The 121896-nt window shown below is 50.1% G+C and overlaps 1 protein-coding gene across 1 annotated transcript; it reads right to left on the bottom strand.

Annotated features, from left to right (window-relative positions):
- Nucleotides 1-2131: 2131 nt before the first annotated feature.
- Nucleotides 2132-81276, bottom strand: FAM53B (family with sequence similarity 53 member B). The gene is made up of 4 exons (XM_036769660.1): nt 81098-81276; nt 72251-72305; nt 58527-59314; nt 2132-7049 (listed from the first exon to the last, which is right to left on the bottom strand). Exons 1-4 carry the CDS (start codon nt 81176-81178, stop codon nt 6684-6686), a joined length of 1290 nt encoding a protein of 429 aa, XP_036625555.1. The 5' UTR covers nt 81179-81276; the 3' UTR covers nt 2132-6683.
- Nucleotides 81277-121896: the final 40620 nt, after the last annotated feature.

The raw sequence follows: 121896 nt of genomic DNA, 5'->3' as shown, positions 1-121896 counted from the left end.
ATCAACCAAGAAGTACTTGTTGGGCTTCTGCCACGCACCACGGGCTGGGTTAGGGTCTGGGCACTCAAAACAAAAATGGAAACAGTCCCTGCCCTCATTCTAGGACAGAGGTGGAAGGGGATGTGAGTTAGCCTTGGCTGCCATGTACCCATCCAGCCGTAAGCTCCAACTCCCTTTCCATCCTGGTCCTGACAGATCACTGCAGTGTGGCAGTGAAGTCTTCTGGGGTGTCAACATTCTGCTGTCTTGCCTGGAATTTCTCCTAATTGCTTTGTACCAGAGAGGCGGGTGGTACCATGGAAGGAGGGCTGGCTTCAAAATCCAGCCCTGTGCTTAGGAGCTTTTCATTGCTTCTGTATATATTTATAGATCTTATCCACTCTGTCATCTTTAGTGCCTGGCACATAGCAGGTGCTCACTAAAAGCTTGGCGATTGTCTGCTTTTCAGCTAAAGGTAAGTCACGTTCTCTTTCCCAGCCTCGGTCTCATCATACATAAAATGGGGGCGATATTTGCTGGGAAATGTGAGTTGTTGATTTCTCCGGCTCTCTTGAAACTGGCCTGAGGGCAGTGATGCCCCTTCCCCCACCCCCAACATGTTTGACATCGGAGGAAAAGCTGGGCTGGTTTTGTTTCTTAACTGGCCCCACTGAGGAGTCTGCAGCTACCATAATCTCCCTTTCGTTTCCTCATGGTCCCTTTCAGTCCCAAACCCTAGTATCCATCATGCTTCCATGGTGACCAAAGGCTTACAAAGTCCTTCTCCCCCAATAACCCTGAGATGGCAGTGCAGGAGTCCTGCCTCCATTTTAGAGGAAGAAGCTGAGGGCCAGAGAGGGGGATGGAGACCGACAGAAAGGCTTCGGATCCTGCCTCTGCCCTTGGCTGGCCAGCTCACCATCCGCACAGTGCTTCACTTCCCTGGATTTCTGTTGTATCCCCATCTGAGGCAGATCATGGTACCTGGAGCACTGATGGCCTGGGGCTGTTAGCGAGCTGGCGCCTCACCTCAATGTCTGGAGCAGTGGCAGCGGTCAGTGTCCAAGCCAGGCCCGCAGCCTATGTCTCCACCTCTGAGCTCCCCATCCTTCTACTTCCCAGGAGCTGACAAGCTGCTGTTGGGGGACCTGGGTGGAGGCTCCGTGGCTTCTCACCAGTGATGTTAACAAGCACGGCTGTTACATTGTTCAGGATGGGCAAGAGCCTCCTCTCCTCTCTCCACCAAAAAACCAAAAGCTATTCCTTTCCAGTCAATATGCCTGAGCCCAAATAGCAGGAAGGAAGGAAGGAGGGAAGGAAGGATGGAAGGAAGGAAGGAGGGAGGGAGGGAAGGAAGGATGGAAGGAAGGAAGGAAGGAGGGAGGGAGGGAAGGAAGGAGGGAAGGAGGGAAGGAGGGAGGGAGGGAGGGAAGGAAGGAAGGAGGGAAGGAGGGAGGGAAGGAAGGAAGGAAGAATGGAAGGAAGGAAGGAGGGAGGGAAGGAAGGAAGGAAGGAGGGAAGGAGGGAGGGAGGGAGGGAAGGAAGGAAGGAAGGAAGGAAGGAAGGAAGGAAGGAAGGAAGGAAGGAAGGAGGGAGGGAGGGAGGGAGGGAGGGAGGGAGGAAGGAAGGAAGGAGGGAGGGAAGGAAGGAAGGAAGGAAGGAAGGGAGGGAGGGAAGGAAGGAAGGAAGGAGGGAGGGAAGGAAGGAAGGAAGGAAGGAAGGAAGGAGGGAGGGAGGGAAGGAAGGAATTAGGGAGGGAGGGGAACCAATAAGGATTTGCCTACAATGCCTCTTAACCCTCAGCAGCTATTGGAGAGTACCACCTGTATTTAGTGGATAGACTTCAGAGCACATATGATCTCCCCACGTGAGTATTCCCTTGTTTCATTTGGTAATGGTCACCTGCTGTCCTGTAGGACAGGACAACTCCCATGCTCACACCTGGGCAGGCTTTCCCCAAGGCAGAAAGTGTCCCCAGAGGATGTGAAAGGAAAATGTAACAAAAGCTCACCTGGGGGGTTTCAAATGAGTCCTCCCCCCATCCCAACCTTTTTTTGTGTGAGTGAGCGACCTCAACATGACACTCCAATTTACAACAAACACAACGCTTCCCAAAGTTGAGACCCATTTGCAACTTCAGGATGGATTTTTTCCTTCTTTATTATTACATTTTCTTTACATACATATACATATACATATATATATGTATGTATACAAATTCACAAAAGTTTACCAACTACAAAAAATTTGTTTGAAAAGTAAGGCTTTTGAAAACTGAAAATTGGTACACAAATCCCAAACCAGGAATGCCCCTGTTGGCCCGGAAATCTCCATTTCTGTCACTGTGGTTTGGGGTCAAGTTGGTGGACCCCCAGGCCAATGCCCATGGCACCAGCTTTTTGAGTAAGGCAAAAGGGTTTGTTGTCGTGTAAACTGGACATTCATGTGATCTCATGTGGCAGGGTCTCCTCCTGCCTGGGGCCAGCCCCTTGGGGTGAAGCAACCCTTTTTCAGGTGTAAGGTGTGTGTGTGTGTGTGTGTTCGTGTGTAAGAAGCCCTTTGGAATTCCAAGTGAATGATATGTAAAGGAGATTATGCCTCTTTAACAGGGACCCCCCCCCAAAAAAAACCCCCACCAAGTGGCCTTAAGGCCTGGTTCTCCCAAGCTCCCTTAGGTACTTAGAGGTGGGTTCTACAATCTCCAGCTCTCTACCTTGACAGGGAACCACTGGCTGGTGGTATTTGGGATTTCTTTTTATGGGGAAGGAAAGCCTGAGGATAGGGGTGAACCAGGATCTCTCAGAGGGAACCTTGTCTCCACCTGAAATCCAAGTTCCTCCCCCAGTTTGGGAAGGAGTGTGAGGGAAAAAGGAAGATTGGCCACTGGCCATGACGATTTGTGTGGGGTCCCTGTAGCAGCGCCAGTGGTGACGGCTGGGGCAGGGCAGGGACTAGTCACCAGCTGAGGGTGCATCCAGCTGTGCTACAGAGGGCACCTGGAAGTGCTGGGAAGGGACAGATGGGCTGGGACCAGTGCTGGGAGACAGCGTCCACACAGACTAGCAGGTCTCCAGGCCCTCCAGCCCCCTCCGCCCCCCCCCCCCGAAACATGAGGTCTTTGATTCCATGTTAGCCCAGATTAGCAAAAGCCTCTTGGAAGATGCTAACCAGTCACTGATGTGCCCACAAACCAGGGTCATAGAATTCATTTTCCAATGTTTGCTTTTTATCTCTTTAAAAAGGGACAAAATCAACCCTTTGTTGCTTTTCAAGGCTATGGATACCATCAATTAGAAAGGGGCTGGGTTCTCAAGAATCCTCCCCAGTGTCAGGAACAACTGCTGGGCATCATCCCCTTGGCCTCAGCCCATGGGCCTGAACCAAGCGTCACTTTGGCTCCACCAAACAGCATAGCTGATGGACCAACCCCAGCCACACCTCCCACAGAGAAACAGGCTCCCTCATTCCCCAGACAAATGCATCCTCTGAAGCACCTGGAGAAAAAAATAACATGTGGGGTTTGAGAAGAGGCCCCCAATTATGCCATGGGACATCCTGAAGGCAAGAGAGAGAGACCCCAGCTGAGAGCTTTGAAAAGCGGAGGGAGGGACAAGGATGTTCTCTGAAATCCCTGGCCCTGGAATTAGGGAAGAAGGGGAGGAGAGGATGCAGCCTGGGCAGGGCAGCCCAAACCTCAGCGCCAGACACCACTCCTCTCACTCCCTTCTGAAGAAACCCTTTCATTAGCAGAGCATAAGAAAGCCTGGGCCATTGGCAATAGCACATGCTCAGCTTCCTTGGGTTGTCTTTGATGCAAGAGAGGACATGAGTGGATGCAGCTAGGCCAGCACCAAGCACCTGGCCCGGCAGGGAGCCACCCACTTCCAAGTCCTTCTGATTGATGGGGAAGCCTCCAGCAAGGCCAGAGAGAGGGGCTTCTTGTGGCTTTCTCAAATGGCTACATCCCACCCTGATGATGAGGGTCAGGTCATGACAATGTTCATCTTCTTCATGGTACTATCACAGGCCAAGTCCAGTTAGAATACAAGCCCATCAGGATCTCCATCTCCAGGAACAAAGGCATTGCCGCGGCCTGGACACAGTCAGCACTGACCACCCCAAAGGCAGAGCTGGGAGACCCTGAGAGTTGGTTCTGGGAGGAGCTGACCTCTCTTAAGACCCTAATTCTAGGATGACGTCAGGACCCCCCCCAGGGTGGAGGACTTGGCTATGGCCAGGGGATGTTCCAACCTCAATCCTTTGGCTTCCCTGGCATCTCTCCATGTCCTTTTTATAAACATAACAATCTTCTCAACCTACATTGCACTGTTCCTCTGCAAATGACCCTAAAAATGCCAAGACTCGCCCTGACCACAGGAGGGGATGGCAATTCTCCCTTCGCAAAGACTGAGGAAGGAGAGCGCTAGAGAGAAGGGGGGCATCGAGGAGGTCCTGGGGCTCTTCTAGCTTTTTGTTAGACACCAACCCACCAGGCCTCTGCCGTCCCTCGGGGCCCCTCCCTGGGCAGGGCTACAGCCGCCTGCGCTGGGGCTGGCCCAGCCCAGATGCCTTCAGAGGTATCGACACGGCCCAAAAAATGGCATCAGCACCTGCACGAGGTTCCCAGATTCAAAAGGAAGGAGAACCACGGGCGCTTAATCGGGACATGAGACAGTCAGTTCTCAGTGGAAGAAGACAGGAGCGAGGGGCTCCAAAGCTACCTCCATCCCAGGGACGTAGGAAGGTGGTGTCTGGTCAGGTTGGGTTTAATGAGGAGAAAAGCCCTGCCTGAAATCTGCTCACATGCACCCACTGGATACTGAGGAGGACAGGCAGGGGGAGGGGAAAGAGGGGGAGGAAGAGGAGGAAGGGGGAGTGGGAGAGAGGCAGGGAGGGATGTGAGACTTTGAAAGACTGGGCAGCCGAGTCCCACCCCCATCACTTACTAACTGTGTGACCTTGGGCACGTGGCTTGGGCACTCGGGGCAGGGTCTCATTGCTCCCAAGAGCCAGGACCTCTAGGAATCTCAGTTTGCTCACTTAACATGGGAATAGCAACACCACTTGTACGCTGCTCACCTGGCGGCGGTGAGGTCCACATAAGGCCCTTTGAGGCCACAAAGTATTAGGCACACGAGTTCTCATTACTATAGGTGATGTAAGTCAGGTGAGAGAGAGAGAGAGACAGACAGACAGAGACAGAGAGAGGGAGAGGGAAGGAGGAAGAGAAATAGAGACACAGGGCGGCAGAGAGAGAGCAAGGCTTTTCCTGGGGTGTGTTTGCTAGAGGGACTTGGGGACTGGAGCTGAGCGGGGAGGGGAAGCCCCCCAAGGGCAGGGGGCAGGCCCGTGTGTGCAGAGTGGAAGGCTTGGGGGTGGATCAGAAATGGGAAAGCCGACTCCCACCCATTGGCCAGGACTGACCCAGCCCTTGCTCCTGTGCCCAACAGGGAAGGGCACTTGGCAAATTCACAATATGGAATCCTACTCACAGTTTTATGGTTGAAGGGAAGCCTTCATTTAGACAAGGTGTGTGCCTCAACTGAGTCTGGGAGCAGCCATGAATAAAGGACAACACTTCCTGATTTCCCCAAGGGCTTGAATTTCCTACCCTTGCCTGTTCAGTGCAGGCCATTCACCATCGAGTCACAGCTGTCCAAGTCAGTCCCATGATCCCTCTGCACCGAGGGTCCTAAGCTGGCTGGTGTGGGCTCTTCCCATGGGAAATGGGCCTGGTGTTTGCTCTGGGTGGCCCAAGTAGCCAATGACAGCTGGCTAAAGCTGTGGCTGCCACCCTTCGTTTGGCCAAACAAAAGAATCCTGTTGGCACCACGGCATCTCCTGCCAGCCCCGATACCAGCTCTGACCCTTCCTGGGAGCTCCCCACCAATCTCTGGTTGGAGCTGAAAAGCAGTGAGAAGACTCTCAGGGGAAGCCTGACCTGGAGCCCCAGAGACCCTATGAAGCACCTAGAAGCCCCTGCCACTGATCTCTGACTAGGGTCCAGTGCTCCCGAGGGTGCTGGCTAAACTGCTCCCTGACCCCCTGTGGCCCATCCCGAAGCAAGAGCCAGGAAACGTGTGCAGTCTGGACATCCCCAGGAGAAGAGCTGGCACCAGGCCCCCCATCCAACACCCCACACCCCCGACTCAAGCCTCTTTCCCTTTCAGATCCCTACATTCATCCTGAACCGGCCTTTCCTCCAGTGCCCGAGAGAGACGCCCAGAACCTGATGGGGAAAGGCTGGGGACGCCCCCAGGCAGAGGGCATGGTCATTCTTGCTTTTCAAGTCTCATGAGAAAATGAATGAGCGGCTACATGGCTACAGTAGAGGGCAGAACTCCAAGGTAGGAGATGCTGGGCATACCTGAAAACATTTTGGCAAAGCTACTCGCTTTAGTCGCCTGCATGGGATTCAATCTGCTGGCCAAGGAGAGGCCAGAGAGAAGCGGGGGCCTGGACATGGCCAGGACCAGTCAGCAAGCAATTCCTGGAGGCCTGGGGAGGTGTTCCAGAGGGAGGCTCACTCCTCTGGGACACAAAGGGGACACTTGGGAGCGAGGCCAGGGCCTGGGCCCAATGTGCCAACCCCCCATCACTGCCCCTGAGGGGCTGAGCGCTCCCTGCTGGGCCCTGGCCCCTGCCCCCATGCCTATTCCCAAACCCGATGCAGACGGTAGGGAAGTCATGGCTTTTGTCCTCCCTTAGTTGTTTTCTATTTGCTCAATGTCCAGTTCACCGTCCAAAGGGAAGATGTTGGCCCCGTCTGTCCCTGCGATCCGCCAGGCCGAGGCCCGGTCCTCTTCCCGCCGGCCGCCCTCCTCATCGGGGAGGCCACAGTCTGACTCCTCAAAGGACAGATCCTCTTTGCTAAGCGTACATTCTTCGGTGGTGGGAGGAGGGTCCAGGCCAGGGGTCCCCACAGGCTCCCTGCCTTCTGTGCTGGTGGAGGCAGAGAGCAAGGCTGTCCAGGACTTGGGGTTATTCGTGCTGGCGGCAAACGGGCTCTGCTGACCGCAGTCATCCACCATGGTGCTAAGGCAGCTGAGGCTGTTGAAGGTTTGACAATTCTGCAAAACAAGAAAAAAGAAAAGCAGGTAGCAGCAGAGCCAATCACGCCATCGTGGAAGCAGGAAGAGCAGTGCGCAATGAACCGCTTGGTCAGCTAGGGAGAGGGGTCAGTGTGGACACCAGTGTGCTGATCGAGCTCAGAGCCTTTCCTGAGGCCAGACTCAGGCTGGACCAGAACAGGCAAAGAATGCCCCTCCTGGGCCATGGGCACACTCTCTCCTGGCCAAGGAAAAAATGCTGCATGCGAGGTTTCCCCTCCCCAGACATTCCTGCCAGGACAATTTTCTTGGAAATCTGCAAGGACTTCTAAGCAAAGCCTGTCTGGAGGCGGCTAAACAGGCCTCCATTTCCTGGCTAGATTCTTCAGGCTTGGCCTTGTAAATGAAATTCCTCACACCTCAATCGGGGACTTTGAGTGGCTTGGTTGACAGCAAATGTGAGCAAACCTTGTCCTAGAAAGGGGACAGTGAGCTAACATTCTGCCAGGAAAAGCCAAGGCATTTCAAGCCAATGGCAGTTCTGGGGATCAAAGCTTAATTGGCTGAGACCTCCGAAGGACGTAGCATTGACCCTGGGCTTGGATCAGCCACCCAATCCAGAGCACATTCTCCGAGCAGCAGATTCTAGGAGGAGACGAGGTTCCCAGCGCTACATCAGCCTAGATGTCCTTGGCTGAGGCGGGCTCTGGATTCAGAGGACAAAGGCCCGGAAGGAAGGTCTGGACAGCTCCGGGACCACAGACACGGCTTCTCTCACCTCCCTTCTCTCTTAGAGTGAGGGGGAAGATTGTCCCTCTCCACCTCAAGTGGTTGTAATGAGGGAAACATTTTGAAAAGAGCCATATGAAGGTGAGTTGTGCTGACAGCGGCCATAACGCTGACGAGGAGTAATAAACCGCAAGACCAAGGTGATGTTACTGAAAGAAGCTTCCAGGAAAGGACCGAGGGAGAAGGGGACATTCTTGGAAAGTGAGGAATAAAAATGCTTGAAAATGAAAGGGTTTTTAAAGAGAAAGAAATGAGCTGGGCAGAGTCTTGAAGCCCACAGTGGATGGGGCCGGATGGAGAGCCAGGCAGACAGGCCGTGGAGGCCGGGCAGACACAGGCGGGCTGTGGAGTCAGAAAACCCAAGTTCACATTCCTGCCCTCAGACTCTTCCTCTGTAAAAGGAAGGGCTGAACCAGGGGCCTCGAAGGTACTTTGGGCTCTTTATCTGTGCTCTTCTACACCACCTGTGAGGGAGGGGCTGTCATTACCTCCCTTTAAGGTCATTGCCTGGCCCAGAGTCACAGGGGTCATTTAGTATCTGGGTTGGGACTTGAAGCCTGAACTTTCTGACTCCAAGGCTAGAGCTCTACTCTGCCCTGCACTGCCTCCATTGCAAAGCTTTTTAACCTTTTTAGTGGGTGGCCAACTTCTGCAGTCTGGTGAAGCCTACAAACCCCTTCTTAGAAAAAAATGTTTTTAAATGCAGAAAACAAAATACAGAAGCATACAAAAGAAATCAGTGATGTTTCCACCCAAGTTCCTGAACCCCCTGAAAGCCAGGGGACCAGGGACCTCAGGGGCAGACCCCCCCGCACTAGGGAAAGCTAGGTAAGGGTTGCCATCAGCACCCCCATCCCTGGGACGAAACATCATGTCCCCATGGCTGTGCCTCCACATTTCTCAAAGCCAATGTCACCCTGAAAACACTGTTATCAGAGCTAGGAAAACAAAAGGCTTCCTGCCTTAATCAATAGCTGTGTGGCATGAAGCACCCTGGCTGGAAACACTTCTCCTCCCTGGGGGCCTCCAAATTTGGAGGTCACCCCCACGGGCCGAGCTTTCCAATCCCAAGCCTCCTGGTTGGTGTCATCTAGCAATATGCTCCCAACAACATTAAATGTACATTTCCTTTCTTTCTTTTATTTGAAGACACTAATAGGGCTGGGAAAAGAGAATTCAGGGAGACAAGCAATTTACTTCCGGAGCTCCTGGAAAATGAACCCTTTTACTCGGGGACCTCAAGACTTCATTGTGTTGACCAAATGACCTCTAAAGACACCACTCAGTGAATCAGGATTTAGCAAGCACAAGAGCCACATCCTAGAAGTGCTGGATCTCCGGAACCTCACACCACACAACAGATCCCTAAAAAATCTTTGTGGAGCATTTATTGAAACTGTCCAATTTATCACATCCTCAAAAGGAAAAGCCACCTCCATGTGAGGGTCTTACAAAATTACGCACAATCCCGCTCTACTTTGCACATGGCCATCAAAGTTCAGATTAGCTGGTGTGAAGTTCGGCATAAGCTGTTTTTGTTTTTAAAGAACATTTCTTGAATTGAGCGGCCCTTGGCTTCAAGCCCCTGACAATCTCCCAGTGGAACGTAAGGTCCATGAAGGCAGGGACCATATTATCTCTTGTCTCTGTATCTCCAGCACTCATACAGTGTCTGGCATATAATAACTGCTTCATAAATCAATCTATAAGCATTTACCAAGCACTTACTGAGTGCCAGGGGCTGCAGGATGAAATGTTCTCTTAAGGAGCTCCCTTTCTAATGAAGGAGATGACATGTAAACAATCTGGCACACAGCTCCAACACAATAGAGAGAAGGTGATCTAGGGGCTGGGGAAAGCCTCCTGGAGGGTGAGGAGGGAGAGAATTCCAGGCATGCAGAAGGCACAGTCAGACAAAACGCCTGGAGTCTGGAGATGGGCAGTTGGGCAAGCAGAGCAGTCAGGAGAACCAGATCAAAGCAGGACCGAAGAGATGGTATGGAGGGAGCAGAGTGGAAAGAGCCTGGCAGGGTGGGAAGGGTGCTTGAAGCCCAGCAGGATTCTGGACCTGATCCTGGAGGTAATGGGGTTACTAAAGCTTGTTGAATGGGGTAGGGGTGTCAGGCAATAAACACCCATTAAGTACCTACTGTGTACCAGCTAAGCTCTGGGGATGCAAAAAAGGCAACAGGCAGTCCCTGCCCTCAGGGAGCTCACTCACAGTCTCATAGGGAGACCAGGCTGGCCGGCAACTAGGTACAAACAAGCTATAGACAGAAATTGGAAATGACTAACAGAGGGCAGGCACTGGTATTGAGGGGATCAGGAAAGGCTTCCTGGAGGAGGTGGGCTTTAGGAAAATCTCTTTGGCAATGGAATGGAGGCTAGATTGGAGGAGGGAGGGCTCTCGTGATCGATGCATGCTGGTTATTAATGGAATTCTATAGGAAAACAGAATCTCCTCCTTGTTTTCTGAGAAGTAGGACTTTTTAGGAATCCTCTGACTAGAGCTCGGTGAGGCACAGAATGCCAGAGCTGTAAGGACTATAAGGGGTCCCCCCATCCCATTCCTTCATTTTGTAGATGAGAAAACACGTTGAGAGGGGAGTAATTGGCCAATGGCACCACAGCCAGTGCCCGAGCTCCATATTGGCTCCCAGGAAGTCAGACGTCATGTCTCCCAGTCGTTTGGGGCCATGCCAGTGAATGACTGGGTTTTTTCATTTCTCCAATAGTCATTTTTGCTTTTAGGAAGAAGGAACTTCATTCTCGTCCCCTTTCCCTAGAGGATGGTTCAGACATCTAGCTTAGCACCCTGGGTGGGTCTGGTTCTCACATCTTTTTCTAGGTCCTTTCCACAGAGGTCTAGGCTTGCGGAGGCCCCAAAAGCCTGATTTGGCAGAGCCCTGGCTCCCTGCCCCTGCCCCGGTCTCCTTTTTGATGGCCTAGAACATTTCTGAAACCATGCAGCCGACCTCCTGTACTCTGAACTTCTCCCTGTGAGCTCTGCTATTCAAGTCCATGTCATAAAAACACTGATCTTGCCAGCTGGAGTGGAGGAGATGGGCTGATAGCGGCTTGGTTACTGTATAACACTCATCAACCAAGTCTTAACCAAGGAAGAAACTCAATGGCCTGGCATGGGAGAAGCAAAATGCCGGGTGTCAACTCTGACCTTGATTTAGAGAGCAAATCAGCAGAAGCATGAATGCTGGAGTAAGATTTTCCTTGTACATGTTCCTACGACCTTGGCATGGGCATTATTAGGGAAAGATAAAAGACAGTCACATGAAAACTCCAAGTGTGCTGTCATGAGCTTATGGTTTCTATCTTCACCACAAGGGACAGTTCCCTGCTAATCCCATAAATTTTGGAATGAACCATGATGCCCAAGTGGTATCCTCCTATGGGACAAAGGAGACAAGACCAAGGGCATTACCTGGCCAGGAAGTCACTGCCCTGCCCTTTGTGATCATCTGGTGTGTCTGCTCAAACACAGGGTTATCTGGGTGTGGGAGCAGAGACCAGCCCAGAGTCACCCCAACAATCTCTTGTCTCTGGCTCTCTGGCACCAAAGTGTCTGACAGCACTGATGAGCCTTATGGTCACCATGGGCCAAAGAAGGCAGCTTTCCCTCCCTCCCATGTGCCAGGCACTGCGCTGAGCCCTGGCCAGCACTTCAGAAATGTTTACAGACTGCTTGAGACCTTGGTCTCCAAGTGCCATGGCCAGAAGTTCTCTGACCTGGGAAGGTCAGTTCAGGGGTCCACAGGCCTGGCCCAGGAAGCCTTTGTTCTCTGCAACATTGTACCCAGACTGGTACCACTACTGAGCCAAACATTAAAAGGGCACACCACAATGCCCAGCAACCAAAGGTGCGTCTGCTGACTCCACAGGGCCCCTGCTGCTCTTTCACAATCAAAAACAAACACTGCGTCTCTGTGGTTGGCATTCCAGCATGAATGCCAGCCAGAAAGGGTGAAGGAGGGACAGCACCTCTCCTACCCCCTCCTCTCCCATGAATAGAATTCTTCACATCAGCAAAGCCAAGGTACACAACCTTCTGGCACAAGGCCAGGGTGGACCCAGAAGACCCAGCAGTGCCAGGAGGCTCCCATTGAAGCATTCAGGCCTGAGGAGGGTCCTGGGCCACACTGCCAGCGAAGGACATTTTCTGGACACAACTCCTGCTGCTACCTCTTTGGGACAATGCAAATCTCCAACTGATAGGGCAGGGAGGGATCTTAGAGCTCACCCAGCCTGATCTCCTCATTTGACAGGGGAAGGAAACTGAGTCTGAGAGCTAGAGCTGACATTGCAGGCCTCTGGTGCCTGTCAAGGCTGTTGGGTCATGCAATGTACTCAGTTCTCCAAGTTGCAGCCAGAATCTCCTCCGACAGAGATGTAAGTGTTCTGTCTGAAGACAAGGAAGGTGGAGTCAGCCATCCATGCCTTGGGCAGCTGGAGGCACCTACCTTCCTTCTGCAATACGAGGCATTTATGAGTGAGAAGACCTGTCTACAGGTCACTGCCTTTGATACCCTGAGGCAGGAGGGACTCAGGGCAGAACCATTTATCTAGTGCTCACTTACATTTCTTTTAAAGGAGGGGACCTCCCCCTGTCCTGATTTCTACCATAAAGGCTCCTCTTCAATCAGCCCTCAATCTTGTCTGACTTTCCTTTTGGATTCATTAGTGGTGATGGAGTAATGTAGCTCTAAAAAGAAGTATACGGCTTATTGGTGCTTCGTAAAGATGTGAGGACAACCACCTTCCCCACCCCCAGCGCAGAGTTCCTGCACTTAATAATCACCAAATGAAATCTGAGTTTCATATAAGCACCATCCATGAAAACATCGGGAAAGGCAAACCACCCAAAATGGCAAATGGCACCACACATCTGCCAAGCATCTGTACGTGGGATGTAAAAACACTCTGGCCTTTTTATAGGGCTATTAGGCCTTTTACAGAATCAGGAGGGGGTGGGAAATTCCCTGGAAAACATTTCCCTTATTGTGAGATGGTTATAATGGCCATTCCAGGGTTTGATTCAGGAGGCTGGATTTAAAGAGAACAGGGGACCTGAAACAGAGCTCCCAACCCAAAGCTCTGCAAGAGCGCGGCCACTTTCTATAATGAACTTGTTTCAAAAACTGTGAAGCCCTCAACACAGATGGTCCTCTGTCCCTGGCCTGAGATCAGGCAAAGGAAGGATGGGCTGGTCCAATCCCGTGTCTGTGTAGCTTCTTGGTGCCATGCATCACAGATGCACCAACTGGCTGTGTGTGTCTATGTGTGTTTGAGAATGTATGTGTGAGTGTATAAGTGTTTAAGTGTGTGAGAATGTGTAAGTGCTCGAGTATAAGTGTGTGAACGTGTGCATACACGTGTGAGTACACAAGTATGTATGTGAAAGTGTGAATTTGAGAGTATGTGTGTATGTATGTGTATTTGAGAAGGTGTGTGTGAGTGTATAAGTGTTTCAGAGTGTGTGAGAATGTGTGTGTATAAATGTGTGACTATAATAAGTATGTGAATGTGGGTGAGTACATAAGTATATGTAAGTATGTGTGTGAGAATGTGTAAGTGCACAGTATGAGTGTGTGCGAATGTGTGTGTGTGAGTACATAAGTGTATGTGAATAAGTATGTGTGTGAGAGTGTATGTGTGAGAAAGTGTGAAAGTGTGTGTCTGTGTGTTTGAGAATATGTGTGTCTAAGTGCTTATATGTGTGTATAAGTGTGTGTGTGACTATAAGCATGTGAATATGTGTGTATGCGTGTGAGTACATATGTATGTGAAAATAAGTGAGTGTGAGAAAGTGTGAATGTGTCTGAGAATGTGTTTGAGTATGTGTTTAAGTGTGAGAATATTAGTGTGTATAAGTGTGTGAGAATGTGTATGTATGTGTGTGAGTATATGTGTGTGTGAATGTGTGTATGTGTGAAGGTGTGAATTGTGAGAGTGTGTGTGTATCCAAGTGCTATTGAGAGAGCAAGCGACTGTGAATGTGAGAATGAACTCCCGTGGCCCTTGCTGGCCATGGCCTGTGGCTGGGATTCATTCTCACTTAACAACTCGATTCTGTCTCCACTGAATTCCAGGGAAACTCATGGCACAGATTCCTTAGAGTCCACTTTGCATTCCTGTGCTGGTGCCATAAAGCCCAGTGACTTTGGACAAGTCATGCTAGCTCCCAGAGCTTTAGCTTGCCCATCTATAAAAGGAGGGCCTCAGACTCCATTTGGGCAGTTGTGTGACCTAGGGAGGAACAAAGGGATTCCCAAAGGAGTCCCAAATTCCAGGTGAGACTCATGAGGCCGAATGCCGGGCTCTCTCTTAGTAATTCCTGCTGCTGCCCCATAGACAACGAAAGACCTAAATCTTAACTGCTCTTCACACCATCCAAGAGGAAGCTATTCCCCAAACCCCAGGGGTCCACAAGTCAGACTCTGAAAAATGCCTTCCTCTTGAACCAGCTCATAAAGACAGATCCTGGGAGTAGAAGGTTGCAAGACCAGGCTGGCTGCTGTCCAGTTTTCTTTCTGTAAAACTCCCCCTTGAATCTGTCTGACCACAGTGGTTCAGAGAAGAATCCCACCCCTGGAAAGGCAGAGAGATCACGGCCCAGACCTGGGGAGCCCTGAGTTCTAGCCCTGAGCCAGCCACTCCCAGGGCATGCTGAGGCAAAAAAATCACTTCTATTTCGTCCTCTGTCAAGTGACTGGCTGACCTCTCTCTTTCTCTCTGTGGACCCTGCACACTTGGGGCCGCCATCCACCCCGGTAAAATAGAGAGGGAGCGATCCCAGGTGCCTGGGGCTGGGGAAAAGGGTCAGACAGGGATGGGCACCAAGAGGCCCAGGTTCCACTGAAGATCCCATCTGGTGGCCCCAGCGCTCACCCACTCTATGGCGGAAAGTCCTTAAAATGAACAACAGCTGCTGTAGAGAATGCTGGTGTCCTATGGAGAATGACGCTCCCAGCACACACGCTGGGCTGAAAGGATGGGCCTCATCTTTCCGAGCCAACAAAGACATCCTTCTTCTGAGGAGGCTGCCTTTCCATCTTTAACTCACTGGCATGCCTGGGCACGCCTGGGCACCACAACTGTCCACAGGCTATTCTGTGCCCATGTGCCTGTCATCACATTCTTGGGCATGGACTGTGCCAGCTGGCCCAGGCATTGTCCCCACTCCACCCAGGCCACAATCCTACTGGAATGTCACCCAAGAGGGGCCCAGGGCCTGTGCCAGGTCCCCAGCGAGACACTGGGGCCGAGTGTGAAGGAAAGGGGGATAGAAGCTCGCCCCAGGCCAGCTTGGGGGGACATCCTGATTGTACCCAAAGGTGGACGCTGCAGTACTGTGTACTGGACGTTCATACTGTACTGGATTGGTAAAAGTTACACCACGGATCCAGGATACCCTCCTTGCCCAAGTCAGCACTTTGCTATGTGGAGACTTATTCCTAATTATTTCATAGGGGTCCCTCCTGTCTCCTCAACCGGACTGGAAGTTCTCTGAAGCAGGGACCAGGTTTCTGCCTCATAGCCTCAGCTAGAGGGCCTAGCACAATGCTGGGCATGGTAGGAGGAGGGACTTTAGTGATCACAGAGTTCAGCCCCTTCATTTTGACAGACTCATCCTGACAGGAACCTCAGAGGCATCTCATCTAAGATGAGGAAGCTGAGACCCAGAGGACTCACCCAAGGTCACCCAGGGAGCAAAAGGTAGATTTTAAACCAAGGTCTCCTTAACTCCAAACTGAGCAGTCCTACCCCACCCCCTTCAGTAATGATGGATTTCCTTTGTGGTTTCCCTGCCTTAGGAGGTATGTTAGTCCTTCTGCAGAAGGCAGGGCACAGTGCTTCCTGAACGTGGGGTGGTGTCCCTCTTTCTTACTCTTACCCTGCCTCCACCACCTTAACGCCAGTCCTAGGGGATGCTAAATCTTGGAGGATGGAGAGCCAAGGCCAACCACTACAGGAATTGTTCCAAAGTCTGTTTTGGGTGCCAATCACATAGCTGATTTTGGGCCAGCTGGTGGCTGGATCAGATCTTGGTTACCACTACTCTTCCAGGCACACACCCCAATATACCTGGGAGTTTCCTGCCAGGTCCATTTTTTCCCCTTTCCCCTTTTGTTCATTGCATTTTAAATGTTTGCAGGATATACAAATCCAGCAGCCATGTACTCAGTGCCCTGCAGAGCTGGAAGGTCCCAGCTCGGTTCTGTCGCTGGATTTCTTCAGTCTCCGTCAGGCCCAGGCTAACCAACAGTGGCCTGATCGCTAGCCTCAGGCAGACCACCTGGAAGCCGGAGGAATTCCAGTCACTTCGAGAATGCCCCAGCATCTCCCTGTTGACACTTTCCCAGTTGCTTCCTCTGATGCCCACGAGGTCTCTCCTGCAAGGCTGGGAGCCAGGGGCAAAGGGATCAAAAGCGTCAACTTGGGAGTAGTCTTGGTGCCCACACACAAACACTTGCTCTGTCTTCCCCCTGCCAGGCAGGGGTTGGCATTTCTGGTGGAAGGTGTGACATAATGCTTCTTCCACCTCCTTGGCCATCAGCCACTTCCTGTTAACACTTGACACTCCATCCGAATCACCAAAAATGACTAGTGAGAAGGAAACTGAGGACGGAGCACTGGGTGAGAGGAAGGTGTCCTGCTGTGATCCTGCTCAGGGCTCATCTGGGCTTGGGGGGATGAGCTATAGCCCGAAGTGCACCAGAGAAATGCTCATTGGGCACCTCCACACCCAATGTGCCTCTGTGCACAAAAACCTGACCCTGAGGAGAGGCCCCTGCAACGTTGGCACCCAAGGGCCGGGAGTCTTAAAGGCCTACCTGGTCGCCCACCTCGACCCACACTGACCCATGCCTCGACTTCACTCAACATCTCACCTGTTACAAGGCAACTCAACCTAATGCCCAAAGGGAAGAAGAGGGAAAAAAGGTAACTAGGGACCTGGTGCCTTGAGTCCCCACAACTTAGCTGCCCAAGAACCACCTGTTTCTAAATATGGGGCTCAGCGGCTGTCTGCTTCGGAGCCCACAGGTCAGCTGGGAGCCAGAGAAGGGAGATGCCATGAGCTCCTGCCCAGGGCCCCAGACGGCACTCCTGCCACTGATGACAGAGGAATGCCAAAGGTGAGCCTGCTAGCAGCAGGACAAAACGCAAATGGCGGTGCTGGCCTGGGAACCAACTTCCAGGGGATGAGGAGTTAGGGGAGGAAAAGAGAAGGGGAGAAAAGCACCAAACCCAAGGGCAGCCAGAAGGCAGCCTGAGCATAAGGAGACCCTCTCCATGCGAGGGAGCTTCCAGCAGGGCTGGCTCCGGCTTCTTTCCACTAAGGAGCTGATCAATAATGAACGTATCTCTCTTTCCTCCATGCGCTTATACATAAAGTCCACACACACACACACACACACACACACACACACACCCCTCCGTCTCTTACTCGCCCCATTTTGAATCATTCCGAGATGCTCCGGATTCCTACCCTGACACACGGTGATGGGGTCACTTCTGCACCCGATCTCCAGGCTGCCCTCCCAGTTCCAGATGTGAGCCGTGTCTGAGGGCAGACTGAGGAAAGGTGAGAAGCAAGGCCAATGAGCAACGTGCAGAATTCAAGCCGTGGGGCCTTTCAGGAAACAGGGCGGGGGTGGGCCACAGGTGGGGAACATGGGCACCCAACAACATTCAGGGCCTAAATATGACAATGAAGGTCATTTCTGTTTTTCCAACAGTTGTCAGAAAATGTGGGATCAGTGACCCTGAAGGGGCCACTTTGGGTCCAATGAGGAGGAAGGCAAAGAGAAGCCCCCTGAGGGCTGCCTTATGGCTGAGGAAGGCAGCTGACCTGCTGATTCTGGACACGCAGGGCAAGGGGACAAGGAGATGGGAGAGCAAAGGGACAAGAGGTCGGCTGGCCCAACATGGCCCTGGGAGTCCTCCACCACCATGGAGGTCCTCTACCACAGAGGGTCTCTGTGGAGGTGTTAGCACCAAAAGCACCTGGGAGAAAACGTGGGCACAAAACAGGAGGGAGGGCTGAGCCCCCTCCCCCTCAGTCTGTTTGCACTGCCTGGTCAGGAAGTCACTGCTCCAGAGTGGGGCTAGAAAACCTGAGGACTTCTCAAAGTACTATCAGGACTCTCAGTTTCCACCTCCTGGCAGGTGCCCAGGCCTTTGGACGACACTGACCCCAGGAGTCAGCAGTGAATGAGCTGGGGGAGGGCTGTCAGGAGCATCTACACTCCTGCGCAAACGCACAGACTTGCCCCCCGCCCCACGCCCTCGTCCAACGCGCTCCTCCTGAAAACTAATGCTGAAGCCATGTCCCCGAAGGGATGAGGGATCCCCCAGCCCTGGAGAGTTGGGTCCTAAGAAGTGGGAAAATCACCGCCCGTGCCCATGTCCTGAATACACCACAGCCCTTCTTTCACCCCCTACAAAGGGCCGAGTCAATCTGTCATGCAAACAGGCATAGAGACGTTAATGAGGCTTGCACCCCCCAGGAGAAGATGAAGGCGAAAGCTGGCCCAAACCACGCCTACAGATGTCCAGTGACAGGTTCCTGCCTCCCTCTGCTCCAGTGCCCCTCTAGCAAAGACGCCTTAGGGAGAAGCTGCATTTGGTCTACAGGCACAAGACAAAGAGGCCACCAGACTGCTTCATCATGTGAAAGATTTAAAGCAAGAATTAAAAGGATAGCCTGTCTTTCTGTCTGTCTCTCTCCCCCCTGCCCTTCCCTCTCCCTCTCCATATCTCCGTCTCCCATGGATCTGTCTCCTCTCCCTCTGTCTTGGTCTCTCTGTTTCTCTTTGTCTGTCTCTCTCGACATCGCGTGGTGCCCAAGGGTTCTGGGTAACTCAGTGCCACATCATCAGGCATCTCTATTTGTGAGGCTCACACGATATGTGGAACGTGCTTAGCACACAGTAGCTGCCCCCTTCAGTCAGTGAGTGTACTACGGGGTACTGACTGAAGCTCTGGGGAAACCTTTTCCCTGTTTCACACAGACAGGGCTCCTGGGGGCAGCACTGCCAATCAAGGTGCTCTTGAGGAATGCCAGGCGCTTGGATGATTCCCCCAGGGTGATGGGGCCAGCCAGAGGCCGGCTCCAAGGGTCTCTCTGTCCACTTGAAGCAGGCCAGGACTCGGAGGAGCACCGCTAAACACAGCCCTCACTAGAGGCAGGAGGTCACAGGGAGGGGAGGCCCCAGCCTTCCAAACCCACCCCCTGAGTCTCTGTGGTTCTCTCTTCATGTCCTTCATTCCCATGGCCAGGCTGTGTCCATATATCTGAACCAGCAAAAGCCTGCCCCACATGCTTACCAGACATCGTCACCAAACTGCTCATTAGAAGCATGATCTCGGCTCATGCTAAGCAGAGGGGCTGGGGTCTGTCGGAGGGGCTTTGGGGGCTTTTTTTGGAAATTGAGGAAAAAGAGAATCAGTTGCAAATGCCGCCTGTGGCTGCTCCAGGGAGGAATGATGTATTGATAGTGGAAATCAGTGCCCACCTTAGAGTAATGCAGAATAAGGCTGGGCTGCCACCTTGTACCGATCAAAGTGGCACAAACAAAAACCCCCTAAGAAAAAACAAGGAAAAAAAAGATTCCATTCATCAGTGGGGAGAGGAAGGCCGGGGCTGGGAAGGATGCGCCAGGCTGGTGTAAAAGTTGAGTTCCTCACAGCCTTGGCTATCGTTCATGCTCCGTATGCTAAGGATACCAATAAAAGGAAAAACATACAGGTCTGTGGAAAAATATTCCTAATGGCCTTATGTGAAAGAGCAAAAACTGAAAATGACTCATGCCTGACGACTGAGGACTAGCAGAAGAGATGAGGGCGTCCTGATGTAAGGGGATATTATTGTGCCTAAAAAAGGAGAACCATGAAGAAGACAAGGAAATCCTGAAAGTGAAACCACCAGACTATAGAAATAGAGAGCTATGGGTACGCACACACATGCATAGCATCTGAGGAGGCCACGAAGCTTTAGGAATACGCAGAATGATTCAGGAGGGGATGCAAGGCAAACGTGTGGTTCTGCTTCACTAAAATGTGATTTTATTTGTATGTTTCAATTTATGAATTTATAAATATCTAGAAATTTTATATATATAGACACATTATAAATTACATATTACTTGTCTTATTATTTTCTTTTGAATCAAAATGGACATTTTAAAGTTCCAGGATGTTTTTTGGTAGATTTAAATCTGGCTTATCTGTTAGTTTTTTAAAGTGTTAAGTTTATAATAATCTTTATTTGTAATTTTATACTTCAACAGATCTATGATTTCATCAACATATTCCCTCCAATGACGCTGAACTCAGCTAACCCATTCTGTGGAAATGCTGTCCCACACCAGGAGGCTCGCCACCTGACATAACGGCACTTTCCTAGAGATCCCCCAGCACCGCATGGAAAATCATGGGGCTGGCAGTTTGTTTATCATATCTTTTTAATTATCTTTTTAATTTTATTTGCAATCCGTGATATGGTACGTACGTATGTACATGTGTGCGTACAGGCGTCCAAGTCCATGAACATGTGTGTGCGTGCTCTCATGCAGATCTGTAAGCGCGGTGTGAAGTTTCACCGAGCCTTTAAAGTCACTAAAAACGCAGAGGGCTGAGAGGGCGGCACCGAGCTCGGTCACCTCTCCAAGAATAAATACAGCTAACTCTGCTGGATCCTTGAAACCCTGGAGTGCGGCTCGTGGGAGGCCAACAGAGCGAGCGGCCAGACCAGACCGGGGCACGGTGGGCAGGGGAGGGCGCTGCGGGACCGCAGAGGAAAAGTCCGTCATCAAACCAGCGTTTAGGCGGCGCTTTAAGAGGTGCAAGACCTTATTAACTCTTTTTATCCTGAGAAGGAGGGGCTGTTATTAGCTCCATTTTACAGATAAGGAAATCGAGGCAGAGGTTCAGTGACTTGTCCAAGGTCACACAGCCAATAGGTGTCACCTGAGGCCAGATTTGAACTCAGATCTTCCTGATTCCAGGCCCAGCACGCTGTGCACTGTGGCACCCTCTGGCAGCCTGAAAATGTTGATGAGTCTCTTATGCCTGTGACAAGCATCATTTTCAGTTTACACAGACAATGGTGGGTAAGCTCTGCCATTTAATCTATAAGCATTTGCATAAATCCCTCTGGGCCCCACTTCCCTCCTCCACAAAGTGAAGGGATTGGACCAGACCTCTGGGCTCCCTTCTCGTTCCTCTGAAGTGTGGACCCCCAACAATCCTAATAACCTGCTTCTTGGCCCAGACCACAGCCAGGTCCTGAAAGGGGCCGGGATGATGACGGTCCTTCCTTTTCCTTCGTGCTGGTCACATCCCTTCCCCCGCTGCCATTACAGGGGCCTTCAACCACTCTTCCAGGACTGGAATTCAGGTGATCCGGCATTCCTAAATCTCGTACTGCTTACATCACAATGGAGGAGGAGACACCAGGTCCTGAGATGGCCAGGCTCCAGACCAGCCAAGTCCCCTTGGGCATATGAAGGAAATGCCATCCTCCTTCCTAGGCACAAATGAAGACTGCACCAAGGCCCCCAGGCTCTCCAGCTTCCCTTCCAGGGCTTGAGGGGGATGGATGAAGGGGCGGGCAAGGGCTGAATCACATTCCATGTTCTTCCATGAAATGCTCGTTAATTCCAGCTGACCTCCCCCATTAAGCTAGCTCTCTTCAAATTAACAGTGTCCAGGATGGGACAACTTTGACTAATCACTGTTAGCCTCTCCACTGGCATCTCAGAAATCAACCACTTGGCACCGCAAGAGTCACCTCCCAAAGGCTCAACTAGCCAGTGATGTAAGCTTCCCAAATCACTTTAGACAGTACATCCTCTCAGGTCAGAGCGTGTTTAAGTCCTTCGGACCCTTAGCTAGGCACTGGAGGGAGAAGGGGGTGGGCTGGGGCTGCAGAATTGCATTGGGTTAATCAGCCTGTCTTCTTTTCCAGGTAGCCTCTCACCTCTTTAGGAAGGGGAGGGAGGCCTACAGAGGTCTCTTCATGCCCAGGGCTCCAGTTGCTCCTGCACAGATGCCTGTTTCTTACAGGGCAGGTAGAAAGTGGCACCTCAATAATGTGAGGATGTGGCACCTCTCCTCCCACCTGGAATCCCAAGGAGGCTGATGCTGCACAGAGAAGGTCCAAAAAGAAAAGAAAGGACAAAGGGGCATCTCTTTCCCAAGCAATGGTCAGCAAGCATCCAGGCTGCTCACCTGTAATTCTGGGAAGGGACAGCAAGTCTGCAGGACACATAAAAACACATGCCCAAGGCCACCTAGATGCCCCTGGGAGGGCCCGGGGCAGGGAGGCCAGGACTGAATGCTAGGCATGTTCCCAGCCTAGCGACACATCAGGCTCCATGGGTTCTATTCTTGGGTCCCTTCATCATCGCCAGAGTAGAAACGTCCAACATACTGGCCATTCCTTTCAGTCCTTCCTTCCCTACCTTTACCCCAACCCAAAGGGTCCTGAAGATTAATGATCTAGACAACGTAAAAGAATGAACATCATGGCTTAAAAGAGATAGTATGAAGGGGGTGGAGCCAAGATGGCCGCATGAAGGCAGCGTCTTACTGGAACTCTCTCACAAGGTCTGTCAGATTCTTATAAAAAAGTGAATTTGAGCAGATTTGAGAGAGTCAGAAACCGCGAGCAGTCTGCGTGGGGCAAATTTCTGAGCAGGGAGAGTCTGAAAGGCTGAAGGCGGCAGTCTGTGGAAGCAATGAGAGGCAGCGCCATGCCACGGCCAGGAAAACACCTACTCCTGAGGCTTGCAGCCCCAAGGAATGAAACGCGGTTTCCAGGAGACATAATGGCCAGGTAAACGGCTCTAATCCCTCTCCCGGTCACCAAGAGAATTCCTTGGGGAAAAAAAAAACTGGAACAGAGGAGAAATAAGTGGGGCTTCAGTGGTCAAATAGTAGAAGTTCATCAGTCCCAGAGGGGCAGAGTCAGCAGGGGTCAACACCAGGAGCCCAGACATAATCTTGCTCCCCCCAGGAGAAGTGCCAGACATCAGCTCAAACAACAAACAGCTGAGACCATTGCTGAAGAGCAACAGTGCTGGAGAGCACCCATAGGGAGTGAGACGTCAGGGAGCCAGACCCCTCCCCCACACCTCAGGAAACTGAAGGCTATAATTCTAGACTCACAATCCCCAGAATAAGAAAGCTGGGACAGAGAGCCCTGAGCCCCAAAGGCAGAAATTTGTTGTAAAGCCAGGAAAAGGCAAACCAACAAACATGAAGAAGAACACAACAAAAAAACCGAGGACAATAGATTCTTTTTATGGAGACAGGCAGGATCAAAATACCAATGTGGAAGAGGACAGCAATAACACTGTAGATACATCGGATACCTCAAAAGGTAATGTGAACTGGTCTCCAGCCCAAAAAGCACGGCTGGAAGAGCTAAAGGAGGATTTTAAAAACCAAATTAGGGAGCTAAAAGAAAATATGGAAAAAAAGATTGGCGAAATGGCTACGGAGATTCAGAATCTAGAGAGAGAAAATGACACCCTGAGAGGCAAAAATCAACCAAATGGAAAAGGAAACTCAAAAGCAAAATGAAAACACTAACTCATTAAAAATTAGAGTTGAGCAAGTGGAAGCTAATGAATCTATGAGGCACCAAGAAGTAGTAAAACAAAATGTAAAGAATGAAAATATAGAAAAAAATGTGAAATATCTGATTGGGAAAACAACTGACCTGGAAAATAGATCCAGGAGAGACAATTTAAGAGTTATTGGTCTACTGGAAATCCACGATGAAAAAAAGAGCCTTGACAGTATCTTCGAAGAAATTATCAAAGACAACTGCCCAGAGGTCCTAGAACCAGAGGGCAAAATAATCATTGAAAGAATTCACCGATCACCCCCTGAAAGAGACCCCAAACTGAAAACGCCAAGAAATATTATAGTCAAATTTCAGAACTATAAACTAAAGGAGAAAATACTGCAAGCAGCCAAAAAGAAGCAATTCAAGTATCGTGGAACTACAGTAAGGATCACACAGGATCTCTCAGCTTCCACATTAAAAGACAGGAGAAATTGGAATATAATATTCCGAAGGGCAAAAGAGCTGGGACCACAACCAAGGATCAACTACCCAGCAAAACTAAGCATAATTTTCCAGGCAAGGCGATGGATATTCAATGAAATAAGGGAATTCCAGACCTTCCTGATGAAAAGGCCAGAACTCAATGAAAAATTTGATCTCCAAATACAAAACTCAAGAGAGACATAAAAAGGTAACCAGGGGGGAAAACCCCCACAAACCTTATTAACCAATAAGGGCAGATTGTCTGCATCTTTATGTGGGAGTATATCACCATATGTATGTTTTATATATATACATATATATGTCAGTCTTGAGAATAGTACAGCTATTATGACAACTGAAAGGGATACACATAGATTGTGAATGCCTGTATAAATTAACTGATGTAAAGATAAAAAACATAAGTAAGAGATGTAAAGGGAGGGTTATGAGAGAGGAGGTAAGGAGGCAGTAGAAAAGGGTAAATTACACCAAATGAAGAAGCACAAAAACATATTATAGTAGAGGGAAAGAAGGGAGGGAGAAGAGCAGTATTTGAGCATCACTGTCATCTGATCTGGTTCAAGAAGGGAATAACATACCCTGATAAGTTTAGAAATCTAACTTGACCTATGGGAAGTAGGAGGGGAAGGGGGGGGGAAAGTGAGGGGGGTGGTCAGAAGGGAGGGGAGAAGTAGCCAAGTGGGAAACGGTAAGATAAGGGAGGGGAATAAAGAGGGAGGGTAAACTGAGGAAGGCGGCAGTCAAAAGCAAAACTTTGTTGAGGAGGAGAAGGGGAAAGGGAGAAATAAAAGCATAAACGGGGGGAAATAGGATGGAGAAAAAGACACAGTTAGAAATCATAACTCTGAACGTGAAGGGGATGAACTCTCTCATAAAACAGAAGTGGATAGCAGAATGGATTAAAAACCATAATCCTACAATATGCTGTTTACAAGAAACACATTTGAAACAGGGGGATACACACAGGGTAAAGGTAAAAGGCTGGAGTAAAATATATTGCGCCTCAGCTAAAGTAAAAAAAGCAGGTGTAGCAATCCAAATCTCAGACAGAGCAAAAGAAAAGATAGATTTAATTAAAAGAGATAAGGAAGGATATTATATCCTGCTAAAAGGAACCATAAACAATGAAGCAATATCATTGTTTAACATATATGCACCAAGTGGTAAGGCATACAGATTCTTAGAGGAGAGGTTAAGGGAGTTACAGGAAGAAATAGACATCAAAATTATAATATTGGGAGACCTCAACCTCCCCCTTTCTGAACTTGATAAATCTAACTTCAAAATAATAAGAAAAAAGTTAAGGAGGTAAACAGAATTTTAGAAAAGGCAGATATGATAGACCTCTGGAGAAAACTGAATGAGGATAAAAAGGAATATACTTTCTTCTCAGCGGTACATGGCACGCACTCAAAAATTGACCATCTACTAGGGCATAAAAACCTCACAATCCAGTGCAGAAAGGCAGAAGCAGTCAAAGCATCCTTTTCAGATCATGATGCAATAAGAATTATTTTTAATAAAGAACCATGGAAAAATAAGCTAAAAACTAATTGGAAACTAAATAATCTAACTCTAAAGAATGAGTGGTCCAAAGAACAAATCAGAGAAACAATTAATAACTTCATTCAAGAGAATGACAATAATGAGACAACATACCAAAACTTATGGGATGCAGCAAAAGCAGTTCTTAGGGGAGGTTTTATATCCCTAAACACTTACATGAATAAAATAGGGAAAAAGGAGATAAATGATCTGGGCATACAGCTGAAAAAGCTAGAAAAAGAGCAAATTGAAAATCCCCAATTAAATACCAAATTAGAAATTCTGAAAATCAAAGGAGAGATTAATAAAATTGAAACCAAGAAACTATTGAATTAATAAATAAAACAAAGAGCTGGTTTTATGAAAAAACCAACAAAATTGATAAACCTTTGGTCATTTTAATTAAAAAAAAAGAAAGAAGAAAATCAAATTACCAGTATCAAAAATGAAAAGGGTGAGTTCACCTCTAATGAAAAGGAAATCAAAACAATAATTAGGAATTATTTTGCCCAATTGTATGCCCATAAATTTGACAACCTTAGAGATACGGATGAATATCTACAAATACATAAACTGCCCAGGTTAACAGAAAAAGAAGTAAAATTTCTAAATAACCCCATCTCAGAAAAAGAAATTGAGCATGCCATCAATGAACTCCCTAGGAAAAAATCTCCAGGGCCAGATGGTTTTACATGTGAATTCTATCAAACATTTAAAGAACAACTAATCCCAATACTTTGTAGACTATTTGGGAAAATAGGTGAAGAAGGAGTCCTACCCAATTCTTTTTATGATACAAACATGGTACTAATACCCAAACCAGGTAGAGTCAAAACAGAGAAAGAAAATTATAGACCAATTTCCCTAATGAATATTGATGCAAAGGTTTTAAATAAAATATTAGCAAAAAGATTGCAGCAACTCATCACAAGAATAATACACTATGAACAGGTAGGATTTATTCCAGGAATGCAAGGCTGGTTCAATATTAGGAAAACTATTAGCATAATTGACCATATCAACAACAAAACTAGCAGAAACCATATGAACATCTCAATAGACGCAGAAAAAGCCTTTGACAAAATACAACATCCATGCCTATTAAAAACACTAGAAAGAATAGGAATAAATGGAACCTTCCTTAAAATCATAAATAGCATCTACCTAAAACCATCAACAAGCATTATTTGTAATGGGGATAAGTTAGATGCATTCCCAATAAGATCAGGGGTGAAACAAGGATGTCCATTATCACCCCTACTATTCAATTTGGTACTAGAAACGTTAGCTGTAGCAATAAGAAAAGAAAAAGAAATTGAAGGAATTAGAATAGGAAAAGAAGAAACTAAATTATCACTTTTTGCAGATGATATGATGATTTATTTAGAGAATCCTAGAAAATCAAGTAAAAAACTACTTGAAATAATAAACAACTTTAGCAAAGTTGCAGGATATAAAATAAACCCACATAAATCCTCAGCGTTCCTATACATTACTGACAAAGCCCAACAGCAAGAGATAGAAAGAGAAATTCCATTCAGAGTTACTGCAGACACTATAAAATATTTGGGAGTCTATTTGCCAAGACAAAACCAGGGCCTATATGAACATAACTATGAAACACTTTTCACGTGAATAAAGTCAGATCTGAATAAATGGAAAAATATCAGTTGCTCATGGTTAGGCCGAGCTAATATAATAAAAATGTCAATTTTACCTAAATTAATCTATCTATTCAGTGTCATACCAATTGAACTACCAAAAAATTATTTTACAGAGCTGGACAAAATTATAACAAAATTCATCTGGAAAAACAAGAGGTCTAGAATATCTAGGGTATTAATGAAAAGAAATGCTAGAGAAGGTGGCCTAGCCATACCAGATATTAAACTGTACTACAGAACAGCAGTCATCAAAACTACCTGGTACTGGCTAAGAAACAGAGGTGTGGATCAGTGGAATAGGATAGGAATACAAGATGGAGAAGTCAACAACTATAGCAATCTACTCTTTGATAAACCCAAAGAGGCCAGCTTCTGGGCTAATAATTCACTATTTCACAAAAACTGTTGGGAAAATTGGAAAATGGTAGGACAGAAACTGGGCATAGACCAATATCTTACACCATATACCAAAATAAAGTCAAAATGGGTTCACGATTTAGGAGTAAAGGCTGATACTATAAGTAATTTGGGAGAGCAAGGAATAGTTTACTTATCAGATTTATGGAAAAGAATTCATGACCCAACAAGAGATAGAGAGCATTACAAAATGCAAAATGGATAATTTTGATTATGTTAAATTGAAATGTTTTTGTACAAAAAAAGCCAATGTAACAAAAATTAGGAGGGAAGCAGAAAATTAGGAGAAAATCTTTACAACTAGTATCTCTGATAAAGGCCTCATTTCTAAAATATACAGGGAACAGAGCCAAATATATAGGAATACAAGCCATTCCCCAATTGAGAAATGGTCAAAGGATATGAACAGGCAGTTTTCAGAGGAAGAAATTAAAGCTATCTATAGGCATATGAAAAAATGTTCTGGATCACTACTGATTAGAGAAATGCAAATCAAAACAACTCTTAGATACCACATCTCTCCTGTCAGATTGGCTAAAATAACAAAACAGGAAAATGATAAATGCTGGAGAGGATGTGGGAAAATTGCATTGCTGGTGGAGTTGTGAGATGATCCAGCCATTTTGGAGAGTAAGTTGGAACTATGCCCAGAGGGCCACAGGAATGTTCATACCCTTTTGACCCAGCAATACCACTTCTAGGGTTGTATCCCAAAGAAATCACACAAGCGGGGAAAGGACCCATACGTACAAGGATATTTATAGCGGCTCTTTTTGTGGTAGCCAAGAATCAAAGGGATGCCCATCAACTGGGGAATGGCTGAACAAGCTGTGGTATATGAAGGTAATGGAATACTATTGTGCTATAAGAAATGGGGATGATACGGACTTCATAACAACCTGGAAAAACCTACATGACATAATGCTGAGTGAGCGGAGAAGAGCCAGGAGAACATTGCGCACAACCACAGATATATGGATTCCGTGAGGACCAACCCTGACAGACTTCGCTCTTCTCAGCAACACAAGGTGCAGGCACAACTCCAAAGGGCTCACGATGGAGAATGCTATCTACACCCAGAGAAAGAACTTCAGTATGAATGCAGGTTGAGGCACACTTCATGCTCGCCTTTTTCTCTTCTCTTTTGTTTTTGGGTGGGTTTTTTTTTTTTGTTTTGGTTCTGTTTCTTCTTTCTCATGAATCATTCCATTGGTCATAATTCTTCTCTGCAACTTGACTAGTGTATAAATTAATTCAATGCGAAGTTATTCGTGGTAGTTATATGAGATTCCATGCCGTCTTGGGGAGGGAGGGGGGAGGGAGGGGAGAAAATCTGGAACTCAAAATTATGTAGAACCGTCTGTTGTAAACTAAAAATAAAAATAAATATTAAAAAAAAAGAACGAACATCATTCTGAGGCACCTCAGAGAAACCCAAGGATTTATCCCCTGAGACATTCTCCAGAGGCCATAAATTTGCCATGGTCAGAATGGGGTCAATTCCCCGAATTCCACCAAAAACTTTCCCAGCCTTGAAGAAGGTGACAGCTCATGAAGACAGCCTTTAAGGAAGACCGATGGTGTTCAATTAAGCCTGACTTTCTGGGGGGGTTGCTAAGATCTCTCCAAGAATCTCAAACTCCTGATTAATGAGGGAGATGGCTCTGCTTTGCCAAAGAGGCTCGAGCATCCTTTTTCTCATGCAAAATAACGCAGTGTGCCTTTCTCAGTGCTGCTGGCAAATTGCCTGTTGGCCCAGGATCCCAAAGGTACTCCAGGGGATCCAAGAACGTGACCTAAGAATGTACGACAGAACTGGCTGGCGAAGCCATCAGAGCCACAGCAAGGTTTAAACCAAAGTCCATTCCCCGTCTTTCATGGAGCCTCTGGCTGATAGTTCTCCCCCAAATCTGTGCCTAAAAGTCCGTTTAGCCTTCAGGCATTTTCAAAGCTTCACCAGATGGGCTTCAACGAGGATCATCTGAATCTCTGGCAAGACTCAAGGCGTCCCAATGCCTGCTTGCCGGGCTGGTCCTCCCACAGGACTCTTAGAAAATGTCAAGATGAATTGCAAAGCCCGAGGTCCATTCTTCCAAAGCCTCTTTACTGGGGTTTTTGCAGCTTCCTAGAGAGGAGGCAACTCTACCCTTTAACGGATCCCTCCATCACCTTCCTCTCACTTGTTACAGCTTATTTCTAGATCTCTGGAATCCTCCTCTCTGACTATATATAATGTGCAGATGTCACGGACCCCAGAGAGGTCCATCCAAAGTCCAGAAGTGTGTGACGGTGCTATGTCTCCAGCCTCAGCCCATGCACTCAGGGCCACCGCTTGCTTCCATCTCTGCTGGATCAGCCTGCTGGGAAGCCTGGTGGGCAGGAACATTGTTTCGTGGGTGAACTTTGACATCTCATTTTCTCTGCATTCAGTTAATCCTGATCCTCTAACACCAACGGGATTCCTTTGATGACTTGATGGGAGTTGGAGGTAAACATGATGGATGTGCTGGGCGACTCTGGGGCAGCCTCTGCTGTCTTTTCCCAGCTGCTGAGGAGGCCTACCAAGCTGCTGAGAGGGAAAACAACGCAATCTGGAAAGAGGGATGCACCTTGATCTCGCTGTCATGGAAGGCCGGGTCCACCCATCCTGCCCAGCCCAGCCAGCCCGGACATTTTAAGCAAGGTGGATTGGGATCCACTGGTTGGAGCAGCAGAGACGGGCTGCCTCTCTTTGGAGGCAGGAGACTGCCCAGCCCTCAACACTATCCCTCCATGGCACCCTGTCTGAGGTCCATGATAGCTTGGAGCATCCTGGTCTCCATGATCGGGGCTCTCACAGCTGCAGAATTAGTTACTCAGACTAGGGAATTCCCACTGCATTTTCAGACTAAACGGCAAATGCAAAGAGAAGCTCAGGGGAGAACACGTTGTCTTCTCACTGGGGATGGAACAAGGTGGCATGACATAAGGAAGAAGGGGCTAGACTGGAAGGGAGCAAGACTTGGGTTCAAATCCTGCCCCAGACACTCAATACTTGCGTGAGCCTGGACAAGTCACAACCTCTCAGGCCTTAGTTCCTTCATCTATAAAACAAGGACAATGGTTCTGATGGCCTTGAAGGTCACCTCTAGCTTTGCTCCCCTTCCTCTGTGCTTTGGCCATTCACAGAAAGTAAGCACAACACACCCAGTGTCTGAGCAGGAAGCTTAGCCTAGCTTTGGAGCCAGCCAATCAGGGCTCCCTGCTCACCCAGTGGCTCCCAACCTTTCTAAAATTCTCTAGGATGATTGGTAACAATGAGTTGTATAAGGCAGTGGGCCCACCAGGACCCCAGGTTCCACCTGCAATCTCACATGCGGGCTGTCCCTCCATGGTAGAGATGAGGGCAAGGGCTCTGGCTAGTCAGACCACCCTAGGGCGCTGTTCTGTGGTCAGTCTGGGCTCTGTCAGCCCCAGAGCAGCAGTGGTGTGCCCAAGACCAAGGGTCCCTGAGCCATCAGGAAGTGCTCACCACTAGAACATGAAGGAGAATAAATGTGTTTTGGTTGGGCCTCCTTTCTCAATCAATTCAAGAACCTTGAATGCCCACAGCAATGCCCTCATCTTCTAAAGAAACTAGACCTCAGGCAAGGTAGGGTGGCTTGCCCAGGGTCACACAGCTTGTAGATCCTTGGGGCTGTTGGGATCTCCCAACTACCTCTGCCTCCCTGGGGTAGACACAACATAGCCAGAGGGCGGCTCAGTTGGTCCAGCTGGGTGCCTGAGGAATCCTGACGGTCTGGTGGAGGGGATGCCTCCTCCCCTTCAGCGCTCCTCTGAAGGAAGCCAGGTTTACCTGGGGCATCCTCAGCCCCAGCAGGGACTGACTGTCTTGGTTGCTTAGCAGCACCTACAATTATCCCTTTCAAGCTTATTAACGGATGGGTATAAATAAAAAGTTTCCATTTCAGTTCTCCATCCGCTCAGGATTCAAAGCTCTCCAAGGACATTTATTAAATACCTACTGTATGCAGAGCACTCACCAGTCATGGGGGGCAGGGAGGAAGAGCATGTATGACTATCGCTGACACCACAGTGCCCTCACAGAGCCAATGGTGACAATGCTGGGCAGGGGGCGCACAAACAGCCGCTACACTGAACAAGGGGAGTACAGCAGAGGGCCCTGGAAGGACAAAAAGCCCAGCCCAGTCTCAGGAAGGAGACAGAAAGTGATCCCCCACTCCCAGCATCCCAGCAGGAAACGCTCTCCACGCACTGCACTCCAGGTCACTGACCTCAGGGGGATTGGCCTTTGTGATGCCAAACATGGTAGCTGGCAGAAGGGGCCCTGACGCCCAGAGAAGTGCTGGTGGCCATGAGCTCTACCCCGAGCCCACACTGATGACAGTTGAACCCCTCTCCTGGATGCCCAAGTCTGGTCACCGAGGGCAGAGAGTGCATGGTTCCTGTCCTTCCAGGCCCAGCATCCTCCAGTCCCACCACACTTTGGGATTCCAGCTCTGCCACTACTCATGACTTTGGGCACATCCCTTCACTTCCCCGAGACTGTTTCCTCACCTGTCACATGAGGGCATTGGTCTAGAAAAGCTCCAAGCTTTAGGCCTAAGATTCTAAGGTCAGAAGCTGGCCCTGGCTGGATCAGCCCTCTGCCCAGGGCCAGGCACAGAGTCAGGACTCAGTCAATGCCTTTTCATTTGCTCAGACAAGACTGGGGAAGTTGGAATACTGGAGCACTGCCTGGTAAATCTGACACCCTTGCCAAAATGAGGGGCTCCCATTGAGTTCATGATCCAAAATCCTGATCTAGGCTCCTTGACCCCAAACAGCAGCCGGGCTGTGGTAGATGCCTGATGGCATTGGTGCTGCCGGAGTCTAACCAAAGCCCCTGCCAGCAATGGCTGGTGGTAGTCAGGAAAGGAACCCCCTGGAAGCCAAGCCCGACTACCCCTGGTCCACAGGGGTCCTTCCCTTCTCTGGGCAGACCGTGCATAGACTGTCAGGGCCACATCTTCTGGCACCTGAGGATACCCAGTATCCCACTATTCTCTGGTTGGTGTGGGTATTGGCAGAATGTAAACCCCTGGAGGGTGGGGGCCCCATTAGCTGCTTCTGTCTGGTCTTCCCAGCACCTGGGGCAGCTCTAGCCACAGAGTAGGAACATGACAAGTCTCTTCTCACTAACAAATGGGAGAATTGGTGGATGGACTAAATATATGGCTGTTCCTTGAAAATACCCAAGACACTGATACAAGAACATCAGACACAGTTCCCATAGATATTATAGCCATGAAAACAGGAGGGAAAAGAGAAACTATCCATCACATTCCTGGACCACCACTTACAGGCAGACCTCACTTAGTTGAGGCCATTTCTAAACAAATGTCAAATGATTGTCCCTGGAAAAGAATGGGGAAACAGCCTAGATTCTGTGACCTTGTCAGTCTCCAGGATGGAAGCTACCAGAGACGAGTCCTAGAGACCCAGACTTAGCACCCCACTCCATTTCATCATCCCCTCCCATCATATAAACTGCTGAGACACAGGGAGCTTTAGCAGCTCAACCCATAATAAAGGGATTTTGTGACAGGTGCAGACTGGATAATTAACCACCAGATGACTTTTTTTTTCCTAATGGCAGAAGACTATTTGATAATTACTGACATAATTAACTGTGGCCTTATTCAAGGCAATTTCACATTACACACTGAATGGAGGCAGGAGGAGGGTGCTTTCCATCATGCCCATGATGGCCAGGCCGGAATTCAGACTCTCCAGGCACCCCCTGGGCTATACCAGGGAACCCATCACCCCAGGCCTGAAACCCTTCCTTGTGTGTGATTACTTTGCCTTCTGAAGCTCCCTGTCCTCAGAGCAAAGAAAACCACCAGTCCCCCAAATATGAGCCAAGACCGTCCCTGGGCCATTCGAGATGCTCCTTTATTAAAGGCGACAGAGTTAATCCCTCGAGTTTAGTTACTATGGTGTAAGCTCCAAAATTCAGTCCTTCCCCTCTCTGCTTTGCTTGTCTTCAGACAATAGAAGCTGAAACCAAATCCTTTAGAACCCAGCTAGGTCAAGCCCCGATCAACAATTCTGAGCATTTATAAAGGCTGGCTAATGCCCGAGAGAGGCATGGCACACCTTCTGAGAACGTGGCTCTAAGTGTGCCCAGGGCACTTTGTCCAACGCAGGATGGCCGCAAGCATAGATGACCACTCACCAAAGTCTTCCGCAGACCAAGGAACACAGGACACGGCAAATCTCCAGTGACTTCAGCTCTCCCCAAACCTCTCAAAAGCCATGATTCTAATACCACAGGGCATTTGGGACCTAGAGAATTCCCTGCAGGGAAAAGCTTGGGCCTGCACAGTGCTGGCTGGGGCTTGGTTTCTGACTTAGTTTCCTCATCTATAAAGGGAAGATCACTGAGGTCCCTCTGGCTCCAAAATCCTTTGATATCTTGCCACGATCCAATGATTTTCAGACGTGACATTGTTTGTTCTGCGGTCCAGCTCCCTGACCCCACAGCTTGGTCATGGCACAGAGAGAATACAGGAAGGAAGCCTTTTGCAGGTTTCGTGGTCTGTCTGGCCTTGGTCCAAGAGTCCCACACTCTCTTCTCATGTGGTCACTGAGGGGCTTCAACGCAGTCTGGGTTGCCATCTTGCCCAGCCACATGGTCTACCAGGGCCCAAACATGACAAATGATGAGGACAGAGGAGAGCTGACGGTTTTCTCTGAGGTTGTTTCCCAGTGGGTCTCGGACCAATTAGTGAATCTTAGGGCAGAGGCCCACCTGCACTGAATGTGGCTCGCCTCTCTCCCCATGCCCTTCAGGCTGGTACACCCCATCTTCTTCCCAGCACTGTTTCCATGGCCTGATTTCCTTATCAGAAGGGCCCTGATGCCAACCACCTCATGGACCATCATTGAACTTCCCTCCCCAAAAACCTAGTGGCATGTGCATGGCTCCTGAATCCTATACCCTGAAGTGTGGATTTTTTCATCCTCACTGACCAGACCCAACATGAAACCCGCACTGTCTTCCCCAAGTGATGGGAGCTTGTCAGATATGGGTGAAGAGCCTAAGCTGCACAAACTCCCCACAAATGCTGTCCAGATTTCTTCGAGAGCTGGGGCCACATGCCTTTCATGGCTGGTCCCACAAAGTCTGTCTATATGGCTGAAATCTGGCGGTAGGGAGAGGGTGAAAGAGGGCCCTGTTCTGTGTGTGCCTGTGAGGCTGGGTCAGGGGGGCACAGACTCAGCTCAGGACAGCCGGAGGCCAGGAGACAGATCCTGACCTTTTCACTGATGGCCTGGCTTAGCCTCTACCTCAGCAAAGCTGGTGAGCCACATAAAGGACCCCCATGACCATATGTACACAGGGGAAAAGATCACATACCACTCAAGGGGAGACTCAGCTCAGTCACTACCAAGAAAGAGAAAGGCTGTACCTTTCTGCTTAGTCTCTCTTCTCCTTGGCAGGGATGAGTTGGCTCCAGGTTTGCTCTGCAGCAGCAGGCCTCTATCACATGAAATCCCAGGGTGGCCAAGTTGGAAGGGGACCAAGGGGTCCTTCCTGCCCAGGACACAAGCCGGTACTGACCCCCTTCTGCCTCAAGTCTTTCAGTAAAGAGGTGCCCACCACCTCCCAAGGGCAGCCCTGTGAGCCTAGGGCAGGCTGCGCCAGGAAGCTTCTCCCATCAGTGAGCCTCAGCCTCTTCCATTCATTGCTCCAAGTTCTGCCCTCTAGAACGAGCCCTGTCTGTTGTGCACACGATGGTGTTTCCAAGACTGCCCCCATGGTCCCCTGAGGCTCGTCCACCAGCCCCACAGGGAAGGATCTCACTACCCTCCTTTGGCATCCTCTAGCTTAGCAACGTCCTAACCAAACAAAGGCACCTGGAACTGAAGGCAGCGTTCTAAACATGGCGGAGCTCAGCGAGGATTCTGGATGCCCCACCCCAGCCAGCACTGGTGGTCTATACGGAGTCTGTCTATACGACTGGAATCTGGCTGTGCTATGGCACTGCTGTGGCCACCCTATCCTACTGCTGACCCAAACTGAGCTCACCCACTGGGCACTAAAGCCCCAAGATCTATTCTAGACAAACTGTGGCCTCATCGCCCCTCCTGTTTGTCCTTAGGACTCAGGCTCAGCCCTTTATGAGAATCCCAATTAAATGTCATCTCTTTAGCTCTGACTCGTTGTTCTAAACTGCCAAAGCTGTCCTTCAGTAATTTACTTCTCTCTCTGAGCTCAGCAGCATTTGCAAACATGGTGGTCACAACCCTAACCCATCTCTTCCTACGTTCAAGTCACTGATAAAAACATTAAACAGGCTGCAGCCAACCACTGATCCCTGGGGTCCTCCCCTGGAGACCTCCCAAGTCAGCATTCAGCTGTAAATGATTGTGACTCCTTCAGGCCCTGCCGAAGCTGCCTGACCACCCTATCATGAAGCCCCGGCTTCTCGGCCATCACAGCCACCAGAGGAGACTTACAGGGATCAGGGGAACAGGTCTGGAAAGGACTTCAGAGAAGTCAAGGCATCTCAATAAAGGCTTCAGCTCAGAGCCATAGGCTCCCAGGAAATGAAAACAGAGCAAACAGGTGAAGAACTGAGGGACGGGGGGAGGTAGGGAGGAGGCTGAGGGAGGCAGGGGAGATAGAGGGGAGGCTGGGGGAGGCAGGAGGAGACAGAGGGGAGGCTGGGGGGAGGCAGAGGGGAGGCTGAGGGAGGCAGGGGGAGGGTGGGAGAGGCAGGGGGAGATAGAGGGGAGTCTGGGAGAGGTAGGGGGAGATAGAGGGGAGGCTGGGGGAGGCAGAGGGAAGGCTGGGGGAGGTGGGGGAAGGCAGGGGGGAGGATGGGGGAGGCTTCATGTCCACCTTCCTAAAGTTACTCAGTGAGTGATCTCTCAGCCTCTGTAAGGGGATGAGCCAGCCCACCTTAGAATATAAGCACTGAACTCTGGGAAATGGGGCATTTTAGAATCATGCCAGGCCACCCCCACCCCCCCCCCCCCCCGCCATTGTACCATCCCCAAATGCACAGCTTTCCTCGGGGGTTCCAGATCTCAAAGCAGCCTGTTAAGGCACAGAGAATTTATTTCCAGTAAACTTAAATAGACAATTCCTCCTGAAACCTGTGACCAGTGGGGAATCTCTCTTCCAGGCCTCAGGCAGCTTCCTGAACTCTCTGGACACTTCACAAAAGTTACAGCCATTTCTGATAAGCCCCTGGTTGCTCTCTCCTTCTCAGGGTGCTCCTCCTGGCTGCCCTCTGGAGCCTCCTGCTAGGGACCTGCTTAGAAATGCATGGTCACCCGCGGACTCCCCTCCTGCCCAAACCATACTGACTTCACCTCCCTCAGCAGCTGGTGGAAGCGTCTAGGGAAAGTCACACCAGGTCACTGAAGCCGAGTTCCTTTTTGGAGAGCCAGAATGACACAGTCGTTACTTAGCCAACACGAGGACGGACACAAAGTGAAGTTCCCGACCAAGCACTGCAGCCCAGGTGCCCGGGGCGCTCCCCAGCCGTGCATTCTGGGAAGGCCAGTTTTAGCCACTCCGAACATGGCAGCTAGGTCAGAGGGACGCCTGCTTCAGCCTCCAGCTCCCCACTCCATTCACAGCATCTGCTTGTGCACGCCACAGCAGGTGGGGATGGGCCATTGCATGGTTTCCATATGCCTCGGTCTCCCACCATAAGCATACCTCTTTCTGGCCACAGAAAGCGTGAAGCTTAGGAATGTGGCATTGCCCCCAGGGCCCAGGTGGCCCTTTAAGGCAGGGATCTTTCCTTTTGTTTGGGTCGCAGCCTCCCTGGGCTGCTGTCTCGGGAAGCCTCAGGATGGATGGACTCCCTTCTCAGAACCAGGATTTTTAAACACAAAATAAAATGCACAGAATTCCAAAGGAAACCAATTATTCTGAAATACAGCTATCAACAGTCAAACAAACAACCAAAGCCAGGTTAAGAGTTCCTCCCTCGAGGATTCCTGGGCTTCTTCATTAGCAATCAGGGTCAGGCTAAGCCACTGAGCACTTGTTAATCCATGTTCTTGCTGGCTTCATACTTGTTCTCAAAGAGAACTTCAATCCAGTGTTGTCTCATCCATGAGGACAGGAGCTCATTGAGAGCCAAGGCTGTCTTCCTTTTCCAGTTGTAATCCCAAGAATACATCATTCCTGTGTCCATTCAGTCCCTACAATGTGCCCGGCACTGTGCTGAGTGCTGGCACTTCAAATACAGCCTCTAGTGTGCTGATGAAGAGAACCAAGGCGCCGCCCTCTCCTCCCTGGGGTCACCACTGAAATCTGGGCTCTGCCTCGGGTATTCTCCTAAAGGCATCACCTTCTTCTCACAACCCCATATGCTCCTGTGGCAGCAGTGTCTAAGTGAGTCTGAACCCAAGCAAAATGGCGGCTGTGGCTTTCTTACCAGCCACCAGGTCCATTACAACTCATGTTCATGGAGGACTATCATGGGGCTGAGTGGAGATGGAAGCGGTCATTCATTCACTCAGCCATTCCTCACACACGTACAATGTGCATTAGACATTCAAGGGGTGCTAAAGAGAGGCTGTACCCTTTTCCTGCCCCCTGGGGGCTTACGGCACAGTAGGGGAAGAAGGAGATTAGGAAGCAGGATGTGAAAGCACGTCAGAAGCTACATCTTTATGGTGATTTAGGGCTCACAAAGTGCTCTTCTTACCACTGCCCCAACAGACGTGCCCAGTACAAGGACTTCCATTTTACAGATGAGGAAACTGAGTCTCAGAGAAGCAGGGTCACACAACACAAGGATATTTGTCCATGGTAGGATTCGAAGCCAAGCCTCCCAAATCCAAGCCCAGCACATTTTCCATCTGGACAACAACAAAACCCAAATGCTCCCAGGTTCCCGAGGCAGGCAGAGATGCAGGGACCAGCATTCCAAGCAGAAGGCACGGTATGACAAAGGGTGGGCAAGGGAAAGCTCATGGCATGGAAGAGAAAGGCCATCAGGTAGGTTGGCTGGAACATCAAGTATTTTTAGGGGGTGGACAGTATGGCTTAACGTTCACGGCACCTTCTCAGTCTCACTCGCGATACTCCTAACGCACACATTCTCTATAATGCAAGTATCTTCATTTTACTGATACTCAGAAAGGCCAAGGGCCTTGACATCCACCCAGTGCTTCTGACCCCAAGCGGCTTCCAACTATTCATGCAGTCTCCTGGGGAAGGCCAGGATCAAGCTGGACGGTGCTTCAAGACACTGGATCCAGCCACCTCATTTTAACAGACTAAGAAACTGGGCTCCCAGGAAATTGTGACTATGATTACCAGGCCAAGGGATTCAGACTTCGTCCTTCCAGAAACAGGGAGCCATCACTGGCCTCTGAGTGGTGAATGTCATGACCAAGGGTGTGCTTTGGGAAGATCCATTCCATAGTGACCGATGCGTAGGGTGGGCTGAAGAGAGACTGAAGTCAGGAAGAGCAGGGCCTTGGATGCGACACCCAAGCTGGAAGAGATTGGGCCCGAGCTAAGGTGGCCGCAGTAGGGACAAAAAGGAAGGAAGGAAGGAACATAAGAGAGGATGCAAAGGAGAGAGAGATGGCATGTGGTGACTTGCTGAAAGTCAGGGAGAGAAGAGCCCCAGGAAACTGAGGTTTGCAGCCCAGGTCAGTGGGAGTATGCAGGTGCCAATGAAGAAGCACGTGGTGGGCAGTGGGAACCATCAGGTTTGGAGGGGACTCTGACTTCCCACCAAGTCGTCAAGCATTTATTGAGCACCTACAAGGCGCCGGGCACTGGGGAGATGTATGCTATGTCTGGCAGCTAGGATCTGGGTCCAAATCATGCCTGGGATGACTTTGGGCAAGGCACCCAACCTTCCTGGGTCTCAGTTCCCTCAACTGAAAAATGGGGGCTTTGACTGCATGGTCTCTGAGGTCCTTGCTGATTCAGGATCCTAGAATCCTCTGAAAACTAGTACTTGTTTTCAGGGACCATAGAGTCTACGGGGGAGTAATTTGTGCTTGCATAGAATCCTGGGAAAGCAAAGGAACTGAGGTCTCCAGAGGTGGCTGGGGGTAGCACCTGACATTCAGTTCTAAGACTTCATGGGTCACGTCCTCCAACAGGCCATAGCAGCATCCATGCTAAGAGCAGTACAAGGGATGGGAGAACCTCTCTGTGCAGGCAGGGTTCTAGGTGGAGCACCCACCACCCAGAAAGCTTCAGGAGGCAGCTAGACTAACCCTGGGAAGTCAATCAAGTTCAGTTCTACCTTGTCATCCCTTCAGCTGGGTGAGGGGGGTCGGCCCAAGTGGACAGTCAAATCAAACATCCTGGAGGCATGGTGAGCCAGTCAGCTTTAAGAAAAAACCGTGCCCCAAGCAGAGATTGAGGATCCCAGGCTAGTTTCTGAAAGTGATACTTCCCACTCCTTGGGCACAGATGGAGGGTCCCTGGCCTTATGAAGAGGGCTTTCAATGGGCACAAGATGCAATAACCCAGTCATTCTGATAAACTAGGCCAGACTTCTTTCACAGACTTTCAAGCAAAGAATGGTCATGGACAGCCTGGCTCTGGGGCTGGGAGAGCACTTCTGGTTGTGAAATCATGCTTTCCAAAGATACCAAGGCCACAAACCTTGGGATCTGCTTTGATAAAACTACAATCAAACACAGTTCACCTGCATCAGTTTGTAAACCATTTACAAGTGCTCAAACTCAACAACCACAGCAATTCTATACTCACACCTATCCTACACACCATGTGTGTCCCAAGAGCATCAAAACATCTTGGTTCTGAATACCCTGCAAACACCTGACTCTGAGCGGCTTGGCCAGGCTTGGCGATGCTCCCCAAATCACTGAAAGGTGCTCCTTCCAAAAGGCACTACTGTTCTAAGGACCTGAGAAGGTTGAAAGAACCTCTGCCATTTTTACAAAGCCATGACACGAGGTGTAGCCCAAAGAATGGTCACACAGAGTGCAGTCATAGCAGCAGACTTGGTGACATGCCCCCAGGGCCTTGCGTAGACCGACTTGGTCCCTGAGGGCCCACTCTTGAGGAAAGTGGGCTCTCAAAGCCACAGAAATGGAGATCCCCATCCCCCAAGCCCAGTTCTCTCTCCTTCCTTGAAGACCGCTCTACTTGGGTAACTGAGGGCTGTAGGGACACAAGTGACACAGAGAGCTGGAGAGATTCCGGGGAGTTGGCACAGAGGATCACTATGAAAGAACAATCCTCTACACCAAATATGAAGTCTCAGTATAGCTTGAGCTGCCACTGAACAGAACGGAGGAGAGCAGTCTGTGTTGGCCCCTGTCCTAAGGGGTTCAGTTACTAGGAGGAATGGAAAGACTTCAGTCTCACCTATAGCCTGCTCGAAGCACAAGAATCAGGGTGTCTTCATTCAGAAGAATCATGCAACAAAAACTGCCCGGCTCCCACGTCCAGGCACTAAGCAGGTACAAAGCGTGTAATACACGGCCTTGACCCGACAAGAACTGACAGTCAAGCCGAAGAAAGGAAGAGAGAAGAGAAAAGCAGCGCCCAAAGCCTCAGCTGGGCTCGTCTTTCAAAATAGAGCCAATGTCTAACGCACAATTACAGGGAAGAATAATCGCCCCATGACAGCTTCAGGGAGAGGGTGACGAAGGGGAGATAGGACCAGGATGTGCTGAGATCTTGGACACGGCCGCACAACTAGACCAGCTCTGTTTTTTAATCTCAAGAGTGAAATACAGCTTGGCTGCCACTGCCCACCTGGCCACAAACTGACTGTCACCACCTCTTATGTGTATTCGTTCTACAAAGCGCTTGCAGATGGCATTGGAAGCAAAGCCATTCCCTAGGATCCTTCTGGAAGCAAAGCCTTGTCCACAGCTTTTCATGCTTTTTACCTTTGGACAACTGCTATTGATCAAGGGGTAGGGAATATTCCTAGAAGGGGCAGAACCTGTGTGAGCTGGCCAAAACCCCTTTGACTCGAGTGGCAGCAAACTGGAGGCCAAGGCTGTCGTGCTTGGGCGGCAAAGTTCCAAGTTCTTACTATGTTCAACCTGTGAAGACTCCCGATGAAAATCAGAGCTAGAATTCTCCCCAAGAACACAAAGGTCTGGTCTCTGTCCAGAACACACTTACACCTGAGAATGGAGCCACTGGCAGAGAGTGAATGAGGCTCTGGGGGCCCTTTATAAAGATATGAGCAAAACATTTCTCATGGCTCCTTACAACATTCTTGTAAATTGAGGGACATAAAATCAGGACCCTCTGGGGTCAGATCCCTCCCTCAATACTTACTAGCTGTGTGACCCTGGCCAAGTCATTTACCTGTGTGTGACTGTCTCTGTAACATGGGCTGGTTGGACTCAATGTCCCTCTAAGGTCTGATCTAGCTCTAATCGATGATCTTGTGATGGGAACTTCTCCAGTGACATCTGAGTCTCTTTGGAATCTCTGCTCTCCACCTTGTGCCTTGTTTCTCTTTTAGCTTTTATTTCAAAATGGTGGCCACAAAGCCAAGTCTGAATGGTTCTTGGCCATGTGAATGCACTCCATTTGGGAGATCAAAACTGGCCTGACCTATTTAATGGCATTGTTACAGATCTCTCGAATGTTAGGTCCAGGAAAACCCACAATCAATCCATCAACTGAATGATCGATCAACAGGCATTTCTTAAGCATCTTCTACGTGCCCAGCGCAAAACCAGATTCCTGTGGCTACCAGTACACAGGATCCAGAGCCAGAGCAAGGAAAAACAGCAACCACCACCAATGGGCACCTGAGAATTTTCAACATTTTAACAAAATGTCTCCCCCCTTCAGTTCTTAGGGAGGGGCAGATTTCCCTTTTTGGAGCTGGGAGCTATGGGTCTTTCTTGTGGCCATTTTCAATGTAGAACAAGACACGAGATGGGCTTGGAGGAGAAATGTCCTGGTTCCCAGCCAGGCTCAACTCAGGGAGGTTTGTACCACATTAAGGGAGACATCACATGTGTCCTGGTGTTAGCCCTTGGATTCTGAGCTTGTGTGCTGGGTGGGATTCCTCATGTGGCCACTGAACCCCTAGGTCTCACTTCTGTAAGGAAGGGACAAGGTGGAGGCTACTAGGGGAAGCACAAAGGAGCAGACAAGGCTGCTCGTGTCTGAAACTCAAAGGGCACCTGAGCGTGGTGGCTTCTACAGGAAACATGGCTAAAAGCATGAGCCGCAAGCTCATCGTGCTCAAGCACAAGCTGCCTCGCAGCATTTCCGATGTAGCATCTCAATGACAAACTGGTTTTCATCGTCAAACGCTTCAACCTTTGAGGTCTGAGACAGGCCGGTGTACCACCAAACACTCCAGAGCAAGGCCAAGGCTCCCCCTCAGGCTTCTCATGCCAGCCAAACTGGATGATGCTGCAGAAGCAGAGCCTGCTCTGTGCCAGGGTCCGAGTGACCGGGCCAATCTTCACAGGAATGATGCTGCTTCTGGGCACTGCCAACATCGTGGCCAAAATTCTCTCACGGGTGGGTGAAGGAGGAGACACAGGCAGAGAGCAGAGGGTCTCTCCTTTTTCACAGGATCCTAGGCTTAGAGCTGGGAGGGACCTCTGAAGTCACTGAATCCACGTGAAAGCACAGAATCCCCTCATTTCACAGACAAAGAAATTGAAGGAGTGGGGTCACCCGACATGCCCACTGTGACACAGCTAATAAGGGTCTGAGGCAGGATTCTAATCCAGCTCTCCCCGAGTCCTAGTCCAGACTTTGATGAGGATGAGGATGACGATGATGAAGATGAGGAGGATCCGAGGGTGGAGGAGGATGAAGATGACAACAATGAAGGCAATGAGGATCATGAGGAGGAGGAGGATGAAGCAGAGGATGAAGCTGACAATGATGAAGGCAACGAGGATCATGAGGAGGAGGAGGGGGATGAAGAGGAGGAGGAGGAGGAAGAAGCTACCTGACACTGATACAGCCATTTAAGGGTTACAAAGCACTTCACACATGATTTTCTCATTGGACCCACATCCCAACCCTTACCACCTCCACTTTACAGGAAACTTGGCAGAGACAGGCTGGGATTGGCCCGAAGTCATCTGGCTAGTCCGGGGTCTGCAGAGGGGGCCAAGCCTGGGTCTCCCTAAGTGTGGGGGCCAGCACTCTCCCCAGCGGGCGTCCCTGCTTTCTGACATGGAAATTGGTTTGCATCATCTTTTTACACTTTGTATTTACTTCCTGTGTACATGTTGTTCCCCACCCCACCCTGCGCCAGCCAAATGGAAGCTCCCCCAGGATGAGAATTGTTTCACTTTTGTCTTTGATGAGACAAAAATGAGCAATTCCAACCTAGCCCATTAGTGGAGCCAGGACTGGGGGAGGGGAGAGGGAGGAAGAGGAGAAGGGAAGGAAGAAAGAAGAGGAGGAGGTGGGGAGGAGGGAGGGATGGAGGAAGAGGAGAAGGGGCAGAGGTGCTTCTTTCAGCCAGGGTTGGTTTCCTCATTTTCTCAGCTCCTTTCCACCCACATACAAGACAAGAAAGGAAGAGAGAAAAGAGCTCAGCACCGGGAGCATCAGAAACCTATCACCAACAGTGGAGACAGAGCAAAGACGCCTTCTCTTTGTGCCATCTCTGTGTCTGGCCCAGCAGCACAGGAGGGTACCACTGATGCTCGCTGCCCACTTCACCCTAGGACCAAGGTCAGGAGAGCCTATGGGTTCATCCAGGAGGAGCCTCGCTCTCCGTGACCCCCCATGGAGGGCCCCGAAGGCCTGGCCTCGCCAGCACACGCCGGGGTCTATTTTAGACAACACACACCTGGTATCCATGTGCCCAGGTTACTGTAATTTCATCAAGCCAATCTGGGCCCTGCTGCACAAACTCCTTGGAGCCCAGTTTCAGATTTCAGCCATAACCCAGATATAACCTGCATCATCCAGGAACAGTGACAGCCTGTCACCTCAGACTGTCTAGACAGCTGAACGACTTCGAGATTAGCCCAGAGCAGATTGTTTGTCCCAATGTGATGTTACACGAGATGCCCATCGGAGGCCCGTGACTGGGCATCAATCACTGGGACTGATGCTTGGCTGCCATTCATTCAAAGCAGCACTGGGCTGGGGTAAGCTCTCTCCCATCAAGGAACCAGTCAGAGAGAAGCTGAAGAGGCCGGGCTCTGGGGACCCACAGTGTGGGACTGCTCTGGAGAAGGAATTCAGCCGGACTCAAACACCGAGTCACGGTGGGCAGCCCTCGAGGAACAGCCCAGAGTCAGAAGACCAGGCTCAGGGCTGGGCTCTGCACACACTGCTTAGGTGACCCTGGCCAAGGCCTCCTCCTTCTCTGGGCCTCAGTTTCCTCAGCTGTTAAATAAGAGACTAATCTCTTAAGTCTCTTTCAACCCTCCCCTACCATGGTTTGGTGATATTAGGAAAGGTCCCCAAAAGGAGGCTCATGAACTCCAGAGCCCAGAACCCAGGACCATCTGTTCACCAGGACTTCCTTTTCCACCCACTGGCCTCCTGAACTCATGGCTGAGAAGAGACGTCTACAGAGGGACCATAGAGGACAGAGGATGCTTTCTGCACCAGCCTAGTCTCTTTACTTAGAAAGTAAACTCCCCGAGGGCAGTCATGGCTTCTCCAGGTCTTCTGTCTCCCTTTGGCACGGAGTCCACATCAGGCCCATGCACATGCACACACATGGGCGCGCGCGCACACACACACACACACACACACACACATCATACATGCTCCCAATTCAGCCCACTTTCCACACTCCTCTGCCTGTCCCAAGGCAGCTGAGCTGGATTGCCTCCGATGTCCTCTCGGACCCTGGGATCCCATAGACGGCCCTATTCTGGAGAGGGGCGAGCCCGGGACATTTCTGAAAGCCAGTGGCTTCCATCTCATAGCATCACTACATTTAAAGGTGGGGTACCGCCAACCCCTCCCCCCATTTTACAAATGAGAGAACCAAAGCCCAGAGAGCAAGATCAACTACGCTCTATGTGACAAGACCTTAACTGGGTACTCACTGAAGCATGGCCATCCTTGGGCACTCACCAAAGCACGGCCATCCTTGGGCACTCACTGAAGCACAGCCATCCTTGGGCACTCACAGAAGCACGGCCATTCTTTTCCCCTCCTTAACCCACACTCATTCTTCCATTCATCAGACCCTTTATGGCTCCTCCACCTTCCCAGGACTCCCCTCCCCCTCTAGTCACTGACCTCAACTAGAATGTAAGCTGCTTGAAGGAGGGGCCACTCCCCTCCAGGCTTTGTATCTCACACACACATGAAATGCTCTGGGACTTGAACCTGACAGAAATGCAATATGGTGGCGAAGAGTAGGTGGTTGACCACAACCTCCATGTGCCCATTTCTGTAATGTGCCAATGTTGAGGAATTACAAGTCACCAAGCACTTATTAAGCACCTACTGTGTGCCAGCTCCCATGCTAAGCACCAGGGATACAAGGACAGACAGAGCACAGTTCCTGTCCTCATCCAAGCATCTCCCAGTCTGCCAACTAGAAACAAACAGGATAATTCAGGATACACTGGAGAGTCTCATGTCGCAGGGGGCCCCAGCACTGAGGGGCTTCCCCTCCCCTCCACCTCAGCCTTCTCCTCTTCCCTCCGCCCCAGCTGTGAACCTCCAGGGTTCTGTCCCACTTCTCTGGCTCATCAAGTGCTCTCATATCCTCGAAAACAGGCCCCACCAAAACCAAGAATGTTCGCCCAGGCTTGCCTCATCTTGCTGCCTAGTGCCAGTTCCCAGGCTCCTCCCAGGCGACCGATCCCATACTGGAGCATGAAACCTGGCACAGCCTTTCTCCTCTGAGAACAGTGGGAATCATGGGAGTACAGCCCAGACACATGAGGTATGAGGACAGCATGCGGGGGCTGTCCTCTACAGTGTGGTCACTCCTGGCCCCCCCCCTCCCAGCCCTCTGCACCATATGCAAGGAGGCAGAAGGAACCTGGACTTCAGGAAGCCTGGGATGGGGCACTAGCTTGGTGGGGCCCTGGCTAGTGTTTCCTCATCTCAAAGATGAAGGGGTTGAGCCACACTGGGATGGCCAGGTGCCTCCAAGTCTCCTTCCCAACTGTAAAACTCTAGGATTCTGTTTCTAGGTGAGGGTCCCCTGATATCCTGGTGTGGAAGGCCAAGAATCACCTCAAAATGCTCTGTCAAGCTTGGGATAGTCTTACTGGGTGATGGGGGAGACCCAGGCTGGGGTTTGCACAGGCAAACCCCAGCAGATGAACAGTCAGTCTCTAAGGTCCCAAATGGACATGGCGGGAGCAGAGCACTTTGAATACAAGAACAACAGTATTTCTGTGGCTTCTGAAGAGGGAGGAAACGGAGAAGCCGTCTACTCCACATCCTCACTTTACAGATGAGGAAACCGAGGCAGACACGATTTACCTAAGTTCACAGAGGTACTATTGGGGGAGAGGGGACAGGATTTGAACCTCTGACACCAGAGCACTGCATCAACACTGCCTCTGAGAAAGTACCATTGGAAAAAGCACTTCTGGAACCCAGGGAAGGAAAGAGAGAATCCAATTAAACCTAGTACCTGAATTGGGGAAAACTAAAATACTAAATAATTAACAAATAAAAATAAACCTAGTACTTGGCCCACAGCAGGCACCTAATAAATGCTTGTTGACTGGCTGACTGACTGTTTTGGCAGCTCCTGATCCCATTAATCACCCTGCCCCCTGACTCGGAGGTGCCTCCAGAGTTAGGGCCTCCCTAGCCCTGAGGATGGAAAAGAAGACAGCTGCCCACCCCAGGGTTCCTCTGAGGCTCAACCCATTTAGAGCCAGAGATCACAGGCCTTGGAGGCCAGAGCCCAGGCCCTGCCTCCCTCAGGGATGAGGACAAGGGGCATCCTCCCACTGCCCAGGGAGGGGGTGGGGCATCCCCTGTCCCCCACTGGTCATGACGACAGCCTCGATGAGATGGAGCCAGAGGCTCCAAGCAGAAATCTCCACCTTCGGCCCTGCTGGAGACCAAGGACTTGGGCCAACATCGCCTGGGAAACCCTGACCATTGATCCCACAGACCTTCAGGTCTCTGGCTTCAGTGAAAAGGAATCTGGGCTGGGTACTTTGAAGCAAGAAGAATCTGCAAACTTCAGAAATCTTTCTTAGCAACAAAAGCATTACAGAAACCCAGGAATCAATGACGGAAAAATCCAAGTAGCGTTCTCGCCCAAAATAGAGCTCTGCAATCCTGCAGAGGCCTCAGCCATGGCTCCGCATTCCCACCTGAACACTCTCCAGGTACATCGTGCCTATTTAAAAACCATCCCTAATTATAAAGAGTGACAAGGAGGCACTGGAGACAAATGCAGAACTGAGCGGCAAGGACACTCTGGCCCTCCACCCAGGGGCCTCCAAGAGGAGGGTGATGAGGCCAACTACCAAAAGTGCTGACTAGGCACTCACTACACCACCTCAGCTGGGCCCTCGCTGCTGCCTGGCAATCCCGCCACACCTCCCTCCCTATCCCTCCATGGACCTCCCATTGCTCCCCTTCCCTCCCCCCACTCTCTCAGCTGAGAACTTTCCTTCGTATTTTACAGAAAAAAAATTGAGGCCATTTGCCACGGACTCCCTCCTCTCCTCTCTTCTTCATCTGTTGCTCAGGTGCCATTGGCCTCTCTCTCTTCTTTCCCACCCCCCCCACCCCCAGTTTCCCACGATGAAGTGGTCTTACTCCTGACCAAGGCCACCTCTGCCTGCTCAAGGGACCCCATTCCATCCCATCTCCCCCAAGAGACTCTCCTCCCTGGCTCCTGGCTCCTTCCCTACTCCCTACAAATATGCCCGTGCCTCCCATCCCTGCTAACTATGGTCCTACGGCTCTTCTGTCTGCACCAGGGCCTCCACTGGCTCTTGTTTCGCTCTCTTCTTAACGCTTCCCAGTCTGGCTCCCGACCCGCTCATCCCCCCAAAACTGTTCACTCCCAAGTTACCAATGATTTCTTAACTGACAAATCCAATGACCTCTTCTCGATCCTCAGTCTCCCTTGATGGCTTTGTCCCTGTGGATCACTCTCTCCTTGAAACTCTCTCTAGGTTTTCAGGACACCCTTCTCGCTCTCTCTCTCTCTCTCTCTCCCTCCCCTCCCCCCACCCTGGTTCTCCTCCTCCCTCTCTGATGGCTCCTTCTCTGTCTCCTTTGCTGGATCCTCCTCCAGATCACACCCTCTGACCATAGGTGTCCCTCAGGTTCTGTCCACATTCAAGCTGTCGCCAAAACATGTCGACTTTGCCTTTGTGACATCCTTCCAATATGCCCCCTTCTCTCCTCTGACACGGTCCTCACCACCTCGAACTCAGGCTGTTGCAACAGCCTGCAAGTGAGTCTCTGCCTGCCTCCTTTCTCCCTCCACTCCAATCCACCCTTCATGAAGCTATCAAAGGGATTCTCTAAGCACAGGTCTGATCATGTCACCCCCCCCAATAAACTCCAGTGGCCCCCTACCGCCTCCAGGGGCAAATACACAATGCTCTGTTTGGCCTCTCCTCCCTTCCCAGTCTTCTCCCCACCATGTCCTCTTCAGTCCAGGGATGCAACTTCCCACTGCTCTACGAACAAGACACGTCCTGGACTCTCCCTCCTCCCTGGCTTCCTCCAGCCCCAGCTGAAACCCCTTCTACAGGCGGTCCTTCCCAGTCCCTCTACATCCCTGCACCTTCCCTCTGGCCATTCTCTCCTACTGATCCTGCACAGAGCTGGCATGTTGTCTCCTGTAAGCGCCTTGAGGGCAAGGGCTGTCTCTTGCCTCTCTTTGATTCCCCAATGCTTAGCACAGGGCTGGTACATAGTAGGTGCTCAATAAATGCTTGTTGATTGATTGATGTGCCAGGAGCTGTGCTAGGGGCTGAGATCAAAGAAAAATGACACGATTCCCAACCTCAAGAAGCCTACGTTCTAGGAAGGGCCGCAACCTCATTCCTAAGTGTCAGCAGAACAAACGTGATGGAGTTTGGAAAGGAGGGCATGAGCAGCCGAGGGAGGAGGCAGAGCTGGAAGAGCAGTGCACACAAAGACACAATCAAAGGCGCCTGGCGGCCTCAGTGCCTTGCCTAGGGTCGCACAGCCAGTAAGAGTCTGAGGCCAGATTTGAAATAAGGAAGATAAGTCTTCCTGATTCTAGGCCAGGCTCTTGAACCGCTATGCCACCTAGCTCTCCCTGAGTCAGGAAGAGTCCTGGGTTCAAGTCCTGTGTCTAACATATATCTATTAATATGTGTAATATATATTATATATGTAATATATTATGTATTATACATATTATATGTAATATAATTTGAGGAGAAGGTGCTGACCTGCATTGGTGGAGAGTTCTCTATCCAGTCCCTACCCCCTCTGCCTATGAGCCAGAGGCCTTGCTAAATGCAGAAAAGACAAATACCGATTCTAACGGAGCTTAAATTCTAACAGGCAAAGACAGCCTACATCCTTGGAGCTAGGGCCAAGGAGCAGAGGTCAGGCTTGGAAAGCCACAGGGACGGTGAATGTGAGTGGAGCCACGAGGGGAGGGAAAGCAAAGGGAGACTCGACTGTCTGAAAGAAGGGGAGAGGGAGCGGAGGCTGAGCCTGCTTGTCCAGAAGCCTCACGATCCTCTCCCTCCAGACATGGAAGAGTCCCTAAGGCTGATAGCAACCCAAATGTAGAAGTGACCTTGGCATGGCATCATGACAACCTTTGGTCACTGATGGGAGCCATCGGACACTGCCATCAGGTCCATCTCTGGGTTGTTGTGTTGGGATGCATGTAGAAGCCAATTACCTCTTTAAAAGAAAAGAGTCCCTCCCCCAAAGCATGAAAACTTCTACTCTTAACTTTCAAAAGCCGCATTGTTCATTTTTTGGCCATAAATAGGCAATTAACACCCACTTTGAGTCTAATCAAAGGAAGGTCTTGACTGCCAGGGAATTTCAGTAAAGGGTTTGTTCTTTGTTGCAGGATTTGGTGTCTGCAATTCTTAACCACTGCTACACATGGCAGAGAAAGGGCCTTGATAAAGGGGCTGGCGTACCCACCTGTGCTCAGGCTAAGGATTGGGTAAAGACCAAGGGAAGCAGCCCAATGGGGAGATCAGCCTCCAGGGCTTGGCAGAGAAGTCACTGGCTGCACACGGGTTTGGCTTCACGGGGAGAAGTGAGAAGGAGCCCTCAGCAGTCAACGGCTTCACGCTTGGCTGGCTCACTCATCACATGTCCGTCTCTCTCTCTCTCTCTCTCTCTCTCTCTGTGACACCTATCTGCATTTCGATTTCTCCAAGCACACAAAAATGAATACAGTAATTAAAGAACTGGGCAAATAATGAATTAAATATATTTGGGAATTGAACAGTACCTGCCTACCTCAAGCAAAAAACCCCATGTTTAACACCAACATTCTGGGAACACCACAGTCTTTGATAAATTAAAATTTGGGGTGACACAGTAGGCATTTGCTTGCCGAGTTAAGCCAAAGGGCAGTGGGGTGAGGTCAGTACGGAGGGGACAGGCAAGTTGTGTATATCATCAATGATGAATTTCAACAAGATGGTGGCCTCAAAGATGCCACCCAGGAAGGCTAGAAAAGGGGCTGGGAAGAGGGTGAGATCTAGACAGATGTTCAGCTGGTAGGCCACACTGGTAACCCACCCCCAGCCACATGGTATTTATAAGAGGACATGGACAAGGGCTGTACAGGATAGGTGAGTGTGGATGGGTGATAGCCCAAGGGTTGGAGGAGGTTCCTGTATCAGTGAGTTCAAGGACCCAATGACATCTAAGAAATTAAAGAATTTGATAAATATGTATGTGTGTATATATATATAAAGCCTAATATATATGTAAATATAGTCTAAATAAATATAAAGTCTAATAAATTACAGAATTATGGAATCTCAGACCGGAAGGAAGCTCAGAGGTCACCAATCCAAGCAGGACCTCTCCCCACCTGTATCCTTCACAAGAACTCATCCAATGGCCCAAGACACTCATCCCTTTCAGACAGCTCCCACCAGACGGAAGCTTCTAATGTGGAGCTGAAAGCTGCCTCCTTGTGACATCCACCATGCTGCTCCTGGTTGTGGCCTCCAAGGTCAGGTCCATCCCACCTCCCAAAAGACTCATCCCCCCACCCCCGGGAGATGCCAAGGGAAGGCGAAGCATCCTCATCCTCACTGCTGCTAAGGGAAGGGAAGTCTGAAAGGGGATTCTCAGGGAGCTTCTGAGCCATGTCTCCCAAAGCTGAGCTTCGAAGTGAGTGGTTGGGCATTCTTCAGCTTCATCAGCAGAGCCCACTCACTAAGCATTGCTGATATCCTCACGCCCCATCCTCAGCTGTCATAAGCTGGCCAGATGTGGCCCAGGTGTATGAAGAGCTCTGGTGTGACCTGGAACATATTGGAACTGTGAAAGGAGCCAGCTGGGCTACCCAGACGTTCAATGCTTCCCACAGCACCAGGGTCCTTCCTGAACTTGGAGAAGCTCCAGAGGACAGGGAACAAAACTCTTCAAAGCCTGAGAAGCGGTTACTATGAGGGAAGGTAAGAGAGGACAAGGTGGGGGATGGGGGGATAACATGGAAAACCCGCCTGCCTGGCAGCAGAGCCCTGGTTCCATGGCTGAGCTAAGTTGGGGCAAGTTCCCCCTCCTCTGTGACTGCTAATCCATCATCTACAAAATGAGGTGGTGGAACCAGCTTCGAAGGTTCCTTCTGGTTTTAACATCTCACTTCCAGGATCTACACTCTCATGGGTATGGCCACTCACTTCACCCACCCAAATCAAAGACCAATTACGCCTAAGCAGAGGGCTCTTTGTGAGTGACCGAGACCCTAAAGATTCATCCCCGGTAGCTGACCCTCTGGTGATAAGCCTCTTAGAGCTCACTCGACTGCTATGGTCCATTGGTCTGCCACCAGGACTGGATGGCCAAATCTGCCCAAGCTTCTGCACAGGCCTCAGGAACCCAGGATCACTTCTACGGAGCCTCACTTGGCACCAGCCAGGAACAGCCTTTGGTGGAAGCTGCCTGTTCAAGAGAACACACTTCTCAACACTATGGAAAGCCCCACCTTCCTCAGGAATAGCACGCATTCAACATAAGCACAGGCTGATCCTGCTCTGGCAGGCACTCCCTTCCAAATCACAAATCAGCCTTTGCTATTCATAACTAGAACATCTCCCAGCGGGGTCAGTGCTGGACAACACCTGCTCGGCTCAAGTTACTGGACATTATAGCAAGCAATCACATTGTGTCTCATTGGAAGCAGTCTGTCATTCAGACCTTGCTTTTCCTCACTTGAACTACGGGGGCTCCTCCTAAGTGCTGAGATCCACCATAAAGAAAATGAATTTTCGTACCACTGAGGCAGGCCTCCTCTGCCGCTGGGTCTCCTCAGAAGGAATCCCCTGCTGGCTTGGGATGACCTCTACACATCTAAGCCCCGTGATGCTAGAAAGGGGAGAGTTTGTAGGCAGCTTCCTGGCCACATTAAGAAAGAAAGAAGCATTGGTGATGCCCCAGGACACTAGGCCCATGCTCAGGGCCTCACGTCCTGTCACGTCCAACCCAAAGGGATTAAGAATTGCTCCGATCGGCTCTGAGAGCGAGGGGAGTCAACTCCGCAAGCACATCTGACTTTGGAAATTGGGTCTCCAGGATGTGTATTCAGGCCTCGGCACTTCTTCTGGTTTGGGAGTCAACCACTCTTAAGAAGACAGAAGGTCCCTCAAAGCAGCTGATAAAGGGCTGAGGGCCCCTCTGGCCCAGCAGAATGCCACCCAACCACCTGAGTAAACTCAACTCAATTAAGGTCCACAAGCACCTACAATACGGCACCAAAGGAAGAAGAGAGTGCCAGTCTGAGGCCCGACTGGCCCGACTCCCAGCTCAGTCATGTTCTATTCCCCTGCTCAGTGACCTTGGGCAAGTCATTCAACTCTCTGAGTCTTCAATTCAGCCTCTAAAATGAGAGGGTTGGAGCAGATGAAACTTCAGCCAATGGCTTAGTCCACAGGGCCCTTCCTTTTAGCTGAATCTTGGCCTTGTCAGAAAGACCACGTGTAATTCCAATATTAGGACACTTCCCCAAACTACACACAGACATACAGTGATATGTTATTTTCTACCTCAGGGGTTGGTTATTTTTTTGCATGGAGTGGGGGGAAGAATGTGGCTTTGTTTTTTTAAAAAATGCCCCCTGATTAGTTTTTGAAGGGTCCTTTAAGCATCTGCAAACACCCCAGTCAGTGCCTGGTCTGACAGCCACTGGAGGCAAAGCCTTGAGTCTGGGCAGCTGCAACCAATTACCCTTCTGGTTGGGTGTTTTTTTTTCTCCCTGAAATGTCTTGCTCCTTTCTGACAGACTGCTGAGAAACACAATTTGCCGCTCTTTTGAGACGTCCTGCTCCAAGTCAGAAATACAGCGAGGGCCGCGACACCCAGGGAAATGGTAATCAACGGGTCATATTTATAATTGTCGCTTTTTCCAAAGCTGAGGCGAGACGTGTGTAATCTGTCTCTGAATCACCATGCGACTGCTGCAGTCTTACAGGAGCTGACTGGCGTGCAGTGGTCAGGGTGTCGGCAACCAAAAAACAAAAAATAAAATCACCATCCAGAGGCGTATCACAATAAATGCGCCCAAGCCCAGCCCTCCGCTCGAGAGTCAACATGGCCCTCGTGTGAGAACCAGGGCCGTGACTGTTCACCCACACAAAAGAGGACCAGCCATGGTCTTCAGGACACTGGATCAAAGAGGAAAGCTGCCTGGGAGCCGGAGAATCGGGCAGATGCAGGGACCCAGGCAGCCCAACCGAGGCCTAGCGAGGGAACCAAGTGGTTCTGATTACAATTACAGGGCAAGGCAGATACCCCGTGAAGGAGGCCTTGCTTGTTCTTCCATGTTAGGACCGTCATCGATGTAATCATCCCTGTTTTTAAAAACATTTGCTCATCCCCTATCCAGATGGCTCCCATCACCTGATTTCTCCCTCTGTGGCACAGATTGAGATTTCAGCAGTTAAGAGGTGTGTGTGTGTGTGTGTGTGTGTGTGTGTGTGTGTGTGTGTAAGAAGACATGAGTGAAGGTAATGTAAAGCCAAACCTACCCACTGAATTCCTCCATGATTGCCGTGGAAGAAATGTTCCACTGGGGCTGCCTTTGTTGAGGTCTTGAGTGGGCAGGGGAGTTGAGGGGCTGGGGCCAATCAGGGGAGCTGTTTGTAGGACAATCTTCACAGCACTAAGTCTATGGAGAGAAAATGTGTAGACACACGGACACCCTCCTTTCGAGCAAGAAGGTCTCGTTTTACAGACAAGTGTGCTCTGAGGTCCAAAGCCAGACAGTGACTCGATCAAGACCGCACAAGCAGCAACAGACAAACCAGGAGCCCGCTGCTCCCCACAGAAGATGCATGAAACAGCCCATCCCCCCTTGCATTTAAGCAGCCTGGGCCTGGCCACATTTTCGGAGAGGCAGCTCATCAAAATGTCCTCTTCCGTTTCAAAAGAGGAAGAAGAAAAAAATGAAGAGAAGAAGGCAGAGGAACAGAAAGGAGAGGGAGGAGCAAAGAAAACCAAGGAAGGATATTCTTCTTACTCAGGACAAGAGGAAGAGTATGGACTCTGGAGTCATAGAACCTGGGCTCAGACCCTCCTTCTGAAGCTCACTACCCTGTGACCTTAGACAAATCACTTCCCCCTGGAATGAACAAACCATTCCTATGTTCCAGGGTCTCCAGAGCCTTCCCCATCTTTGGCATCATCTTTGAGGTGAATCCTAGGCAGGCCCTGAGTGTTTGCTGAATGAATCATGGACCATAATTTCAGATTTCTTAGGGTTGGGCCAGAAGACCAGCCTCCCATTTCCTGGCAATGAGTGTTTTGGGGCCTAAAGCAAAGACTGAGCCAACATTTTTACTTTCCCCACTAGAAGTAAAGTGACCTCCAAGACAACAACCAGCTCTTACCTGTGAGCCCAAACATTTTAAGAGAAATGGGGATTAAGGATCCCAAAGCTGAGGAGCTTAGAAAAGACAAGGTAAGAGATAACCCCTCCAATAAGTGATAACAGAAATGCCTGTGCTTGCTTCCCAAAGTTCAGCAGGCTGGTCCCTCTAAGTACCAAGGCCAGGGAGAGGGCCAGTGAGCAGGCCTGGGCTCACATCACTGCCTGGGGCTGGCTCACTTGGGTCTCACCACCTCCCTCAGGCAGGACCGTCTGCTTCCTGGCCTGATCTCAGTTGCTTCTCTGGGTGTCCCATGTGCCTCTCCTCCCCAGCTCCTCCTTCAGCATCCTTCTCTCCCTCAGCTTTGCCTGGGGCTCTACTCCTTACCGCCACCTTGCTCTGTGTGCCTCGGGATCTCCTTACAACCATGTGGTTTGCCCTGGTTTCGGGCATCTCAGGATCACCTGATGTCTGTGAGCATGCAGGTAGGCCCTGTCCTGTGGCAGAGAACCAGCAGTGAGACCCTCACTCCTGCAGTTCAGTGTGGGGAGCTCTGGGGGGCCAGAACCCAGGGAATGAGAGCCTACCATTCCCCACAGCAGCTCAGCTGTCCTGCATGGATTCTATATACACACACACAGGTCCAAGATGGAAGAGGCAAGAGTGCCCTCGCCTCATGGGCCCTGCTTGTCACAAGCAGCACAGGAGGGGTTCTGGGTCGGCCAGGCACTAGCATCTACCTGGGCAGAATTCTAGAGCACTTCCACTGGAAAAGTTTGGCTTCGACACTGGGCAGAGGGGCTGTGGCCTCCCTTCCACTCCCTTGTGGAGTCTTTGACAAACCCTGGGCCTGGCTGGAGGTGACACACCCTTGGCCCATGCTATACCTGTTTACGTTCATGGCAGGCTCCTTTGGCCTTCCACCGTACCATGCTCCTCCTGCCAGCCACCCACCCTTCCCGGAGGCCAGCCTGGAGCAGATGAAGCAAGCTTCCTCTATCCCTGGGCACAGCTAGGTATAACAATACATCTTAAAATCACGTCTACCAATTCCAGGACCTGAGAAGTCTCCAGCGAGGCCAGTGATGTCATTCCAACTTGTGGCCAATAAAATCATCATGGATGAGGGGCGCTTCTGCCACCTCTCTAGCTTATTAGCTAACAAAGGAACTGGAGCATTTAAGATGGTGCTGACGAAGGCCTTCTCATGCAGAGAAGGCCAGGCCCTGGGTTTCCGTCAGAAATCACCAAAAGACACTGTTCTCCGGCCTTCTGTCGACAACAGTCTAGGCTGCCCTGAGAAAGAGGAAGAGGGCTCACTCACTTCTGCCCCAATGAACGCACTCAATCACCATGTGGCTACATGGCCAGAAAATGCCAAGCTCTCAAGAAGGAAAAAAAAGGTGACACTAGAGTGAGAGCAGAAGGAGTGACGACGGGCAACCAGGGAACATGGAGTTGGCCTCATGGTCCAGTGCACCCTGGACCCGAGCCTCAGTGGAGCCCGCACTCCCCTAACAAGGCCAAGTTTCTCAAATGGACGGACCTTGGGACCAGCCTGGGCCTGAGGGCTTGGGGTGACAAGCCCATCAAGATGAGGCCCTCTTCTTTTGGGGAGGGTGACCCCATCCCTAAGGGCCAGACCAAGAGAGGGACACTGAAAGGATGGACTTGATCCATGCTGTAAAGCATTCATCCATAAGAACAGCTTCCTCATTTGTGGCTGAAATGCAGCTGCCTCAGGGTCTAAAGACACTGGACAGATGCCTCCCAAATGGTGAGAAGGGAGGAATGTGGGACAATCCCCTGAAACGGGGGCACTGAGGGAGGGAGGACCGATCTACCACTCTGGAATTCAGCTCCCAGAATGGGTGAACAGCCCCTTCCCTCCAGAAATTCTCCTAGGAATTGTCAAGTTGCCCCAAACTCTGTGATTATCTGCTACACATTCCCAAGACTGGAAACACAGAACCGTCTAAAGGAGACCCTGAGAAATTTGTGGCTCTGGCAAGCTTTGGCAGCCCCTTCCTTGTCCCCAAAGTTTCATCCAGATCCTGGCTCCCATCACCATGATTCCAATCTACTGGGACACCAGCCCTAGACAGGAAATGCCCTCTAGAAACAGTCCCCAAGTATCCTTGGGTTCCAACGCCTGGGGTCTGACTGAGGAATGAACATGGCGGCCTTTGTGCCAGGTAATTGTTTTGAGGCTAGGATAATCACTTCAGGCCCCCATTATTCAAGTCAACAGTCTAGAGTCGCCTTTAGTGCTAACAAAGGCAGGACCCCAAGACAAAGACAATGGTTAGGGCCGCAAAGATTCTTTGTCTGGAGTTCACAGTTCAGACGATTACCAGAGGGACAGTGAGGACAACGATCAGCCTTTCTTGTCATCAGGATTAACCCAAGGAATCTGGGGGCTTTCTCTTTCTTTCTCTGTCCCAAATGGGTTGCCATGGCCCTGGTAGCACACTCCATGGAATGCAGGGGCACCCGGGCTCACTGTTCCCTGGCCTTTCTGTAGCTAAACATTGGGTTTCCTGGTGAGGAAACAATGCAGGGAGGGCTAGACAAAGATAGTTTAGGAGGCTCGCTGATCGTCACTCCAGGCCATCTTGGTGCTGCTGATAAGGGCTCTGAAAGGAAGATGGTGCTTCAGATTGCCATTGGTCAGGGCTGAACCAGATGGGCCTGGGAATCCCTAAGCTGCTGTGGTGGCCCATGGACGGCATTACACCTTTCAAAAGAATTCTAGCTGGTTTTAAGTAAGTACATAAAGAAGTGTGTCCTGATCATCAGCATCCCAGAGAGGCCTGGCCTGGCCAAGGGGACAGTTATCTCATGTGGCATTGGCACATCAACCCCAAGCCACTGCAACCTCTCCTAGGGGGAGGGAGGCCCCTGGCCCAGCCCTGGCGAGGCTCCACTGCTCAGACAAGCAGGTGGTCCCTGCCCTTCAGGTGCATGGGATCCCACTGCTGACCGCTTTGGCGGTTGAGAGGGCCTTACCTGCGTCATCTTGGCAAGGTCGAGGGAGGGCCTTAGCTCCTGAGGGTCTTCAGGCCGCCGTCGCTTAACTCCCACTTTCTTGTCATTAAGGACACACGGCTGGGATCGGCTCCGGGACAGGCCGCTGGAGCGTCTCGCCAGCTCAGGGGTGGAGGCAGGGGTGCTGCTGGCGGAAGGAGGACAATATTCTGAAAATGAGAACCGCTCATGAGAACATGAGAGGGACCGCTGGATGTCCACCCTGCGCCCACCGGCAGACACTGGGTCACTACACCAGATGTCTCCGGCCTGTGCACAGGCAGCTGAGCCCGGGATCCCGCGGCAGGGCTGCCCTCCAAATCTGTTGTGCAAACCAGCCTGATCTGAGAAGGAGGAGGAGGAGGAGAGCGTGTTGGCACGGGACGGAAGGCTGAAGCTGGAGCTCCTCTGCATGGGGCAGGAGCCGCTGGAGTAGCGCTGCACGCTCCCGCCGCTGTAACAGCGCCTCTTCTCAACAGGAGTCCAGACCTTGGATCCCAAGGGCCTCCATGCTGTCCGGCAGCTGGACATCTCATCCGAGAAAGACAGGGAACGACACTGCCGCTTGCTGGGGGGCGCCGACGGGTTGCCATTGTGGTCGCTGAGGCTGAGGTCTTTGATCAGGTTGGTCACGGAGCAGGTGGCGGCCGAGTCTCTGGACCAGAGGGAGCTGTCCGGCCCCTTCTCAGGCAGGCAGTCCCAGATACTCTGGCCGGCCTGCTCCAACTGAAGGGGGCACTTCCTGTCCAGGTCTCTCCATCGGCCATTTTCTAGTTCACAGATAACAGAAAACAAACAGAGAAGCATTAGGAAGGCCTCCAGACTTGCCTCATTCTCCTAGTGACCATGAAAACCCAAAGCCACTGTTTTCAACCAGAATCACTGAGAATGCTACATTTGGAAAGCCGCTTGACCCAGTTAATCTTGGGGTGGTGGCCACCTGATCCAACCCCCTCCTTTTACAGATGAGGAAACTGAGGCCCCACATGCCTACGGGGGCACAGGCAGCTCTCGGCAGCCAGAGATGCCCAAAGCATCACAGGGCTCCCAGGGAGGGCTGGCACAGAAGTGTAAGATGGGGTGCCTGCCCCAGAGTGACAAACTGCACCAAGAGCGAGATCTCAGACAGCTCCAAGCAGTGTCCACCGGGGCCCTCCAGAAGGCCACCGAGGCTGCCTCGGACCTCCCATCCTCGAAGGCCCCGCCTCCTGGGGAGGGGCTGCGGAGACCAGGAAGGCCAGGGCAGACTGGAGCAGAGGCCAGGCAACAAAAACCCCAGGACCCAGGCCTGCCTGTTAGGATGGGGGAGATGAGCTCCAGGCCCATGGGGCCCCTGTGGCAGGGCTGCAGGGCTGGAGAAAGGGGAGGAGAAGCACCACCAAAGCAGCAAATGAGAACACTCGAACCCAGGCCCATTCTCCTTCTCTAGAGAGCTGCTACTGGAAAGACTTTACAGGAACCATGGCTGTTTTTTTCCATTGGAGGATTCCTAGTCCTCAAGCACAGGAAAGGAAAGCAGTATGCTCTTTCCCAGAAGCCCCATCCTCTTCAGCACTGTGGGGGGCGGGGCAGGGAAGGGGGCATTGGCTTATTCGGGAAGAGAAGAGGGCCAGTGGCATTCTGTGAAGTGCATGCACAGAACACAGGCCCACGGATCTTTGCTGTAACAGTAAAAATGCTTCCATTGAGGCAGCTCTAAGGCCTTCCCTGAATCATCTCCCTTAACAACCCCAAGGGGTCTGTGAAAATAGTGTCTCACTGATTATCTCTGGAGGAATCAGCCAGCAGGGCCAGGTGGCAGCTGAGCCCCCTCCCTCCCTCCTGAGCTCACTTTGTTTTACTTTATAAATGCTCAGCATCTCTGTCTCTCCCTGTCTCCTTCCCTCTGCCCTCTTTCTGTGTCTCTGTCTAGCACCCCCAGCAGGATCCAAGCTTCTTGAGGGCACAGACCCATTTCCATACCCCAGTGCCCGGGATAATGCCCACCATGGAAGAGGTGCTTCATAAATGTTTGCTGAAATTACCCCCACTTTACAGATGAGGAAAACAAGGCTCAGACAAGATGTCTAAAGCCATGCCTGAAGAGGCACAGTCTGCTGGTCATGGCAGAGCTGGATCCTAAAGCTGGGTCTTTAGACTGAAAGTCACCTGTTCTCTCCCCATTTTATGCATGAGGAAAGGCTGAGGGGATTTAGGTGACTAGCCCAGGTCACAGGCTTGTCAGCGGAAGCCTGGGATGTGAATCCAGGTCTCCAGGTGGCCGGTTTAGAGCTGGGAGAGACCTCAGGGAGCACGGAGTGCAGGCCTCACATATTACAGAGGCCCAGAGACTCACCGCCTTGACCATGGTCACACAGGGGGTCGGTGGCACAGGCAGGATTTTAACCTGGGTGTTTAGGCCTCAAGTTCTGTGTTCTTCCCTTTATACCTCCCAAGATCCCCAAAGACAAGCCAGCAGTGTAGTGAGTGTGTCTCCTGTTCTTGCCCAAACCCCTCCAGGCCTGTACAGAGGGGCTGGGAGCTGGTTTCTCATTCCCTGCATTCTCCCAGGCCCCTCCTCATCCTGGAAGGAGGAGCTGAAACTAGCACAACCATGGCACGGAATGCTGAAGGAGCCCAGCAGGGATGAGGCAGTGACCATCCAGGAAAGGCCCCTCTGAGAAATGCAGCAGGAGCCAGGGACAAACTCTGTGTGTGTGTGTGTGTGTGTGTGTGTGTGTGTGTGTACCAATCTAGCCAAGTGCGGGAGGGCTCAGCACCCACCTGAGACATGGGACCACAAGCTTAGAGTCAGAGGAGTCCTCAGATGCCCTCATTCCACAGGGCAGGAAAGACAGGCCACAGGAGGTCATGTAGAAAAGAAGACAGTGACCATGCTGGCCATCCAAAGGCTCAAAGTCAATGCTCCTCCCCCTGAACCAGAGGCAAAGACCAGCCACTCAAGACTACATCAGACAAGGACCAAGTCACAGATCTCAGACATCCTGCCATGCTCCAGTAACACATGGCCAACAACACAGGCGAGCACCCGTGCCCCAGCCTTCCTCTGTGCCCCTCCTCTCCACTGAGGTCAGGAGCTGGGAGGAACCTGAGGTCATCGAGGTCAAGCCCCTCCCTTCTTCAGAGAAGGGCCTGGAGCCCAGATGTCTTTGAGGTGGGACCTGCTTGTGTGTCCAGGGCTCTACACCCAAGGCAAGGCCTTCAGCTTCAGCTCCCATGTTTGTCCTGCGTGTATCAGCTTGTCTCCCTGTTAGAATGCCAGCTCCCCAAGAAGAGGGGGGATTACTACAGAGCTTACCAGTACACACAGACTTGTTGACCTCCTGCTCCAATGCAAATGCCTGCCTCCCTCCTCAGGTCACCTTCTTACCTATCAGCCTTTTGGAAACCACAGGGACAGTGGTGCCACGGAGCCCTGTTAGGATCCCTGGGGGCCTTGGGGTTCTCCCCAGCATGGGGCAGGGTGGCCATTAGTTATTAGGCTAATTTCTAAGAGCCTTTGGGCTCTTGTGGGGCAGGCCCCATCAGGCTAGATAGCATTTTCATTGTTTCTGTCTTTATCTGGGTGGGACTCGCAATACAAGAAAAAAAATCAAGTCTTGGTTAGCGTCCTGCTCCCCTCCCCGCTGAGCGAACAGAGAGAGATCTCTTGGGTCAGGTCGCCGGACAAAAGAAACAAAAATAGCGGCTAATGGTTAATGGCAAGCTGCCCTGACCCTCCGGCCCAGACGTCCCATTGTACAAAGGGCCTTGGTGGGGCCTGGAGGAGAAAGAGGACGGGAGCCACCTCTGCCCCACCCCCAGCCCTTCACCGTCCCTCGGTGCAAACGGAGGCCAAGCGTCAAAGGGCAGCCCAGGGCACAGGGACGGAGGCCTGGGCCTCCATCTCCTCTGGATCCCTGCTCTGGCCCATTGGCTCAACTCTAGAACAATGAGGATAATGACAACTAACTTTTATATAGTAGGGGCTGAGATGCACTGGGTGAGTGGCTCCGATTCTGGCTTTAACAGGAGGTCCCTAGATGACCTCAGCAAGCCACTTGCCCTTCTCAGCTGTTTCCTCATCTGCAGAATAAGGGAGTCAGACCCAGTGACGGCTTAGGGTCCTTCCAGCCCCACCATGCTGGTGTGATGGGTTCTGCCTCTTAGTTTCCCCACACGCAGAATGGGAGGGTTCTTTGGGGACCACCTAGAAACCTTAAAAGTAGAAACAAGGCTCTTGAGGGCCTGGTGATTATCCGAGACCCACACCGTCTCCCGTGAGCGTCCTTCTGAAAGGACACAGCAAAGCCCAAAGCGGGGTGTATTCCTGTCCTCGAGAGAGCCCCGTGAGGTACGGAGCGCATCGCTGTCCTCTTCTTACAGATAAGGAAACTGAGGCTCACTAACCAGAAAGCTAGTCCTGCAGAATCCAGCTCTTCCCAACAGCCACGGTCAAGGGATGTCTATGGTGAGGAGCACAACAGTGAACACACATCTGCGGTGTTTTAAGGGTTGTGAGGGACTTTCCAATGTAATCTCATTTGACACTCCCAAGGATGTCTAGGACTTCCACAAAAGGAACTGACAGTTACCAAGGTTCACTAAAACCCCGTCATTTTCCACCCTCCTGGCCACGGCCAAGCCTGGGGGCTTGGACTGCACCCCTGGGATGCTGGGCACGGGCTGGTCAGTGGGGAACATTATTACCTGCTCCCAGGCCCTCCTGGCCTCTTCCCAAGCATCTCAATGCAGGGGCTCCCCAGTGGACAGGCAAGCCTCTCCCCTCCTCCCCTTGCTCCCATCCTAGCATCCTCTTTCTCTATGAGAACGGTATTCCTCAAAGGCAGCAGCATCTGACAGTCTTGCTTGCTTGCACCCTCGATGCCTAACAAGAGTCGTTTCATTCACTGGTCCATTTCTCTGGGTGATGCTATTATGCTACTTAGTCCTGGAGCCTGACTGCCTAAGGGATGAGTCAGAGGCAGCCAGACCCAGGTGAGGAGACCTAGCCTTGGGCCTCTCTCCCTCCTCCCCAATCTGGGCATTCCAAAGTGCTTTGTCATTCATCTCAACATTCACCTGCAGAAGTGAACCAAAGGCGTTCACTGTCCTTGGTGAATATATACACATGTAGACGTGTGTGTGTGTGTGTGTAGATATATGTTTATACATATGTGTACATAGATATATAAATGTACATACACACATGGAGAGAGGGAGAGACACAAAGAAAAGAGAGAGACAGAGAGGGACAGAGGGAGGGAGAGAGGGGCAGACAGGGACGAAGGGAGGGAGAGACAGAGAGGGACTCAGGGAGGGACAAAGAAATAGAGAGGGATGGAGGGAGGGAGAGTGTGTTGGTAATCAAAATGGGCTCCTTAGCACTTAGTTCAACAAGTGTCCTTGAAGAGTTTGGCCTTTGTTTCCTTTGATTAATTCAGTGTCTTTAATTGAGTCTTACTAGGTGCTAAGCCCCAGGCCCAAACCCCTATTAGGTGTAAAACCTTAGTGGGTGTGGATTGGCAACTAAGGTGGGGCCCAAGGTGGCGATAACTCCAAGGAGGGCCTAGTTTACATGTCTGGGACAGCAGAGGCTTTTAGACCACGTGGGTTTAAGTCTGCCTCTCTGTGACGATTCTAGGTCACGTGGGTGAGTCGCATGTGTGACTCACCCCTGATGCTGAAAAAGATATAAAAACCAGGGGTGGCTGTTTGTTTTTTGGGAGCTCTTTGACGCAGCAGTGGTGGCACATGACTCTGGGCCAGCCCTTGTTCTGAGCTCCCGGGCTGAACCTAGATGTTTGTAACTATGAACTGTATTGGGTCTGTCTGTTGATATTTGTAATTTGTTTGTATTTTGTCCTGAAGTTCAGGGTCCTGGCTTTTTCCCCTGAACTAAGGGAATGCTGTCTGTATGCTGAATTAAAGTAAACTTGTCAACCCCTTTAACCTTGCTTTCCTTATTAAAGCAGATCAAAAGAACCTGTGCTTTCCCAGCGTGCCGGCAGCTTTCTGGGTGCTGGCTGTGGGTGGCTCTTACACCCCCACAGAAGCTGCTAGCCGGATTGTTGAAACAGAGAGAGAGACAGGGAGGGATGGAGAGAGGGACAGGGCAGAGGACGAGGCACAACAGAAAAAACATCCACCCTAAAGCCCAAGGCCTTGGTCCTGGCACCTCTGTCTGGTACTTCCTACCTGTGTGGCTGTGGGCTAGCCCCACTGCATCAGCCTTGGTTACCTCACCTGGAAAAGGAGGAGGCTCATCTAGATGGCCCCAAAGGGCCCATCCTTCTCTAGGGTAGGATCCTAAGTGCCTAGTTTACCTCTTGGGGCCCCAGTTTCCTCATCTGTAAAAATGAGAGGGCTGGTCTACACGGCCTGCGGCCCTCCCTTCTCACTTCAAGACTTGAATAACCCAGTTTTCTCTTTGGTGGGGTTATGATTCCCACTCATTGACTTCCTTGATCACGAAAAGGATCAGAATCCCATAAAGGACCCTCTGCTGAACAGTGAGAAAGTACAAGGCCCAGAGAATTTGGAAGCATTAGAAAACAATGGACAGAAGCTGCTTTTTAAAGAATGTCAACCTTTGCAATGTTTAACACTGAATTTCCTCATAGCTCTTTCTACCCCCAATGTGAAGCCAACCTGGAAGCGATCTGGGCCACAAGTCAGCCACAAGTAACTGCCTCTTATCCACATGCCTGAGGCAGCCCCAGAATCCAGGGGGACCTTGGGGTATCAGGCCAGCTAGACAGGTGAGTGACGGATAGCGCCGCCTCACGGTACGACCAATGGGGGCAGCTGGCGCCAGGTGGTTTCCTGCGTGCCTCACTCTCTCTCTTCCCAAGTCAATGAAGCCCAGAGGCAGGACAGATGTCAAGATGACTGGCAACGGCCCAGGATGCAGTCAATGACCTGGGCGTCTTTGATGTTCGACCAAGCTCTAAATACCTCCCAGTGCCTGCTTCAGCCACCATCATGGCTGTTGGAACAAACTGTTCTTATCCTGCAGGGGAAGTCTTCACATGCTTAGGGCAGACATTCCCCTAGCTCACTGATGGACTTCAGACCTGGTTTGGCCTGTTGGCATGTGGCTGCTGTGCTCACCGCAGCTTCTTGGAGCCACGGGTGCGAGCTGGGTGAATCAGGTGGACACCAAAGGTACCGGTCCTCCCTGAACACCCCATGCACCCTCTATGGTATCAGGGAAAGCAGGAGGGGGAAGGCGAGTTCTGTTCTGGACATCCGGTTCAGGATGTCTGGAAGGGCAGACAGAGATTTGAGACTGGAAGTCAGCAGAGAGACTGGGGCCGACTTGGGAATCATTAGCACAGAGATGGCTGTTAAATCCGTGAGATCAGCAAGTGAAGTAGTGAAGGGGGCGACCAGGGAGCAGGACAGAAGCCTCTCTGGTTAGAGGGTGTGATGTGGAGGAGGATCCAGCCAGAGAGGAAGGAGGAGGACGGGGGCGGGGGGGGCGTCCGGACAACCTAAAGAGAAGAGTAGATCAAGGAAGAAATTGTGACCAACAGTGCTGGAGGCCGCAGAGACGTCGAGGAGACTGAAGACAGAGAAAAGTCCCTGGATTTGGGAGCTGAGAGATCACTCGTGACTTTGGAGAGAGTGGGTTTGGTGGAATGATCAGGTCAGAAGCCAGACTAGAAAGAAGAGAGTGAGAGAGAAAGTGGAGGCCCACAGTGCGGACGGCTTTTTGGAAGAGTGGCCACAAAGGGCAGAGAGATATAGGACACTGGTTAGTGGGAACAGAAGGAGCAAGTGAGGGTGTTTTGAGAATGGGGAAGTCATGGCATGTTTGTAGGAAGGAGGGAGGGATTGGAAATGACAGAGTGGGGAGGACAGAAGGGGTGATCTCTTGGAGCAACCAGGATGGAATAGGATGGCTTGAGGAGGTAGAGGGGTCAGCCACAGGGAGGAGTAAGTCTGGCGCTTCATGTGAGACAGGGGTGAAGGAGGAGAGAAGAGCAGAAGGCCCCGAGTGATGGGAGATGAGGAAGAGGAGAGATGAGGGGCCTCACGGTGAGCGGCCTTTCTTCTTTCAGCTGAGAGAGCAGAGAAAGGGGGAGATTGGGACATCTGAGGAAGGCTGGGAAGGTTTGAAAGAGCTGCTGTGGGGGGTGGGAAAGAGAGTGGATGAGGGAGGCAGAGTAGGATTGTGTGCAGCGGCGAGGGCCCAGGGAGGCTGGGTAACCTAAATCTGGAATGCAGCTGAGGACTTGGTGTGAGTGTGTGCACCTTTGTTCAGGGGCAGGTGTAGGGGAGCAAAGGTGGGAGCCGGTGGGAGTGATCCAAGGCTGACACTGAGCAGGGCCCCAGCACGGATGACATGATAGCTGTTAAGCAGTCTTCTCTACTCTACCCCTTCCCAAAAGATACCTGGGGAAGAGAAAACAGGGATCTGGAGCCAAGGGCAGGGCTTTACATCAGACCTCCAGTTCCCGTAGCCCAAACCTGAGACAGCTCAGGCCCTCTGGAGGGAGGGTTCTTAAAGGCACCTGGGAGCAAACATGGAAGAGCCCCAACCCTCTGGACTGGCGGCCTGCTCTCTGGGCCCTTCTTCCCAAGCCTGGGAGAGGGGGCTTTGTGTTGTGAGGCCATTTCACAGATGAAGAAACTGACTGGGCTGTGCACACAGAAAGGTGGAGAGGTCCCCCGGGCCCCAGCAGAATATCTGCAGGGCCAGGCTGGGCTCCACCCCTGAAGCCCATGGGGCTTAGGACTCAGCCGGCCTGGATGCCAGCCCTTCTAGGCCTTCTCTAGGGCCTGTCCTGTGGTCAATCCCTCTGCCATCCAACGCAAGGTATAAATAAAGTTCAGTGATGGCCATCCCCAGATCTTGTACTACGAAAAGAAACAGGGAAGTTTTAACTCATTCAATTTAAAGGGAAGACCAAGAGGAATAATCACCAAGTGGGATGCTCACATTTAATTTCTCTTTGCAAACAGCAATTACGTGCAATTTTAATTTGAATTGTTTCCATTTCTGTCTGGAATGCATGGGGGGTGGGGGGCGGTGAGAATGCTTAAAATAGAGATATGCCCCAAGAAATCATTCTAGCATACTAGGTGCAGACGAACACTAAATTATTTTAAAGACGTATTATTTATATCCCTTTGACTGAAAATGAGGCTCATTCTACCACTTCAGTAAAAGAGGTACAAATCTGATCTCAGAGAGTGTTTCTCAACCAAGTACTATGTTCACAGTCAAAATATCTATCTGTGCCATAGGAGAATTCATTAAATTGTTCACCCCAAGACGCCAGAGAAAGCTGAAGCACAAAGAGACCAGAAGTTTGCTTTGGAAAAGACCTTGGAAGTTACAAACAGCCAAACAGACCCTTAGTGGTGGCCCCCGAGCTCAGCCTGGGCCCTCCTCCACCCACTCTGAGTGGTGGCCCCCGAGCTCAGCCAGGGCCCTTCTCTATCCACTCTAAGCTGGCACTGAGTGGTGGCCCCCCAGCTCAGCCTGGGCCCTCCTCCACCCGCTCTGAGTGGTGGCCCCCGAGCTCAGCCAGGGCCCTTCTCTATCCACTCTGAGCTGGCACTGACTGGTGGCCCCCAGCTCGGCCTGGGCCCTCCTCCACCCACTCCAAGCAGATGCTGAGTGGTGGCCCCCAAGCTCAGCCTGGGCCCTCCTCTACCTGCTCCAAGCAGACACTGAGTGGCGGCCCCCCAGCTCAGCCTGGGCTCTCCTCCACCCGCTCTGAGTGGTGGCCCCCCAGCTCGGCCTGGGCCCTCCTCCACCCTCTCCAAGCTCTCATCTGATTTCCCTTCTAGAAATCAATCCAGAAAGTGCCCCCAGGCCCAACCCCTTTTATATATGGAGAGTAGAATTTAACAACGAAGTAATTAAACACTGAAAATAAGGGTTTATAATTAAAATGCTGACACAGAGTGAACCACAAATGGGCTGCTGTAATATTTTTACAGTCCCTTTTATACATAATGTATGATCCTTCTGCTCAAGTTTCCTCTATGTTCTTTTCCTGTGAAATAATTTACATTAATAAATAATTTATTACAGCAACTCTGAAGGTAATCATGGTTTTCCATCCCCCCCCCAACCTTTTTTTAAAATATGAATTCTACTTTGTCCTCAGCCTTTCTGGGCTACATGGGTAGGGCTTCGTTCACTTTCTCAGGCACCCCTTTGCTTCCAGGTCTTCTCGGAGGCTGGGCCAGAGGGGAAATGGACCCCAAGGCTCCCATTGTCCTCAGGGACTGTGCACAATATGGCACAATTCTCAGTGTGGCAGAAAGCAACCCCTTCATTTCACCAAAAAGATTAATGTAGTCTATATGTGACCAGGCTCCAGGGCCAAGCAAAAAGAAGTAATCCCCAGATCTCCACAGTCAGTGGGCTTGTGAGCAGCATTCAGCAGGCCTAGGTACCGAGGGATTCCCCCAGCCTCAGCCATTTTTCTACCAGCTGAAAAACTGAACGATAAGGAAAAGCAGGGGGCTAGCTGAGTGATGGGTGGGCGATGTTGGAGAAGCTGTTTTCAGAACAATGTCTCCTATTGCAAGAACACAATAATTAGTCGTGTAAATCGAAGTGTGCAGAGGAAATTCCAGTTCAGAAATAGAAGGCAGGCTCTGGATGGGGGCCAGGAGAGAGGATGGGTAGTAGAGGGTCAAGCCCCTCGGCTCTCTGATTTGCCCTTCACTCTGCAAAGCTCTGTGTGCGAGCACCTCAGGGCTCCTCTCCCCAGGCCAGCAGGGCAGATCTGCTCCAGCCTTCTCTCATCTCTGGGGTTTTCCCTTCTGCCCTTTGGTTGGAGCAGGGCATACACACACTTCCCAAATGACTGTGAGAAGCCAGTTCTTCATCACCAAAGCTCTGAATGCCTTTTTCTTTCATTGTCCTGGCACTTAATTTTATTACTCACAAATTCTAATCTAAGTGGATTTGGGGAGGGCCGAGGTGCTCAAAAGGGGCCATCTGATGGCAAATCCATCATAACCCAACAATCTGTATCCTGACTCAATGACAGGGTTTTCTTAGAGGTATTTATGAAATTCAAACTCTTCTTGGCTCCCCGCTAGGACATTCATTTGGAAACTTAGGAAGAGTCACAGAGGCCAAGCTGTCCCAGTTTTCACCAGAGGATTCCACTGATTATGGACAGAACATTAGCCTTTTATCACCAAGGGACAGGCAGGAGTTTGGAGGTGCTTATAATAATATGGCATTTTGTTTCCTCGGAGCATTGTCCAGCCTTGAAAAGACCTAAAACCCTCTTGTAAAGCTCTGCCAAGCCTGCGGAAGCATTCCCTTCCCTAGCCCTGAAACACAGGCACACTTAAGGTGGAACGTGACCATACTGATAGGATTCAGCAGAGAACTCCCACAATAAGACCCTGATTCTCCAGGATGCTCAGGACCTGGGCCTTTGGGGAAAGGGAGAGTCAACCAGGAAACTGTTTCAGGGTCAGCCCCAACACCAAATGCCCCTGCCTGTTGGGGGCTGCTTCCCGGAGCATGGCTGGGCCTATCTTTGGAGACTGAGGAGCCTGGGGACTCCAGGCCTGCAGAGATGTGGAGTCTGCATTGACCCGACACATACCCAGGAAGCTGTCCTAGGTAGAAGACCCCCCCTAGGCTTTCTTGTGTCTTTCCCATTTCTCCCCAAAGGCAAATGGAGAGAGATACTGATTCTGGTTAACTGAGGGGCTGTATTAAGTCAGGACAATTTCCTCTCACCCCAGGGAAGCCAAAAGAGAATGTGCACATGATAGACAGAGTGTTCATCCACTTAGTACTGTTTGTGGAGAGATAAAACAAAAGGCTAGGGGACTTTGGGTTGGTGACTGGGCCAGGCAGAAAGGGCGAGGGAAAGATGAATCCACAGGCTCCCTTTCCTTACATTCCTCCCTCCTGCCTACACTGGGCAGGGTTGAGGCCTAGGGCCTTTCCAAAATGGCAGCTGCGCTTGGCTCCCTGAGATCTGAGGCCCCATTCAGATGGTCCCCGCACATCCAGAAAGGCTAGAGTCTAGCCAGCACTGAGGAGGCCAGGCTCAAAATGGCCTCATCCTTGGGTGGGAGGGCCTGTGGCCTCCCCCAGGCTCCAGAAGGCTTGGAATCCCCAGGATCCCAAGCTTCATGGCAAAAGTAGTTCCCCCACAATGCTTCTCTGGTCTGAGGCCCTCAGCTCCAAAGCATAGCAGCTGGGGGCGTCTTCCTCAAAATCTGAGACCGTGACCTGGACTCTCTCCTGTGACCCCTTTCCAATGGAAACCCAGGCGACCCTTTGTGTTTCACCATGGCATCCTCTTCTGAGGGAGCCAATACCCAGGGGAGCTGGGCCGTCTCCAGACTCAGCTAGTTGAGAAGGCTCTGATTGGTTGATTTATGGAGCCTGGGGTCTGGCCATTCCCAAGGGAGCTCAGCACCTTCTGCCTCCCCCCAGGAGGGAGAGCCTTATCCAATTTAAAATATGCTGCTAATTACTGATCTTCCTTAAAATAAAGAAGCTCTGAAGGCTAAGCGGCCTGATGACCTGAAGCTAGAAAACAAAAACAACAAAAACCCCAAAAAGTAAGAAAAAGAAAGGAAAAAGCCCAACCCTAGTGTGCCAGGCAGGAAGACAGCACTTCCAGACCAGGGATGACAAAGACAATTCTGGAGGCAGGCTCTCCTAGAAGCAGCTCCGGGGCTGCCATGAAGAGGCTCAGGCAGACGTGGTGGGCAAGCAGCCCCAGCCCAACGGTGAGCAGCAGGCTCTCTCTGCAGACCGAGCCACCTCCAGCAACACCCTGCTTCGGACTCTGGAGCTGGGAGTTATGTCGTGTCACACAAGGCGTGAGGCAGGGCCATTTTCTTGCTCCCAGAGCACGAAAGGCAGGTAAGATGACCCTTCTAAATGTATGTGCCTCTCCTAACGAGAAGGGAAACTGAGGCCACCAAAAGCCAAGACTGGGTGACCAGAGACCACAGGACCTCAGCCCCTTTGGCTCACAGGAAAATGAAGCCCAGAAAATTGCTAAGACTGGCCCAATGGTGCTTGGTTAGCAGGCATCCTAGTGGAAACCCGAACCCGGGCCCTTTGACACTGAACCAGTGCACCACTGGTCTAGATACAGCAATTAAGCTAGAAGAAACTCCAGCCACCCAACCCCCTCATCAGACAAGACAAGGAAACTGAGATCACCAAGGGCAGGTGACTTGTCCAAGGTCACACAGGTGACAGGGTTCAAGCCTTCCGACTCTAGTGCACTGCCCCTCTCTGCTCCACCTTCTCAAAGCCAAGGGGCCTCCTTAAAGAAGTTCTGCAGACCCTTGGAGACCAGCCCCCATGCTCTGGTCCCCAAGGGGCACGTCTTCCTGACCCAGCTCCTAGCAACATCACCTCTGGCAAGATGTGCTCCCCCCGGCCCCAGGTGCGAGACCTTCTCACAGACGCAGAAATGGCCTAAGAGATGCATGCTTTTAAGAACCCCAACTCCCTACACCTAACTCAAAACCAAGCTCTTACAGAAAGTCTTTAAAGCACACATCACATTTCTTCTTCTCCTCCTGGCAGCCCCATGGGGCAGGAAGCTGACCCCCCCCAGCTGTATGGCCAGCGACAGAAACATCGACAGCTCTGCCTGCAGCTGTCCCCACAAGCTGTGAGCCTCAGTGGAATCCTTGTGGACACACCTGCCCAGTGAAGCAACTGTGAACGGGGCGGGCAGACAGAAGCCTTGGTCACTTACCCATCATTCCGCAGGAGAAAAGTGTGGATCCTTGACTCATCTTCTTTGGAGTGTGCTGAAAACAACCAGAGAAGTGGGTGATGTCTCACGGTCCTAGAGAAGCGGCCCCCTGTCCCCGAGCCCCCCACTAACACTGCCCCCCCCAAGGGGGTGACGGCCTTCCACAGCCCAGGGTGGGGGAAAGCAGCGGCGGCACTCAGTTCAAGCCCCTCCATGCGCAGAGCATTAGGGCAGGGCGCTTTGTCCAGCACCTCACGGGAGTTGTGGATTCCATCATTTTAATGGGCTTAAAAAAAAACCGCATGACTTCTGACATGAGGGGATTTTTCCATGTGAGGATGTGGAGGAGGGCGAGGGAGGAGGTGTGATAGGAAACAGTTGAACAAACTCCACCAAGAAGTTCTGAAATGGAACCCTGGGCCAGCAGAGGGAGGGCAGGTCTCAGCCGGGTGAGGTAGCTGTGCCCCTGGGCCAGCAGGGCCTCTGCCCACATGCCAGGGGACCCCTCTTCTGCCCCACGTGGAAACAACAGACAGTGTTTAAGTCAGCCCCAGCCCGGCGAGGCTGTTTCCTGTTCTTCTTCAGGCCTGTGCCATACAGCTCCTCTTACAGGGACCAAAATGGGAAAACAAAGGTTACGGCGGAGAAGCAACTCCGTATCTCTGACCTGGGCACCTCTTAGCATCCCATTCCACCACCATCCACCCACCTGCCCCCAGCTGAAGGCTCCCGGGCTCCTGAGACCAGATCGAGAAAGGACCAACCTCATTCACCCCTCCACTATTTTGCAGATGGGGAACCTCAGGACCCCCAGAGCTAAGTGGGTCAGCCCAGGTCAGCCAGAGAGAAGCATCGGAGCCAAATCAGAATTCGGCTCCCTCCGACTCCCAAGCTATCTGGAATCTGGAGAGCCTCGCATTTGTATGTCCCCCACCACTCACTGGGTAGGTTGTTCTAGGTGGTCACTACACCTTTCTGAGCTGTAAAACAGGGACCACGAGCCCTCCAGAACCTCCTGCCCAGGACCGTGAGATTCCAAGGAAGTCCTATGTGTAAGGTGTGCAGAACTCAAAACACCAAATCAAGGTGAAGGATTATGATTATTGTTCTTACATGGAACCGGGCCTGGGACAGATCCTTCATATTTAATACTGGAGCTCCTGAGCTGTGGCTAAAAAGGCAGAAATTGATGGAAAGCATGAGGGCCTGAGCCTGGGTTCTGTCAGCTCCCAGCTCCCCGAGGAAGGCCGGCATCCAGGAGACATCCACCTGCTCCCCTTCCCCTTGGAGGACGTTATGGTTGGTACAATTATCCCTAGCTAGTACCATTCCCCAGAGCCAGGAGGAGGCTGGCCCAGGCCTCAGCTGCGCTCCAGGCTTCCCACCCAGGACCTGCGGTCCATACAAAGCCAGAGGGACTCAGATCTGACCTAGACCCATCTAGGCGACTTGGAGTCTAAGCCAAAAACAAAGGGAAACTTCCCTGTTCCCCACCGTACACCTCTCCCCCACCTCCAAAGAAATGAGGCCTCCCCAAACCCAGGGAGCTCCCACCAATTCTAAAGGGATTCAGGCCTCGAGTCTGCATTTACATGCACAAACAGCACTCCTGATTCACAGTCTGGGCTGCCGATAACCTCCTACAGTCCCACCTAATGAGAATGATGCTGATAAATGTGCATCATGCCTGGTAAATGTCACTGTTAGGGGCAAAGGCAGCCCGGGCAGCTGTGCCCAGAAAGGAGGGCTGCCAGGGAACCCGCTCAGCCAGCACTCCAGGACTCGGTGTCCCTACAAGCACTGATCGAGGCCTTGGAGGATCCTGGGGGAGCCCAGACAGGTCACAGATCCAGCGCTGGAAAGGCCCTTCAAAGTAGCCCCTTCGTTTGGTGAGAAGTGGCTCACTCAAGGTCACATGGTAAGTCCACAGCCAGGATTTGAACTCAGGTCCTCTGACCCCAGAGGCCTCTCTGACAGCCGGGGTAATTCCAGAGGGGCCACGACCACACAAGGGGACCATGGGCCAAAAGGGAGCAAAGAAAGCAGGTTGAAAGGGGGAGAAGGGGTTCTCTTAGTCTCTCTCTCCAGCTGCCTGGCTCAGGACTGTTGGACAAAGCCAGGAAGCAAAGTCAGAATGTACCAATTATTCTGATAAGTGAAACTCATCCCCTAAAACTGTCTTTACTTTTCATTAAGCCCAAGACTTCTGATCCTAACAAAACACAGCATTCAGGGTCTGGAGAGCCCGTGAGCCAGAGCAAGGCCTCTGTCCAAACCAGGAGCTCAGGCCTACGCTGGACTTTCAGCCTCCCTGTGGGGAGGCTGAATCCACTGCTTCTAAGAGAGGACCAAACAGAGAGGACAAGCCCTATGCATGGGCCCCCACCCATCTTCCCAGACCAACTTCACAAGCTTCACCCCACATACTCTACATTCCAGACAACCTCATAGTATGTCCCATCTCCCACCTCCGGGCCCTTGTTCAGGCTGAGCCCCATGTCCTCTGTTGATCAAGGTCTACATAAGGTCTCCCCTGATCCTCCCAGGTGCTAGTGGTCCTGCCTCTGAAATTATTTTGTATTTTCTTTGTATTTGGTATTTCCTCATTTGGAACATTCTCTCCACATCTGCACGTGCTAGCTACCCTAGCTTCAAGTCCCAGCTAAGACCTCAGACCTACCAGCAGCCGGTCCCAACCCCACTTATGGCTGAAGCCCGCCCCTCAGCCTGTATACAGCTGGTTTAGAGCTGGTCTCTCGGCATGCCATCTCCCCTGTGACACTGGGTGTTCACTGAAGTCAGGACGACCAGCGCTTTGAAGTCCACCCGGGCATGGGAATGGTGAGCCCGGCTTTGCTCTGCTCTGGCTCACTGGGTTCATGCTAAGCAACCTCGGTAAACCAGAGACATTCATTCACCAGGTCACCAAAGCCGAGCTCCCCACCAGAGACATTCACGGGGTCACCAAGGCCGAGCTTCCCTCCAGAGACGTTCGCGGGGTCACCAAGGCTGAGCTCCCTTCCAGAGACGTTTGCGGGGTCACCAAGGCCGAGCTCCCCTCCAGAGACGTTCACGGGGGTCACCAAGGCCAAGCTCCCCTCCAGAGACGTTCGCGGGGGTCACCAAGGCCAAGCTCCCTTCCAGAGACGTTTGCGGGGTCACCAAGGCCAAGCTCCCCTCCAGAGACGTTCACGGGGGTCACCAAGGCCAAGCTCCCCTCCAGAGACGTTCACGGGGGTCACCAAGGCCAAGCTCCCCTCGCCTTTCTGAGAGCCAGCCCTTGAACCCCAAAGGGAATGAAGACTGAGGAATGAGGGCCGGCAGAGTGGGGGAGAGGGGGCGTGCACCTGAAGCTAAAAGAGTCCATCTCCGGATGCGCAAACTTCATGCACTGTTTCATCAGATTGCCACCACAACCCTGATAATAACAATCACTAACGCTTGCCGAAGACTTTACAGATATCAGCAGATGGTCCTCCCGACAGGTAGTCTTTGATCCTTCCCATTTTACAAATGAGGACACTGAGGGTGGAGAGGATAAGGGACTGGCCCAGGATAACAAGGCTAGTAAGTGTCCCAGGCAGGACTTGAACTTGGGTCTTCCTGACTTGGAGTCTAGTAATCTGTCCACTGCTCCTCCCAGTTGCCTTGTGAGGTAAGGAGCTCCCTATGAGGGAGGGAAGCCAAGCCCTATCAGTCCCGCTTTACAGGTAAGGAAATGAGGCGCCAAGCGATGATTGTCTTTGATTCCTGGCCTTGGAGGCCAGCTGCAGGGCCAGAAGTGGACCCTGAACACATCATGGAGTCTGGGGCTCTTCCCAGCACTCCACGCTGGCTCTGGGACTGAAGAACTAAGAAAAGCAATCGATTTATTCCATGGCTGTGTTACAGCTTAAAACAAGGGGGGGGGGGTCGCCAAGGAACAATGCGCACAATTCATTTGTTGAGCGTTTATTCCTAGAACTGATTGTGTATTTAAGTAAGGCCTTCTGTCTCCCCAAGGTCACCCGGGCACAAAAGTTTGTTTGCTTTGAAACCCGGAGGTCCTTGAGTCTGGCTCCCTGACACGAAATGCAAGCGTGTCTTTATGGCCCAGCCAGGAAAGAAGGCCTTCCTTCAACGGAGAGCTGGATGGGGTTTACTAATTGCTCTTCCTCAAGAGCAGCCATTAAGTGGACCTGCCTTTACCCAGGACATACAAGGGTTTTCACGACTTTTTTTCTGTCTGCCAATGACTCAAACTATTATGTAATCTTCCCGCTCGTGCAATTCTGCAGGGAAGCCTTCCTGCAGAAGGGAGAAAATGAGAGTCTCACATTTTCAGGGCGACAGACAGTAACATGAGGAACAGAAAATTATGAATACATGGCACCAAAAAGCAGAAGGAAGACCCAGAACTCTGGGGAAGAACAGAAGCGGCTGAAAGATGGAAAGTGTGACTTAAGCACAGGGGCTTTAAGAGAAGTCTTGTTTGGGGGAGCAGGAACAGATTGGGGAAGAGGGGGAATGGATTGGGGGGAGGGGGAAAGGATGGGGAAGGGAAAGGGATTGGAGGGGGAGGGGGAGGGCTTCCTGTTAGCCCAGGAAAGGCACAGGGTCCCGTGTATGTTATTGAAAAGGCCTCTCTCTTTGGTCTTAGGGTTGGAGTCCTTTGGACCGCACTGTGACCCTGGATTCAAGTCAGCCCAGAGACGTTTCACACATCCTGCCGGGATTGTTTTCGTTCACAGAGTTAACATACTGTGCTAATGAAAACAAAAGGCAGACTGGGAACGGAGAGACCTGGGATCTCAGTCCTGGTCCCAGGACACACTACAAATCCCGTAACAGGCCTGTGCCTCAGTCTTCATTGGATATCCACTGGACAATGACTAGGAAGATACCTGCCCCACCTGCCCCTGAGGAGAAAGCCGAATGTGCCTTCTACAACGTTCCAGACCTGTGTGCCCGAAGCCCTCCAGGAAACCCAGCTGACCTCGTGGGCAGTTAGATGGTTGAGGAATAAGGCAAATAAAAATGTGAAAATATTCTGAAATGTGTACACTGCTATAAACAGGAATGAAGGAAGCATTTCTTAAGCGCTTACTGTGTGCACAGCACGGTGCCAAGCCCTGGGGATGCCAACTGAAAGTCCAAGGTCCCTGCCCTTGAGGAGCAGCCACTCTAATGGGGCAGAGGGAGACAGCACGCAGGGAAGACTTCAGCGGCAGTCCCATGGGAAAGTCCCAAAGCAGATGGTCCGGCCACTTCTTTCACATCATTTCCACCGATAAAAATCCTGTCAGTTTCTGATGTTGAACCCAGGGATAGAGTCAAGGGCTTTGATGGAGAGAACGATCCTGCCTGGGTCTTCTGCCTCTGGAGCCGTCCCCAGGCAGTGTCTCTGCAGGACAAGGGCCTCAGACAGGGCAGGAATCTCGGCTGTTCCCCAGGCTCTGGGGTCATTTGGTCCATCAGGCTCAAGATGGTGGAGGGGGGGCAGGATTTGAGTGCTTAAAGTGCCTCACTATTTCAACCACTCTGGCTTGCCTGCCCCATGGGTGGTTGGTGGTTGGCGGTTGGTGGGGATGGCTGGCCCCGTCTCCCCAGAGAACGTCTGTAAGGGTTGAGCTGGATACAGGACTGGCGTCTAGGGGCAGTTCCTGGGCCTAACTGCCTGGTGGTGGGGGTCGGCCAGTAGTTATTGCCGATGGCAACAACGAAAGGAGCCACCCTTCTCACAACGACAGCTCTGCTGAAAGTCAGTTTGGGGGCAACGGCATTCCCCAGGCTCTAAGGCTAAGAATCCTGAGGAAGTTCATGGTCAAGGTGGTGGAGGCAGGCTGACAAGTGAGATGGTGTGGGGAAACAACCCGTCCAGACTCCGGGAAAGGGACCACCAGGCGGTCCTAGCCCAGACCAGGAAGTGGCCAGCTCCCAAGTTCTTTGTTCTCTGGACTTTAGCTAGCCTAGCACTAGATGGAAGCCATGCCTGGGACAGGCTCCCAATCCAGGCCCAAGGAAGGAGGTCACTATGGAAATGAGAGAACAGGCCCCTGAACTTGGCGTGGGCGGCAGAAAGAAGATGGCGGGAGGGAAGCAGGCCCTCCAAGGTCAAATGTCTGGGCTGCCTTCCAACTGCAGCAGTTCAAGTGAGAATACTTGGAAGAGAGATCCCGTCCAAAGAGGGAACGGACAAGAGGAGCAGGGCGGGGGCAGGGCCTTGCAGTGGTCACTGGGTAGCCTGTGCAAGGAGAGGCCGCCAAGCACGAAGAGCAGAGATGTCGTTATCATCAGCAGCCATGGCTTGGAGAAGATGGCCTTTTCTTGGGACTTCCTGGGGCGGGGAGGGAAGTCCAATCCACGGTCACCCCAGGCTGATCAAAGGCTGGGAACAAAAGTGTGAAGGTACGAGTCCTGGGACAGAAGGACCCAAACCCTGGAGCCAGGCAGGATAGGCCTCCTCCAGCCCCTGGACATGATTATTACAATCCTCTGTGCCCTCACCAAAGGAAGTTTCTGCAAGTTCTCAAAGAGCTTTGAAGCATAAAAGGTCTGTAATTGTCCTCAAAGGAGTGCCTCTATTCCTAAAGACAACCAGGGTCTGACCCTGCCGGCTGCCTCCAAGGCCCAGAGCAGGAGTGGGGGCTCAGAGTCCACAAAAAGAAAGGAACTGTCTCCCATTTCTGTTATCTTGATGGCATTTCTAAACAGAGTAAAGTTACAGGCTCTGAAAAATGGAGCCACGCCCACTCCCATAGACTCCCTGCACCTCTGGGCACCTCCAGCCCTCTGGTGCAGCTGTTTGGTCAGAGGGAGGAGGAGGAGGAAGAGGAGGAGGAGGAGAAAGGGGAGGGGGAGGAAGAGGAGGAGGAGGGGGAGGAGGATGGGTGGACCCAGAAAGAAGAGGGCTAGGGCCCAAAGTCCTATGTTTGGGTGGTACGAGCTGGGAGGAACTGATAAGCCGCCAAGACTGAGGTCCCAGCCAGGCTGATCCTTCTCAAGGAAAGGAAAGAAGGGAGCCAGGGTGAAAGTCCGGGAGGAATGGCAGCATTGCCTCCCCCCCAGGAGGAAGGAGCCCCTGCTGCCATCCTGTGGCACCAATTTCTGTCTCTCTGAGCCAAGGAGAAGATGGTCCTGGCCTATCCCCCAGCAGGAGAGCGGGCTGCTATGACGCCACAGCTGACCCCACCACCTTCCCCTCAGACTCATCCGCTCCAGAAACAAGTCTGAGTGACGGCAGGCACCTGGCCATTTAAGGCCACCAGGCCACCAGGACCTGAAGAAGGCAGAAGCTGCCCCTGTACCCTGGACACCTTCCTTCCCCAGCAGTACAGGGCAGAGGGGGCATTCCTCTTGGCCTCACAAAGAGCCCCTGGGAAGGCCAGCTGGACACACGGGCCACTTGTAGCAGGAACAAACAGGCCAAAGAGGTCAGCTCCTGCTATCCAACCGCTTGTTTTATAGATGCAGAAACTGAGGTACAGAGAATTAAGTGTCCTGCTCAGTCTCTCACAGGTAATTAAGTGTCAGAGGAGGGATTGGAACCCAGATCCTCTAACTCCACACCCAGCATGCTTTCCAGGGTCCACGAAGTTCAGAAATGCCCTTTCGATTTCACACTAAGAAGGGAAAAGCCCACCATGGAGAAAGGCAGAAATCCAGGCCAGCCTCTAAAAACAAGGCCAGAAGGATACTAAAAGAAGCAGAAAGACCCGAGGAGGTGGGATGGGGGCTATCCTGGGTGCGAGTCTCTCCTCCTTCCTTTTGGTCAGCTCCCCTGCCCCCGCACCTCACGTCTGCTCCTGTCCAGAGAACACAGACAAGACGGGATGGCTCAGTGTGGGAGGGTGGGGTCCGGGCCCCAAGACCATGGCTAAGAGTCTGCCAAGGTGGGAGGGGGGAGGTTCCCCATGGTGGAGGCAAGCCCCAGCTGGGGGGGGGGGTCACCTCATGGCATTTTAGCTTCCTCATTTGTAAAATGAGAGGGGTGAACTTAAATGATCTCTAACCTTCCTCCCAGCTCCAAACGCTATCACCCAGTCAAAGCCCCTCATTATGCAGCAGAGCCAAGATCTGGAGTCGGAGGCCCTGAGTTCGAATTCTACTTCTGCCCTTACCACATATGTGATCTTAAGCAAGCTCTCTCTCAATCTGGGCCTCTGAGCTCTGATCCAGCCTTCAAGCTCTGAGAAGGAAACAGCCACCAGGGGGATGACCTGCAGCCAGGACCCCAGCCTCTGGGCCAGGTCTCTCTACTCTAGGCCAACCAGGCTGATCCCAGCACTGGGCTTTTCCAGTCACTGACCCTACTTTGCAGGTCCTTAGCACCCCATGACTTTCTCTGAAAGAAGCTTGGGTCTGGTCATAGGATTCTGCTATCTAGTCCCAGCCTGGGAAGGCCCCTGCTGGGGTCCATCCAGGACTCGACTCTCCTACACAGAGAACTCTGGGCAGGCCCACTTGCCCATCCTCCACTACGTCCCAATGGCTCATGGCCATTGCCACGTCCTGGCCCTCTCTGGCCAGTGACTGGCACACTTCCCTCCATCTCCCCTTGGAGGCCTGAGTCTATGCTGGCACCACCCCCCGTATCCATCATCCCGCGGCGCTGAGACACAAAGGAATGTCCGTCTCCATCCTGCTGGCGACGGAATCCCACTTGCTTCCATTTACCCTCCTCCTCACTGGCCAAACAATTTCTAATCTGGGCCCGGGTGTTTACATCTTGCCCGTGTTTACCCAAACTTCTGGGGAGTTTGTGCTATGGCCTGAGTCTGGAATGTCTTCCTGAGCTACAGTGGACAAGGACCCTCTTGTGGGCTCCCGCTCTCTTCCCAGGCCGGCAGGGCCAGCCTAGACCCTTACCAGCTCAGGGTGTAAAGGCTTGCATGTGATGGAGTCAGCAGCACCTTTGTTTTCAAGAGGCCGGGTCAGGATCATCGCCATGGCAAAGCAGTCAGGCGCTGAGATCCATCACGGGGCAGACCAACTTTCTAGGGCCAGGGCATCTTCCGGGGCAGCGGGGGTCAGCACGACCAGCTCTCCATCAGCAGCCAACCCTCAGGGTGGTTGGCCTGAGATGTGGGCCACGCGTGGTCAGCGACCTGGAACAACAAAAGGAGAAGAGGTCCTGGCTAAGCATTTCTGCTCCACACCAGAGTCCAGGCCCAAATGACCCTGCTCAAAGACAAGTGCCATGTTGGAGCCCTGACACACACAGCTTGTGACAGAGGCGGGAATGGTTTGCCGGTCAAAGGCTCAGCAATGAGAGGCGGGGGTCGGGGAGCAGCAGAGTCCCGTTATCCCCCACCTCTAGGCTCAATCTTGGGGGGGTCACGTCCATGACCAGTACAGGAATTAAGCAGGTCCAGCTCATTAACACTTTGCACCTTGGTCATCCACCAAGATCTGGATTCCAGACCATCTTATGTCCTTAGACGCCTACTCTGAATGGGCTTCTACATTCAGTCTCAGCATAGACTGAGCCAACCCTCTCTGTGATGGGGCTGGTCCCTAGTGACAGTTTCCCAATCAGTTCATGGTCCCAAGAGCATTTCCCCCTGTCTTGGGCTCTCTTTGACAAGGACAGATGGACAGACAGACAGGGTGGGGGTGGGCTCTGCATTCACACCATTTCTGACCTGGATAGCAAGAAAGCATTTTTTTCATCCTCATAGAATCAAACCAAGCCAAGCCCAGCTGACTTTGAGATCACTGAGCTCTGCAATAACAACCCATCCACACACAAGGCCCTGCCCAGACCCGGCCTGTCCGGCTCCACATCCCAGGATCCTCTGACCCACTTCTCTATTCCCAGCAGCCTCTCTGCTCTGCTCCCTGTCCTGATTGCAGACGTCAGGTCTGCTCCAAACAGCACCATTTCTATAATCTTGGTCCCTTCAACCACTCGGAAGCTCAGGCAGCCACAAAGAAACTGGCCGCCTGCACCCGAATTAAAGGCAACTCCTATCGATCATTAAAACCAAACTCGAGGGCGGGGGCAGGGGAGAAGTTTGAGAACCCCCGATCCGGGAGTCAAAGCCAACCGCTAACTTATTTATTTGCGTTGCGCAGATGTAAATCATTTTCCTGTTTCCTCGTCTTTGGCTTTACCGTGGGTGATACTGAGAGCGCTCAACTGTGGGCCAGCTGGCTAACCAGGGGAAATCACCCTCTACTGTTCTAGAAAAACCAGGTTCATCCAAAGTGCAGAAACGGGGAAGGGAAATAGGATTATTTCTCCAGGATCTGCCACTAAGGGAGGGAAGGAGGCCGGATGAGCCTGCCGGCTTGACGTCATGTTTGGAGGCAAGCCGCCACTGACCGGGGCGGGGAGGATGCCCCCAAAGGTGCTCGAACCAACCCTCTCCTCCCCCACCTCCTCCAGGGCTCCTTCCTTCTGGCTGAATTCACACTAGGGACTCAGTAGAGGCTGGCAATGATGGTCACTATTCCAGAAGAGGCCACTGGGGACAGGGGGTGTCATGGGGAAAGTGTAGTCACTCCTTTTTTATAGGGAAGGAAGTGACAGGGAGAGTTAGGAGAGGCCTAGGTTCAAATCCCAGCTTTGCCACGTAGTAGGTATTTGACCCTGAACCAACCCAGCTCCTTCCGTGGGCCACCTTCACGTGTTTCAAAACAAACCGAAGATGTAGGAGCATGGGGCGTCTATAGTCCCTCCCATCCCCCTGGCTTTTGACCCAGCATCACAGAGCTAGCATTTAAGAGACACGTGGAAATCATCATGTGCTGTGTTCTCATTTCACAGAGGGAACTGAAGCCAGAGAGAGGAAGGTTCATAGGACCCGGAGTCTCAGCCTGGATGGGACCTTCTGGCGGGCATGGAGTCCAACCCCCATTCTATAGACAGGAAGAGTGAGGTTCAGACAGGCGACATGACTGGACCGTCAAGGCCACTCAGCGCATGGCCGTCTTTCTACCTCTGAGTCTGGCCCCCCATCCAGTCCACTCTGCTATGTTACCTCCTCTCCACCCACCAGGGCGCTGCATGGGGACTTAGCCAAGGTCTCAGAGGGAAAGGCAGGATTTGAATCCAGATCTCCTGACTCAGGGTCACCATTTTTTTTTCCCGCCACACTGCCCGATCCAGCCTATCCTAGATGTACTCACATAGGCAGGTCTGCCAGGCAGGCGCTTCCCCAGTGATGGGCAGAGAAATACTCTTCTTATCAATTTATTAGAAACATGGGCAACACCTCTCCTGAAAGCCAAAGCGTTAAGAGGAGCTGAATTCACATCCCCAAATTCTTTTCTTTGAGAGGGAGGATACTCCCCAAGTGGGAGCCTGGGGCATCTCTCCACCCCTCTTCATCAGTGCCCAGCCCCCTCTCTGTGCTAGATGGTGGGGACCTTCTCAGCCCGGGCAAGGGTCCTCCATTGGCCCCAGGTCGGCCCCCCGGGCTAGCCTCTTCTCCCTCTATACGCCTTCCCTTAGGGCTCTCGCCAGCTCCCCGGATTCCTCTAGCATCCCCGTGCAGATGGTTCTGGGATGAATTTGCCCAGGTCTGACGTCACCGCTGACCTCACCTCTCCAGCTGCATGGTGGGCATTTCAAACAGGGACGTCTTACACTCAACCTGAACTCCCGACCTTTTTCCCTGACATCCAGTCATCTTCCCGCCTTCCCCCTCGCATCCTCCCAGACCCTCAGCCCCCAGCCTGCCCCCACATCTGATGAGTTAGGTTGTCTTGTTCTCACCTTCATCACACCTCTCCTCTCCTCACACCTGCGCCATAGCTGGGGGTGGGTCCGCAGGGCCCCCCCCCCACCCCACTCTTTCCTCCCCTCTCTCCCCTCCCCGATCTACCCTCCCCCCTCAGCTATGAAATGCCTCTTCCTAAAGCACGTCTGACACATCACCTCCCTACAAATCGATTCCAGTGGCTCCCCATCACCTCCATATTCAAAAGCAAAAGCTCTGCTCAGGTTTTCAGACACTCAAGAACCCAGCCCCTTGCTACCTTTCCATTCCTCTTCCTCCCTGACATGTGTTCTAGAATGCAGGGACACTGGCCTCTGCCTGGTCCTTGCACTAGCTACTCCAATCACCCACCCCCAGGTATTTGCATTGGCAGTTCCTATGCCTGGGATGCCCTCCCTTCTCATCTCCACCTCTTTACTTCCCTGGTTTCCTCCAAGTCTCAGCTAAAATCCTACCTTCTGCAACAAGCCTTTCCCAATCCCCCTTAACCCCAGTGCCTTCCTCTCTGTTGGTTACTTCCAATCAACCCACAGCTGCAGCATCTCGGCTCCCCATCAGACTGTGAACTCCCCAAGGGCACGGACTGTCCTGCTTCTCTTTGTACCTCCCGCACTTAGCACAACACCCATCACATAGTAAGTGCTTACTAAAGGTCGGCCTGACTGGTCCTAACTACCTACTCTCTTAGGCTGCATCATCCTTTTCATAGGGAAGCAGAAAGAGCACGGGTCCAATCTCTTCTCTCATCTGCTACGGGGGTAATCCAGGCCAAGTCACTTAGCCTCTGTGGGCCTCAGTTTCCTCACCTGTGAAATGATGGGGTTGAGGGAGACGGCCTGAGGTCTTTTCTAACTGGAGGCTGGACATGCAGGGAATGCAGACCACCTGGCTGAGGCAGGGGAATCCTTGATCCTGCCCCCTGCACAAACCCCAAGGTCTACAGCAGAAAGCGCGGAGGTGGGCCTGAGCACAATGGCTGGCCGATTCCCTGGCCTAGCCCCAGACTTTCCCCAGGTCTCTCCATTTCTCAGCCTCCTGGGCGATTCCCAGAGAAGGAAGGACACAGCCCAAGCAGGTGTTCCACAGGACCCCAGTTGGCTGTGCATGATGGAGCTGGCCAGCCAGGGCTCTGCCAGAGGAAGGCGGAGCTGCGCTCCAGGCCTCGGGCAGTGGCCTCTCTGGACAGATGAGCCTCAGCTCTCTTCTGTGTTGAGTCCTGGTTAGGTGACAGAGAAGAAAATACTGAAAAGGCCATGGCCATGGAGAAGGCTCTTGTTCTATGCATGTAGGAGAAAGCACGGCCTAGAGGAGCAGAAAGGATGGTACCAGAGCAGAATCCTTACAGCTAGGAGCAAAACGAAGGTTTCAGAGGCCAAGGAGAGGGATGGCACCATCAAGCTCTTGGGCTCTTCTTTGGTGCTGTGGTTGTTGGATGCTGTATTGTGGGCAGGCCCTCAGAAGAGTCTGACTGTTCTCTATTGGGGGTGGGGGGTGGGGGGAAGATGCCCCAGGCTCTGGCACAGAAAGCAGTCATCATCATACCAGAGAAAAAAAATATGGCTACACAAGAAAGATCTAAGGCTCATCTGCCCAGAGAGGCTGTGAATAACGCTGACCCACACAAACAAGAATGGTTGTTTTTAGATGACACCATACTCCTAACTCCAAACTCCACGGAACGAGGGAGTCCTGGCTGCTCCTGGGGATGGCCCCAAGGCCCCTGCACTGAGTCTGCAGAAGCTGAGCCTACAGCCCAAATGTGGACTCGGCTACAAAGAGCAATCGTCCACCCCCCAGCAAACTTTGGCAAACTGACTCGTCCTGGGACCGGTTTTCTCTGAGCTCTGCCCAATGTCCAGAGAAAAACAAAATCAAAATAATAAACGCAACAATTCTGACAACAACAAGACGAAGGAGCGTTGTGCTCACAGCCACCAGGGGAGGAAAGGAAGGGGCCGGCTCACAGGACTGGAGCGTCCTTTCAATGCGCCAAAAACTGGAATCCCTGTGAGGTCCAGGGACACCAAGAGCCACCACACCAAACTCACCCACAGTAGGTGCTATTCAGAGAAATCATTGATTAAGGCTGACTATGTGCCGGCTCCTGATAAGCAATGGAGATTTAAACATAATGCAAGCAAGCAAGGCAGTGTCCGCCCTCAAGGCACTTACCCTCTAATGAGGAAAGGCTTGCCAGAAAGGGGAGCCAGCGAGGGTGGCTGAGGGAGGGAGGACACGGAAGTGGCCTGGAATCTGGCAAGAATCAGGCGAAAGCTCACCTATCAGAGCAGGGCACCTGGAGGTAGAGTCCAAACTTCCAGGGAGGAGGGAAGGAGGCAAGAGATGAGAAGAGATCAGTCAAACCAGGGGTCAACACGACCGGAAGGGAATCAGCGAAAATGAATGAGCTCCCCAAGCTGAGGTTTGCCGCGTGTGTCCCTGAGAGTTTGGACGTCAAATCCTCTTTGGCCCTGACTTTTAATGCCTGCTAGTCCAAGATTCACCAAAACTCCAACTTTCCCCTTTGAAATGTGGCCACTGGCCATTGCGGCTAGGGTGGTGATGCATGAGCTGGCCCTTCACCTCCAGGCCCCCAAACCAATCCTGCAAGTTCTCCAGGCCACCCAAAGAACGTGTGCAGATGACCAGCCAGCCTAGCAATGGTGTCACTCCTTGTTGGCTTAGGGAGGAGGGAGGAAGCACGGTGATGCGGGGCCTCTATATCAGGATTCCCAGCCATTCCAGGCACATGGTGCCATGGACAGCAGCTTGGACTTGCAATCAGAAGACTTGAGTTTGATTCCTGGCTGAGCCAGTACCAGCTGCGAAACCCCTTCCTGGAGCTCGGCTGGACCGGATGACCTCCTGAGGTCCCTTTGGGCCCGGATGCTGTGTGCATCACCACTGCCTTGATTTCCTAGTTTGTGCTTTCTGGCCATCCTAGCTAGCCAACATTAGGCAACAACGCAAACTCCTTCCCCAAATCCGCCCACCCATCCCTGAAAGCCTTCTCACAAGCCACACCCTAGAGCTGGAATGCCCCCCCTCCCCTCTGCTTCCATTATTCATGGGGCTCTGGAGTCAGACCTCTCCCAGAAGACTCCTGGGGCTAAGGGGAAGAGGACGCCTCCCTATTCCTGCCCGACTGCCCCAACTTCTTGGGATATCTTTGTGGGTCCAGGTCAATGCTAGCTCTCAGGCAGGTATCAACGGTGTCAGTGCCCAGAATAATGACTCCTATAAGTCAGAGCTTGCAGGTGTGGTGGGGTAGAGGGAAGAAGACTGGACCAGGCTCTACCACCATGACCGAGGCATTTCACGGCTTTCCAAGTCATTCCATTTCTTTAATAATAACTCCCATTTATATAGGTTCATATTTAAAGGACTGCAAAGCATTTTACATATCTCATTTGAAACTCACAACATGCCTTGAGATACAGATGGGGAAACTGAGGAACACAGAAGTTCAGTGACTTTCCCAGGGTCACACAGCTAGTAAGGCGCTAAAGCGAAATGCAGACCATAGTGCTGACTCTCAGTCTGGAGACCCACAGGCCATTCTCATGGCGCCTCTTCAGATGGCGGGAGTCTCCACCCCTACCTATGTCAGAGCTAAGGTGGAATGGAATGAGATAATGTATGAAAAAGCCCAGGGTGATTTTATTAAAGACTTTTTAAATAAAATTTTTAAAAATTCATTTTAAAAACCATCTTTTTGGGAAATCTGTTATCTATTCGTTGCACTTTACTTACAGGAAAAGTTAGCCTCGGACCTCCCTAGAAGCACGGGTGACCCTGAGAAAATCCCAACCCCTCCAGATTTCCTTCAGTTTTTCCTTTGCAAACTAGGGAGCTTAAGTCAAGGACCCAGAATGCCAACTGTCCAGCAGGTCCTCCTCATATTCAGGAGAAAGGTGCTGCCTTCTGGCAGCTCCACATGGGCCACTCAAACCCTCTGAAGTCCCCCAGTGTCCCACTAATCTTCTGGAATCTCTAATGCTCAAGGGTGCAGGTGAAACCTGAAATTGGACCCACGATGCTGACCAAGCAACCAATTCCTGATGGCTTGAGCAAGACTAGAGACAAAAGCAAAGGGAGTTAAGCAACTCTGGCAATGGATTTTCATAAAGCCTCTGGGTATTTTTAAACGCTGATAACTTGGACAAGCAGCCTAGAAACAATTCACAAATGGCATTCAAATCTTGCACAGGGCTGTGTCTGCCATGTCACTGGCGCCTCTAGTGGAGCATAGGCACTCATGAGGGAGCTTTCCACCAGATGCTGTGATGGAGGTAAAGTAGTCCATGGTCCAGAGAGGAGACCAGCAACCACATCACTGGAACTCCAGCCAATGGAGGCAGAAAAGTGCTTATCTGGTCCATAAATGCCACTAGCAGCCTGCTTCCATCACCCCTACGCTTAAACCATTAACCTGTAAAAGCCACCCAAGGGCTTTGTCAAGAGCTGGGTTGTTTCTGAATGAGGCAGATATTTATTAGAGAGAGGACAGAAAAGTTTGAAATTTGGGATGTTCATGCATGTTCAATGGGAAGAACATGATCTGGAATCAGCTCCTGAATCCTGGCTGTGACAGACACACTGTGTGACTATAGGCAAGTCCTACTGTGCCTCAGTTTCCTCATCTGTATTGGGAAGGCTGAATTCAGAGATCAACAAAGCCCCTGCCATCTCCTCACTGAAGATCTCCATAGTACAGAAGACTAAGGAAATCACCTTCATAACCCAACTAGATCCATAAAATCCATTACGAACAAAAAATGAACTGGACCCATGAAATCCATTCATGAACAAAAACCAAACCGGACCCGTAAAATCCATTCATGAACAAAAACCCAAATGGACCCGTAAAATCCGTTCATGAAGAAAAACCCAACTGGACCCGTAAAATCCATTCATGAACAAAAACCCAACTGGACCCGTAAAATCCGTTCATGAGCAAAAACCTGGTTGGGTCCGTAAAATCCGTTCATGAACAAAAACCCAGTTGGGTCCATAAAATCCATTCATGAACAAAAACCTAATTGGACCCATAAAATCTATTCATGAACAAAACCCAACCGGATCTGTAAAATCTATTCATGAACAAAACCCAACCAGGTCCATAAAATCCATTCGTGAACAAAAACCCAAATGGATCCGTAAAATCCATTCATGAACAAAACCGCTCAGAATAAGAACAGGCAAAGAGAAGGCAAACTTATTTCTGGATTATAGATAATATGATGGTTTACTTAGAGAATCCCGGAGATTCAGTGATAAAAACAATTATTTAAAACAATAACTTCAGTAAAGTAGCAGGATATCAAAGCCAGGAAAAAACTGTCAGCCAAAACCAATAACAAATAAACAACAGGAAGAAATAGAATCAATCAACCAACATTTACTAAGCACCTACTATGTGCCAGGCCCTGTGCTAAGTGCTGGGGACACAAAAGGGGCCAAAAGACAGTCTGTGCCCTCAAAGATAGAAAAGTTAATTCCACTTAAAAAAATCCTTCAAATTATAATAAATATCTGGGAATTAACCTCCCAAGACACACTTAGGACTTACATGATTGATAACAATAATAATGATCTAGCATTTATATAGCACTTTCGGGTTTAAAGGCACTATCCATGCGTCATCTCATCTAGACCTCTAAACAACTCTATGACGTAAGAATTATTGTTACCTCCAATATAGAGATGAGGAAACTGAGGTAAAGTGACTCACCCAGGGTCACACAGCCTGTAAAAGTGATGTAGCGTTTGAACGCGGGTCTTCCTAAAGGTCCAGCACTATCTCTACTATGTCACGTGGCTACCTCTACAAGCCATTCTCTACCGAAATAATGAAATAATTGGGAAAATATACCTTCTCCACGGTCAGACTGTGCCAATATAAACAAAACAACACAGCCAATTATAGATTCGGTGCCGTGTTGTCCTCCCTTTCTGTATGTCCCTTCAAGCCTCACACGGGGCCTTGAACATAATACTAATGACGGAAGCGGCGAGGTGGCACAGCGGATAGAACATGGAACACAGAGCCAAGAAAACTCAAGTTCAAATCCTGCCTCAGACACTTACCGGCTATGTCACCCTGGTCAAGTCATTGCCTTTCTGTCAGCCTCCGTTTCCTCATCCGTAAAACAGGGATCATAATCACACCTATGTCTCATGGTTGTCGTGAGGACAAAAATGACACAGTATTTGTAAAACGCTTTGCAAACCTCCGGACGCCGCATGAGTGCTATGACTGATATTATGTCAAACTTCTAGGGGTTCATTTTATCAATCTAAACAAAACAGTAACAAAATTTATCTCGAGGCAGCATAAAGTAAATAATGCTTTGTTTTAAATAAGGTCAGACCTCAGGGCTCACACATGTAGCCTCTCCTAGGAAAGGTTGAGGTCAGTGGCTGGCCTGAGTTTGGGAGTTTTGAGCTGCAGTAGAACTGAAGGTATTGGGTGTCTACGCTAGGTGCGGTCCCGTGAGCCCCTAGGAATGGAGGCCCAGCAGGCTGCCTAAGCCCAAACTGGAAAAGAGATGAAGTTAAAGTATTGGGATCAGGTCCAACAGTGGCTGCTGCGAAGACTTCAGGCTCCAAAAAGAAAAGAAAGGTAGGACTGGAGGGGGCTACCCTTACGGGATCTCAGACTGCTTTATAATGCATTAGCGTGAAGAATGGGCAAGGTGATCGATAGAAAAGACTCCATAAGCCAAGTCCAGATGCGATCAGAGGAGTCTTATGCTCAGGGAACTCAAGAGCAAATTCCTAAGGTAAAGATTCCCCATCCAACAACAACCACTGGGAAAATAGGAGGTTTGGCTGAAATTAGGTTGAGGAACATCTTAGATTATATGTGAAAATAATTCCCAAATGGATCACAACCTCTAAATAAAAGGTCACGGCTTTTTTAAAAATCAGAGGACAATGGGAGGAGGTGTCTTTCATAACTAGAGTTAGGGAGGGAATTATTAAACAAACAATTTTGTTGGTTCAAACAAAGAATTGTTTTGTTTTCAAAATGGACCTATGATTTCATTTGTATGGGGAACTCCCAGTGAGGAAACACACTCTGTCAATGCAGACTGGAACCGGCTAGAGTCCTAAAAATCTTGCCTGGTGATCATTATAAAAGAGGCAATTCCTGATAGATAAAACTAAAAAGGTTTTGCACAAAGAAAATCAATTCAGTGAGAGTAGGAAGAGAAGAATCTTCCCATCAGCTCTTGCTGATAAAGACTTGATATCCAAGAGTTATGTAGGAAACTGAGATAAATATCCAAGAACAAGAGCCATTTCCCAAGAGATAAGGGCATGAACAGATGTAGAGAATGAAAAATCATATAAAGAAATGCTTTCAATCACAAAGAAGAAGAAAAGATTAAAACAAGTCTGAGGTTTCACCTCACACATGCCACATTAGCAAAGATGACAAAAAATAAAAATGACCAATGTCGGAGAGACTGTGGGAAACAGATCACCTGATACCCTGCTGGTGGAGCTGCAAACTGGCCCAAATGTTCTAGAAAACAATCTGGCCAAAGCTGTACACACTCAGCATCCCAGCCAGGTCGCTAATGGATACACACCCCATGGAGTTCAAGGACAGAAGGAAAGGGCCCAAAGGGACCAAAACACTCAAACTTACACTTTTTTGTCATAGAAAACAGAAAGAAACCATAAGAAGGATCACCTATTGAGATCTGAACATAATGGAGTGTCATGTTTCCCACCCCACCCCACCCCCACCATATGAAGCATTAATGTCAGACTCTGCCCTAATTTTCTTTCTTTCTTTCTCCATCACAAAGGGATGGAGAAAGGGAAGGAGGGAAAGGTCACTTTCCCCCGAGGTTTCCATCACTGCCACCCCATTTTCACCCAAGCTGTCCCTCGTTAGATCTAAAACAGAATTTCCCCTAGTTGGTTCTAAGTTCTCAGAAAGAGAGAGGAAGAACTGCTTCCTTTTCTTACTTCTTATGACTTGGCTTCTGCTATTCTCTTTACCTGGGACATGGATCCTGTCTTCTCTGCACACACGGCACCACTTTCTGCAAGGCATACTCGAGAGCAATGCCTTCAGGAAGCCTTCCCTGACCAAGCCCACTCCCCACATTCATGCCCTTGCTCTGGGTTCCCTGAGCTCTTCTAAAAAGCTTCAACTGCAGCATAACAAACTGGCTTCTCTTCTCTAATTGAGCCCAGATCTGGGTAAACAATAAGCATTTGGTCAATGACTGCTGATGGTGGAGGCTTAGTCTCTAAATAAATTATAAACTATGGGCTTACCACAGTTCCAGATTGTTGGAAAGGCTATCACTCCAAAAACCACCAAGTGTTAGATAATGTGAGTTATTATCATCACTATCATCATTACAATCCTGACTCTGTCATAAGTAGGCTGTGTGGCTTTGGACAGGTCCACTCCTATCTCTGGGCATTTAGGGTTAAGCCCTTCCTTTGTAAAATCAGTCTCTCCAGTGCATGCCAGCTCTGATCATCTGGGCTTCTAGGATTTTTCCAAGTGTTTTCAGTCAGGTCCGACTCTCCATGATCTCATTGGGGTTTTCTTGGCAAAGATACTGGAGAGATTTGCCATTTCCTTCTCCAGCTCATTTTACAGATGAGGAAACTGAGGCCAACAGGGTTAAATGACTTGGCCAGGGTCACACAGTTAGTGCCTGAGGCCATATTTGAACTCAGGGAGATGAGTCTTCCTGAGCTCATATTGGTCCGATCAGCCACAGTCGGACACCTGGCCTTGATCATGACATCATGATGCTATTTTGGTCCTCTTAGAACACAAAGGACAACAACCAACCAGCCTCTTCAGTACTCCCTGTAAGGGGCATACAGTCCATCCACTGGTCCGTCAATTCTGACTCAATTCATAAAATGATTATTAAGCACCTGCTGTTTACACAATGCTGGTGACACAAAGAACAACCTGGCACACACCCGGCCCTCAAGGAGACTGTGATATCTTAGAGAGGATAGGTACACAAATGACTGTGACGCCATGGGCAATGAAGCCAGGGAGAAGAGTCTCTGCAATATCAGCTGGGGAGAGAAGGAAGTGCCAGGGAAGGAGACTTGAGGGGGTGGCCTTGAAGGGCCAGAGGGATTGTGACAGGCAGATGGGTTTGGAGAAGACCAGCCTGGGCATCAGGTCCTGGACACAAATGCAACGAATATTTGTCAAGCAGGTGATGTGGGAAGAAAGTAAAATGTCTGGAGCCAGAGCATTCCAAGCTCAGCTCCCCTCCACTGGCTATGTGTCCTTGGCAGAGTCACTTGCCCTCCCGGGACATCAGTTTCCTCATCTGTGCGGAGAGTTGACTGCACTAGGCAGCCCCTGTGGTCCTTTCCAGCATTAAGTTCTATAATCTCACTGACATCGAAAGTTGGGATGAGACATGGTCCCTGACTGGCCTCCAAGATCGTACGGTCTATAGGCATGAAGAACAAAGATGAGCATGGCAGCCCGCCACCGTGAGCACACACACACTCTCTCTCTCTCTCTCTCTCTCTCACACACACACACACGCATGCACAAAGGTGATGTTACTGACCTATCTATCATTCCTCTGTGTTTTGAACTAGATCAGCAGCTGGATGTGCTCTCTGAGCTGTTTCTCAATAGCAGGGATCCATCCACAATCCTGGACCTCACTGATGCCTCCCAAAAAGATGGCTAGGTTAGGAGTTCAAGTTTCTTTGGGGAAGGCTGACTGATCAGTCAATGATCTAGCCCACCAGACTAATTTTTTCCTACTCTCTAAACTGACCCAAACTGGCATCGGAGAAAAAGTAGAGAGAGAAATTAGTCGGTGAGCTAAATTAAGACTATCCTCCAGGACCTTTTCCACAATAGCCAAGTGTTGTTTTTCTAAGCAAATAACATTGCAAGGGGAGGAAAATGACATTTTTCAGTGACATTCGAGGCCATCAAGTACTGCAATACGAAGCCAAAATAAATCTGACCATAAGTACAGAGACGGGCCATGTTGTGTCTTGAAATTGATGCCAACTTCATGCATGACTTGTCAAAAGCTCGTTTATCAATGAAAAGCAACAGACCCAAGAGTCCTCCGGTAGTGACTGGGTGTTTCTGCTTTGACTGATCTCACCCACCGAACCACCGGCCTCAGGAACATGAGACAATAACAACCCTTCACACTTCAGCAATATGATGGCCCTTGAAGCACTCTCACCCCATCCCATGTGCACTTCCCCATGCTCAGCTTGGCCACAGACACCACCGGCCATCACCGGCCCTATATCTGAAGCCTCTCCAGTCCAAGAGGCCTGGGACGCTCTGCTCCCCCGGCCAAGACTCGAATAATTCAGAAATCCTCCCCCATCACCTTGGAGGAGGACACGAGTCCAGGAAATAGCCAGAGCGTTCATAACAGCATTACTGGCCTTTGCTAATGTAGCTTAGCAAGATTCTCCAACGTCGAGAATGAATTCCTCCCGCTAGGGAAAGAGGCCAGCCAGCATTCAGAGCCACTCTCTGCCTTGTAATGTCTTTAAACGAAGGGGGGCCAATTTACATCGTTTCTAAGGGTTCCTCCAGTCCTCGATCCTACCAGTTCCCTAGCTCTTGCATGAATATTTGTGCTTTAACTAACACAAATCCTATTTACACTGTTTTGCTGTACGGCCCTCTGAGAGGGCTTCACAAAGAACCTTCCTAGACCCTCACTATCACTTAAACACGGGTCACCTCATAATAACCCTGTATTTAACAACCTGTACATAATAACCCAGTGAGGCTGGTGGAGAAAGATGTTTTATCCCCACTTTACAGACAAGGAAACCAAGCCTCAGTGAAGCACTGTGACTTCTCTAAGTACACACAGCCTGCAAATGGAAGACAGTGGAAGATTCTGGTGGGTCCAGCCTAAGCAGAGGAGATCTATCTCATTTCATCATCGTTAAGAACTCGCTTTTGATGGAGGCTAGAACTTACTGCTCCAAAAAGGGGGCAAGGGAGTGAAGGTAAAGAGGGGCTGTTTGGGAAAGCCAGAGGACCATCAGGCCGGCCGCCGGGCCTTGGGAAGGGAGCTGCGGTCAGTGTTAAGCAGACAGTGGCCCAGACTCCAGGGAGGCGTCTCCCAGTAAATAAAGCTTAATAATACCATCATTTAAAACCTAACCAGATAAGAACAGAGCATAAAGACAGATGGCGGGAAGTCTGGCAGAAGGGAAAGAGAACTGGGTGTGGGCGCCTCATCCCAGCACGGCCACCAGAATCCCAGAATCTTGGGCGTGGGGGGGACCCCGGAGGCCGTCTGTGTAATCTGGACCAGAACAGAAACACACCAAGACTTCAAGGTCACTGTGGGAGCCCCTCCGCCTGACCGGGTCAAAAGCCTCTGACTCTTCTTCATGAGCAAGTCCCGTTCCTCCAGCTGCTAGAAGCCCCTGAGAAGGTCCTATCTGACCCTGGGAGGAACCTACTTGCTACTTGTTGTCTCCCCCATTAGACCGGGAGCTTCCTGAGGGCAGGGCTGTTTTTGCCTTTCTGTGTACACACAGTAGGTGCTTAATAAATGCTTGCTGGTTGACTGGAAAATGACCTGGTGTTTGGAGAGGCTGGACTTTATCCACTCCATTCTCTCTCCCTTGAACCTGCTACAATACTGAACACCTGCTATAAAATTCCCGATACTACTGAAGTTATCATGCAAGTTTTACTTGAGGCAAGCTGATCCCCCTTGCACCGGGACCTGCCTCTCTGCACCTCCCCACCCATAGCCAACTGAAGGCCCCTGAGCCTTCTCTTCTCCTTCTCTTCCTTCAGCTGATTCTAACTCGCCTCCCGGGAGAGCCGCTCCTCACCTCCCTGCCCCCAGGGCCACCAACGGCTGAGGACGAGGCCTGAATTCCAAGCTCTCTCCCAAGGCCTTGGTTTCCTCAGCTGTAAAATAAGGAGGCCGGGCCCCGCTTCTTAGGACAAATGGCACGTGCCATCCTCCTTCCCACCGGCTCCCTCCCCCAGAGTGGGCACAGGGAGAGGAAGGAATAAGAGTTCTTATAGCCCTACTGTGCGCTGGGCTCAGGACGACCCGGGGAGATTGGCGCTGCTATGATCCCCACTTACAGATGAGGAAACTGAGGCAAAGGGAAGTGACCCGCTCAGGGTCATGCAGTGAGGACATATCCGAGGCTGGATTTGGACTCGGGTCTTCCTGACTCCAGACCCAGTACCCAGCTCGGTGGCTGACCACCGAACAGCAGCTTACTCCCTGGTGCAAGCAGCAGAATCATTCATGCTCACAGGCACTCACCATCACACCCACAAGCAGAGACAAGCCTCCAGCACCCTCCTTGTAGCTGCTATCTTCTCTGACAGGGCAGGGCTGGAGTGCCTGGCAGCAGGGAGGCATGGGGCAAACGCTTGGTGGCTGGAGACTGACGGATAGGAACAGCCGATAATAACTGACCTTTCCACAGAACCCGCTGAAATGTCTCCAAACGTGAGCTCGCTGACAACCGTAAGGAAGGTGCCAGATGACTGTTAGCTCCTTTTTCCAGACGAGGAAGTTGAGGCTTCTCTAGGTCCCACGCTAACCTGACTCCATACCCAGCGCTCGGTCCACTCCGCCACATACCCTGACCCTAGGAAGCTCACAGTCTAGAAGGACAGACCAGCCACGCACAAGATCGCCCTATTTGAAGTCAAGAGGACACGAGTTCAAATCCTGACTCAGTCACTAACCATGCGGCCCTGGGCAAGCCGCGTGACCTTTCTCAGCCTCGGCTTCCCCATCTATAGTAAAATCCAGTTATTAGTGGATCTCAAAGGTCTGACCCAGCTCCACCTCCTACGAGCTTATGGACAAAACCTTAAGTCACCGGCCTGTGGATCATAAGAGGCAGCTGGGTGGCTCAGCAGCTAGAGCACTGGGCCTGGAAGCAGGAAGACCTGCATTTAAATCCAGCCTCAGACACTTAGAGCCGTGTGACCTTGGGCAAGTCCCTCCACCTCTGTTTGCCTTAATCACATGGAGCGGGCGATGGTGAATCACTCCAGTACCTTTGCCAAGAAAGCCGCACGGACAGCACCGGTGCGCTCTGGTCCATGGGTCACGAAGAGTAGAACGCAACTGAACAAATGAACAGGGTCATAGATCTGAAGGGGTCTCAGAAGCTACCCCCTCCTTTCACAGAGGAGAAACCTAGACCCAAAGCCACACAGGCCACAACAGAAGCAGGATCTGAACCCAGGTCCTCCAGCACTAAATAAACCCGTGCATTTTTTTACTGGACCGCACCAGGGTGGGGTCTAATCTATTTCCGCAGAAGACAAAGCCCAGAGAGACATATTTTAGCGGGACAGCTCTAGAATTTATGTGCTGAATTTGTTGAAAGCTGAACATAACAGAGATTTACAATTTTACATTTTATATTCTTGGGCTCAAAGATCACCGCAGACAGCAACTGAAGCCATGAAATTAAAGACACTCGCTCCTTGGAAGGAAAGCTGTGACAAATCTGGACGGCAGACTAAAAAAGCTGAGATGTTGCCGGGCTGACAAAGGTCTTCACAGTCCAGGCTATGGTTTTCCAGTAGCAGCATTTGGCCGTGAGTGAGAGCTGGACCACAAGGAAAGCTGAGAGCCACAGAATTGAAGCCTTCCAACGCTTCTGAAGGTCAAAGGAGATCAATCCTTAGAGACATTCATTCAGGCGAAGCTTAAATCTTCTGGCCACATATCGAGAAGGTGGGATTCATTGGAAAAGACCCTGATGTTGGGAAAGGCAAGAGGAAAAGGGGACGGCAGAGGATGAGGAGAATGGAGGGTGTCTCGGGGGCAATGAGCATGAGCTTGGACTGATGTTGAGGGACAGTGGAGGAGGGAAGTGTCTTTCATTAAATGTCTTCCACGTGACACGGCCTCAAGGTAGCCCACAAGCCCATCGGCTTTACAGGCCACCGCAGCACACACCGTCACACCACAAAACATTGATGACCCCTCTCAAGTTCACAGGCCTCCTTCCCCAAAAAGCCCTACAGCACAAAGGGGCTCTCCTGCCTTGGCCACCATCACGGACGGCCGAGGACATTGCAGATACTCAGGAAGGCCCTTATCAGTGAAACAGAATTAGCTCATCCTAAGTCAGCTGCTCCATGGCTACTAGACCTACATTCTGCCCCGCTAAAAGAGAACCCACTTGAGATAAGGCATGCCTGTCACTGCAGCTAATGACTAGAGACACAGTTGGAAGAGGGGGAGGGACTGGAGGTAATCACACGTGCCTGGCCATTAAGGAGACACTTAATAAACATGGATTGAATCAAGTCTCCAGGGTTGCAGCACTACCAATAATGTAAGGCTAGCTGCCTTGACGGAGGCCATAGCAGACGGTGAGCCAGAAGCCAGGATGGAAGCACGTCTTCCCTCCCCAAAATTGTGCTGGTTTTCCAAATGTGCCCAACCTGATCCCAGTGCCAGGAACAAAGAGAAAGTATTTGGAAAACCAAGAGACTCATCTCAGGGTCTTGAAACTGGGTGCTAAAAATCTGATTACACACACACGCACGCGGGCACACACACATGCACGCACGCACACACACCCAGAGTCAAGTCCCAATTCCCCACATTAATAGAGGTGAGGCAGGAGCCCAGTACAAGCCAACAGCACATAACAGAAAAGTAATTTATACATGGCTTCTACTTGTGCTTGGCCCCTGTGACTCAGACACACATGTGTCTCCGTTCCCTCTGTGGTTGGCTCCTGGCCAGCCTCCTCTGGTGTGCTGACTCACAGCCCAATTAGATAGTGAGATCCAGCTGGTGAAGGCCCCAGGTCATCCCAGAGAAGCAAATTATCAATTTGGTTACCCAGCACCACTGGGAACTGGACATGTGTCTATGTCTATATATAGAGCCCTTTCTCAGTCATTCAACCCTTCAATTATGTGTGTGTGTGTGTGTGTGTAGTATTGTCCTTTGTATTCAAAGCTCAGTTTGTTAAAGGTGCTGGGTGTCCTAGGATCTGGTCAATGGAGTGGCCTTAACAGGATTTCTTCCTTTGGTGCCCCAGCATGGACATGACCTTGGATCTTCCAAGGAATACCAGACGCCTGGAACCCAAGAGGCAATCTGGGCCCAAGTGAAGGACCCAAAGGTCTAGATCTCACAGGACCAGCCTAAGTCTGGAGAGCCAGCTCACCAGGTTAGCAACAGAGGAATAAATCGCTTGACCACAGTGGCCTTTCTGAGCCAGAAAGGGGCATGACTCATGGTAAGACTTTCAGACACGGATGAAGTCGTGGGTCCTTGAGGACCATGCTTGGGTTTGCAGCAGTCCTCACTGAGCCTGGTGCTCTTCTCAGGTCGATCTCCTGCTCTAGAGGCCACAGGACAGTAGACTCTGAAGTGGACCCGCCCTTCCACCTCCTGTGCCCACCTTCCCAGCCTTCCACAGCTAGGCTGGACAAGCATCTTCTGCCCTCACTTCCAGGTGCCACACAGCACAGGCTTTATTGGCCACTGTCACTCTTATTCTTCACTCTTCTCCATGCTAGAGGAACCATGTTCCAGGAGCCTCACTTCACTGCTAGATGGACCTGACAAATGTGGTTTCCTGGTCACACCAGCGAAAGCATCTAAAGAGCCAGACGTGACAGTGGTGGCTGGCCCACCACTGATGGGACTCCCTACCCTGAAAGGCTAGAATTGGCCCGGTCTGGAGCTCGATGTTACTGTGCTGCCGTACTCTGTCCACCAGTCCTGAGTCTTCGTTTTCTGTTTCTGCCCTTGTCAGGCGTGAGACCAGAAGGTGCTTGCCAGTCATCGGTGGCACTTGGTGACAGTTAATGGCAGTGGAGCTTGCTAAGAGTTTTCACTTGGTGCTGAGTAGTACAGAATATTGGGGCAAGAAAGAAGCCAAGGATCTTCCAAGCAGAGTCCTTAGCCTCTTCACGTGGCAAGGCCCCTCTGGCAGTCTTTTTGGTGAAGACCTTGGACCATTTCTCAAAAACAAGAATTAAAGGAACTGCTAAGTTTCTATTAGAGATTAGTGAAAATACGGATGTAGTTTTTTGCCCATGCAAGTTAACGGACTCCCCTGAAATCTGTCCATGGACCCCAGGTGAAGAGCACCTGACCTCAACCACCCCCTTCATGGAGGGAAAAAGCAAGGCTCACCGAGGCGGAGAGAACTTCCCCAAGTTACACAGCTGTGAATGAGCTAGACGGCGCAACGGATGGACAGCTGGGCCTGGAGTCTGGAAGACTGGAGTTCAAATCTGACCTCAGACACTGGTTGTGTGACCCTGGGCAAGTCACTTCACTTCTGTCCACCTCAGTTTTCTCATCTACAGAATGAGGTTGTTGGGAAGATGGAATGAGATGTACGGAAAGTGCTTAGCATGGTGCCTGGCACACAGTAGGTACTCAACAAATTGTTTTTCCTTCCTTCCTTCCAGAAGAGGTGTGATCTGAATTCAGGTTTCAGTGTTCTTTCCACAACTAGAACTAGAACCCAGGACCCCTGACTCATCACTCCACTCCCTCATGAAATGCTGAGTCTGGAGTGGATTTCTTTTCCTGAAGAGTAGATGAGGCTCCTTCATATTTATCCTGCCAAGCCCAAGAATCATAATAGTGCTGCAAAACATCCTGTCTGCAGCCTAGGGCACAACATTGTGCCTGCATATGCACTTCCTGAACGCAGTCAGTCAGCTGTCAGGGTGCTGATGGGACCCCACCCTCAGTCAGACACTTTCTGGTAAACTCCACCTGATGGCAATTTTTACATGGACACGCCTCATGCTGGGACACTCTTTACAGATGATTAACTCATTTTAACTTCTCCATCCAATCTGGCGCCTGAACTTCTAGGCATCCAAGTGAAGGGCGTTCATCTCCTTGGCTGTGCCGACTCCCAACGTGCCTCACCGAATTCTACTGTATTCTCAGGCTGTGGGAAAACAGTGCCCATCCAGGGCATCAGGAGCACCTAGGAGAGCCAGCACCCATCCTGTATGGAAAGAAACTTAGGGCGTGCTCAAAGACGTCTGAATTGGTGCCCTCTCCAGACTTGGCCAACTCACCAAATCAATGTCACTCTTCCAGGCTTAGGAGTCTCAAGAAGTCACTAGCTACAGTGCAGGACCACCAGGCCTTCCTGTGGGCCCTTCGGCTGCTGCCCAAGCCCCCCGGGGGCAGCAGAACTTTCTTAGACGGGGAGTTTTGGGCAATTAGAAGCTGCTTGGGGAATTCTTCTTTTTGTATTCTCAGTGTTCAGCACACAAGGACTTCATAAGTGCCTTTCCAGTCTATTCCTATGGCTTGTCTGGGGTTCAGTTTCCTCACCTATTAAATGGAAGGACTGTGACCTTTAAGGGTCTCTTCCATAATTCTATGATGATGGAGATGGGAAACAGATGGAGACTGTAAGCTCCTTGAGGCCAGGGCCTGTTTTTGCCTCTTTTTGCATCCTTAAGGGAAGCATAGTGCCTGGCACATAGTAGGTGCTTAATAAAGTTTATTGAATGAACTAAATCAATCATTTATTAAGTGCCTATTATGTGCCCAGCTAGGAAGACAAAGACAAAATGAAAGCATTCCTGCCCTCAAGGGGCTTACACTCTATCAGAGATCCAACGAGTGGATTACAAGACAGGGGTAAAGTAGGGGTGGATTTAAGAGCCAGAAAAGGCTTTAGAGATCATCTGTTCCAATTCCTTCACTTGACAGTTGGGGAAACCGAGGCCCCTAAGGAATGAAAGTGACTTCGTGTGGGAACAAACCATATTTATAATGACAATTAAAGGAAATTGCAATGACCACAGCCTTAACCTGGCAGAACTCCAAGATGAATCTACCTGCCCCACCCAACAGAGAAGCACACAGGCTAAGCCCTAATGTCAACACTGAGTCACTTGGTTCAGTCTGACAGTCCTATCCGCAAACGAGTTTTCCAAGCTCAGGACACACAAATGAATCTTACTTGCTAACCACAGGCTCTCCTGGTAGGAAGGAGCCTCTGTCTCCACAGGAATCCCCTCCTGTCACACTGGTGCCGAGACGGTGTCCAGCTTCGGCTCCAAGACCTCCAGAAAGGGAGAGCCCACAGCCTCTGGAGATAACCCATTACCCCTCCAGAAGGTTCTCTTTGTTTGCAAGTCTTTCCTTACATTGAGCAGTAATCTTGTCTCTCTTCAAATTCCACCCCATCTGCTGTTCCCTGGAGCCAAGCAAAAGAAATCTAATCCCCCTCCCATGGGGCGGGCTGAGATTGGATTTCCCCTAAACCTTGGCTTCCTCAGGGAACACTTCCTCTGACCTGTTCTTGTTTGGGGTCCCCTCTCCGTCCGGGTTGCCCTCTGCTGTCAGTGCTACAGCTGGTCGGCATCCTTCCTAAAACATGGGGCACACCAGGACTCAAGCACAGATGTTCCGGTCACCATGCTTTACTTCATGAAGGCAAGAATTGCTCCGGCCCTCCTGGCTGCCATGCACCCTGTTGCCTGCCTCATACTGGACTCGCAGTCCAACTAAATCTCATTTTACAGAAAATTGTCACCCACCCCGCCCCGTCCCATATTCTCCTTGTATTTATACAGTCAATTTTCTTAACTCAAGTGTAGAGTTTTACATTTACCCCCATTAATTCCATCATTCTATCTCCTGTGCTGACATATTTTTAGATCACAATTCTGTCACCCAGCACATAAACAAGCTAAGTGTTATTGGAAAGTTTAAGCATCAAAACATCTATGTTTTCATCCAAATCCCTGAAGAGTTTATTCAAATTATTTAATTTTATAATAATTTATTTATAATAGAATATTATTATATTATAATTCTATATAAATATAATTATAAAATAATATTTATAATAAAATTTTAATAATGAAAATTATTTAAAAGAAGAAGGCCGAGGAGAGATTCCAGAGAGTCCACTATAGAGGTAGTGACATTAATTCATTAATCACCAGTCTCTGAGACTGCTGTTCAGCAAGGCCTGAATCTACCAAACTGTACTGTTACTCAATGCACATCTTTTGATCTTGTCCACAAGGGCATCATGGGAGATTTTAACAAATGCCTTGCTGAAGTACAGCACCCCTCTCGCCTACCATGCCGAAAAGGGATTTGTCCTTCTCATTCCACAATTTAGTGTACTTGGTGGGGGGGTGAGGTGGGGGTGTACAGGGGGATCATGGTCACGAGCCAATAGAAAAGAAAAAGAGATCTCATGACCCACTGGGATCTAGGGAATCGAGAGCAAGCTGAGTGCCAAGGCACCTCTCACATCCACACTATAGAGAAATCCAAATGGAAGATGTCAAGAGGGACGGTGCTTCCAAAGGGCTGAAAGAGACGAAGAGGGACATTTGACCTTGGACATCAGGAACAGTGCCACTTTTTTTAAAAAAGCAACGGTATTTGTAACAAGAGCCATCTGTCCACAGAAGGATCAAAACAGCAGCAGCCTGCTGTCCACCCATCCAAAGACGCTGCACCACAGTCGTCTTTAAGGTTGTGTTTCAACATTCATTTCATTCATTCTTCCAAAGAGAGAGAAGAAACATCTATGGAAAGACTGAATAGGAGAAGGAGGATGTCACTGTTGTTTCAATGAAAAGAGTCCGGTATTTGAAGTCCACAAACCTGGGGACAAACGTCTGCTGATGTTTCCTAGCCGGGTGACCTTGGGAAGCTTTTTGGTGTCTCCGCCCCAATTTCCCCGTCTATAAAATACAAGGACAACACCTACACTTCCAAGTCAGTTGGGGGGAACCCTTTGTGTCCCTTAAAGCGACAGAGAAATAGGAATGAACTTTACTTGGTTTGGGTCTGTTTTAATTTGCACCGGTTCTAACATTTCGATGTTCTCCTAAATATCCGCTTAGTGTTGGGAATCTCCCTGCTTCCCAGACTCTCCCCTCACCAATACAGTCAGAAAATATTCAGAAAATAGAAACATGTCACCCCCTTCTCAAAAATCTTCAGTGGCTCGCCCACAGTTCTCCGATAAACTGGAGACCCTCCCGCCAGCCTTCTGAGCCCTGCACACTCTGCCCCATCTCCACGTGCTCCTCCCATTCTTCTCTTCCTCCTCTCCCATATACAACATCCCATCCTACACCTTTGTGCTTTGACAATGGGGCTACCTCCACCCCACCTCACCCCCAAGGCTGAAATGAACTCCCTCCTTTTCCCCACAGCAGTGACTGGAGCACTGGAATTGGGAAGACCTGAGTTCAAATCCACACTCAGATACTTCCTCAGTTATAAAATGGAGATAATACTGTCTCTAATACTAAATATTAACAATACTACTGTGTCTAATACTAAAATAGAGATAATACCGCACTTCCTTGCAGGTTCTGAAGGCCAAATGAAATCATATTTGCTATTATGCTTAACCTTGCACCCGGCACACACTGCTAGATAAACGCTTATTGCCTTGACTTCCTCATCTTGTAGAACCCCTGACTTCGCATGCCGCCTCTTCCAGGAAGGCTTCCCTGATCCCCAGGTATTACCGCTCTCTCTGCTGGCACGGCTTTATTCATACAACATTATGTCCTTGTGTATATAGTGTATCCCCCCTGCCCATCTCCCTCCTAGCATAAGGTAAGTTCATCAGGGACATGTTTGTTATGGAAGAGCTGTATCAGCCCTTCACATACAAGAGCTCTAAGCAAGGAGCAATACGACAAAAAAGGGAGTGGGGCGAGAAGAGAATGAGATTCTCCTTCCGACATTCGGTCCATTTTGTCCAATCATTTTAGTTGTGTCTGACTCTTCGTGACCCCGTTTGGGGTTTTCTTGGCAGAGATCCTGGAGCAGTTTGCCATTTCCTTCTCCAGCTCTTTTTACAGATGACGAAACCGAGGCAAACCTGGACAAGTCTGTCCAGGGTCACAAAGCTAGTAAGTGTCGGAGATTGGATTTGAACCCACATCCTGACAGTAGCTCACACTCCCTGAACCTAACATGCTTATGAGCCATCAGCAAACACCAGGAAAAATGCTTTCCCCCAAATGTCCTCAGGCAGGGGACTATTTATCATTCTGGTACAGCCATGTAGAATGCTTATTGGGGCCATGTTTTTTTTTCACTTTTGGAATTCCCATAAGGAGGAAAATTATATACAGTGAACCATGAAAAGCGGCCAGTTACCAGAGAGAATTGCTGGCCAACCCATGTTTATCAGCGCTCCTTTATAGCGGTTAGAGCGCCAGGCCTGGAATCAGGAAGACTCATCCTCCTGAGTTCAAATCCTGCCTCCAGCATTTACTAGCTATGTGACCCTGGGCAAGTCACTTAGCCCTGTTTGCCTCAGTTTCCTCATCTGTCAAATGAGCTGGAGAAGGAAATGGTAAACCCCTCCAGTATCTCTACCAAGAAAACCCTAAATGGGGTTGCGGAGAGTCAAACACGACCAAACAACCAAAGCCCGTGGCCCAGCTTGCTCCCTCACTTTATCTCCTATATCCAATCTTAACATTTCTTCCTCCCTCTGCCATATGGCTCATGTCCACTTCATTGCCATGCCATCCCCCTTGCCAAGGTCTTCCCCCAGCCAGCTTCCAACAGGTCTCCCCACTCTGGGCCATCATGAACACTGGGGCCTCTCTCATGTGAAAACAACTCTCTTCCTACCACATCAGTGTGCAAAGACTCTCAGGGGCTCCCTGCTGCTGAATTCCTCAGGCCTCCCTGCCCAATGGGGTCCAAGCTGCCTTTCCAGCCTTACCTCACACTCACCCCTCCTCCCATACTCCATTCCTCTCCAGCCCAAACCCACTTCCTTGTGAAGAGGTGCCTGGCCCCTCCAGCCGGAAGTGACCCCTCCCTCTCCTCAACTCAGAGCAATCTGCTGGTCCCTCAGAGGTGCCTACCACACACTACTTCATGATAGTTAGTTAGGGGCGGTGCAGCACTCCTCTTCAGCCTCACTTACAGTGCTAGCACCCGCAGCACTTGGCACACTGCTGGGTACAAAGTCTGCACTTAGATGTTTACAGACCGGATGTGGAGATGGAGGACAGATGCCCATGGAGTCAGCTCTGCACAAAATGTTAGCAAAGCTACCCAAGTGCATTCTTCCCCATCAGCCGGACTTCTGTTACTCAGATCATATGGAACAGTGCTGTCATCTTCTACCTAACCAAGAGAGCGGAGAAAGGCGGGCAAAACACTTACAGATGTCAAGGAAAAAATGCTATAAAAAACCTTAGGTAAATGTCACTTGATCTATAAAGCAAGGAGCAAATTGGTTTCTAAATGGATAAAACCAAGATATAATTTGGTTTGCTGAATGACAGAGCCACAGAGAGAGGGAGGGAAGCGGATGGAGAAAGTGGGAGGGAGGGAGAGAGGGGGAGAGAGAGGGAGGGAGAGAGGGAGGGGGGAGGGAGAGGGAGAGAGAGAGAGTGAGCAGTACAAAATGTCTCAATTTTTTCTGGTGTCGATGGCTATATTTGGAGGTACCTTTGCTGAAGCTGAGGTTTCCCTAGCTATCAAAGCAGAGCTTTAACACTCACTCAGAAGCAGAATGCCTCCTCATTTATCACTAAGGATGCTGAATATCACAGGCAGTAAAACATGACAAGAACTGTGTCAACTCCCCAGAACTTGTGGTCTACACAGGATTCCTATTTCTGACAACAGTAATCCTGTGCCCTGTTCTCACATCTTCATTGCAAATCCTCCAAACTTAGAACAGTGATGGCAGCTGATAGTCCCACACTTGATCATAGTAAAACCTCCATCCCAGGAAACTTCAATTAAATAGATTTATTTAAAACAAAATAACAAACCCTGATGTCAGTTTGTCTGCTTTGCCAGCTGCATCTTCATCCAACCAGAGATTTAAATGAAAGAAAACTGAGGCAGGGGCAGTCATTTCTCAGCAGCCCAGACCTCATAGAAGCAGTAACCAGAACGGTGTTGCCATCTCGACATCTCCTCGTCAAAACGACCTTTACCTGCTCTGATAAACTGGAACTATCACGGACAATAAGTAACTGCATTTTCTTTGTCATGGCATGACCACACAGAAACTCTTAGGACTCCACAAAGACTCAGCCCACAAATGAAACGTGTGTGAATCAGACACATGTAATTTACATGTTCCATGTCCACATGAGCCAAATGAATTCATGAGTGATCTCTGTATTCCAGAACTCAGAGATAAATGTCAATGGAGACAAACCAAGTGGCCAAAGATTGAAGTATTTGCAACAAAAAAACAAGACACATGGAAAGAATTTGTGACCAAACAAGAGATAGAAATCATTACAAAATGTAAAATAGATAATTTTGATTATATTAAATTTAAAAGCTTTTGCATAAACAAAACCAATGCAACCTAGATTAGAAGGAAAGCAGAAAGCTAGGAAACAATTTTTACAGCAAGCATCTCTGATAAAGGCCTCAATTCTCAAATATGTAGAGAACTGAGGCAAATTTATGAGAATATAAGCCATTACCCAATTGATAAATAATCAAAGGACATGAACAGGCAGTTTTCAGATGAAGAAATAAAAGCTAGCACATGAAGAAGTGCTCTAAATCACTTTTGATTAGAGAAATCAAATTAAAACAACTCCGAGGTACCATCTCACACCAAAAGAACGGCTAATATGACAGAAAAGGAAAATGATAAATGTTGGAGGGGATGTGGGAAAATTGGAAAATGATGTACTGTTGGTGGATTTGTGAACTGATCCAGCCATTCTGAAGGAAAATTTGGAATTATGCCCAAAGCGCTATAAAACTATGTATACCCTTTGATCCAACAATACCACTACTAGGTGTGTATCCCAAAGAGATCACAAAAAAGGGAAAATTGTGCAAAAATATTTATAGCAGCCCTTTTCATGGTGGCAAAATATTGGAATTTGAGGGGATGTTCATCAATTGGGGAAGAGCTGAACAATCTGTGGTACATAAATGCAATGGAATACTATTGTGCAATAAGAAATGATGAGCAGGCACATTTCAGAAAAACCTGGAAAGATGTGTATGAACTGACGCAAAGTGAAATGAGCAGAAGCAGGAAAACACTGTACATGGTATCAGCAACACTGTGTGATTATCAACTATGAATGACTTAGCTCTTCTCAACCACACAGTGATTCAAAGTACAAAGGATTCATGATGAAAAATGCTATCCACACCCAGATAAAGAACTTATGGACTCTCAATGTAGATAGCATACTTTTTTTCACTTATTTTTTGTTTTTTTTCCTTTTAATTTGTTTCTTCTTTCACAACTATGACTAATATGGAAATATGTTCCACATAATTGCACATATATAACCTATATCAAATTGCATACCATTTTAGGAAGAGGGGAAGGAGGAAGAAAAATTTGGAACTCAAAATCCTGTAAAAATGAATGCTAAAAATTGTCATGACATGTATTGGGAAAAAATAAAATACTATAAAAAAAGAAGACACTGACCCAAAAGGGCTTTATTCAACTATATCCATTTATTATCCCCTTGCTCTTGAGAGAAGGGAGTAGAAGGGGATCAGCTCCCTGACAAACCAAGATGGAAAGAGAGTGAAAAGGCGGGATGGTGGTGATGCTTCTCTACCTTCAGTTATTCCATCTTAATCCAAGAAGACCTTTCAGATTCCTCTTTAACAACTGGAAGAGAGACAAAGGAATGGGCAAGAGAACAAGTCAGCTATTTTCCAGGAGCTGGTACCAGCCGACAATCCCAACCCCAAGAGGCTAGAAAGGAAGGGTGCCATCCGAGGACCCTGTCCCCACTAACTGCTCTACTGACTTGCTGAAGTCACCTGCGCAATGAGGGGCTTAGACAAGATCATCTCTAAAGACCCCTCTGGCTCCAAATTATAGGATAACCACAACCATCCTCTACCTGTCTGAGCCTCAGTTCCCTTTTCTGCACAATGTGGGATGCAGGTGGGAAAGGACATGCTCAATTCTGAATGCTCAGCTCACTGGTTTGCTGGCCAGAGGAAGAAGAAGCATCCGGAAGGAAGCAGATTAGAGGAATTCTTGCTTCCCAGCACTCACTATGGGATTCTACTCTACTCACTTGCAGGTGTCAAACCCATTCAGTCAGATTTTTAACCAAAGGGATTTCCATGCAGAAAGCCATCTCCCTAGAGGCTACCATGCTTGTCCACCAAGAACAAGAGTCATTAAAATAGCTTCTCCCCCTTCTCAAAAGCCATTTGGGGTACCCAAAGAGTAACTAACTGGCTTCAGGCATTTCTGGCCAGGGCCACTGAAGTGAAAACCTGCCTTCTCTATTAATACTCTCTATCCACAAGATAGCTTGGATCCATCTGCCAATAAAGAACCGCTCCTTTAGAGCATTCAAAGCAATCACCAAAGCAGATTTGTCCCAAGTTACAACATAGTTCAAGTTCATTCCTGAATTTCATTTGAGCCAATGTGTTGTTTCACTGCATAAAGCTGATAGTATTTTAAGGAAAAAAACAACATGAACAGAGTGAGCCAGAAGGCCTGGGCCTTGCTTTACTTCCTCCTGGCCTGTAACGAGCACTATTTTGGATGAAAAAAATAGTTTCTTGTTCACAGCCCTTCCATCAGATAGAAAATTCTCCCATCAGCCCTAGGTAGTGAGGTTTGGAAATTCAGTACGACCCCACCCATCTGAACTACTGAGAAAGAGTATGACTGGAACCCTGGAAGATATGAAGAGGGGAGCAAGACCCTTCTGCAACAGCTAGTTTGGAGAAAGAGCCTGGATAATTAGAGGTGGGATTGAATAAAGACCATGATCCTCTGAATCACGGTAAGCACCAGGAGCCATTTTAAAACATTGTCTTACAGATGAAGAAGCAGATTCTGAGAGGCAGCAATTTACCTAAGGCAACTCAATTAGTGGCAGAGCTGAGACCTGAACCCACATCTCCTGACTTGCAGTGTAGGGCCTTGTCATGAGCTTCCTAATCAACACTGGCTCAAAGGACTCATTCAATGGTGCTTTCTGAGAGCAGGGAATTGAACTGTGGTCCATAACTTATGAAAACCCTTTTCTACAGAGGGCTGGCTGCTTAACCAACCTGAAATAACATTCCAAACAGGGTAGATCTTCACATTTCATTGTGTTGTATGCAAAAAAACTTTGACATTTCAATATTGCTGGTCTGCATTAAAGGACCTGGGGAAATCACTTAACCCAGTTTGCCTCAGTTTCCTCATTTATAAAATGAGCCACAGAAAGAAATGGCAAACCCTTCCAATATCTTTGCCAAAAAAACACCAAATGGGGTCATGAAGAGTCAGACACAATTGAAAATGACTGAACAACAACAGAATTTTGTTTTCTAAAAAATGTTTTCCTAGGAGAAGGAAACTCAATGCCTGGGGTTGCTCCTTCAGGATAAAAGACCCATGCCAATGGTAAGTACTCTAGATCCTTGAGGGAGCATGTTTCATCCCAGACAGGAGATGGGCAGGAGATGGCTCACAGGGTGACAGAGGAAAGAATAAAACACAACATCCAGCCGGTGGCCTCGAGTGGATCCGAGGACTTTAGGTCAGAAGAGTAGAGATCTCAAGGTAGAAGGGACCTTTCATCTAATCTACTCCACTCATTCTGCAGGGAGCTGTCCAAGGTCACACAGATGCTTACAGCTCCAAAGCCATATTAAAACTTTAACTTACAAATCACAATTCATCAAAGTCAGACTAATATTATTCTTAAGCAGATTTTACCTAGAAGGGCACGGTGACATCTAAGTATATACCTAAGTATCTGTCTACCATCTTTCAGATTAGCTATTCCCTCCCAGGTCCCCTTGCTACATGTATTGAGAAGACCCAAATTTCAGTTCTAGCCTCAACACTGCCTTGGGTAAGTCACTTCACAAGGAGATCTGCCTTGACAGGGGCTTGTCAGGAAAGCACCAAGCACACCTTAAGTAGTTACATAAATGTGAGTTGCTGAGGCATTTACTTCAACGGCCCTGAGGCAACATTCATGGGGAAGTGGTCCTCCATTGGTGTGAATCAAAATCCATACACATCTGATTCTGTGCTATTCTTCTTCAAACATCCCCTAAATCCTGCCTTGAGGATACCCCCAGGGCATTAGCCAGGCCTTCCACTAGGGCAGTACCCAGGTAGGTAGCTAATAAGCACTTACTATGGCCCAATCAATCACTAAACATTTATTAGGCACCTTCTGCATTCCAGGCACTGTGCTAAGCATTAAAGACACACAAAGAAAGTTCAAAACACAGTCTCTTCTCCCAAGAAGATCATTTTCTAAAGCAGAAGGCAACACATAAGGAACTAGGTACATATAAGATATAGAGGCAATAAGTCAAGTAAATAAGCATTTATTAAATGCCTGCTGTATGTCAAGCATCATGAAAAGGGCACAGTTCACAAAGGCAAGAATACAGTCCCTGCCCTCAAGGCACTCACTTTCTAATGGGGAAGACCATACAAAGTAGCTACATATGGAATACACAGGAGGTAATTTCAGAGGGGAGGCCCTAGTGCCAAGGGAGACTGAAAAGGGCTTCATGGAGAGAAGGCAGGGTTTTATTGAATGAAGCCAAAAGGTAGGGAAGAGGAGGGAGAGAGTTCCAGGAATGGAGAAGAGCCAATGAAAATGCCTGCAACCAAGAGATGGAGGGTCTTGTTCATGGAACAGCCAGGAGGCCAGTGTCCCTGGATCACAAAGCACATGGGGGTGAATGAGGTATGAGAGGGAATAAGGGAAGGTGAGGAAGGGCTTGGGAATGCCAAACAGAGCATTTTGTATTTGATTCAGGAGGCAATAGGGAGTCACTGGAATTTATTGAATGGAGGTAGGAGGGTGGGCATCACACAGTCAGAACTGTGCTTCAGGAAGCTCAATTTGCTGACTGAATGAAGGATAGACTGGAGTGGGGAAGGTCTTGTGGCAGGCAGACCCACCAGCAGGCTCCTGAAATAGTCCAGGTATGAGGTGATGAGGGCCGCACCAGTGTCGGGGAAGAAGAGAGAAGGGGCATATATAAGAGATGTGACAAAAGGGAAAAACCACAGGTCTTGGCAACAAGTTGGATGTGGAAGATGAGTCTGCAGTCAAAGCTGACACCTGGGTTGTAAGACTGGGTGATTGGGATGATGGCAGCACCCTAGACAGTAGCAGGAGACACTGAAAGGGGAAAGGGTTTGGGGGAAAAGAGAAGGCATTCAGTAACTGGGTATGTTGAGTCTGAGGTATGTGCGGGGCATCCAGGCCACGATGTCCACTGCGCACATGAAAACGCTAGACTGGAGGCTGGGAAAGAGGTTAAGGCTGGCTAATAGATCAGAATAGATGGAGGGCGGTTTCAGCGGGAAGGCAATGGCAAGTTGGGGCAGCAAGAGGGAGGCAAAGGAGAGAACCACCAGCATCCTGCCTTGAGACATGACTAGTTGGCCTCCTTTTGTTATTACACAAAAGCTATATTAAAGACCTAATTAACAAATTATAACTTATCCAATTCAAGCCAATCACTTCTAAGGGACAAGAGTCCACAGTGAGGTCCAGACTTGAGCCTCCTGAGTTCTCGATGCCTGCATCTCTGGCATCCTTTGGGTTAGGAAATTAAGTAAACCAAGTAAATCCACATTCTTAGCCACATCTTAAAGATGTAGTGACAAACACACAAAACGGAATTTCTGCTCCATTCCACTTCAGGTGACCTATGCAAAGACTCCAGCCCCAAAGCCTACGTGTGAGCCTCACAGAAGAAACACAAGTGGGTTTGGTAGTTTTTCCATTCCAGTTTAAATGGTGTTCAGCTCCCTTAAAGGTGGCATGGGGGAGGTGATGAGGAGAGCCAGGCACCCCCCCCCCCCCCGGCCACTTTCCCCCATGTTCTTTTACTAAGTATTTTGGTCTGTATCCATCAATATGGGCTGGCCTGGGGCAGAGCAGCAATGGCCTACAGGGCAAACAATAGGCACTCTTCTTCTGGGCAGCAAAGCTATGACAATCCCTGATATCTGTGAATTGTGCCCCATGCTGTGTGAACCTTCCAAGTGGCAAAACCACCAATCTACAGAGGCAGGAAGAGGGCAAAGCGGAGCTTTTAAATGAGACCCCAAAGGAAGAAAAGGCAGGCAGGCAGCCTCAAGCCCCAGATCTGCCCTACCTAAGTGATCAGAAGCAGCCCAGGGCTCTCTGTCTGCACACAAGCAGGCACAGGCACTCGGTGGGACCAGCCTAGCAATGGCGGGCCCTCCCCAACTGTGCCCCCCCAGGCTTTGGCACACAGGACAACCTAAAGGCTATCGGCAGGGCATCCCACTTACCCACTGGGGATAACAGGCCTTCTTGGCCACATCTTGGCAGGCTTCCTTTCACCACCAAGAGAGGGAGAGGTTTTTCCTTGCAGTCAAGAGAGCTCAGAGCTCCAGAGCAGAACACAGGAAGGAGAAAGGTGATATCTGGCTGAGTGTCCTTGGCAATGGATAACTGCTCACTCTGGCTGGGTTTTGAAAAGGCTGCTACCTTGGTGGGTCCCTGAATATGGCTGAGTATTGTGGAGCAATCCCTGAGAGCGAGACCACTGTAACAGCAAGTGACCTCCCATTCCCCACACCAGCCGGGTGGTCCATTAGCTGGTACCAAATGGTTTCCCAGGGGGCTGAAAGCTAACTGGGAGGCAGGGCAGTGTAATTGTGAGAATCCTGAAATCCCGGAGATGAAAGAGACCTCAGAGAGGATCTAATTCCTCGTCTGTAAAAGGAAGAGGTTGGACTATGTGAACGCCAAGTTCCTTTGAGAGGCAAACTGTACGGCCCGAGAAAAGCAGCTGGCACTTCTGTTGGAGCTGAAGGTTTCCAAAGTGTCACACCCTCTGCTCTCAGCTGGTGCTCCATGGACTGAGCAAGTCCCATGTAAGAACTTCTAGTGTCCTGGGCACCCAATGACTTCAACGAACCTGTTACTAAGCACCTACCAGGTGCCAGGCACTGTGCCATGTGCTGGGAAAATGTAGATGAGAAACAAACAGCCCCTGCCCTCAGAAAGCTTGCCTTTTACCTGGGGGGACCCCACAGGGCCACAAAGAGGTAGAGTACAAGGCAGAGTTGGACAAAGTCTATAAAAGAATGAACCCACGGGCTCCAGAAACATTTTAGGAGGGACTTCACTGAATTGAGAGTCAGTGGCTGGGTCCTTTCTGGTCCTATATCAGACACTGAGGAAGAAATTCATTGTTCAATTGTTTCAGGCATGGCTGACCTTTTGTGGTCCCATTTGGGGTTTTCTTGGCAAAGATACTGGAGTGGTCTGACATTTTCCTTCTCCAGCTCATTTTACAGAAGAGGAAACTGAGGCGAAGATGAAGTAGTTTGTCCAGGGTCACACTGCTAGCAAGTGTCTGAGGCCAGATTTGAACTCGCCCAGCACTCTATCCACTGAGCCACCCTGAAAGATAAAGCCCTATAACTTGAGTCCTCAGCTGCCAAGTAAAGTCGACGTCCCTACCCTATGGAACTCCCAGACTGAGGAAGGACTAAATAAAATCTTGTAAGTGAAGGTGATCTGACGAGGCTGATGAAGCTACAAGATCCATACAGCTGAGATGAAGATGACCTATGTGGAAGCGGGGGAATATTATCAATGAACTTACACAATTCTCCCAGCAATGGTTTAGGGAGCAGGTCCATATAAAACTATGGCCACATCTCCAACATCCCTCTTGTACCCAAGAAGAAATGAAAACTGGGAGTGCCAACCCCTCTTCTATCTAATGCGGCATCACAAGTGGCACTTAGAAGCCTATGTTACCCATTGGTCACAGAAGGCCTGGCTAGATGAGCCATCCTATGCTGAACACACATGCACATACATATACATCACACATACACACATGTGCACACATACACACACAGCCTGGTGAGGCAGTTAGCTGCCCACTCTAAGGCCGACAACGAAGTTACTATGATGACTAAAGAGATATTCAGTCATTGAATCAATGCCAAAAGGGGCAGTTTCCATTTTAAGGTTCCTTCAAACAGAAGACCCAGTGAGTATGTTTTAGACCACAGCAGCTATAAACTTGGGTAAAGTTTCTGACTGAGTGGGTCAGGTTCTATCAAGTGAATGACCTAACTAGGCTCAGACCTCAGCCCTCCACTTTCCATCTGAGGCCAACAGGCTGCCCCTTCCTCCTCAGGCCTGGGGTAGCTGCAATGCACTGAGCTCACTTGACTAAATGTCCATGAAATTCCGAGCTGGCACCCTCCAAGGCTTCACAGCAAGATGTGAAGGTTATAGCCAGGTTGAGAGTCACTGCGTGCAGCCCCACCAGACCTGTGGGACACACGCGACAGCTTGCTTTCCTCCTCTGGGCCTTGGGATCCTCATCAATAAGATGGGGGCAGGGGAGAAAGAAACTCTCTAGATGACTAGCTTGAAAATTCAAGAATTTCCATGGGGTACTTCCAAAGGAGAATGTGAATTTTCAGGAATCCCCAGGACCTAAAAGTGAGAGAACAATAAATCAATGTGGGTTCTCCAGCCAGAGGACTGGGGTTCCAAGCTCTCCCGTGACACTTCCCAGCTGTCCAACCTAGAACAAAGCACTTAATCCTCCTGGGGCCCCCGAGTTCTTCACATGTTAAAAGGAGGGTGGGGGAAATGGGGAGAGGAGTAGATGGAAGGGATGGCCTAGATTGGTCTTGGTGATTCCTTCCAAACCTAGGTCTAGACCCTACAGAGTTAGGGAATCACCGAATGTAGGACCTGAAAGGATCTTAGCTGTCATCTAGTCTTTCTTTTTTTGGGGGGGGAGAGGCCTAACTCTAGATCGAAAGTCAATAATACCCCCCACCTCTACCAGTGAATCTGTTCTACCAAGAACTCTTACACTTGGACTTTTCGGGGCTCACATTCTCTATCAGTAGAATAGAGACAATAAAACCACCAACAAAATCATCCTCTATTGTACAAATGCAGGGTGAAGATTAAGCGGTGGTTCTCAAGACCATCCTAAATAAGCCAGGCAGGTCTAAGGTAGCGGGAGCTCCTTGGGTTCAGGGAAGGCCAGTTGGGATGCTGCTGATGGTTTTATGGCATGGATCTCCAGGGTTTCTAGCATCTGTGGCTCTGTGTCCTAGAACAATGCATTCCAGGGAGTCTTAAACAAACAAGGACATGCCAAAGTCTCTGACAACGGGGAAAAAATGATTTTTTAAAAGGCAAGTTAGAACACATTTATCTGAGTCTCACACACCACCCACACCCACAGCACCTGATTCATGGGGGCATCTCATCTCATATTTCTGGCCTTCTCTCAGTTCATGTCAACTTCCCAGGTCACTTTTCAACCTGTTCAGACTTGGCAAGACCAGCTTTTTTTCTTTTCTTACCAGCTAGGGAGGGCAGTTATTAAACTTCTGGAGAATTCGCTGTATTGTGTAGACAGGGACATTTTGCCAAAACCAAGACTATTTACCTCGAATCATTGCCTCTTCTCCTTTAAGCAAAACGCTGATGGGTAAAAGCAGCTGAGAGCCGTGACAGGGCACCTTACAACACATGGGAGCCATCTTTGCCTTTCTGCCTTCTTTCCTCATCCTTACACTCTCCTGGTTCCCATGTCTGATGTCACTGGCCCACTGGCTCTTAGGGATACACATCTTCAGTGACAGAGCAGGTGGGGGTTGGCAAAGCTTTCCTACAGTAGTCAAGGGCTTGGGGGGGGGGAGTTTGAGAGGGGGGTAAATGCTTCTGTTGCTCTCTAAATCAGGCCTGCTTCTCTAACAAAAAGGGGCTGCACTGACAAAGGGGAAATGCCCCAAAGCCCTTGGTCGATTTGTAAGGAGAGGCATCAAAGGCACTGGCCCATCTTTTGGGATCCCTAGCAAGCCCTGCCTCCTTCATCCGTCTGTGGCTGCAGGGGCGCTGCTCAGGAATCCCAAGTCTTAACGTCCATTGGGTCAAATTCATTCAAAACTCCACTGAAGTGGGCAGGATTATCCAGTCTGGTTATTCTTACGGGAATGCTCTTGGATCTGGAGCTGGAAGCCCCTTAAAGCTAATCTAGTCTAACCCCTTTGTCTTACAAAGGGGAAACTGAGGCCCAGAGAGCAAAAATGACTTTCTGATGACCACAATGCAAGTAACCAAGGCAGGATTCATGGCTCCTTTCACAGCCCTTTCCATTATATGTAATATTAACCTGCTAGGCAGTTGAGGGATACAGTAGATAGAGCCCTGGCCTGGGAGTCAGGAGGACCCTGAATTCAAATCGAACCTCAGATAATTACCAACTGTGTGACTCTGGGCAAGTCACTTTTCTTACCTGCCTCAGTTTCCCCTTCTGTAAAATGTGGATAATAACAGCACTTACCTCCCAGAGTTGTTGTGAGGATAAAATGAAATATTTACAAAGCGATCTGAAAAGCTTAAAGCTCTATATAAATGTTACATATTATTACTATTCAATTTAATTCGACAAGCATTCAGCCAAGGGCCTACTATGTGCCAGGCAGTGTGTTAGGTGTTGGAGTTATGGAGACTACACATAAAATAAATCTGACTTCAAGGAGTTTATTTCTATCCTATCTACTAGCACCACACCTGCCACAGAAGGAATAGGGCAGATATATAGTGGGTTCATTTTGGACTCCTTCCAAGGTGGGTGAAGGAAGGAAGGGAGGGAGGAAAGAGGGAAGGAAGAAAGGAAGGAAAGAAGGAAGGAAGGAAGGGAGGGAGGGAGGAGGGGAGGAGGGAGGGAAGGAGGGAGGGAGAGGAGAGAGAGGAGAGGAGAGACAGAGGGAGGGAGGAAGGGAGAGGGGGGAGGGAGGGAGAGGGAAGAGAGGGAGAGAGAGAGGGGGGGGTGGAGAGCTAGCTTCATTACAAAGCAATCTCATCAAAGAGCCCCAAAGGGCAGCCCAATGCAGGGCTCAGGGACTCCCTGCCGCTTGGGCTTCTTTGAAAGGAGAGGTTTGAGTCAACTGTTCTCCACGGAACTTTCCACCATGAACCTTCCAGAACCCTGTGATCTTGTGACTTTGTACAAGTCACTTATCTCTCTGTAAGACAGAGGAAAGAATAGCTGTGAATCCCACATCACAGGGTCAGTGTGAAGCTCAAATGTGATAATACCCACAAAGCATCTTGTAACCATGAAGCTATTATCGCTGCAAGTCAGGTGACTTTGCCAAAGAAATGTCTGCAAAGGATAGTGAGAGGCCAGGACCAGACAGATCCTTAGTCCTGGAAAGCGAGCATGGGTGACCCCACCTCTGGATGGTCTTCAGGTCAGTCCTCTCATCTCAGAATTAAGACCACAATGGAAGAGAACACCAGCATCACCCTAGCCCAGCTGCTCTGGTAAATACTTTTTTTTTCTTTTATGGGTGAGGCAAGTCGGGTTAAGTGACTTGTCCAGGGTCGCACCACTAGTAAGTGTCAAGTGTCCAAGGCTGGATTTGAACTCAGGTCCTCCTGACTCCAGGGCCAGTGCTCTATCAACTCTGCCACCTAGCTGCCCCATCTGGCAGATATTCTGAGGAGGACTCTCTCTTTCTGTTCAGAATTCCTCTTGGAGAAGCTTTGGGATAAAGTTGATGGTCACCTTCCATCAGTCAAGGACTCTGGATACCACCCTATTTACAAAAACTCTTCTTCTCCAATATTAGCCAAAGGCAAAGGCTGTTATCCCCTGTCACAAAAACCCAAGATCTCTAACTAGTGAATACCCTAATCCCAGCTACATGATCCTACGTCCAAGAACCAGACCACCATGAATCAGAGAGCTGCAGGTCACTAGAGGCTGCTGAATCCTGGGGGCAAGCACCCACACTGCTCAACAGCATGGTCCCAGCATCTTTCAGCGGCACTCGAATGGGGTGCAGCTAGCTACCGAGGAAACTGACTGAGTGAACTATTCCAGACTGCCAGGGCTCTGGATGCAGCCCATCCACATGCCTTTCCATGCCAGGGGCTGACCAGACCGAACAGGGAGGCCTCCCACTGTTCCCAAGTGACCTGTGCCAATAGGATGCTGATTCTAGCAACGAAGGGAGTGCTCTAACTTCAATGGGTGTTTTTTTTTTAATTGGGGCTGCAAATAAAAAGAAAGATTTGCTAGGCAAACATATAAAGGAATGTGACTTTGAAAGCCCAGCGAGCAGAACCTTTATTATTAGCCCAAGCAAGCAGGAGAGCAGAAACCCTGCCAAAGAATTTGCTGATGGGAGTGTTTAGGTCAAGGCAAAGGCAAGATGCCGAGTGACCTCATTAAACTTACCTGCATTTAATTTCCTCCGTTTATGGCCAGACTAAGTTACTTTTGGTACACAGAGATCCAATTTCTCCAAGTGAAAGCTCCAAAGATTTAACCAACTCTCCCTCTTCTCTAGAGCTGCAAGCTACCTGAGCTTACATGAGCTTTTGATTCTTCCTCTGGAAAAGTAACAAGACGCCGGAGATTGCTAAACATGAGAGTGGGGGAGGCCACTGAGCAACAACTCGTAAGATACTGCCGCTCCCACCACGTCCCAGGCGCCTCCATGATGCTGAAGCCACTCCGATTCTCCTAGCTCTGCTAAGACTCCAAAGCTTTGTGAGGATCCCTAACACGCCCTAAGCTGCATGGCCTGAGCTCCTACACAGATCGACGGAACCCTTACTAAAGTGCCATTTGCAAGACAGCAGAGTTACTTTTGTTACTGCTATTAAACATAACACTGCTTTGGAAGGAGATGAAACATGGATGAGGTACGGCAAAGTAGCAAGGGCTGCCTCTGGAGGTCACGGTTTAGATGGCCACTTGGCAGAAGGGTGATGGTGCGGATTTTTCTCGTTCAGCTGTGGCCAACTCCTGGATGCCACTAGTTGGTAATTACAGTATGTTTTCTGCTTCTGCAGCTGTTTGGAATTACGCAAATAAGTGACTAAAATGTCAATACCTCCTTGACCCAGAGAGTCCACTACCCGGCTTATACACCAAAGAGGTCATTAATAAGAAAAAAGTTCTTGTATACACCAAAATATTTATAGCACTTTGTGTGGCAGCGAAGAACTGGAAACAAAGTCCATATCCATCAACTGGGGAATGGCTAAACGAGTTGTGGTACGTGAATGAATACAATGGAATATTGCTGAGCTTTTTTATTGTTGTTCAGTTGTTTCAGTCATGTCTGATTCTTCATGACCCCATTTGGGGTCACCGAAGCAGTTTGCCATTTCCTTCTCCAGCTCATTTTACAAATGAAGAAACTGAGGCAAACAGAGTTAAGTGACTTGCCCGGGGTCACCCAGCTAGTAAGTGTCCAAGGCCACATTTGAACTGAGGAAGATAAGTCTTCCTGATTCCAGGCCCAATGCTCTGTGCACTATGGCATCACCTACATTTCTTACACCTGCGCTGTGAGAAATGACAAATATGATGAATACAGAGAAGCATGAAAGACTTATATAACCTGATGCAAAGTGAAGAAAGTAGAGCAAAAAAAATCAACACAAGGAATACACCAATAGAAACACAAAGAACAATCACAAACCAATCAAAAGTGAATATTGCAAAATTCTAAAGAACAAGCATGGCTCCAAAGAAGAGACAGGAGAAGCTACATTAGTCTTTTTTGATGTACTGACCAGTTTTGTTGATTTGGGGTCTTTTTTTTCTTTAAAAAGTATTTTTTGTGATATAAGATGGCCCTCTGGGAGAGAAAGAAGAAATTCTGGTGATGTAAAAAAATAAAGATAAATAAAATTTTTCATTAAAAAAAATGAAAGTGCTTTTACATCTATAAGGTTAAGCATCTGTCACTTCCCATCAGTATTGGGCACTCCCATCCACAGACACACCCCTGCCCTTTTAGAACCAGATCCAGAGTTTTCATGAATCATTTCATGCCCATTAACCATAGGGGTCTCCCTGAGCTCTGCTCTGGGCCCTCTTCTCTTCTCGCTCCATACTCTTTCATGTGGGGATGCCATCGGCTCTCATGGATTTAATGCCCATCTCTAGCCTGATGATTCTCAAATCTACCTCTCCTGCCCCAAACTCTCTGCCGACCTTCAATCTTGCATCTCCATATGCCTTTCGGATATCTCAAACTGGCTGTCCAGGAGACATCTTAAATTCAACATGTACAAAACCAAACTCATTCTCTTTCCCCCAAACCTTCCTTTCTCGCCACCATACCACCCATCCTCCTCTAGAACCATAGAAGGCAACATCTTCCTCCCAGGCCCTCAGGCTCAAAAGCTAAGTGTCATCCTCAACCCCTCATTCCCCATCTCTCATCTCTCATACCCAATCCGTGGCTAAGTCTTGTCGATACCGCCTTTTTCTCATTTCTCAGATACGCCCTTTTCTCTCCTCTGATGCTGCTCCTACCCTGGTACAGGCCTTCATCACCACACATGATTATTGCAATAACGTGCTTGTGGATCTTCCATTTAGCCACTAAATGATTTTCCTAAGGCACAGGTCTGGCCATGTCGGTCCCCTACTCATTAAACTCCAGTGGCTGCCTATCTCCTCCCGGATCCAACACAAAATCCTGTGTTGGGTGTTCAAAGTTCTTCATAAAGAGGCCTCCTCCTCCTCCCTTTGCCGTCTCCTTCCACCTTCCCCCCACGCTGTGATCCAGTGACCTCTGTCTTCCTGCCGTTTCTCCCACAACACTCCAAGTGTTTCCAGGCTGGCCCTCATGCCTGGACACTCTCTCTTCATCTCTGGCTCCTGGCTTCTTCAGCTTCCTCTAAGTCTCAGCTAAAGTCCCACCTTCTGCAAGAAGCCACTCCTCTGGTGAATCTCCAATTCATCCTACATAGATCTTGACTGTACATAAATATGTTGTCTTCCCATTGGCCTGGAAGCTCCTTGACCGCAAAGATCTATCCTTTACCTTTCTTCGTATCTCAGTGCTTAGTACAGTGCCTGACACATAGTAGGTGCTTAATCAGTCTTAGCTGACTCACCGATT

This window comes from Trichosurus vulpecula, chromosome 8 (assembly GCF_011100635.1).
Source record: "Trichosurus vulpecula isolate mTriVul1 chromosome 8, mTriVul1.pri, whole genome shotgun sequence".
NCBI lineage: Eukaryota > Metazoa > Chordata > Mammalia > Diprotodontia > Phalangeridae > Trichosurus > Trichosurus vulpecula.
The sequence above is the reverse complement of the archived record's forward strand: the minus strand, read 5'-3'. Positions and strand labels throughout refer to the sequence as shown.

Bases quoted from the DNA above. Each gene is read 5' to 3' on its own strand.
- FAM53B (XM_036769660.1), bottom strand. From the start codon at position 81,178: ATGGCGATGATCCTGACCCGGCCTCTTGAAAACAAAGGTGCTGCTGAC. The intron at 59,315-72,250 runs GTAAGTGACCAA...TCTGTGAACTAG, and splicing joins TTTCTCCTGCGGAATGATGG to AAAATGGCCGATGGAGAGAC. The intron at 7,050-58,526 runs GTAAGGCCCTCT...CTTGTTTTGCAG, and splicing joins ACCTTGCCAAGATGACGCAG to AATTGTCAAACCTTCAACAG.